The following is a 144,179-nucleotide window of genomic DNA, read 5'->3' as shown; positions in this document are numbered from 1 at the left end:
GCAACCTGTTCCAGTGCTCCGTCACCTGCACTACGAAGAAGTTCCCAAGCACATTTGTTTGGAACTTCTTATGCATCAGTTTGTGGCTATTGCCCCTTGTCCTGTCTCCACACACTGCTGAGAAGAGTCCAGCCTCATCCCTTTGCCTCCCACACCTTAAATATTTATAGATGTGGATCAGATCACCTCTGAGAGTCTTCTCTTCTCAAGGCTGAACAGACTTAGGTCTCTCAGCTGTTCCTCATAAGAGAGGTGTTCCACAATCTTCATCATCTTTGTAGCCTTCCACTGAACTCTTTTGAGGAGGTCCCAGTCTTTTTTTATGCTGCAGAGCCCAGAACTTGGCTCAGTACTCTAGGTGAGGCCTCATCAGGGCAGAGTAGAGGGGGAGGATCACCTCCCTCAACCTGCTGGACACGTTCTTTTTAATGTGCTCCATTCTTGGCCACCAGGGCACACTGCTGGCTCATGGCCAACCTATCATCCACCAGAACATCCAGGTCTCTCCCCTCAGAGACCCTCTCCAGCAGCTCATCCCCCAACCTGTACTAGTGCATGTGGTTATTCCTCTCAAGGTGCAAGACTCCATGCTTGCACTTGTTAAACTTCATCTGGTTCCTTTCTGCCCAACTCTTCAGCCTGTTCAGGTCTCACTGACTGGCATCACAGCCTTTTGGTGTGTCAGCCATTCCTCCCAGCTTTGTATCATCAGTGAACTTGCTGAGGGTGAACTCTATCCCCTCGTCAAGGCCATTGATAAAGACGTTGCACAGGACCAGACCCACTTCTGACCCCTGAGGAACACCGCTAAGTACAGTCCTCCAACTGGACTTTGCACCACTGACCACAACCCTCTGAGCTCTGCCAGTCAGCCAGTTCTCGACCCTCCTTGCTGTCCACTCATCTATTCCACACCTCCTCAATTTTGTTATAAGGATGCTGTGTTAAATGGCTTGCTGAAATCAAGGCAGACTACATCCACTGCTCTCTCTCATCCAGTAATGACATCGTAGAATGCTACCAGGTTGGTCAAGCATGACCTCCCCCTGGTGAACCCATGCTGACTACTCCTGATAACTCTTCTCTTCCAATTGCCTGGAATCAGCATCCAGAATGAACTGCTTCATCACCTTTCCAGGGATGGAGCTTAGGCTTCTCCTTGCCCTTTTTGATGACCAGAGTGATGCTGGCTATCCTCCAGTCTTCAGGCACCTCTGCCATTCTCCAAGACCTCTCAAAGATGATAGAGAGCTGTTGTCGTTTTGTAATTTTTTTCTGCCAGTATTCCACATCAGAACGCCATGTTGGGAGTTAAAGAGTTAATGCTCTGGCAGAGAGCAGAAGAAGGTTGGAGCTCCTGGCTGGACTCCAGCTGCAGGCTGTGTGCTATTTTTTTCCCCTTGGCTTTTGCAGAGAAAAGCACGAGTGCTTCTCCTGCAGTTTTACTAATGTAAGAGATCGCATCTTGGGTAATTTTGCCCCCCATCCTCCCCACTCCCACATTCCCCAAAGGCAGGGCACTCTCTTTTTCTTTCTTTCTCTCTTCCTTTTTTCCCTTGTGTCACTGTCATGGACTTAGACCAAATGATAACTCTATGACAACAGTATTTCAGCAATCACCTTTGCCAACTCCCTCAGCACATGTGGTTGCATTCTGCTGGGGCCCATGGGTTTACATACATTGCTATTGCATAGATACTCCTGGACCATCCTCTCCCTCACTAAAGAGGAGCCTTGCATACCCCAGACCTTCTCAGTTATCACCACTGACCAGGAGTCCCGAGGGGGAGTTCCCCCAGTGAAGACAGAAGCAAAAAAGGCATTCAGTTTCTCTGCATCCCCGTTACCAGAGCACTTCCCTCATTTAGTGGGGGACCCACATTTTCCTTAGTCTTCCTTTTACTGCTGACATACTTAAAAAATCCCTTTCTTATTATCCTTTTTCTCGTTTGCCAGATCTGATTCCAGGTTGGCATTGGCCTACTTTATCGCATCCCTGTAGGCCGTGACAATATTCCTATATTGTTCTCAAGTGGTCAGACCCTTTTTCCACATTTCATGGACCTTTCTCTTCCCTTTGAGTTTATGCATGAGCTCCTTGCGCATCCACACAGGTCTCCTGTCACCCTTGCCTGATTTCTTATTCACAGGGACACACCGATTCTAAGCTTGGAAGAAGTGCTGTTTAAATACTGACCAGGTCTCACAGGCCCCCTTGCCTTCTAACACCCTAGCCCATGGAATAGCTCTAAGAAGGTCCTGGAAGAGATCAGTCAGCTCTTCTGAAGTCCAGGGTAGCAGTCCTGCTTTTTGGTTTACTTCTTCCACTCAAGATCTTGAACTCCACCATCTTGTGATTGCTATATCCCAATCTGCCCCTGACCTTCACTTCTGTAACAAGCCCATTCTTATTAGTAAGAACAAGGTCCAGTAACACCCCATTCTTTGTTGGCTCCTCAACCATGCATCATGAAGTTATCTTCAATGCATTGCAGGAACTGTCTGGAGCATGTGTGCTTTTCCAACAAGTATCTGCATAATTGAAGCCCCCTGTTAAGAGCCAGTCTTTGAGATCGCAAGGCTACTTCCAGCTGCTTGTAGAAGGTCAACATCCTCCTTCTGATAAGGGGGCTTATAATATGCCCCCACAACAGTGTCATCCACACTAGCTTGTTCCTTTATTCTCACCCACAAGCTCTCCACTGGTACATCACCCTCCCCAGGTGAAGTTTGATAAATTCTAGCTGCTCTCTCGCATAAAAAGCAACTCCACCACCCTGCCTTCCCATTCTGTCTTTCCTAAAAAGTTCATCTGTTTTCATTAGAGTAAATGGATTGCATCATTGCCATCAGTAAAGAATCAATACATTTCCAGGCACATATGCTGAATTCCCTGCGGTGGCTGGATACTAAGGGGAGGGAGAGCAAGCACAAGTACGAGCACAGCCCAGTTGCGTGACACAAGCTTAGAGATGCCTTTGTGTGTGACCTCCCCAGGTGTCTTACAGCAATGGTTCCATTGCCATGAGACCCGTGGGGTCCTACATACCTTTTGACAGTGTGCCCTGATGGAGAATGGGGTAACACCAAAAGGACTGCAACAAAACCCTCCAACCTTTAAAGTTAACAATGTAACAGCCTTTAAAATATAGCAGGAATGTTTCTTCACAGCACAAAGAAGGACTATAAAGAAATACCTGCCTTCGGACATCTACTCGATGAGGTATGGATTTTTTTTCCTTTTCCATCACAACATTTAACTCTCAGCAAAATCAGATATGGAGGTGTGTTCAGTATAGGAAAAGAAAAATGAGGAACCGAGGTGCGTATTTTGGGTGAGATCCACTTTGGGATACTGCAGTTTCAGAGTGATGGCTTTGTCAGCTTTGCACCTGTCCTACCTGGGAGGCTGTGCAGTCCTGCCCAATCAACACAAGTGAGCTGAACCAGAGCTTAAGGGGTCACATCCCTGCCAAAAATCTGTGAGGTTTTCATAGCCCACTTATGTCATCACATCAGCTAAATAAACTCTCCTTGCTCTTTCTGGAGTGGTGACTGTATTTATTTGATCTTTTTGGCACCACAGATTAAATACAAAGCTGTATTAAAGGAGATAATTTTTGTTTAGCTATATTTGAGGTGAGATGGAACTGGGTGAGACAGAGAAAGAGAGGGAGAAAGAGTAAAGTCAAATAACCAAGGTGTTACATTAGAAAAAATAGCCTGTTCCTTGGCACAAAGTATTTCAAAGTAGAGCCAGGAAATTATGATTCTAATATGCACTCTGTCATCTGATTCCCTGTGTGGTTTTGTGCAAGTCCCTTAACCTCCTTACCTCATTTGTCCAACCTGTAAAATGGGAGCGACCAACCACAGTGGAGTCTGATGAGTACTAGCAGATGTTTTCACAGCACGTTGGAAAAAAAAAAGTGAAAATCCATGGATGTGCCATCATTACTGATGTACTCCTTGGGAGTACAACTAGTACAATTATTGCTATTGTACTCCTTGGGAATTTAAATGAATGAAATGAATTTGAAAGGAATATTTTGTATGTAAAGTACATACAACATTCCTCATTCTGCGGTCTATGATTTTCTTTTACTTATTTTTGATTTACAAAGATATCTTTACTAATTTTTACTGCCTGGGAAATAGCTTGTTGCAAAATTTTATCTTTAAAAATCTCTGCTGCTCTGACTGGGTCCCTAGGATGTGTGTTATGTTTCTGTTTCTTAACTTCTTGAGTATGACATTAGGGGTTAAGTTGCTGGAGAATATTACTAGAAAATTCGAAATTTGATTACTATTTGCTTGTTCAAAATGAAATTCAACCCATCCTCTTCAATGCAGACACAACTGGAAGCTGCATTATGTTTCTGAATTTTTCTCTTCTTTATGCTGATTTTGATAATAAAACCCAGAAGCCTCACAGAACAGAAATACATGAAAGCTGTGCACACGAACACATGGAGTCAGCAGGAAGATGCAGAGAGAACCTCGCCAGCATTGCTACTTCACTGTTCAATAGCTTTTATTCTGTAGAGATGAGCTTACATAGCAGAGAGCATAACTTGATATCCATAAAGTAGTGCCTTCTGCTCTTGGCTTGTATTTTTTACTGATGGCCTGTTTCTCAGAGATGCTGGATATTTCCAAGTCTTCACAGAAATCTATGGGAGCTTAGATATACTGAGCAGGGTTATTTGGATTAGCAAATCCCTTGCCAAGGTGCCTCTTTATGACATGGAAACCTAACTCATGGTGCCTCTGTTTGAAATGTCTGTCTTAAATTTGTTCACAAGTAACTGCAATGCTGAGTTTAGCTTTAGAACAGATTAACAGATTTAAGGATTTCTCATTGGAGTGAGATACAAAATGAAGTTAATTCCTGGCAACAGAGGAAGAGTTTAGGTTTCCTTGCAGTGTGGATGTCAGGGTGTGGCTGTAGAAATTCTGGCTAATGCAACTATTCTCATTCAAGCTTCAAGTATTTCCTATCACCTGGAACAAGTGCTCTTTTGGAGATGTTGCACAAAACTATAGGAAAAAGAAAACAAAAAACAAAAAACACAAAAACAGGGACTTCACTGCCATTCTCAAACAAAGAACATATTATTTAGGAGAACTATGTCCTCTGAAGCAATATCCCTGGGATACAAAAAGCAGGGGATTCAAATCATATCGTATGTTACTCATTTACATATCATATTAATTAGTGAAGACAGCAGATGGCTAATATTACTTCCTAACCAGCTACAGCTTATTAGTCGCCTCTCTGCTCAGAGGACTCCAGCTATGCGCTACGTGGTTACAGTTAAGAAGTCATCATATGGTGAAGAATCATCATTCTCGGTGTTTACAACCAAAGCCCACTTGTCTTTTAAGCAAGAGCTTATTTATGAAAACCTACGTGAGAAGGAAAGAGGGCTTCATTCAGGAAAGGCACTCATATTATGGGCACATGCATCCCTCAGGTGAGATGCTGTAATGAGCCATGTGATGGTACTGCTTGGTGTGCACATGGATGAGCCGAAGTATGAGCTCATGGCAAGATGCCCAATGGCACAGGACTGTGCACAGCACATAGGCAAATACATTCCAACACTAGCCTTGCTAATGGTCCCATGGCTGTGAGCCTCAGCCTTGTTTCCTTAGGTAGGTGATTTTTTCACAATCTCATAGTGATAAGCCATCACAGAAGGTGTGCTGGTGAACTTACCTGGAGCCCCAAGTCCCAAGATGTGGTGGTGCCAACTGAATTATACTTGATTTAAGACAAGTTATTAGTCTCTTGTTTTATCAAGCAAATTGTTTTGGTTTTTTTTTTTTGTAAATGCTTCTTCTTACCATAGTTGGATATCAGACTTTTTGTTGTTGTTGTTTTGGTTTTTTTTTTTTTGTTTGTTTGTTTGCTGGTTTTGTTTTGTTTTTCCCAGCAATAACCTCTTTTTTGTTGAGATTTTAAATTAAACATTCTGCCTTGCAGGTTTTCCACTTAGCAAGTGGATTATTGCCACTTAAAACAATGAGAGGCAAGTGTTATCCCTTACCTTACCGAATGATCAGAAAAAAAAGCAGCAGAAAAGCACTAGAAATATGCCATATTTCTTTACACATGTGCACATTAATGGATTTCTGATGAGGGCAAATGGGAAGAGGGCTGGGAAGAAAGCACCAGTGTGATTGATTGCATTTTCCTGTTCATGATCTTCTGTCTGTGTGACATACACACAGCAATACATGTAGCGTAGTGCTCCTGAGTCAGTGTGGGTATTTTACACATATCCACATCAAAATCAAAGCTATGACTTGTTGTACTTGTTTAATTTTCTGGCATAATATATAGGGAAAGGTGACCCAATGAAAACATAATAAATAATTCAAGAGAATTCCATTTTCACTTAAAACTCAGCAAAATCCAGACAAAGTATTTCAAGACATAGAGTACCTGAGAGTACTGTGGCCACCCAAACTTTTCCCATGGATGCAGCCATCTCTCTCATCAGTCCTGTAACTCCTTACCTTTTTTTGGAACTGCTTTTTACACTAAATGTCCAAAGGTTATTTCAACTGGGAGAAGAATGAATGAAAACTGAATTAGATCCAACATATTATCTTTTATACTGATAACATATTTGGAGAAAGGTCTGTTTAAACCTTTTGTCTTGAGAATGAAGCCCAATGCTGCACAAATTTCCCATGAATAAGAACTGTCTTCCGAAGTTGCTCTGTCTCTTGCCTCCAGCATTTTTTTCAAGTTTATGTGTCTTACCCCGGAACTACAGAAGCCACTGAAATCACTGTGAGGGATGCTTTCTTGATAATATTTCTGCTCCAATACTGGGAGAAAAAAAGAACGTGAAAGATTGATCTGGGAATGGAATGCTACTATTTAGATTTTGGCTTTAGGACTAGCATTCTTGTAATTTTCTGAAGTGCAACCAAGCAAGATCTTTCTCCTTTCAGGGCTTTAAGATTTCTTGAAACAGTGTCATTGTTTGGAGACGGGAACTCTCAACCACATAGATGGGGCTTGGATTATATATTTCTACATTTAAAGATGTATTGCTGTCAGCTCATGGACATTTCACTTAGGGAGAGACCCTCAGTTACCCAGTGGATTTCATTCAGATTCTGGATAACACGGCAGACCAGCTGTGTTACATTACACCTGATATCAGAATCTGGACACTGTCTCCAAAATAGACCTGTTTTTGTTTCTAGTTCTGAAGTTCATTTATCAGAGCAGAGGATGGCAGATTTTGTATTCAAGAACCCCTGGGTACAAATATGTCTATTTTGCTTAAATATACATGAAAAAAAGATTTCTCAATATCTCCTTTTATATTTTATTTATTTTAATTTAGTTTAAATTAATTTTGAATTAACTTAATTATTTTATTTTATTTTCTATGAAATACTTCTTCCCAAAATCTGCTACCAAAAAGCATGTTAGACCCAAAACATGGCTCTTGTTTCATATGCAGTATGAAGAATAATAGCTATTTTAAAAATAGAACTTATATTTGAACAGAATTCTGTTATAAAATACACCCTTGTTGGGGGAAGAAAGCAGGACATAACCACGGCCTGAACACTTACTTTTTGCACTTCTAGTCAACATTTTGCAGAGAGAACAAAGTACCAGAGAAAAGAGTAAGGAGAATTTGATGGCTGTCTTTCCAGCCATGTGCTTTCTTATCCAGCCATCTCCATTCATTTCTTCCAGCTCTGTCTGGGAGCTCAGTGTCTGCCACCCCACACAGGGATTGCTACCTCCAATGCATGCTGTGATGTAGTTCCAATTTTGCAGAAAATTTGCTAAGATCATAGGGTCATCAAATCATAGAATGGCTTGGGTTGGAAGGCACCCCAAGGATCATCAGTCACAGGCAGGGCCACAACTTACTGGTCTTGAGCACCTCCAAGGATGGGGCATCCACAGCCTCCCTGAGCAGCCTGTTTCAGCAGCTCACCACTCTCTCTATAAAAAACTTTCCCCTGACATCCAAGATAATAGGTTTTGTTGTCTTTTTGCTGTGACAAAACAGCAAATTGCTTGGAGCTTTCAGTGAAGGGCTGGGTCAGGAGTCTGTAGGGGGATCATTTCTATCTGCCAACAGTAGTTGGATGTTTTTCTGGTACATCAAAATAGAAAGGACAAAGATTCAGGCTGTGGTTCCAGTCCTGCAGCCCTTCCTCTCATCTTCAGAACTTCTTTTGTCCATACCCTTGTTCTGCTCCCTTCCCTTAATGACTATAGTGGACTTTACTCCTGAAGCTGGAAGGTAATTTTGAAGACTGCCTAAGGAGAGGATGGGGCTTGGGATGTTCCTAAGGCCACAGAAATATGCCATGTCTGATCACAGTCAAGCAGGACTATTCAGCAGGCTCCTAGTGAATTGTTCACCAGCGTCCCCACAGGTCACAGACTACCTGCAGATAGTAAGAGGAGATGGACTATCAGTGAGCAGTAGGAAGCATGTGCGATTCTTTGACATAACAAGAAAGCTGTTCTTTCTTCCTCTGGGAAGCTGTCACGGGAATTGACAGGAAGGCATGCTGTCCTTGCAGCAGTCTGATAGGAAAGGTAGTCTACCCTGATTTCAGCAAGGCATTTGATACTGTCTCCCATGATATAGCAAAGCTAAGTAAGTGTGGGGTAGATGAGTGGACAGTGCAGTGGGTTGAGAACTGGCTGACTGGCAGAGCGCAGAGCATTGTCGTTGGCAGTGCAGAGTCCGGTTGGAGGCCTGTGACCAGCAGTGTCCCCCAGGGGTCCGTGCAGGGTCCAGTCTTGTTCAACATCTTTATCAATGACCTTGATGAGGGGATAGTGGCCACCCTCAGCAAGTTTGCTGATGATATGAAGTTGGGAGGATTGGCTGACACGCCTGAAGGCTGTGCTGCCATTCAGCAAGACCTGGACAGGCTGGAGAGCTGGGCAGTCAGAAACCAGATGAAACTTAACAAAAGCAAGTGTAGAGTCTTGCACCTTGAGAGGAATAATTGCATGCACCAGTACAGGCTGGGGGATGAGCTGCTGGAGAGGAGCTCTATAGAGAAGGACCTGGGTGTCCTGGTGGACGGCACGTTGACCATGAGCCAGCAGTGTGCCCGTGTGGCCAGGAGGGCCAATGGCTTTCTGGGATGCATTAAGAAGAGCGTGGCCAGCAGGTCAAGGGAGGTCATCCTCCCCCTCTACTCTGCCCTGGTGAGGCTTCGTCTGGAGTCCTGTGTCCAGTTCTGGGCTCCCCAGTATAAAAAAGACAGGGATCTCTTGGAAAGAGTCCAGCTCAGGGCCACAAAGATGGTGAAGGGCCTGGAGGATCTCCCCTATGAAGAAAGGCTGAGTGAACTGGGTCTCTTTAGCCTTGAGAAAAGAGGACTGAGAGGGGACCTGATCCACGTTTATAAATATCTGAGGTGTGGGGGACAAAGTGGCGAGACCAGACTCATTTCAGCAGTGTGTGGAGACAGGACAAGGGGGAATGGACAGAAACTGCAGCACAGGAGGTTCCACACAAATGTGTGGAAGAACTTCTTCACAATGCAGTGATGGAGCAGTGGCACAGGCTGCACAGAGAGGTGGTGGAGTCTCCTTCTCTGGAGATATTCAAGACCCGCCTGGACGCCTACCTGTGCAACCTGGTGTAGGGATCCTGCTTTGGCAGGGGGGTTGGACTCGATGATCTCTAGAGGTTCCTTCCAACCCCTATGATTCTATGAAAAAGACCCTCTCAACCCCCACAGAACTCATTTTACACTAACCAAGGAAACACTCATAATTAAGGCACTTTTTGTTTTTATATCAGTACAATTTATAGTGATACCATTTTGACAGTTTCATGTACAGATGTGAGCTTCACATTCTTCCTGGATGTAGCAGATTATTTTCTCAGCCAGAAAACTGTGCTAGGGAGACATCTGGGCACTGAGCCAGGTGTCTTCAGGCCATCTTCCTTGGTAATGAGAAGGTCTGGTATCATCTGTTCTTAAATTGTGTTTCTATCTAATTAAATTCAGCAAGAGCTCATTCTCTAACCAAAACTAGTCACATGAAAGAATTTGGACAGGGGAATGCTGATATCTGAAACAAAAGTTCACACCAGCTGTGACGTCATTCAGAGATGATAAAATGCCTAATCAAGCTGGGTAAGATGGACCATTACATTTTGACAGTGTACCTGAAGTCTCTGGGTGTAGCAGGGGAAATGCACAGCCAATTCTCACTGTGTACTTTTTAGGTACTTTTTGAGTGCAGATATGTGCTGATGCACTGTAACAGGAAAGGGGAGAGCAAGATGTGCCTCTGTTGGTGCTGGCACATGACCATGATACTTGCAAGATATTACTGTAGGGCAGAATTTTCTGGCAAGAAAAACTCCTATCTTGACACTATTTTCCTTAGTAATGCTGACTGATGTCCCATTGGAGTGATGTCTCATGTGAAGCTTGTTCAAGGAAATATGATAAAGCTGTGTCTGAAACAAGGTAGGGGAAGGAGTACTCCCTTGCTCTCAGAAATTAGGAACATCCTTTTCCCTAGAAGAGAGATGAGTAGACTCGGTCCTGTTCCTGCTGTTGCTGCTGAAGCACTAAGCCTGCCCTGGACTGACATAAAAAATGGCCCTGAGCTGAGTTAGAATTATTGCTGATACCACTGATAAATCAGCATCTTGGTTGTTTAACAGAACTGGACATGCTGTAAATGAAATTAATATGTGTTCTTGGATTCATAAAATGTCAGTTAGAGACTATAGTAATAATCCCTAGGTGGTGCAGAACAAATGAGATTTGTCTGTAAATTGCATTTAGGGGCAGACTGCCATGTTCATGTTCATTGTTCACAATGAAATTGTGACTAACTTGGCAAAAATTACAGGTTCGTGTAGCACAAAGGTCTTTGAACTGGAGGTTTTACTATCAACCTAGCTTTGATATTTACCATATATATGTGTGTATGTATATATATATATTTTTTTTTCCCCATGTACTACTTAAAATACTGGCAACAAAGAAAATGTGCTCTATTTCTTTTGTTACAGAGCACAAGCTGACCTATTCTTGGTCTTGTGCTGGTTGGGGTTGGTGTTACTGGCTGCACTGTTGTGATTCACTGCCAGATGTCCCATCTATATGACCTTAAGAGAAGAAAGGGTAGCAAGGATTATTTTGAGACAACAAGCCTTCTCATAAAGTAAAAGCAGATGATCCCAATAAATCTATTTCATTTAATTTACAGCCTCCTACATTTGCCTGTCAGAGCATACTATGATATCCTTTTGCTGTGGGAGTACGTTGTACAAAATGGAATTGTTTCTGAAGCTGAAAAACTAGTAAAAATAACTCAAGTAATAGTTGTATGTGCAGTGTTTTATTTGTCTTATAAACCGACCTAAGCATATTGCTGACTCAATTGTAGCCACCAAACAGTTAAGGTCAGCCTGAAGAAACTAAGGACTGGAGATGGAAGGAAACAGCATCACAGTATTCCCTTTACATTACTTTGTCTTTTTTTCCACTAACCCTCTGAAAGCCTCTGAACTACCTTAGAAAAAAAGTATATTTTCTCCTCCCTAAACATTGTCTCCAGTAACTGCATTAATCCTGAGATCTGTTGTCCATCTGAGTGAGCTGAAACTCATCATAGTAAGACTCATACCTGTGAGCTGTGTAAAAATGTCACACACAGTGCTTACCCACTATCTTGGTCCTAAAAGGCTCCCATCTGTGGTGCACAAAATACATTAAAAAGTCAATACATCCTCATGCAAACTGTTAGTCAATAAAAAGAGATACAGGAGGTGCACTCTGAGTCTGTCATACTGATTTTGGTTTGGTTTGAGTTTTCTGGTTTTATTCTGTTTATTGGAACATGATGAAACACATCACTTATTTATGCCAACCATCATCATCAAGGTATTCATTTGGTCCTAATCATGATCAATTTTCCAATAAGGAATTTTTACCCATGTAATGACAAATGTCTTAACTCTGCCTGTAATTTTTCTCTGTTTCCGAAGAATGAAAATGTAGTTCATTTTTTTCCTGCTTCTTGCAGATAATTTGATACATGGTATTTTAGAACATTTCTTTAGTATTTAAATCTTGGCACAAGTGCATTATATTGTTACATTATTCACAGCCTTTCATTGTCACTGCCAACTTCTTTCGGGGAAAATCAAACAAAAGCTGAGACAAGATATATCAAGTCACAGTCATTTGGAAGCCTAATATTTTATTGTTCTTATTTCTTTCCAGTTCTCAGTCTTTTCCATTCAGCGCTTCCAAATAAATAGTTTTCACTTTTTTATTAAATTGTTTTACAAAAAACCCTGTTTGAGGACACATAACACATTCCTCTTTGTGTCACACAAATGAAGATAACACGAGAAGCTTCTCTTCGTGCTGTGGTCATCTAATGTTTGGAATATGTCCTTTTCTATTATACATCTTATAATTTATATTTTTAATATATTATAAAAAGGAAAAATGAAGTGACTTTTTGTTGTGGTTTTGTGGTTTTGATGCCGGTATTCCACATCAGAGCATCACGCAGCAGTGAAGGAGTTAATGCTGTGGGAGCAGCAGAGGGGCGGAGCTCTGCACCGGATGCCAGGCGGTTTAGAAACAGCAGTCTAAAACTTTAGAAACAGCAGCCTATAACTCATAGAGAAACCAGTTTGGCATTCTGGGACTTCAAGGGTTGAAGCTTGTCACCTGTAGAGAGACTCACAAGAACTGAATGCCCTTGTGTATGTTTTCTCTAAGCTGTCTCAGCTTTCATTAAAAGGTTGTACATGCCTACATAAAACCAATCTGATTTGAGGAAAAAAAAAACAATAAAAACCTGCTTATGTACCCTCATTTACTGCCCACAGCCTTGCAACAGCCTTTCTATTCTCAGAGCTTACACATGTCCAGAGAAGTTCTCAGTGAAGTGCTTCTGCCAACCTGATTTATTTCACGAGCATCAGACAGAAAAAAATAGTAATCCAAAAACCCTAAAGAGACTTCTGGCTGGCTTGGCTTTTGTACATTGTTTCTCTGTAACTTCCAGCCCAGCATAGCTGGTTTCCTAAGGATCAGTGCACATCTCCCTGTGCTCCCTACACTGAACAGCCAAACCTCATTCAAACTGATTCTGAAAAATGAGGGTCTAAGGCCTAGTACTTCAGAGGAATAGAAAAATCCCTGTAGAGAGGGTAGGATAGAGGAAAAAATGGGGACAGTTGTGGGGAGGGATTTTCCACTCATGTCTAACCTCCAAATAATGATGCTTACTTTATCAAGGGCAATAAATAAATGAACAACTAAATAAAAACTCATTCATAGAGTTGGATGCAGAAAAAGTGTGGAGGTTTACAAAAGGCCCAGACCTAGAGATGATCTAGAGGCATCTTTTGCATCCATCACATGTGGTTAGGAACCTAAGGAGACAGGAGCCACCATTCAGCACTCCCTGACACCACAACAGTGGGCATAAGAAGGCAGCAAGGCATTAAAGAATAAGGGCAATTGGATGCAAGTCTGAAGATTTTCCATGGGCATAGCTTCCTTTTAAATCAGCTGTTTGTGCAGTCTCCAAAAGGACCTCATTAGGCATTACTATATTTTTTTCAGTTATTCCAGTATTATCTTTTTTTCAGTTATCCTCCCACGGAGACTAGATATTACTTTTTTGTTGTTGTTTTGTTTTAGTTCCTATAAATATGATTTGTTGTTTTTACCTTCCATTATTTTGCTTTGGTTTTGTTGCTATTGTTGCCTTTATTTCATCAGATACCTTTATTAAAAGACAGATTTGGTTCTACTTTTTAAAAATCTTTATCTTACTGTATTGACCCATCATTATTTTACCAGCTCTCTTAGAAGTCATTTATCCCACATGATCTCTGGTTTAAGTTCTTTCCTTCAGTTTGCAAAAGCAAACAAACAAAGCAAATAACCAAACACATACTTGGAGGAATGTATAGGTAAAATAAAAGACCTAAATTAATTCAGCAAGATGCTTAAGGGGAAACCCTGCTGTACAGTTGTGTTACTATTATTGCTGTTTCCTACTGCAGCAGGAAATGCAAAAAAAAAAAAAAGTGGCAAAATATGGATGCTGCTGTCATAGGTGGTCTGGACACTGGATGACCCAGTAGTCTCACACATCAGAGCACTCACACTGCTCGACTCAGCACTGCCCTGGTGACAGAGGTGGTTCCCACCTCCATGGTGAATGCCTGGGGAATTTCATCTGAGACTTTGCACAGCATTTCACCAAAGCCTTTTGCGTGATCACCAATCCATCCAACAGTCAGGAGAGTGCTTCGGCATGTGCTTGATGCAAGGTGCATACTTGAGCCATCAAAATTAATGATGCTTAGGCAGATTTCAAAGCTAAGGGCCTTGCTGCACTGATGGTCCCAATGGTTTTCCAGGAAGAAACTCCATTAAACATAGCTGAATTGAACCACAGAGTGTTTTCACTGTGTCAAATTTTTTTTGTCATGAAAACATGAATGGGGAAGAGTAAATCTCTATAATAAATACTGATAAAAAGAATTATTTATATATAATATTAAAAAAGAAAATGGTTTCTACAGACTAAGTTAATACAAGCTCTTTGGGGAGACAGTATGCTTTTCTTGGGTTTTGCATGGTGCCTGGGATGATGCCAGAGTTAGTAAATAGTTATTAATACAAATAAAATAATTTTAATGACAAGAGTTTATGCCAGTTCTTCCTGTCACCTGTGTGTGTCAGACAGATAAATATAAATCTAAGTAAAACAACTAATTTTGAGTTAGCATGTTTTAAGACGAGGGCAGCTCTGTTTCATGCTTTTTGCCCTCTACCCTCTCTCTCTCCTCAGTCTGAATTCTCCTTTTGCATACCCCAGAAGAGCTGTCTGCCTGTGGCAAATCAGCCAGTCTAAGTACAAGAGCAACAGTCACTCTATTTTGCTATAGGAATAATGTAAAACAAGCCCACATGTCAGCAGAGCACTAGCCTACTGACAGTGTTTTTGCAACTTGTGTCTGACAACTTTTCTCAGCATATTTTCTAGACATTGATTTGTCATAGCTCGGAATGTCTTGATTCATTTTAACTGCTTGATATATAGTCTTTATAGGTTCATAGGTTCATAGGTTCATAAGGTTGGAAAGGACCTACAAGATCATCTAGTCCAATCATCCTCCTATCACTATCCCTACCCAATTACTAAATCAAATCCCTTAGCACCTCATCTAAATGCTTCTTGAACAGCGCTAGGGATGGTGCCTCAACCACCTCCCTAGGCAGGCCATTCCAGTGCCTGACCACTCTTTCAGAAAAAAAAAGTTTCCTCAGGTCTAATCTAAATCTTCCCCAGCACAACTTGTGGCCATTCCCTCTCGTCCTGTCGTTTTTTATCAGGGAGAAGAGGCCCACCCCCTCCTCACCACAACCTCCCTTCCGGAAGTGGTAGAGTGCAATAAGGTCTCCTCTGAGCCTCCTCTCCTCCAGACTAAACAATCCCAGCTCCCTCAGCCGCTCCTCATAAGACTTGTGCTCCAGACCCCTCACCGGTTTTGTTGCCCTTCTCTGAACACGCTCCAGGGCCTCAATGTCCTTCTTGTAGTGAGGGGCCCAAAACTGAACACAGTACTCGAGGTGCGGCCGTACCAGAGCTGGGTACAGGGGGATGATCACCTCCCTGCTCCTGCTGGCTACACTATTTCTAATACAGGCCAGGATGCTGTTGGCCTTCTTGGCCACCTGGACACACTGCCGGCTCATGTTGAGCCGAGCATCAACCAACACCCCCAGGTCCTTTTCCTCTCTACATTCTTCAAGCCATTCTGCCCCAAGCCTATAGCATTGCATGGGGTTATTGTGGCCAAAGTGCAGGACCCGGCACTTGGTCTTTTATATATATATATATATAGTCTTTATATATATATATAGTCTCCCATTAATGAAATAATACTGAAATAGTGGTGTTGCACCCAGGCTTCCAAGTGTGTGATAATGACAGCAAGGCTTGAGATATCACAGTTGGTAGGTCCCAGTGCTGAAAATGCTTCATCACAAGATTTGGGGCTGTCCAGTGCTTTCAAAGGAATGAGAACAAGAGGTAAGATATTGCAAGGCAAAGAAAATAAAATCCAGATAATTTTTCATTTATTTTTTTAAATAAGCATCCCATGTTCTCAGCCCCAGCTACGCTCTTTGTTCAGTTCCTGATTTTAGCACATCCAAAGCACAGTGCATATTTTTGAGCTATTTTTTTTTTCCATAGTCACAAGGGCTAGAAACTTGCTCTAAAAAAAAAAAAAAAAGAAACCTAGGATTCCAGCCTAATTAAAGCACTCTGAAGGCTGAGAAGATAAAAATAACAAGGAAAAATATGAGAGCTAATGCAGCCCATGTTACAGTTGTGCCCCCACCACCTCCAGCTGCCTGAAGAGACAAGCACTGAGTTTGTCAGGCAATAAGCCTTCCAAAGAGCCCAGAAACACTCAAACATTTTGAGGAAAACAGGATTATTTTGACAAGGCTGCCAAAAACTAAAAAGTTCACATATGTGAGGATTACTGACTCCTCTATTCACAATAAACTGCTTCTCTGTTTCCCAGCCCATCATCTAGGAGCTAGCCAGGGCAAAGGCACAAAAAGGTTTTTTGGAAGCCCCCATACTCTCTGCCTTCAGGCAGCTGTCCTTTATTTTCTTGATATATCCTTACCACTGTGGAAAATGTGCTTGGCCAGAAGTTCAGCACCTGGTGGTACATTGGTGACCCACCACAGAAGTCACTCACCCATCCAGGCCTTCCTCTTTACCCACACCTTCCAGCCAGTTTTTCTTCTCAAATTGGCAGGTCCTTCCTATGCCTGTGCAAAGCCTGCTTTGCAGGGACACTATCCCTTTTGCTCAGCAGGAAAATGGGTTGTCAGAACATAAAGAGCATGGTTAAATGAATGTGTATATACAGAGTTGTGTTTGGGGGTATGTGGTTGGGACCCATGCAGGTGATTGGTCCCTCTTTCACTAGATGCATTCAGATGTCAAGAGAAACAGCTGCACTCATCTTTCAGCAGATACCTTTCAGCAGGTTAAGCCAGGGAGAGAAAAAGGTGAGGAGAGAGTGGAACAAGACATTGCAGGAGACAGAGCAGGCTCTGTTCAGCCAAGGGCAGGGCTCCTCTGCAATTGGACTTCAAAATTGACCATGTTTTTAAAAGCTATTTTACAGATAAAAATATTAGCATGTGGAAAGTTATCCTTAATAGAGTGTGTAAGGGTCTCTGGCACAGAAAATAAGTGTGTGACAAAGTACATTCCAAACCAAAACTGTGAATTAAGAAAGAGTATCCAACAGGGAAAAGGAATGAAAATAAAGAAAAATAAAAGAAACAAAAGGAAAAGAACCAAAGCAGTTGGCAAAAGCGCAGATGAATCATGAACTGCCAAACTTTCAGAACGTTCTTAGGTACAATTTACTAAACCAACTAAGAAAGAGGTGCTCATAAATTATCTCAAAGCCTATTAAAACTTTAAACACTTTGCTTGACTGGCAACAAAGGTTTTAAGTAGTATTGCAGTTTGAAGATCATCAGGGAGTCAATAGTCCTCAGCTGTTATATTGAGGATGCAGGGGCTGCAGTCCACTCTACTGTAAGAGGTTGCAAAGTTAGATGGGATGGAACATGCCTACAAATCAACCATGTAATGGGAAGGTCCAGAGAGTGGCTGAAACAATATTTCACAATTTTAAGATGGAGATGCCACTACAGAGAACATGGTTTGTACACAGCTGAGATCACTTGTGCAGCCAGATGTACTTTGCTGGGTCACAGACTGGTAACAATTCACCCCTCCTGCTTTGTGTGTTCCTACAGGACATAAGATTTAGTCACCCAGTGCTGAGGGACCCAATCTTGTGCTGTTTCTGCTTATCTCCCTTTAGGGAGGATCTCTGGAGAGGATGAAATTATTAGAGGATTAACTTTAAAACTGAAGGTTTTCACAATGTAAAAGTAATAATTAGAGCACTGAAAACAAAAGCAAAGACTGTATCATTTGTTTCAACAAGCAGATTTCTAGCTAAGTAGGGACCATCTCAGAAAGGATAGAGATGCACAACAGAGAAAACCTGCAGTTTTTAGGCACAAGGAGAAAGTTTCACTGCTGACTGACACCAGCCAAGCCACTGGCCTCTGGATATTAGAGGCTCTCCCAAGGCTCGCTCTGTCTCAAATAGAAAAAGAGGTGAATAATGCAAATGCAGCGTAGTGTTTGTTAAAAATATCTACCCATATTCTTGGGAAAGGGTGAAGCAGAAATCTTTCTTTCCCGATTTTAGTTTTCAAACCTTTTTTTGCCATCCAAACTTATTAAAATCTTTTTATGCACTTATAAATTCTTCTGTGGTACACGCTCTGCTAAGGGCCAAAATAATAAAAGAACTTGAGTGTTTCTGCCCAGAGATCCTTAAATATTGAATGCAAATTTCCTGATAAAATTCTAAAGAATCACAACATAGTCTAGTGTTCTATAAATTATGGTAATTCAAATAAATCAGACTATATTATCCCTAGCAGCTCCTACACAGTCTTAAATTTTATTACTCACTCCTCATCAGTCCATTCCACTCAAACAGTTCTGTCTCCAGTCCCCAGGCCTGCTTTAATTTCAACAGTACATTATCCTTCACAATATAAAGGGGAAAAGAAAACTCAGGAAGAAGGTAGGCCAGCTTACAAATGAATCTCCTAGGGCAGCTTACTCAGACATGAAGGATGGATGTTTATCCCAAGTGGTCTGTGTCCCAAACACAGCCAGGCCCATAAATTCTCCCTGGACAGTGTACTAGGAGCCCAGTAGTTCCCCCTCACCAGCACAAAGAGCTGCAGTGTCTTCTCCTCTACTCCAGGGGTACCTATCATTGCAGAGCTGGAAAAAGAGTAACCAGCAGAGTCTGAGCAGCCTCCAGGAAGATGTTCTGGGCAGGTGGATCCCCTAATGCCTGGTGGGCATAGTCCTTATGTGCCCTTCCTATGTGGGGTGAGCCAGAGCCTGCACCTGCCAGCCTCAAGCCACCCTCAGGGGCATGCATTTTTGGGACTGACTTGAGCATCACCTCTCCTATATTGAGACCTTGACTGCATTGAGAGCTAGCCTGCTATGTGCCTGAGATGAATTGTGACAAGCTGATGGTTTGCAGCACTGAGCCAAGGCTTTGCTTGTCCGTCCCCTGAGAAAAGAACCAGCAGCGCTGCCTCTAGCATCGTAAAGTATCTGCTAGGGATGGTGGGAGGGAGACTGCTAAGGATATGGTTTAACAGAGTTGCTGAGATTTCTTTTTTTTATTGTATTTATTCTCATGAATTATAAGAAAAAAAAATAATTGGTCTTGGCTCAATTGAGTTAATACTTTTGGAATTTTATTAATCAATGTCTCAGCATTCATTAAAAAAAAAAAAAGACACCTTTTAAGACCAGTGGAGAGGAACATTTCCAAATACTTCCAATCAAAAAATAGTTTTCAAACCCACATTACATGTATTTTTAAACCAATCCCTCAGGGAGATGTGTGTGAACTCTAAATTATCCCAGTTAACTTCAGAGCCAGAGATCAAGGCCCAGAAATGCAAAGTCAACTGTAAGTTTTCTGAATAGGTTGCTGCAAGCAAAGCAGCAGCTGTGGACAGCTGAGTTCATGCCCTGCATTCTGGTCCGTCCTGAAGCACCAGGGCTCCAGCTCAATGCCACAGAGTGCTGGGCATGGCAACAAATGAAATGGGGCTGCCAATAAATGGCCCTGTCTTAAAGAAATAAAGTCTGCCCAGGGAAGAGAAAATGAAAACCTAGTTACTTAAATTGCCCAAAAAAAGATGTTTACTGACCAAGCAAACACATTCCTTTAGTCTAGGTGCATTGATAGCATCCACTTAATGGCAGTAGATTCAGTGCTGAACTAAAAGCCTGTATTTCACACCCAGGGCATAACCGAGCATCAACATTTTCACTGTGAGTCTGTGAGTGAGGGCACAGAACATTACTTTTGTAAGCACCCTATGATTCCATGGGTCCTGTCCTTTCCACTTTGAAGCACCTAATAATGCACTGTGTCCTGTTATTTATCTTGGTGGTGGAAAAACTGGTAGAAAAAGTAAATTCAGAACAGCAAAACTAAAGCCCAGGATCACATAGGAATCTGTCCCAGGGCATACTCATAGCCAGTAGGACACATTGAGAAGAAATCAGTCTTTAGCTTCTCTACTTACATTTAAGAAGCCACTTAGAGCATGTTCTAGAGAAACCAGACAGCCGTCCAGTGCACTGGCCCACTTCATCTTGTGCAATTCAATAGTGAAAGAGAGGAGCTGACAAAGGGCTGCCCCATGAGATAGAGGAACTTCTCCCTGACTCTGAAAGAACCACATTCTAGTAAGGCTTTTCACTCACACAGATGCTAATGAGCACTACTCATAACACAAAGGTTTAATTACATAGAAGATAGTGAGAGTCAAGGAACCAACAGATGCAGAGTTTGAAAGTTTTCAAGGGTGCTATGATAAAGTCAGAATAATGCCTTATGAAGGCTAATTGTATTGTTCATCAAGGTTTATTGTGAGCAGAAGTGCTCAAGTAAGCAAATGCTACTGTGCAATGCTTGAGCTTTGGTATCAAAAAAGTCCAGACCATAAGCAACTTAGCTGTCTAGAACAAAAGGCAATGACTTATCACAAGCCTCCATTCCTCGTAATAGGCTTTGCTGCAACAGCCAAGACTTGATGAGGCACTGTCTGCAACACCCCATTGCCCTTGAAGGGCCAGTTTGCACCCACAATGCTGAATATGTTCTTAAACCCACTCCACAGAGGGAACCTCCAGGTGGAGTGAGTGGGAACCTATTTGTATTGCAGCTGGTGCTGTTCAAGGGATGAGGGATTCAATAATTCAAAAAGCCATTGGATCTTAACCAAATCCTATTGACTCATCTCTCAAATTATTCAGCAGACATATTTACAGTACATTGTTTTAAGAAAATTATGCAAACTATACATCTTCATCAGATAAATTATTCACAGTGAGTAATGTGACCCTGCCATCGTTCATAAATACAGCTCCTGACCCAGTTATTTTTCCCACTGTCTAACAACTCCTTTGGTTAGCTCAGCCTTTTGAGAAGCTCCAAGCTTCAGCAAAAATAACTCAGCCATTTCAGTCAGCTTAGCTCTGCAGTTCCACAGCTCCTTTGCCAGTAAGTTTCAAAGTGCTTTACAAAGAAGATTAGGATTTTCACCTTCATCCTACAGATGAGGCAGCAGAGGCATGGTAACTGGGGTGTCCTATCCAGAGATGAAGAGAGTTCTGGCACAGAACCAGGACCACAGTCATAGAGTCACCAAGGTTGGAAAAGACCTACAAGATTATTTAGTCCAACCATCCAACTATCAATAGTTCTCACTAAACCATGTTCCAATATATTATCTAAATGTTCTTTAAATACCTCCAGGGTCTGTGACTCCACCACCTCCCTGGGCAGCCCATTCCAGTGCCTGACCACTCTTTCAAAGAGGAAAGTGCGGTCTCATTAGTGCTGAGTACAGGAGGACAATTACTTCTCTACTCCTGCTTGCAACACTACTTCCAATAAGAGCCAGGACACCATTGGCCTTTCTGGCCACCTGGGCACACTGCTAGCTCATGTTCAGCCAACCATCTACCAATACCCTCAGGTCTGTTTCCTCTACACAGTCTACCAGTCACTCTGTGCCAAGCTTGTAGCATTACCTGGGGTTGTTGTGGCTAAAGTGCAGGACTCAGCATTTGATCTTGCTGAACCTTGCCCATAGGCATCAGTCCAGCAATCCAGACAGACCAGATCCTTCCATAGGGCCTCACTACCCCCAGGAAGATTGACACATCCTGCCAATTTAGTATCATCTGCAAACTCTACTGAGAGTGCACTCGATGCCCTTGTCCAGGTCATCAATAAAGATATTGAAGAGGATAGGCCCCAGTACTGACCCCTGGGAAACACCACTCCTGACCGGGCCCCAGCTGGATTTCACTCCATTCACCACCACTCTCAGGGCCCAGCCCTCCAGCCAGTTCCTTACCCAGAAGAGACTGTACCTGTCCAAGCCACAGGCTGCCAGCTTCTGCAGGAGAGTACTGTCAGAGACAGAGTCAAAGGCCTTACTGAAGTCCAGGTAGACTACATCAACAGCCTTTCCCTCATGCACCAGATGGGTCACTAGATCATAGAAGGAGATCAGGTTGGTCAAGCAGGACCAGCCCTTCAGGAACCCATGCTGACTATGGCTGATCCCCTGGTTATCCTGCACAGGCTGCATGATCTCCCTCAAGATAATCTGCTCCATAACCTTCCCTAGCATCAGGGTCAGGCTAACAGGCCTGTTGTTTTCCGTACAACCCTTCTTGTAGATGGGAGTCACATTGGCAAGTCTCCAGCGTTCTGGAACCTCATCAGTCAACCAGGAGCACAGATGGATGACGGAAAGTAGCTCAGCTATAACCTCCACCAGTTCCCTCAGCACTCAGGTGAATCTCATCTGCGCTCATGGACTTGTGGCAGCCCAGTTGGAGTAGTAGGTACCTGTCTGTTTCCTCCTGAATTGGAAGGGGTTTATTTTGCTCCCCAACTGAGACTTCCAGGTCAAAGAGTGGAGTACCCTGAGGATAACTGGTCTGACTTTTAAAGACAGACATAAAGAAGGCATTGAGAACTTCAGCATTTTCCTTATCCTCATAGGTCCAGCCTCATCCAGTAAAGAATGGAGATTTTCCTTGTTCCTCCTCTTGTCAAAAGCACTCAATCCTATACTGAAATTCAGTATTTTACTTAAGATGTGAATTTGTCTGTCCCTCATTCCCCTCTGGATACACCCAGCTGAACAGCAGAGTGTTCCAGCATACTCTTTGGAGTCAGTCTTGCCTCTCCATCCATTCCCTAGTATTTGCCTCACCCCTCTTGTATTCCCAGGTCCATGATGACCTGACTCCCTCACACTGGCAGATGTCTGATCTATGGTTGGGCATCAAGAGGCAGAGGCTTGCTTATTTCTTACTGAGCAGGGTCTCTCCTTCCTCTCCTCTGATGCTCTATGGAGTTGTAAGGTCAGTGCCACAGTGAATAGCATGGGAAGATGGGACTATGGGTGAGAAAATCTGTTAAGGGCAGTTATCATCATTTCTCATTCATTCTAAAAAGAAAAAGTCTAGAGAGATGCCATTGCACCATTTAATAATTCAGAATAATTCCTAACTGGGTAAAAGAGTAAGCATGGGAAGTAATAGCCATTATTTAGTCAAAAACTTAGTCAAGACTACTGCTCAATTTTGGGGGGGCTGAGCTGTTGTTAAGCTGTGGGGTTAGGATCCCTGGGGATCCCAGCAGATACTGGGACTGAAGTGACTATGCCTGAGCCACCCCAGGGTGCCCCATTCCCTACTTAAAGCCATAAAGTTCAGAGCTAGAATCCAGGAGAAGCATATGCAGAAACACTTGCTGTGGAATGCAGCAGAACCCAAACAGACAGCTGGCATTTGCAAAAAGCAGCCAGATCCACTCGAAGCTTGCCTTAGAGTGCTCAAGCAATAAGCAAGTGCCAGAAAGAGTAACACTAACATTACAGGGAAAACCACGGGAAACAGGGAGTTAATGGCTAAAATGCAGCTCGTACCAAATCAAGGAAGGAGAAGCAGAGAAGAATGGAGAGATAAAGAAGCAATGAGTGCATAGTCTTCATGAATGTCATGGTTTTATGATTTTTGGTATTGGTATTCCACATCATAACATCATGTAGTGCATTTAGAGTTAAAGAGTTAATGCTCCAGCTCCGTGGATCATCGATAGTTCCAGGTATACCTGTCTCAGAAGAGCAGAAGAACTGCATTCCCCAGAGGACTTTGCGATGCTTTGCGTTCTTACGTGTTTACGCTCAGAGGGAAAGATAAAAACTGTCTGCGGTCACGGGACACGCTCTTTCCTTTGGGATGGACTCAGCAGTGGGTGCTCGCTGCCGTCCGCCTTCAGCGTTAGCGTAAGGCCTTCGGTTTATAGGACACTCTCTCTTGCTCATTTTATTTGATTTATTAGCTTCAATTCCAATTATATTGTATTATACTGTGTTATTTTGCTTTCTGATATCTTATTTAGTAAATTAGCTTTCCTCCTCAGATTGTTGCCGCTGTTTTGTTCCTAGGCTCATTTCCCTTTTCCCTTTCCCCCTTCCTGTGCCCTAGGTCTGTGGGTCCCTCACACTAATTGTCACAGAACCAGGCTGAACCAGCCGGGTAAACCATTGACAATGAAGGAGGGAAAAAAGCAACCAAACCTTAAAAAACCTCATGTACATTCATTATTGAAAGAATGTAACACAGAAAAACAGGATTTTCCCTTTTGAGGGGAGAAGCCCCTGGGGAAGTAGCGGATGCCAAATGCTTTCCTGTGCTCAGCGCAAGGTTTTGGCAAGTAACTACCAAAACAGAGCACACGTGTGCTCATTTAGCAAAGGAGATGCCTCTTATTAACATGGACTGGAAGAGAAATCCGTGGAAGTGAAGGTTTTGATGATTTGCTTGAACGCATTATATCTCTGATGGTGTAAGTGAAGTGTTGATCAGAAGGAAAACACCATTGCTTAACACCAGAGCCCTAGACAAAAGCTGAACAAAAATACACATTCTGTTTAACAGAAATAACATGTCATGGATCAAAATGAACACAACAAAGCAGTCAGAGAGATAACAAAACAAAGCCTATCAACACTTCTGTAGGAATGGGTATGAAAAGGGCATCCATCAAAATGTACAAGGGAAGTAAATTTGTGTTTAATCCACCTGAAGATGTGCAGGTGGGACCATGATGGTCTCACTAAGAGCTGTGAGGTAGGTAACCAAAGCACCAGAGAACCTCATCTGTGCTAGGAAAATAAGTGAAAACTGGAGAAGCCCTCAAAGTTTACTTCACAGGTATTGCTGATATTCTCTCAAGAGAGCTAGTTTATGTCTTGCAGATGCTGGCAAAAACATGAGTGGGATGCTGAAATAGGTTTTAATTATGGTATTTAAGTGTCAAAAATCTCAAGTGTTCAACTATTAGGCTTGCAACAGCTAAAAAGGACATTATGCCACCTACTGCCACAAAAGGGCAGGTAATAGTTTTTATTAACTTAGCAGGAGACACCACTAAACAAAGGACTCATCTAAGTTCCAGGTGTATGTGTGCATGCTGTAGTCAGTACAAGCACAGACAGGTGAGCTGCAGTTTTAAACACTTTTCTGTGAAGCCCTAGATATACAACTGCAGGTCCCCTTCACATCAATGCAACAGGCAGAGTGATGCTGTCAGTGAGAATTGGAAAAGGAGGGAAAGGGATGAGCAGGCCCACATTTAATACTTCTAAATTACAGAATACCAAGAGAAACATATGGGCTGGCAGCTGTAGTGATGAGCAATAGACATCTTATTGAAAGGAAATGAGAAACTGAAAATGCCTGTGCTGTTTGTTAGAGAGTGACCTCAGAAACATGGGGGCTTGCTGGTGCATTGAAGAGATATTTAGGGAGAAGCCAAGTATTAAGTACAGTGGTGTATAAAGCACAATGATCTTGCTGCTGCCTGGTGCTGCTCTCTGAAGTCAGCAGTAGCCAGCTAAGGACAACTACAGACACTGAATTTACTTCTGAAGTGCTTACTTTAATTTAAAAACATTTCATATCCTTCCTAATTTTAGTGCTGTTTGGTAAACACCATTAGTGTAATGAAGTATAGCTGAGAAAGACAAGGTAAGGAGCTATTCTTTTTCAAGCCCTTGGCATGACCTAGTTGAACTGCCTACTGTTTTTACACAATACCAGGCATTTAAAAGCCAGGCACTGAAAAAAAGCATCTTTCAAACTTCATGGCTCATGGGCTTTCTGACCAACACAGATCTGCCAGCTGAACTGTAGGAAATTTACTTCTGGTACCCACTTGCTTCTCTCCATTCTCTCAAAGGGGGAAGGCAGCAATACATTTAAGAGAGGTGTCCTTTGAGAAGAGATGATGCTCAAAGAAAGCACAGTTATCACTTCATGAAAATATCCTTCAGGATGTGTAGATCTCAGTATTTAAGCACCTCTATCTCAGATCTGGCCTTACTTAGATGAAGAATACAGCTCCTTTGTGGGAAACACTCAGAGAGGGTTTGTTTTGTTATTTCTTGCTGCAAAAACCCTCTCTTCTCCTTTCATCTCCATAGCTCCTCTCCAGACAGTTCACACAGACAAAGATAATTTGGAGCAAGAAGGATGCATTTCTCCCCCTTTGCTTAGATAGAATAGCACATTTTTATACTTTGAAATAGAGATTTGTTCAACAGAGTCTAGGGAGACTCCAAACCAGAAAATACTACACTAGGACAAGGGTGATGGTTTGCATCTTGCCTGTGTCAGGCTCTAGTCTATGCTCATGGTCCACGTACAGACAGAAGCAGCCAGGCTGCTCTCCCATGTGTGGACAGCAGCTTTATTCCCATCAGAGGTGACATTAAAAACAGCGTTAAAGACAACTTTCTGATAGCTAGTTTATGTGTGTATAAAAAGTATAATAAAGCAAATAAAATTAATGGTGTCCAGCACAAAGTTGCTGGATCTCAGACTCACTGGCATTTGCTTTTGGACTGAAGAGGGAAATATCTCTAAAATTTCCATTGATCTGCAAAGCAGAAACATCTGAAGCATTGTCACAGGCCATCTCTAACTGCAGGCAGCAGGAGGCAAGCCTGAGGTTAATAAACTTTCTCTCTCTCTTCCACAGCAGATGTAATTGTAATGAGTACAAAGCACAATTAGGAAGTTTACAGGATACAGACTAACTCAGCCAGAAAATACAGAACACAAACATGGAAAAAAAGCATCATTGAGAAGACTGTCAACAGCTTTCAGATTAGCAGTGTACTCTCGTTGAAGTAACAACAGAACCACGAGAAGAGCTACCCCAAACTGACTGTGGGATTTGCCTCTATCAGAAGTGATGTCTTCTGTAATCCCATATATAAGTGCTCACAAGGCTACAATTTAACTGGAAAAAGGCTGCCTAGTGATGTCCAGCAGGATTTGTGGAGGTTTTCCTTCAGTTTGCAGAATCATTTATGCCACACAGCCACATAAAGACTTTTACTTTCTTCACCAGTGCTAGCTGGTATTCACTCTCCACTCAGCAAACAGCTTCCCACTGGTGCCAGCAGAAGCACACCAGGCCAGCAGTGAGCCTGGGATCCACTGCCATGTGAATGGCCATCAAATGCAGCTTGTACAGACACAGCCAGAGCTTTGCTGAAGTTAAGCATCACACCCCTCCTCCTGGGGAATTAGAGGTTAGCTAGCAAGGAGAACAGTGCATTTATTAGCAGGAACAACACAGTTATTATACCATACTGGTTATAACATGTCACTCTATCATCACCCTATCACTGCTCCACTTACTCTGACTTTAATGGTGTTATACTTACCAAAGTTATAATTACACATTATACTGTGGCTTTCCTACACTTAAAAAGAACAAAACATAATATTACACAGCTCATAAATACAAGGACATCATACATAAGCACACATGCCCACATAAAACCTTCAATTTAGGTTGCAAATATATTTATAAAGACTTTATGAGGATCCTAGTCTGAATGTGGTAATTGTTAGCACCACCTCTTGGTTAAAACGTCAAACTGCATGGGACTACTAGCCAGTGCTTCCTGCAGACCATTAGTTACAAAAGCATATTGATTTATTGGTTATTACTAGTTATTACTCCTCTTTTTGTTCTAAATAACTCCTTGAATTATTTTAGAATTTAGAAGTGTTCATTAACCTGTAACAATTAGAGCCATAATCAAGTGAAAAAGGATGTGTGTGCCAAATTTAGAGATCCCTCAAAACTTTAACATTGGTTCTAAAGAGATAAACATATGGCATCCTCATAAATAACAATCAAATGGGATTAGAGAACAAACTAATTTCCAGAAGGAATTAGTTGCATCTTGGTGATGTGAAAATTCACAGTACAACTCTACCAAGGTCTTCCCCACATCTAGAGACTTTTAACCCTCAAAAGTTCAGTTAAAATAAAAACTCCTTGTATGGCATGCAGTGATTTTTAGTTACTCCCATGTCTCTGAAGAACCAAGAGCCCCTTGTTCTGAAGGAGACAGGACCAAGAGGATTTCCAGCAAAGGGAAGCCCTTCCACTGAAAAGCACCAGGGGAAGCCATGCAGGGGTTCCTGGGCAATAATCCTCAATGACAACCCAAGATATCCCATATGGCTACGTGCCTAACATCCATATGTTGCATAGGAATCAAGCGGTGAAATCAACTGCTTACAAAGTCTGTAACTGTACATACACACTGTAACTGTAACTGTAACATACACACTGTATGAACATTGAGCTATCACTCAACATGTATGGATTCAGCCAACAGTATAAGAGTGATGTGACTTTCGTCCATAAATGGGAGTAAAGGGAAGGCAGAAGACTGGAGAACAGAAAGAAGGAAAGAAGATGGGAAGAAGAAAGATGAAGGAGGGAAGAAAGGAAAGAGAAGGAAAGAAGAATCTATCCCTTTTAATTCATTTATGAGTTTAATTGCGCAGTACAGGCAAACAGAAAGGAATACCTTTATAAAAACATCAATTATAAAACTTGTAAAGTATGCACTTCTTTTAAGTTACCAAAAAGAATGAAGGAGAACAAGAAGATCTCATTGCTAGTTAGCTAAAATTCCCTAGCTTCCCTTTGCTTCATATTCCTAAGGGAATACTCCAGAAGGGAATTTCCTTTACTTCACGTGCTTAGATTTTCTACTTGGCTACAGTAAATTTATGTAAGTAAATCTATTCTGAAAACAGAAGCATCTCAGTTTGCAGACTCCCAGGCAGAACTGACAACAGCATACTGGCATACACTAGTCCACGTACTTCTTGATCACAGAAAAGAACAAACGTGCAAAACTATGGTCAAGTCCTGCTTTCCTTATTCTTCAAGTCCAGCTGAAATTAAAGATACATGAAGAAAGCATGCAGGATGTGTATCAGTGACTTGAAGAAAATTTCAGTTCCAAGGGTAAAATTAGTTTGTTATGCCTCTTGGATAAAAGCAGAAGTTTCAGCTTAAACATTCAAGAACAATTTAAAATTTTAAATGTCTTTCTGAAGTGTGATAATTTCTCAAAACCATATTACCTGCTCAGGGCAAGCACTATCAGCTCTCAGTTTTGAAAGCCCCACACTTCAACTGTGAAAGCTCTTGGCTTTTAGCTGTGATGTCTTCAGCTGAAAATGTGCACATTGACAACTACTCACATTCCTGTGCATGTGAAATTCCTCAGTCACAGCCCTACTCTTATTGCTGTTGTTCAAATGTTCTCACCTAATCAACTTGGACAAAAAACAGCCATTGCATGCGCAGGGAAGGAGTGATCCAGCTGCAGATGTCACTCTATGCTGTCCACAAAAAGATGAAGGAGTAGTAGATAGGGCAGGAATATGCAGGGGGAAGTGGGAGACATTGGAGTTTTCTGTTGTTGTTTTTATTTATTTATTTAGCAACATGAGTTCCTTGACGGAGAAAAATGGTGGGAAAACGTGTTTTTGAGAACCTGGTATCTATCACCTGACGGTGCTGAGAAGACACAGTCAGCATCATGCCCACCATGTCTCTTCATCAAGCTGAAATGCTCGTGAATCACCATCCCAGCTGCACCCACGACCACACTGTGCAAATAGTACAGCATCTTCTACCACAAACTCCTAGTGAGCCCTCACACCCTTATTTTCAACTATGATGGGTCAGGCATCTACTGGAATTAGATACATGAGGCCTCCCTTCTGGAGGTCAGTACTTAGTGTTCCTCAGGGGTCAGTGCTGGGTCCGGTCCTGTTCAACATCTTCATCAGTGACCTCGACGAGGGGATTGAGTCCACCCTCAGCAAGTTGCTGATGTTACAAAGCTGGGAGGAATGGCTGACACACCAAAAGGCTGTGATGCCATTCAGTGAGACCTGAACAGGATGGAGAGTTGGGCAGAAAGGAACCAGATGAAGTTTAACAAGAGCAAGTGTAGAGTCTTGCACCTTGAGAGGAATAACCACAGGCACTAGTACAGGTTGGGGGATGAGCTGCTGGAGAGGAGCTCTGAGGGGAGAGACCTGGGTGTTCTGGTGGATGATAGGTTGGCCATGAGTGTGGTGGCCCTGGTGGCCAAGAAGGCATCCTGGGTTGCATTCAAAAGAGCATGGCCAGCAGGTTGAGGGAGGTGATCCTCCCCCTCTACTCTGCCCTGATGAGGCCTCACCTAGAGTACTGTGCCAAGTTCTGGGATCTCCAGCATAAAAAAAGACTGGGACCTCCTCAAAAGAGTTCAGTGGAAGGCTACAAAGATGATGAAGATTGTGGAACATCTCTCTTATGAGGAACAGCTGAGAGACCTAAGTCTGTTCAGCCTTGAGAAGAGAAGACTTAGAGGGGATCTGATCCGCATCTATAAATATCTAAGGTGCGGGAGGCAAAAGGACAAGGCCGGACTCTTCTCAGCAGTGTGTGGTGATAGGAAAAGGGGCAATAGCCATAAAATGATGCATAAGAAGTTCCAAACAAATGTGCTTGGGAACTCCTTCGTAGTGCAGGTGACGGAGCACTGGAACAGGTTGCTCAGAAAAGTTATGGAGTCTCCTTCTCTGGAGACATTCAAGACCCACCTGGACACCTACCTGTGCAACCTGGTCTAGGGAGCTGCTTTGGCAGGAGGGTTGGACTAAATGATCTCTAGAGGTCCTTTCCAACCCCTACAGTTCTGCGATTCTGTGACACATGAGAGATTCAGTCAGAAGAGGCTTGAGACCCACACTAGTGATACCTGTTAAAGCAAGAATGAGGGGAAGTGGACTGTGCTGTAAAAGCTCTCATACTTTTAGAATCTGGAGCAAGACAGCAAGTAGGTAGAAAGCAGTTTTCTGTGCCTGAAAATAGAGGAGAAACAAGAGGCATGTTTCTGAGAGAAGGCACAATGGTAACACTGAGAAATTAGACATGGGAAATAACTGACTAAAAGCAAGTTATGAGGGACTGAGCCACTTCTACTCATGGGAGCATATGTGCCAGTAAGAGCCATAGTAATCTGCAATGACACTTGGGGCACTGAGTTTCTTCCCCGGGGTTCAGAAATTAGCTGTGAGTAAAATACAGCAATGCCATTTCTGTATCAGACAAAAGAAAACAGTACAGTAGCACTGGAGGAAACAGGACCACTAAACTCATCTCCCAAAGACACAGTGCAATGCATTTACTGAGATTGCCTAGAGAGTCACAATAAGTTCAGATTCCTGCTTCCTAGGGAAAGATCAGGAGCATATAGTCCAAGTGCTGTCAGCGCTACAGAGAAAATAGCCAAACCCTCTGAACAGTGTTCACCAGCGGTTATAAGGCCATAGCAAAAATGGATGAGTCAGCACATACTTCAACATAAATCAACTAAACAAAGTGCTTGAGAGAAGCATCATCCCATCCACCATGGACAACATCTTTCCAAGATGAACGTCCAAGCTCTTTCTCCCCTTTTAGACACCGCAAATGGTTTTTGGCATTTTCTTCCACACCCAGATGGCGCCAAGTTTACTACTCTTATTATGCATTTGGATGGTGATCTTTCAGCAGACTTCCTTTTGGCATTACTTCTGCACCCAATATATTCCAAAGGAAATTACAAGGCTACTGCAGCACCTGGAAAGGGATAGTTGCTTGTATAGACAAAATCCTGGGATATTGCCATTATGAAAAGAAGAATGATAAAAGCCTGTCTAGATTTCTAGAGACACTTGGTATTCAGATCTAAAATGCAATAAACATCAGGATACATCAAAAGGAGACGAAGTACTGAGACAACATAAAAATCTAGGCAAAGGGGCACAGTGAGAAAAGTTAAATTGGCATAAGAAAGTATAAATTAATGCAAACTCTTGAATCTCCGTCAAAGTGAAATCAGTGCTGGGTTATGGATGGCAGTAATATATCCTTGGAATGAATTCTTGGCAAATAAAAGTACCTGATATTTGAACATAATACAAGAACATGTCCTCAGCAGAACAGAAGCCCTACCTGAAGCATGCTTATGCTCACTTCCCATAACCACATGGATAACTGTACTGTATATTGCTGAATTATTTCAACCTGGTCAGGCTGGCGGAGCTGCTCTCAGTGATTTGTTGATGGTATAAATAATTCTGCAGACTGAGGAGTGTCTCTTTATAAAGGAAGCATGTAAAAAATGTATATATATATAAAAAAAAAAGCTCTTCCAGAGAGTCACTCAGTCTTCTGACTGACTGCAAACCACTTGTACCCATGATAAATAGGAAGGACTTGGATCATATGCCAGTGACCTGTCAAGCACTATTTAGGGCTTAATTAGGTACAATTCACAGACACAACACAGTATTGTGACTAGTACAGCCCTGGTAGTTATAATGGTACCCTGTTTAGATACCTTGCGTACGTGGAAGTTGTATGAACATTGCAAATGCTTGCAGAAATTAACATTTCATGAGAGAGATCTGCAAGTCTTAAAACAATTGTCAGATTCATAATTATAACATCTGACTGTCTACTACCAAAAATGTAGAGATGCAGTAGAGTATGGGAAGTGACTGGCTTAAATACATTAGAAGCATACTCAATAACTGGATTCTTATTCCAAAAAGAAGCAGCATTTCAGAATGAAGCAAGGCCAATGTTATCCCAGCAAAATACCTCTATGGAACTTCATATGAGAGAGCTAAAAGTAAGCCAAGGTGTCCTTCTAGAGGTTTGCTACTGGAAGGAGACCATCCTTCTTATTTTAGCTATGCAGTTGACTGTAAGATAGAAGACCTACCACAATTTCCTGCTAATGCCTGAGATATTTACCCCTGTTAGGCACATCAGGTCCTCACATAGGAGTTTCTGATCTTGTCCTTTCCAAGAGTAACTTTCCTCCACTACAATAACAGCATTAGCAGACCCACTCCCCATTTAATCAGAATTCTCTTGCTTGGGATATAACCCTTAGCACAGTGACTTCTAAACTGGAACACCCTTACTCAAATGTTTTCAGACTTAACTTGAAATTATACATCTTTATCACTCCCCCTTTTCCTCTCCTGGAATTCTTGCTTATAGCAACCATGTCCCATTTTTTGCCTACTCCTGGAAAAAAAAAAAAAAGTCTTTCTCATGGCATTTTGCCTGATCATTAATGTTGACATGCCAAAAACTTCCCACTGAGATCTTGTTGGGTTGTTTTGACATTCCACTTCTCCTTGTTTTATATAGCCTTCCATAATATAATTTTTGTGCCAGTAGCTTGTCCTCCTCATATATAAACCATTTCTCTCATAGCTTTCCCCCAAATGAAAATGAGACCTGAAACTGTACTTTGTCCCATGCAGTAACATTCAAAAATTTGTGATGTCCATACAAATAGGAATTGACGCTGTTTGTTAACAGATCACCATGATCACTTGGCATTTAAGATAAAGTGAACTTACATTGTACAGTGATACTGTATGTTGCTCCCTTATGAATAAAAAAAATTGCTGTATCTGATTCTGACCATCCTTGGACCACATTATAAAGGCTCTCCTTGAAAAACTGATAAAAACTGTAAGGCCTATCCCAGCTCTAAGAAATATGATCAAGGAGCCAGAATCCCCTTTCACCATATTCACCAACAATGTGAGGTCATATTTCCAATAATTTATAGAAAGAAATTGGATATGATCATTCCTATCTACTCATACTTAAAACAAGATAAAAGTTATGCTTATAGGCTACTTAAGATTAAGTTCTGCTAAATTTTTCTTATAAAGGGTCTCATTTCATTTATGTTTTTCATCTGTGATATTTTCTGATTCTGCAGCCTCTGTTCATCCTGCTAAAGCTAGGTAGACCCAAGACACTAGTAACAGACACTCAACACCAGTAAACTAATACTACTTTTGATCTTACCCTATCTGTTCTGTAATAGTTGTTACATATTGCCTCCTATACTATTTCACACTGCATAGTTCTTCCTACCTTAAGGAACTAACATTCCAAGGTCTACCCCTGTTAGAGTGACAAGTCTATGATTTCTCAGAGCTCACAGTGAAGGTATTTCCGTCTACGCAAAAGACAAAACCAAAATTAAACATCAAACAACAACAGAAAAACAACAGTTCATATCAAGCTTCTAGATGCAGTTGAATCATCACCTTAAAAAACAACAACAAAACAACGAAAGTCACAAACAGAAAGAAAAAAACCTCACAAAATTTTGAAAAATCAGCAGATGCTGCCCCAGCCTTTGTCAGGATCTGATCAATGCAAGAGAACACCAAGCTCCAGAAAGCAAAACCCTGTCTCCAGGAGTGTGCACAGATAACAGCATTTTAAAACCCTAAAGAATGAATTGTCCAACTAACATTTGGGCTTCACTGGCAATCAGTAAGTAGATCTTATCCTACCTGCCTCTCAAAAGAAGGAAAGGATTCTTTTCATGGGAATAGCTGAGCACCAGAACAAGTTGTCCAGAGAAGCTGCAGAGTCCCCATTCTTGGAAATGCTCAAACCTTGATCATTTTGAAGTCATCTTTGATTTCAGCCTGGGTTTGGACTAAATGATCTCCAAACTTCCTTTTCAATATTACTTTTCTTACTTAAATTTAATCACTAACTAAATAAAAAATATAATTATTATAAATATAATTATACCACATATGAAAGGGTTCTGGCATTTTTTCTACAATAAAATGTTTTCATCACATTAAGATAATGACAGAAGAGTCACTGATGGAGTCTGTTGTACTTACAGGAAAAGATTTCTACTTCTACAGAAATACTATAATTTTAGCATGTGTGCTATTTGGACAGGTTTTATAATTGGGACTGTGACAAATTCAAGTGCTTGCTTTGCCAGGACATTAAGTCTTAAGTTGTAAGAGTGTGGCTACCTCTCCATCCCCACTTCCTTCCAGTGTGAGTAGAGAACTAAGGTACAAAGGAAGCCTGTAGAGAGGTCACTGCCAAATCTTCCCCCCCAAACCTTAGTGTGATGATTTAAACATAAGTCTACCTTAGTTTCTCATACATACTCTATAGGCAACATTCTTCAGTACATTATAGCTTCTTCTCCTAGCTCTAACAGCTAACATAAAGTGTCAGATGGGAAAAATATACTGTTATCCAAACTACTCTGTACTCACATCTCAGTTTGTTTTTCACAATATTTTGAAAATAATGCCACTGCAGGCATTTACTCAGGCTGTTACTTTATAAAGATACCACCTCCACAAAGAAGAAACATCTTTTTCAGTAGAGACCTCTGAAAGAGCCAACATCTCCAGGATTTCCTGTATGCTGGGAGATGGATGAGGCTACAAACACAGCCAGCTGATGATGGAGTTGGTACCCATAATGCAATGGAAAGCACAGCAATGACAACAGAGCAGCAAGCAAGGATTTGCTCAAATGCAACAGCCATAGGCACAGAAACAAAGGGAAGAATCTGCTTACCTTCAGAAGGCCTCAGGTAAGCAGGGACACCCAGCGAGAGGTACCCTCGCTACCACTGCCAGCCCTTAAATGAGGTCTGGGAAGGGGTGGATCCTGGCTCCATCCCTTTCAGTTATTCAGGTGCATTGCACGCATCTGAGTTCCTCTAGGTTGACCCTGCATTCCCACCAGATGCTCAAGCACTGCTTCAAACCACGACTGAGCATTTCCACTACTGCACTGAAGCGTTCAAACCATGGAACAGATGTTTCTGGATGCTGGGCAACCTGCCTCATACCTCTCCCATTTTGGTTCTTGATTCAGACAGCATAGATCCTGCATCACACATAGTCTGTTGACTTCCACTTCTCTAGGGAATTTTTGTCATTTTCTGGGTTTTGTAACTGTCATTATTCTTATTGGAGTCCTGCAGCCGCTGCCAATAGTTTCAGTGCTGCCTTTGCCAGCTGTCATGAAAGCTGTATGCTCTAAAATGTCAATCTACTTCAGTAAGCGAATACTCTGAAGATACAGATGTTGAATAAGAATCTAACTGCTGAGCTTCATACTGGCCTACTGAGATTTTTCTAACTGATGAGTTTCATACTGACCTACTGAGATTTTTTCCTAAACTGTCAAAAGCAGAACAAGAAACCAGAACGGAACAAGCCAGGCAGAACAAAATGAATGAAACCATCCACTAGTCAAACCATATTATCCCATGAGGGTACCTATATGTATCATGCTCTGGGTGTGTCACATTTCTGACCACTGATACACTCATCCAGGCAAAAAACACACTCCATAAGGTACTAGTGCTCAAGCACAGTAATACTCTCTCAGCAGTGGAAGCTGAGTTTCCAAATAGTTGCAAGACAAAAAAAAAAATCTGTCCTGCATGTATGAGCATCTGGTGACATCCTTTCTTTGTATTGTTTTCCCCTTTTAAGAGTACAGCATTGAGAAGCCACTTATAACTGTCATTGTGTAAGATGAAATGAAATAGTGTTACTAATGAAAGAAGAAAGTGACTTGCACAATAGATTCAGTTAGCTTTGTTGAAAAGGAAGAGCTCTCCACAGTCTGGAGGCATTCTGGGGGTGAATATTTAGCTCATGAAGCTGTGAGAAACTTGGAAACATGCCTAACTTACGACGGGATGGGCAGAAGTGCCATTAGGAAGAAATGCTGACAGACAAGAACTGTAGTAGCAAAGTGGAATTTTAATAAAGATAAAAAGTGTTGCTCTGTATCCGAGAGCAGATTTGTTAGTGCCATCGCATTTTTCAGGCCACATAGCTGAACTATCAGTGGGTTTGGACTTGTCACCTTTGTATAAGCAAAGCTTGATGAAATGTGAGTAATTTTTAAAAGAAAGCATTTCTGTGGCTTTGATTCTCTGTTTTGTGGTCGTTGCCTTGGAAGGAACATTAGTCATTTTGGGCTTTTGCACTTGCATTAAAAAAAAAATGAAAAGAGAAAAAAAGGGTAGGAGTTACAGAGGGCTGTGAGCAGCAGTCTCCAAACCCAAAGGCATCACATCTGGCAGTGCTTTGGATGCTGCTTGCACAGCTCTGACCTTAGAGTTTGGCTTCCCCATGCAACGCCCATGAGGATCCAAGTACCCAAGGAATGAGTGTGCTACTGTGAGGTCCAGTGAACATCTACACCCTATGGAAAGAAGGCTCCTACCTCCACCTGGGATCCATGGCCATCCATTCCTCTCCTGGAGCTGGTCTGTAGCAGGTCCTGTACAACCCATCCTTTTCCAGAAGTGTTTTTCACTGTGTAAACTCCCCGTTCTTCAGCCCAAAAAGAGGCATCCCTGTGCAACTATTCAGATGCAATGCCAGGGGCTAAAGGAAGGGCAGGTGCTTGCAGGCTCCCAGGAATTCACCTTTGAGTTTGTTGAAGTCTGTCAAGTCCAAGATTTCCCAAAACCCTAGCATCTTGTCCCTTGGAAGCCATAGGGAGGTTTCCAACAAAGTTTTGATTTGCTGGAAATCTTTCAACCAGCTCTAACTGGCAGATGTGTAGCTGTGAGTTGAGAAAATTATTGGTCTTACTTGACTTGTAATTTCTGCTGAGTTTTATCAGTCCTAAATATTCTTGAACAATAAAATGCTGCCTCTTACCTCCCTAACCAAAATGCAGCAGCAGATTTGCAGCTAACTAAGAATGGGATCTGTAACGTGTATTATACCATTTGCTGCATTACAGAAATAATTTTCCCATAGTCTTGAAGGAGAATGAGAGCTATGCACATAAACAGAAAGCTCTTCAGGGCTCAGTCTTAAAGCCTTTACTGCTCTTCCTGCAAAATCAGAACCTCTGGCTCTGGCACTCCTGCAACAGATTTGAAAAGAAATTCCAATATTTAGTTTTATAACTGCTCTAAGCTGTTATTTTGAGTTCTGTGTGAACTTTGGCTTGCTGGTCCCTCAGTTTTAAAGATTGCTTACCTGTCTTCTCCTGATAGGCTCAAGGTTTACAATAGAATTTTTCTAAAGGGCATGGTAGCTTGTTGGTACTTGAACTTACCTCATGATGACTCAACATCTTTCCACAAGGAGAGTAAAAACAACAGCTTCTGTCCTACGTACCATGTAGGTCCTGAGTATGTTGGCTGTGCTGAGAAAGATAGGTACCTAAAATACCCATTAGGCACCATCTCCTGATGCTCATATTGCATTCACACGTTGCTTTGTCAAAAATGTTGGTGCTCTTGATGGCTTCTTTTCTGTATTGTTGCCTCCATCTTAGCCACCAGTGATGAATCCTGGAGGCAAAGCAAGCACTATGCTACAGAATAAGCACCTCCAGTTCTCTATCCAGAATCATGGAAAGGGCAACCCCAGATGGAAGACCTCAACACAAAAGTCAGATTTTGCTGCATTCTAAGAGAGAAGTTCCCATCTGGCTATGCTTGTCACTTATTTGCTCTGTCTGGAGGGCTGTGGCAGCTTTCCCCAGCAGTTTCATTAAGAGCAGCAGTACAAGGGAACATAGCTGCCACAAATCATTCAAAATTATTTACAACTTTTCCCTCAGCCTTAAGGTAGGAAGAGACCAAGAAGATCAGTAGAAAGGTCCCAATAGCTGCCTTTCAGTTGCTTTTCCCAGCTTTCATCTCTTCTTCTACATCTGCCTTCTGCTTGATGGCTTGCAGATACTTTCATAGCAAGCCACAGAAACCACAGCAGTAAGTACTTTACAGATCCTGTAGAAACTCTCAAGGGGGAAGGAAAGAAATAGGTAAGAAATTGTTACTCATTTCACTCTCCGTATTTATTTAGTTTGGACCCACTGGTCTAGACCACAACTAAAACTTTATGAACCTAATAAAATTCCCAACATTCTCAGACATGGGTCATGATATTTATATATTAGGCAGAATACAAAGGTGTATTTATGAGAAGACTGGAAGTACTTAAGGATGCTTGAGGTCAGGGAAGGCATAAAGTGCACATAAGAAATGTTTTCAGAAATTAGCACAGGTACGATCAAGCTAATGGGCTTGCTTTCCACCTGGAACATGAAGATAAACTATACAGTATACCCAAACCAGGAACATTTTGGAAACATTGCACACTTCATCACAGAACTTCCCAATTCCCTCACAGGTAGTGGTGAAAGGGGCAATCCCAGTATTTTTCACTAGACATTGAATTATTTGTCTAGTCTCAGTATGGCTAAAACACAAGATCTCATTTTGGTGTTGGCAGTAGATATATGTGCTAATAAATAGAGGAAGAGTGTAATAGTAAAAATCTCCTTTCCCTTCTGTCCTCATAAAGCATACAATTCAATAAGCAAGATACACTGTCTGACTGAAGTCAAGGGATAATGGGACTTGGCAACTGATTAGGCTTTCCATCTTCATAAATACAAAAATGCTAGAAGAATTGGGGTATATTTTTGCCAGGAACAAATAAACAGTTTGTTCTGTTTATGCTGGGGTATATTTTTGCCAGGAACAAATAAACAGTTCTATCAATACACATAATCCTGCTTCCCAGCTTTCCCCATTCCTCTCTTGCCTTTGTCTACCTCCACCTCCTAAATAGTAATAAAAAAAATCTTGTATTCATTCTCCTCCTGTAATGCATGATTTTTTAACGTATTTCAGCATTAACTTCTTTGGACACTTCCTGTCACTGGAAGACCTCTCTCACTCCAGAAGATCAGCATATGTCTTCAATTTAGATTATGTTCCCTGCAGATGTTGCAGGACATGAAGGCTTTGCTTTCTCTTTCATTAAAAAGGCACTTACATTTTATTGTCTTGGATGGAAAATAAGTGCATATCACAACATTAAGAAATCAGTAAATGTGATTTCATAATATCTATTTTAGAAAAAAGGCTAACTAAGTAAAAATTAAAAAAAAAATAGCTTTGTGTTGAATATATATCCTAAAGAGCATCTGTAAGCATCTCTCCTCCAAAGAGTACTATGGCAGAAAAGGTTTAATATCTTGGGCAGAATTCTACAACTCTAACGCACAGTCACTCTAAGAAACGTATTATTTTCAAAATATTTTACATGGCAATTCAGAGCACACATGGGCACACTTGATTCTCCACAAGATGCTCCAGGCTGTTGTGTAGGAATACAGCTTTATCTGAAATTAGACCTGTTGACACAAATCCTCTCCACTCTCAAGGCACAACATAGACATCTCATGTAGACCCCAAGTAACGTCCAATTATAAAACATCATGAAAAATAAACGCTACCACAAATCTCATCAGAAAACAATATACCAAAAAAACCGCATGCTATAGTTTCTCAAGGTTCACACTGAGAATGCTCACAGTGGCACAGAACCATCTGCTGTTGCCTGACCTTAGAAATATCTACTGCTAGGTATGTGTATGTGCATGTCTGCATGTGTGTACTCTGCATTCGCTCATATTTACTCTTCCCATCTTTTGTGTTGAAACTAGGAAGTAAATAAGGTTCTACCCTCCAGCAGAACATATACAAACATGATGTGAAATCACCAGAGCTACCAAAAGCCCCACTGTGGAAGGAAGATCACGTATAACAAAATGGAGAACAAACCACAGTTTTCATACAGAAAGCTTGTTTTCAACACAGATTTTATTAAACCAAATCCTAGGTATGTTAGAGCCAAAAGCAATGGTCCATCATAACCTACATTTGTGAAGGCAAGTAATATAGACAAATTAGTATCATAGAATCATAGGGGTTGGAAGGGACCTCTAGAGATCATCGAGTCCAACCCCCCTGCCAAAGCAGTTCCCTACACCAGGTCACACAGGTAGGTGTCCAGGCGGGTCTTGAATATCTCCAGAGAAGGAGACTCCACAACCCCCCTGTGCAGCTGTGCCAGTGCTCCGTCACCCTCACCGTAAAGAAGTTCTTGCACACATTTGTGTGGAACCTCCTGTGCTGCAGTTTCTGTCCTTTTCCCCTTGTCCTGTCTCCACACACTGCTGAAATGAATCTGGCCTCGCCACTTTGTCCCCCACACCTCAGATATTTGTAAACGTGGATCAGGTCCCCTCTCACAATCTTCTTTTCTCAAGTCTAAAGAGACCCAGTTCACTCAGCCTTTCTTCATAGGGGAGATCCTCCAGGCCCTTCACCATCTTTGTGGGTATCTCAATTTATTTCCAAAAACATAAGTCTAGCAATGGGTCTCTCTAAGATTTCCTCACCTTTCTTAAAACTGTCCATCTTCCCTTGACCCAACATGCACTGCTTTTCATCTTTGACTTTGTCAAATTGTTCTATAATTAAAAATCCTTTGTGAAATGGAAATTCAGCTTGCATTACAACTCTGATTAGTTGTTTCCACCTGTATCTCAGTGCATAGGGTGTTGGGTTTCCTGACTATATCCACTAACTCATAATCTCATAGCTCTCTGCAAGTACTGTTGGCCCTTTTGCAACAACAGAGTAAACAATGCAAGAGCAAACTGCCTCTGAAACTCTGCAGTGCTGACTACCTGAAACCAAGCAAGCTGACAGGACTCTGTACCCTACCAAGGGTTTGCATCTGGGCACAAATCTCTGAGATCTAGTTCATTCCTTTGGCTGGTGAGCAACATCTTGCCCACACCCTCAGACTTCTCCCCAGTGCTTTGCCTTCCTGTGCACTGACTTTTCCCAACCCAGATGCTTTCTAGACAAAAGGAACACTGCAGGTCACGTCCCATCCTGACCAACCCCATGCTGCCATCAGGACAAAGGAGGTGACTGCCCCAGAGGGATGGGGCAAGTGTGGGCAGGACAGCTAACAGAGCAAGTAAGCACTCCATGCTTTCCACCATGGCCCTCAATTAACATAAACCCTTCTGTAACACTTCCAGGGAGTGATTGACTGAGAAGTTTATAGGCCAGAGACTACAACAACTCACTCTGTTACTCCATGAACATTTATTAAAAAATCTAAAAATGAAATGGAAATATCCATTATATTAAAAAGATTTGATGCCCTTGGATGGACACGTTTACTTTCAGGACTAAGTTGCTTTCATTCCAAGAAGGCTGATAGAATCAAAGCCCAGAACTTGCTAAAATCACCCCATAATGCTATCCCACAGGGCTGCTTTTGTTTGCTGTTAAGCAGTATTCTGTAGTTTCCTCTGCTAACTCAAAGGGCTGTTTGACTGGTCCAGATTAAGCCAAAAAGACATAAATAGAAATCCAGAAAATATTGTAACAGATAGTCAGAATCATGAATCTGAAATCAGCAAAGCAAAGAAACTTTGTTAACATCTTCAAGTAAAATAACTATTTGTTGAGGCATGCAAATAAAGACTTAATTTTAAAAGTAGCTTTGCAAGCCCAAGAATTTTGGATTACATGTAAAAATATCCAGACTGCTGGAAGCTGGGCAGCTGTCAAAAATTCTGTAACCTTCAGACAATGCTGTGCTGCACATTTACATCCCCATGAGCCACATGGTTCCTGTCTGAGCAGATGCAACCCTTCGAGGGTCAAGTTATGCACTTTCCACAAGTCAGTGCCAGCAAACCCCAAAGCAGCTGCTCTACAGACCTCACCAGGCTGCTCCCAAGCTCTTGAAGACCAGTGCATGGGGTGGGCGAAGCACATCAGCACAGTACATCAGGTTGCTCTTCTACAGGGGAAGGGTGGAGAGAGAAGTTGTAATGGAATGACCATATCAATGTTTTGTCTCATTTTAGATTGTTTCTGAATACTATCCACAAGGTGTTTGCACTTTGTCTATATTTCCACCAAACGCTGAAACACAGTAAACTCAGAATTCCATAATGAAAGTTATACATATGGAAATACTGCCTTATTTTGTGGCAAAGATTTTGTACCAACACATTGGTTCAAGACAGATGGCCTCAAATCTCTCAAAAATGCATGTGAAACCTAAGGTTTTATTTGTAGGATTCCAGGGAGTGCATTTTAAACAGATTACTAAGGGATACAGCTGGGAAGCAGGAGCTATTCACAGCATGGTTATGGGACATGAGCTGAAAGTCCAGTCACCTGGAGTGGAGAGTGAGAGCAAGCAGTTGCATCAGTTCCACCCTCACTTACAGTGAGGACCTATAGTGACCCAGCAGTGATGCTGAAACAACAGCTCAGAAAAGCAGCACACCCAAATTCGTATAGGTAGTCCAGCTACCCATATACTTCCTCTCTCTAATATTAACCTACACACTGTGAACATCAGGTTTGACATAACACATACTCATCTACTAGCATGCTACAAGGGAGCCTTGTTTACTTAAGTTGTTGTATCCACAGCTAAGATATTTACCATATCTGAAGAGATAGACATGCTATGCAGTGTTAAATGATTATTGACCTTTTCCAGCTTTGCAACATTTTGGACATACCTGTAAACAAACTATCATCTCCAGTACCTCAACTGGAGGTATAGCAAAGCATAGCAGAAGGCATGCTATAAATAAATATGGCTACCATATGGTACTTAATTCTTGCCCACATGAATAAGGCACAGTGAGTACTCTGTCCCGTGTCTACTTTGGAAAGAACCCAATTACTTAGCAATACCTAGAATGCAATGCTTTTGCACATCAAAATTAACCTTATGGCATGAGACATCACTCTAAATTGAGGAGAAAAAAAATAAAAAAGCATATATATATGTGAGATTTAGCACATAGTACATTTTCCCCTGTCACAATGAATAGGGTGGCTGGCACTTCTTAAAGAGCAATGACAGCAAAATGTTCTGATCTTTGCTGTCTGCAGCCTCACTGGACTTCAGCCCCTGAACGAGAAGATGTAAGCAGAGTTCTCGCAGGCTGACAGCCCCCAGCCCCCAGCACCAGAGCTGCTGTCATCATCCCAGGCACAAGTCCTCAGGGACAGGATGATTGCCAGGCATTCCTCCAGGCATCTACTGGATATCACCAGACTCAAATATCACTGTTTTTTTCAGTTCCCCAGAGAAGTTAAGGTTTTCTCCCAGTCCTGACTCATCTCACTGATTTTCAGCTCATTTTCATCCTCGTCTACCTCTTCCATCTCTCAGGCCTTACCCCTCATGCCACATCAAGCAAGCAGTATCAACCTCCAGGTAAAGACTTCAAGGTCCTATGTGGACCCAACCCCCCATTTAGGGCTGGAAATCTGATCCACCTTCAGTGTTTATCCCTTATCCAGCCCCCTCTTTCTCTTAGCTTCCCTGCCCACATGCTCCTGTTCTCAAGTGTCTCAGATTCACCTCCTTGCACACGATTTTCCATCACTTACCCATGTCACTCTCGCTCTTTATGTGCAACAATGATTGAATATTTCTTGCAGAACAGAGAAAAATATTAGAAGTATTTCTATCAAAGTGATGAGTATATGAGATATACAGAGACTGTGCTTTGCTGGGATATACATTGCAAGTATTACTCTCCCAGATGGTCCCTATGCATATACGATTTTTTCACCTGGAAGATGCTCTCTCACTGATGTTCATATGAAAGAAGGCTGGAGATCTTACAGAAATTCCATGTGGGATCTCAGGGACACTCTGAAGGCTGAGTTCAGCCATGAACACCATAAAAACTAGTGTAAGTTGCCCACAAAGATTTCCCCACAGTGGCTTATGACTCATTACCTTGCTATGGTAGGCAGAGGAGCATTCTTGCAAAGGCTCTATAAGCCTCTCGGGGCTGCTGCAGAGCAAAGGAATGAAACTGCTTTACAGCAAAACATATTATAGGAATTAAATAACGTAGGCCCTTGACCACAGTATAAACATTCTCCCATATTTCTTTCTCCAATTGTAAGGGCTGAGCCAGTAAAATGAAGAGTTCTGTTCAGAGGGTTCACTTCTGTGTTGGAAAAAAGCTTACTTCACATGAGGAGGATGGGAGAAGAGCAGACAGATGACTAAAGGAGGGATAATGGAGAGGTTATGCTCGGAGAAATGACGTGGAAGGACTGAAGGGAGAGAAAAAGTGATGGATAATGGGAAACAGAGAATAACATTGGACTGGTGCTGTTCCGAGGGAACAAACATTTTAACTACAGATGGTCAAATAATTGACTAAGCTAGAAATACTTTGGTGAACATCCCAAACATATCACACCCCTGAGCATTGCCTTTGACTTCAGACCTGCAATAGCTGATGCTTTAAGAATACAAGCTGAGTATCTCTATTCCATATAGCTGGGTTTCCACCATTCCTTCTGAGCCACTGTTGCCTTCGAAGTACTAAAAACTACTGAGTATCTTCTGGACATCTGAGCTGCTGAGTCTCACTTTACTCACTCCTATAAGCTACATCCTGGGTAAAGTCTAACTGCCTTTGGGTTTGGGTGCCATCTCTCCTATCAATATCTACTATAGACTCTTCTTTTTCTCTAGCCATTAATAATAGCAATCAAAAACACAAGAACTGGCTCAAATTTCATTCACAGAGATTCTCAGCTCTGGGAGATGTCCCTTAGCTCAGCCCCATGCCCAAATCCATTCCCAGACATCATCAGTGAGGGGTTGAGCATCTTGTACAGAGAACCACTACATAACAGGAGTTACTTCTATTTAATGAAATTAGAAGTATTCCCTTTTTTACCACTTTTTTTTTTTTTTAACTAGCATGTTATGCATTACCTGTTTCTTTGTACACTGAAAACTTTAGATGTACATCTGCTTATTCTTAAGCCCTCTTGGCTTTCTGTCTTAATCAATAGATGCTTTATTGCCAGTATTTATGACTGAAAACCTTTATGCGCATGTTAGCATAGTTTGAAAAGAACATAGTTTGGTTTTAACTTACTGTCCTCTCGGTGATTATCAAGTTATTTTATACTTGCCCACAATTCCGCTAATCTACTTGTAAATGCTCCTTCATATCCCCACATTCTTTTGCCTGCCTAAGTTTAACTCATCATGGCTTCCTACTGCCATTTTTTCCTGCTAGCAGTAACTTGGAGAATATACTTGTGTAGCTGCCACCTCTGCTTTCCATTTCCAGAACAGGTCATTTTTTAACCTCAGAAATTTGAGTAGCTCACTGTGAAGCCACACGTTTTTGCTGTTTTGTTTTGTTGTTTTTTTTTCCCCCGCCCAAAGAAATTTTAATCTGCTGCACCTTAAATTCACATTTCTTAGTATTCTCCAGCTTGTTTTCACACTCTTGGATTTGAGGTACTTCCCATTGCACTGAGCCCACTAAGATCCTGATTTAGCTAAGAAGTTAAGGACATGCTTGATTTAAAGAAGGTGCATAATCCTATCCCTGTTCAACAAAAAGCATACATAAACTGCTTCTCCAATGGGACAAGGATTCACACTGAAAGTTTGTAAAAATGTCTGTTCTTAAATCATAATCCTCTAGTCCTACTGCAGCACCTTCTGGTTCCTAAACATTTTTTCCTCAGTTAAACAAAAGATGATTTTGCAATACACATTTGCTTTCATCCTTTCATTTTCATGGTACTTTTAACCTTCTGCCTTTTTCAATCCCTGAATTTTTTTTACATCCCCTAGAAAGTAGTATGCTTTACCATATTGGCATGACAAGCATTCACACTCTCGCAAAGCAAAAGACTCTATACACAGTAATCAAAGTAAAGCTGATTGGCAGTGTTTGCATCTGTGGAAGAATCAGTTGTGAAGGCTCAAATTTATGTTTGTAAAGTTTTGTGTGGACATAGAGACTACCCAGAGCCCACAAACTCCCAGATTAGGAATTGTCTCATTTCCATTCTTAAGGGATGTAGAAAGTGACACCTACCATGCACACAGAAACATGCATCCAGGAGATGAAGGAGCTGACAGAGACCACATGAGCTGCAGAGATGATGGGCTGGATTTCCATACTACCAGTCACTGCTCCATGGGGTGATTTTTTGCCTCCTCCTTTTGAGAATCAAATGAGAAAAAATCCTTTCCACTCCTGAAAGAGCAAAGTTGTAATTTGGTAGTATGATTCTGTCCTGGTGAATTTTTGTGTTCATCTCAAGCTTCTGAAGAGAATCATGCTTGCTCTAGTAACCAAATGTAAGTTGAAAAGGAAAGGAGTGACAGGGCAGAGCAACAAATCTTTTCATGAGTGAGCTTTGCCTTAATAATTAAAACTCATAAAGCAAGGATAGCAATAATTTTGCACCTTCATGTAATCAAGAAAGTCTGAGTGCTCACATTCAGTCAGATGCAGTACTTCACAGCTTCACTCTCTTTCTCATATTAAAGTTTTCTTCTTGGCTAAGCTATTGACTCTGGATGGAACATGATTTCCACTCAAACAGCAGAACAGAACACATACCTGTTTGATTCTTGCCTTGGTATCTTGCTTTTGGCTTAAACAAAGCTTCAGTTTAAATTATTTATGATTTTTTGTTGTTATTGTTGTTGGATTTTAGGGGGAGGGTGTTAGTAACTTTGCCTCACGTTTCAGTATTATTTGTTAAAAATATTGTGCAACTTGATGGTATCACCCACACCCCAACAACACTTCAGCACTTCAGCATTTTATCACTTACTCCCTTTCAACCAGAAGAAGAATTTTTCATGGTGTTAATAGAAGTGCACAGGAGAAGAAAAGCACAGAGAGGTTAGTCTAAATCAGGGCTTGGTTGTAGATTTTTTAATATAATCAAATCTAAAAGATTTTATTAACATAGGAAATGATTCAAAAAAATCTGCAGGCTACAAAGCAGAGAAATAACCCTCAGATGGTACAGTTACCCAGACAAATGGAAAAACTTGCCTTTGTACAATTAAGGGTTAGCGTTGAAGAGATGATAACACTATAGGAGGTTAGAGATAGGTATTGCTCTTTTAGGGCATAAAGAACAAGCACATTGCTATCATCTTATCCAAGTTTGGCTGCTGCTATCTAAATTAAGATATTTAAATTAAACTAAATTAAGATATTTAATGTTTCTTCATAATAAAGCAGAGAAGTCATAAATCACAAAGTACTGAATCCTTTGGGTAGCACAGTTTTGTAAGTTTGAAGACAAAGAAGAGATCAAGTTTCATTCTTGTTCTCATTATAATCTGTGTAGTAACCTCCAGGTCAGTGAGAGAGGTGAGAGCCTATGGAGGTAAGCCTCCAGTGGGAAGAAGTAATTTTGGTTTAGATTGCTTTGATTTCTTAAAAGAACTTAATTCTGTGTGAATAATTTTGGAGCATTTTGCCTCAGAGGTCTGAAAGAACACAATTTGGTATGACATTAAGTAATTTGGGGATTATTTTGTAACTGAGACCTCTCTTCAAATTTATCTACTTTTGCCGTAAAATGTTCCTTTCCAAGAAATAATTTCTGAGTCATTCTTTTCCTGTGTCATGTAAATACTCTTTTTTTCCATTGTCAGTGTTTGGGTTTTTTGCACGAACCACCCATTTCTCCACACTAACATGTATTAGTTACTAACAAAAAGGTAGATGAGACAACACAGTGGCTGGCCCTTTTACATCAGAGGGGAACTGCCAGTTTGCTATCATCTACCTGATCATTTCAAGGTACTTTTAAGCTATTAAAGCTTTACAACAACTCATATGGTTATTATTTTTATCCTTCCATAGAAAAGATGAAGAAAAAGCTCAGTCATAGTGATATAGAGAGCAACAGAGAGGGGCCCTGAAGCTGATAAAGCTGCAGCATTCCAGCCTTTAGACGACTTCATCTCCTTCTGGAATGAGAGGTCAGCAACAAGGTTTTATGATCCATGGGAAAAAATATGTATAATCAGTGCAACTTCCTGGTCACAACTGCAACACAGACTCCTTCTCTAAGAACCAGGAAACAAGAAGTAAATTGGAAAAAATCACCTTATCAATCACATGCTGCGTATTTCTGCATTAGGATGCAAACAAAGTGTTTACGAATGGTTCTAAAAGGTAGAGGGACATGTGACAGAAGCACTCAGCATTTGCAGCAAGATCACTGTGAGCAAGATCACTGTGAGAAACTGGGTGAGCACATGAGCAAGGCTGGGGCCATTTATCCACTGGTTGGTTTGGTTTCACTGCTCACAGGGCTGCCAACTCTACCAGGCTGGCTAGTGCAGCTATAGCTGTACTGAAGTGCACGTGTCCATTCACCTGGTCTAGTGCCATGGCGAAAGATTTCTGAGAGTACAACCTGAAGGCTGCTTTTGAAGCTTCTATGGGAAGAAAGAAGCCCATCCAAACAGACAGCATCCAGAACCCAGCATGTATGGAGCTGAGAATTATAGTGTCATAATAATTATAATGTTGTTCCTACAGTGAAAGGAGTCTAGGCTGTTATTGCATAAGAGTTAAACATTTTCCTGGCAGCGACTGCAAATATGAAAATTTTGAAATTGAATTCCCAGTTTTACCATCATCTCGCAGAAAGATGCAACCAGCAATGGAATTTCATGAAAGATCTACAAAACTAACAGCTTTTCATACTCTCTCCATCAGCAGATGATTAATTCCTGGTGCTGGAGGTACATTTGAGTGACTTAGAAGAACTCTGGATGTCATGAAGAAGCAAGAAAGGTTTTGACAAGGGCTTAATCATTCTATTCTCAGGACTTGCTTCATCCAAATCTCCACTGAGTAGAAGCCAGCAAGAATTTTTCCTTAATAAAGGCAAACGAACACATCAAGATAATCTCTGTTTGCATCTTGGGATCTCACATGAACAAGAAACTAAAGCAAGACAGATTAAAAGTAAATTACTTCTTTTCAAAATCAGATGCCTGGTGTTAAGCACCTAAATACATTTTTTCTTGAAACATAAGCATATTCTTCCAGTGCCAGAATAAATTGGCTGATTGGAGCCTCTGAAACATAATTTAATCTCTGACATATTAATCATGAAGAACCATGAGTTTAATTAGAGTGACTTAAGTTTAAAGGCTTTTGTTAAACAATTCATGGGTGATTATAGGAAAAAAAAAAAAAAAAGACTCCTCTTACCTCCCTGTTCTTATGTTCTGGACACCCAAACATAAACCCCACTCTGAAGCTTCAGCCAATTGCAGCACTTCCAAAAATGCATTTCTCAGCCCTATGCTCACTTGTGGTGGTGGTGACTTCAAAGTAGCTCTCAATATTTCCCATCTTCCTAAAATGCCAAGCTAGAGCGGAGTTACAGAAAGAAGCTGATTCAAATTCCAAAGCAATTGATTGTGAGTACCTTCTAAAAACATCCTTTGCTAGGGCTGAGAATAAATATCGTATTTTACTGCCTTTCTCTTTATGGTTAATAAAAATATTAAGAATACAACACAGACCCAGCAAGTAAGGACATTGGTTGGATTGCTGTAATTTTTTATTATATTTAAATGTTTTCACTACTTTTTCAACTCTCCCCTTCGAAGATCTGGAAATTATTAAAAAAAAAAAAAATCCATCTTTTTAGCAAGCAGTAGAACAGCCAAAGTCTTCTTGCCAAAACATTCCCAAATACTGATTCAATTTTTTCCAAAATTTCATAAATATTTTTGAAAAATCCATATCTTTATACTTTTTTATCTCCCCCCAAATGGAAAAGTTTGGTTTAAGTAACACTGCCATTACAGACAAAGAAAACCCTGTTTGTGAGGAAAGTATTCAAGTGTTCCTATGCACTAAACATCCACTTTCTGCGTTGCCCTCTGTGTGTTTGAATTCCACAGCACAAAAAGCAGGTGTCCCTCAGAACATGCTCCCTGGGGCACTTCTAGATCAGTTCTATGTGACATACAGTCTATAGATGCTATAACCTGGTTGACATACCATGAAAAATATTAACATATACAAGACTGTATAACCATGTGAGAAACCTTTATTCAGTGTAGGAGGTTATACTAAGGTGTCTTATCAAAAAGACTTGTCTCCTTCCTTCACCATGCCCTTTTGTTGCTATATTTAGTTCAATTTCTGCCCTTCCATCTGCTAGAGCTGCCTGTTTCCCCCACTGTATTTCCCAAGGATGATATTTCAGTCCTTCCCTCTGCAGACAGTGCCTCCCAGTTGTTCCACCAGCCTGTGCTTTTGGCATGCTCCAACTTCAGATGATGAAATTATCCATGGGATGATTAAGTGAGGGAAAAAAAAGGATTATTTTCCAGATGAATGCCACAAGTCTTTCTGCAGCTCAACCCTTGTCCTTCCAGGCAGTAGGTGTATTGACTCTTTAACTTTTTCCTTACCACTTGATAGTTTGTCTAGAAATACATATCTCCCTCAAGTTATTTCAGTCTGACACACAGCTCAGTGGCACTGAAGTCCTGCCAGATTCAATCTCTACATTTCAGTTCTTTTGAGAAGTAATAATCTCATCCAAAGTTCTCTTTGACAATACACCTTTTGTAAACTTATGTTGCTTTTCCTTGCTTTTTCTTTTGTTTTTCCCATTTTCTACTTGTCTTTCTATATCTGCTCTCTATCATTTCAAATCCTTTCATACTGAGCTTACAGTACTGGACTACCCAGATCAATTTTTACCTTCCTTCAATAGAAGGTATTACAGGCATTCTCTCCTAGACGTGAAACATTACCTTTGAGTTCACTGATCACTGAAAATCCTTTCTACCAGACCTGCAATTTTCTGCACCAGATCTCAGACTTAAGCAATAAACATTATCCAGCCACTCTTCCACCAAAAACATTCTCATTTGCACTTCTATATAGTGACTCTTGTCCACCCTTGTCTCTATAGTCTACTTTGTAACACATAGCCTCATTATAAAAGGAAGTTCTTTAGTTTAAAGTCATACTCAGACTACCTTGATCTTCATTTCTTCTTTATTTAATGGGGAAAGAGAAGAATTTTTGGCCCCAGCTCTTGACTAGCTTCAACAAGTATATTCATTTTGGAAATAGTCTATTCTCCAATGGCAGATGTATGTAAGTGCATGTACTTAAAGGCTTCATAGAGGCCACTGGCAGCAGTCACCATAGCTTATGTTGTATTATGTGACAGAATGATCCTGCGACTTACAAGTGCTCAAATTTTAAGCTTCTTTATACTGGAATTGTAATGTCTGATAAAACAATAGTCATCTAAAAATAATATTTGGTCCAAAAGAGAAAGGAAAACCATCCCAACTTTGATTTCAGCAACCAATATAATTTTGAGTATCTATGTCAATAAAGACTGACCAGAAACCAATTCAGTGACTATATACATTAGACATTGTAACATCCCCAGCAGATCTCCATCTGAGAAGAACAGATTGATGATGTGCCTGGCACCAAACCCTGTATTTCTTCAAGCTCAACCGGAACCAGCACTGAGTCCTACACGCACACTCTACCTTTCCTGCAAGCCACACAGCCCAGATCTGCCCACCACTCAGCAGGCAGAACAAGCGCTCACTTCAAATATAGGGAAAGCATGGACAATTTAATGATTCTGTTTTTCATGGGGATAACCATACACAGCTGTTCATCAATTCATGAGAACAATTCCATAACCTTCTGCTTGAAAATAGTGAAGAAGATCCTCCTTCCTCCACCTCAAACTCCTTCTATCTTCTTCATGCCAAAGCCCCAGCTCAAGTCTTAGTAAAGCAACATACAAGAAGCAATTTCAATCCACTTAAACATGTGTAACCAGATAGCATACTGCTCAGTATATTCAAGAGATTGGGAATGCCAATGACACTGCCATATTGCTTTTTGGTGTGCTGCAGAGCTCAGAACTGCTAAAGAAACTGGAGGTACTTGCCATTAAATTGAAATTCTCACGGTGAGTTTGGCTCTCTAAGAACCATCTGCCCTATGATACGCTCCTCTCTCCTAACTTCTCTATATTAAATTTCACTTTAAAACAGCTGAAATACTTTTTTCCTCCCTTCACTCCTCTGAGGAATCCATTGCTTTTAATTCCATGAGAATTGTATGAAAGACTGACAGAACAAGATCTGTCCATGACAACCTCTGTAACTCTGGTCAAAACAGTATATTTTTAGCCAGTGCCCAGCACAATTCACATTCTAACTAAGCATCATACCTGTGAATGATATTCCCCTGCCAGATGCCTTATTTAGGCACTTATCTGACAGTATTCACATATGTTATATACTAGAGTAGAGTTGGGAGCAGATCTGTGCATCAGGACTTTCTTGGCACAATCACCCTTAAGTGTTCCATTCCTCTAATGATCTTGGTTGCCCTTCTCTGCATTTTCTCTAACTTCACAATGCCCTTCTTGAACAGGGCTAGGTAGGGTACTTGAGATGCAACATCACATGAAACTTTGGTCAGAGCATGCAACACAATGGAAAGTGCAACAATGACAGCCGAGCAGCAAAGTCTCAAGCTACAGCAAGTGAGGGCTTGCTCAAATGCAACAACCATAGGCGCAGAAATAAAATAAAAAAGCTACTTACCTTTAGAACACCTCAGGCAGGTAGGGATTCCTGGCAAGATAAGCCCTCACCTCCATTGACAACCTTTATATGAGGTCTGGGAAGGGGTGGATCCTGGCTTCAGGATAGAAGAGCAAAGTATCTACCAACTTAGTGTGTGCAAATAGTGCATGAGTTTTTTTAGCTTTGAAGAAAGCCAAGGGCAAAAGTGTGGCTTCGTATACATGATAATAATTTTGAATCAATCAAGATTTTCTAATACTGGTGTTTTCAAAAAATGGCTCAATCCAATTTATACTCCAAATGTGTTGCCAACATGTCCACAACAGGACTAAATCGGTTAACCTTCTGAAATCTTTTCCAGCACTGCACTTCAATGATTTTATCCCATCATGTATGTGCTGCTTCATTCTGAATCAAGCTCCAGTGTGCCAAGTGTGTCCTTCATAGATTCTGTCTAATCTCCTCTTGAGAGATCTTGGTGACAGTGATTTGGCTACTTCCCAACAAAGCCGTTCCAAAATTTAAGCCTTCTGTATATGTCTACAGAATGTGAAGGATAGAAACTGTTTTCCTTTCTCTTGTCTCAAAGCTTGCTTCATGAGGCCTTTCTGTTGATAAGACTCTAACTGACAACTGCAAATTATTTAGGGGGTGTCGTGGTGCCTCAGTGCCTCTGCTTATTGTTGTAAAGATAAGCAGAAGCAGGGACAAGCCTGTTTTTTTCAGGGTTTGTCTTGGAGAAGCTGATCACTGCAGAAGATGCTTGTGCATGTCAATGGAGGTACCAATCCCTGCTGGCTTACCTGTTGGGCCAGGTATTTTCTCTCACTAACAGAGAGAAAAGAAAAAAAACTCAGAAATGGGGGATAAAAGGCCTTCACCAAACCAAGCATTTTCGGAGAACTCCCAAAGAAAAAATCTTTGACGGAGAACTCCCGAAGAGAAAAAACCTTTGATGGAGAATTCCCTGAGGGGAAAACCTCTTTGGAAGAACCCCTTGGCCTGCTTGCCGTGAAGCTTCCTGGCTTTCTCCCATCCCCTGCAGTTACCAGACAAGTTCCTGAGATCAACGAACCTACTATGAACCTCACTGGACCCACGGTGGTGATTATACCTCTCTTGCTTTCTACCAAGACTCCTTGCTTTTTATCTCTTTTCTATCTCCCACCTTCCCTTCCCCATATCCCTAAGCAACTAGTATTTGTAATAAACTAGTTGGGCTAACATTTGACCCGTTGTGTCTTAATCTCACCATCGGGTATACACATAATCAAAAAACCACGTCTCCCTCTTTTATATTGAAGCATGACACAGAGTAACACTCTTTTCCATCTAATACTTATTTTGTACTTATATTTCTTTGTAGTTCTTAGCAAAGTTTCATTACCTGCTCTCATGGACATGATTTTGCAATAGTTTACCCCATTTTCGTATGCTGATTTCTGCCTGTTCACTGGGTAAGGAACTTAATCACTAAGATGTTTTTCTTTATTCCATTCCCAGAGCTAGGAGCTTACAAGCCAAGAGCAGAGATGCTGAACATTGAAGGACTCAGATGGATCTGGATGTATGTGAGGCTCCAGTTAATGTGAGTATAAGTATAAAAGTGTCAATGGTTTATGGGGTTGTTTTGGCTTGGTTTCTTGATGATTGGGGCAGGGGACCCACTGACCCACACCCCAGGAAAGGAGAAGGGGGAAAGGGAAAAAGGAAAAAGGAATTGGGCCTAACAGCAAAACAGTGGCAACAATCTGAGGAAAAAAGCTAATTTAGTAAATAAGATATTGGAATGCAAAATAACACAGCGTAATTGGAAGTGAAGTTAATAAATCGAATAAAATGAGAGAGAGAGAGTTTTATAAAACTGAAGACCTTACACTAAACAATGAAGCCAAGATGGCTAGTGAGCACCTGCTGCTGGGTCGATCCCCAAAGGAAATAGAGTCTCTCATGACATGCAAACAGTTTTATCATTCCCTCTGTGCAGAAAATGTAAAAATACAAAGCAATGCAAAGTCCCCTGAGTTCTTGTCATCTGAGACAGGTATACCCGTAACTATCAGTGATTCATGGAGCTGGAGCATTAACTGTTGAACTCCCAATGCACTACACGATGTTATGATGTGGAATACCAATAACAAAAATCATAAAACCTCGACAGAAAACTGTTTCAGAAGATTGTACAGCTTGAACTAAAAGCAGAAATCATTCTCTCATAAGTTTATGAACAATTGTTGACTTAAGTTAACTAATATTTTCTTTCATTTCAGTCCGCAGTTGAAATATGCAAGGATAAATCAGAAAGATGCAGGCATGTGTTACACTGTAGCCTTGCACAATGCAACAAAGTGCAATGCACTACAGTACAACACAATATGACAGCCTGAGAGGTTTAAGAAGATTTTCACAACACTGAAGTGGTTTGTGAGTCCTACAGTAAAATATTCCATGTCAGGATAACAGCCTCACTCCTTGGCCTCTGGTGATTCATATTCTTCCAAGTTATTACTGAAAACAAAACATCTGAAAACAAAGTTTTGATCAGTATTTACATGTGAAAAAAATAATAATTTGATGTACTAATTATATTTCTCCCTATACAAAGATTGCTTTTCCTTGCCAGAGGAGTACAAAGAAAAACTGGTAAATGAAAACCAGCCCAGCATTTGTACGTGAAGTAGAACTGTCACCTTTCTTCTTGTCAATAGGATGAAGCTCATTAATAATACATTAAGGCATAAATGTTCATAGCATGAAGCCCACACATACATCTGTCTTCACATAGTTGTTTGCATTTCTATTATTTTGACATAAATAGGGGTAGGAGTCAATGTCTCATGTGCAAACAACAATTCTGCATATTCAGTTACAGCACATCATGTTAAAAACAGGCTCAGTATTAGCTGTGCATCTCCATGATCATCAGATCACCACTCTAAAATACTTCACAGTGTAATATCCTCGTAGCTTCACATAGCAATAAGCAGACACCAAAGACACCACTGAGAGGGCACACACACAGAGAGACTCACATTTGTTTAAGCTTTTTAGGAATTTTTTGCAAAATACACAGACTCATCTTGAAGTTCAGAAAGCACAGAGTTCCCTGGAGTAGGACTTCTACCCAGCAAAGTGCACATCCTCCCCAAGGGCAAGTTTAGTCCCTCCAGGCATGACCTCTTGCAAGAGGCTCACTGAAGAGGTGCTGCATTCTGTTTCACAGTCACAGCTAGGAGGACAGATTTTGCATGTGTCTCATAAGTCAATATTATGATGGGAAAAAGCCACCCAATGCCAAGAGCTCCAGCAATACTGTATAACACTTCATTTATGAGCTAAAAGCTCAACAGGGATTTAAATGAATTAGATCCTTGTGCATAAGAGAAAGTTAACCCTTACCAAGTAAACTTTTATTAGTGGGTCAGAATTAGATAGATATATTTCTTAAAATACATTTGAAATTTGAATTGAAAATTTGTAAAATTTGAATGAAAATGAAATGAATGGCATATGGTGTCTTTGAATTTTTATTTTCCATAATTGGTTTCCTCTTGTTTTATGATTAGAGAGTATCACCAGCTCTTCTTTTCCCTGTGGGTTGCAAAAACAAATACAACTTCTAATAAGACAAGAAATGAATCATATTTGAAAACACACAAATAGAAGGCTCTCTCTCTGGTTTGACCTGAAACAACAACAAACCTCCAAAAAAAAAAAAAATCCCACATTACTAAGTACAGTAAAAGTTTGCCAAGTCTCTCTAATGACCCAGAAACTGATTATGATATATTGAATTCTGAAGTTAGTAAATATGCCCACATGCATGATAGCAAAACAAAATGTTAGGGCTCTGTCACCAACAGGATTTATTGTTCAAAATTACTCATGACTAATGGCAGAGTGATTTCTAGGGAAAACTTTTGTTGGGTAATTCGATTACATCAATGGGCATGTAAAGATGCTATTTGCAGACAACTACAGATGTTTTTTCAGTGGAAGAGTTCTGTCAGTTGTGCTGCCGCGGACTCCACAGTAACCCCCTGGCTCTCAGAAAGCCATGGTGACACTGGAGGGCTGAAGTCAGTTCTCTATCCTGGCGTCTGTACCCACTTTCTCCTCCTGCCTCTGTACTCATCAGCATAATCACATGTGAAATAGCTGGGCTTGGTTTTATGCTCCCTTATGGAGCAGTGAAGACAAAACCAAGGAAGTTTCTCTCAGATACGTCACCCCATAGCACAAGGCAGGACCTGACTCGGTCATTTCAAGACAGCCAATATCCCACTCCCTATGGCATTTGACTGGGATCAAGCACAGTGCAGCACAAAACATAGCACCATTCTTTTCACAAACAAGTACACTGACAAGAGGATCCTACCATTTCAAAGGCACGTGTGCTGTGTTTAGCAAAGTCAAAGGGTCTTAATTAAATGATAATTAATTTATATATATGAGGAGGCATGTCAGAAAATGAAATTACATTTGCTATTCAAAATCTACCTTTGCTACCTCTCTTTCTTATTCAAGTGTTTTGAATTTCCCTTGTCAGGAAGCACCAGCACTTGGGAATTTGGCCTTGGGTGGACTCATGGTTTGTGGCATTATTTATTCCCTTGGTCTCCATGTGTCTTCTTGAGAAAGTTATGTCTGAATTGTATTCCTTTCTGAATACACCCAAGTGGGTGAAAGGCAGTTTTATTTTCCTGCTACAAACTTTTCAGTCACACCTATTTTTATGTTAGCAAGGGAAACCTTCATGACTGAATAACTACAAGCCATTTAACAAACATGAACTCAAACTTATAAAGAACAAAAACAAATGCTTCACTCAAAAAGGTATGTTTTCCTTTTAAACACTTCTTCTGTTAAAAGAGAAACATAAATTTAAATGATTTTTACATGATTTTATTTTGTCTAAACAAAAACTTGTTCCCTCACCCCATCCCAGATGGCTAGATGTTGACATAGTGCAAGGAACATGAGAGGTTATACAAACAAGAGCCTAGTTTGACAAACCATTATAACTTGGCTAATACCCCTTGCAAGGGGACTCCGAGACACAGGCTGAACCACTGATTAACCACCTGAAGAATAGACCCAGTAAGCCCTGGGAGTACAAGTGAAGGCAATTCACCTGTGCAACCAGAAGGGGTGGAGCCTGGCTCATTTAAGGGCTGACTGTGACTGAGGAGGAATCTCTTGTTGGAGATCACTTATCTTGGAGTTTTTTCTCTACAAGCTATGTTCTTGGGGATGGATGAGCACTCTTATCCTTCCTTTTTGTAACATCTCTTTGTAGTGTAAAATGTAAAGACATTGGGCAAGGCAGGCCAAAGCTTCAAGGAAGAAATTGTGCTTCTTTGGAATATCTTAAAATGGGTCAAGGGGGAGAACATCTTTGGATAAAACCCTGCCAGAAGATATCCCAAGATTTCTGGGATCCCCCATTATGAACTTGCAACTATAGTTGAAAAATGGGGTCCCTTGTGGGATAGTGGGAATGTACTTCAATTTCCATCCCATGTGGCAGAATGTTTCCATGGGTTAGATAAAAATATTCCAATCACAAAGGAGCGACAGCTGGCTGTTTCTACTGTGGTGTGGCCACTCATTAAAGCATTAAATCAAGCACAACTCTCAAATAACTCCCTTGAGAATGAAAACCAGTTATTATGTGATCACGCTGAGAAACTAGAGCAATGACTTAGTTTATTAACAGGAAAAAAATCAAGTTTAGCTATCTCTGTAAAATAAATTTGGAATATTGCCTGGAGAATACCCAGGGACCTGAATCAGTGAATGTGGGTATTCCAAAGGAGAAAATTTCAAGATCTGATCTTGAAGCCCAATTTGAGGCAGATCCTTTTGAGATCCAACCCATAGTCAGATAAAAAACTAGAAAGATTCAAGATGCACCAGTAGGGGTGCCCCCTGATCAATAGCCCCCTTCCCAAACTCATCATCATATTACATCCAACCCCTATATGGCTTCTGAATTAATAGACTTATTCCAATTATTTTGTCAAAAATCAAGAGAAATGGTACCCTCTTGGTTGCTTTTGTTTTGGAACGTGGGGGCAGAGAGTGTTGTTGTCAATAGACCAGAGAATTCCGAACTCACATCCATAACCTTGCACCCTGTCCTTAGACAAAAGATTATACACCACTGTGCAACATAATGAAGGAAACCATTCACTAATGGATTGGTTGATGGTGGTGTGCCATATCACTTGGTCTAATAAGACTGACATCCTGGTACACGTAGGTTTGTGGTCCTCCATGGAGAACCTCCAAATGTATATTTGTGAGCAGGGGATGAAAGAGGCAATATACAAGGAATCCTTTTAAAGCCCCAATTTAGTACAAATTTTTCGCTGGAATGAGGGACCTAATTTTACAGCAGGAACCCTCCCGCTCTCACATGCACTGTGAAGAAGTTCCCACGCACATTTGTGCAGAACTTCCTACGTATCAGTTTGTGGCAATTTCCCCTTGTCCTTGCCACACACTGCTGAGAAGAGTCCAGCCTCATCCCTTTGCCTCCCTCTCCTTAGATGTTTATAGACATGGGCCAGATCCCCTCTGAGTCTTCTTATTTCAAGGCTCAACAGACCTAGGTCTCTCAGCCTTTCCTCTTAAAAGAGGCGTTCCACACCCTTTATCATCTTTGTAGCCCTCTGCTGGACTCTTTTTGGTCTCTGTCTTTTTTGTACCAGGGAGCCCAGAACTGGACACAGTACCCCAGGTGAGGCCTCACCAGGGCAGAGTAGAGGGAGATCTCCCTTGACCTACTGGCCATGCTTTTTTTAATGCAACTCAGTATATGTAAGTATCCATATTGAACCCTGTGGTGGCCTTGGAGGTCGTTGTCCAGCAAGCTGCCCAGCTGGTGACTAATTTGGGGGAAACGGAGCACCTTCAGGCCAGCTACAGTATTCAAATATCAGAAGGGGACAAGGTACTCACTGTAACTAAAAACAGGAGGCGCACCCCATAGACTCCTTAATAGAGACTCATATGGGTATCCCAAAAACAAATGTTCAACAATTTAATTTGGGCTGGAATTCAATTTTCTAAAATTGATCACCAGCCCAGTCATGTCCTCCTCCAGCTCTGGAGGCAGTTGGAGGACAATCAAAAATTTCAGAATCACCCCAAAAAGACAGGGGTGAAAACTATTGAAAGAATACCAATAACATAGAACCTGGAAGATTTCCTGGTTCCCAGTAAAAGGAAAAAGCCTCCTCAGTTGACTCAGGTCTCTATGCCCAAGCCACTTGAGGGAATAGAAATGGCAATTGCACTGTTCATAGTGTGACAGGGGATGTTAGTCCCTGTGTAACCAGGGCCTTTAGATGGGAACGGAGGCCCTGTGTTGAACTGACAATTATTTGGTCCCAGAAAAATATACAAGCCATGGCATTGGTTGACACAGGTGCAGAAGCATAGATGATTTATGGGGATCCTACTAAGTTTAAAGAGGACAGAGTGATGATCAGAGGCTTTGGGGAACAGACCATTCTTGTCACCTAGACATGGTTGAAACTGGGGTTTGGGCACCTCCTACCCTGGGAGTATAAGGTGTCTATTGCCCCGGTCCCAGAATACATCTTGGGCATAGACATTTTATGAGGTCTGGCTCTCCATAGGAGAGTTCTGGGAGGTGCAGACAATATTGAGAGGTCATGCAAAGCATGATCCTGTTTGCCTGACGGAACCATACCAGATTACTAGCATAAAGCTAGACTCCTGAAGTGGGGGGGGGGAAGCAAGATGAAATATCCAGGATTCTGCAGAAATTACAGTAGCTTGGGATCATAAAACCTGCACATAGCCTGTATAATTCCCCCATATGGCCGGCGCAGAAGTCAGATGGCACATGGAGAATAGCAGTTGACTATAGAGAGTTAAATAGGGTCACATCACCTATTCACGCAGCAGTACCCAATATTACCTCCGTAATGGACACATTCAGAAGGGAAATAACCAAGTCCTAGACTTGACAAATGCATTCTTCAGTATTCCAATTGGTGAAGAATTGCAGGACCAATTTGCATTTACATGGGTCATGCCACAGGGGTACATACGTTCACCAACATACTGTCATAACCTGGTGGTGCATAACCTGGCAGACTGGGGAAGACCTAATGATGTTAACTTGTATCACTACTTCAACAATCTCATGTTGATGTCAGACTCACTGGAGGCAGTAGTTGGGGCGGCAGATTCATTGATCACCTATCTGGAGGAAAAAGGATGGGCTATAAATCTACAGAAGGTGCATGGTCCAGGCCTATTTGTGAAATTCCAAGGAGTATTTTGGACAGAAAAGTCATAGATAATGTTCAGGCATTCCCAGTCCCTACAACACCTAAGCAGCTGCAAGAATTCGTTAGTATATTGGGATACTTGTTCCTTTATAGCCCACTTAGCGCAGCTGCTGAGGCCTTTGTATCAACTCACAAAGAAGGGCCAAGTATGGCACTGGGGAAGAACAGAACATGAGGCTTTTCAGCAGGCAAAAGTGGTTGTTGAACAAGCACAGGAGTTGGGTATATTAGATCCTACCCTTGCAGCTGAACGGGATGTCCACATCACTCAGGACAGCTTTGGCTGGGGCCTGAGTCAATGCCAGAGTTCCGTTCAGACCCTGATCTGGTTTTGGTCTCAGGGCTGGCACGGAGCAGAAGAAATCCAGGTCTACACATCCCCTCTCTCCCCCCTGCCACTGCCTGATCAAGAATATCGAACTGTGACTTGATCTTAACAGAGATGACAAAGCTCTGAGTCTGTCCCATACATAAAGCCTCAGACCTGGTAAAAAATCTCCAAACAAAACAATCATTAATCGTTAATTCAGACTTTCTTACCAGCTTCTTTATGGGGGCCTGAAATACAACTTTTAAATGGGTATTGAGGTGCTTTTTTGTTTTGCAAGGTGGTGGGCTGTGTCAGCCTGCTGTCTCAGCTCCTTCAGAACCTGAATCCAAGTTCTGCTGGGGGAAGTTGTGGGATCCTATCCAGACATGTAGTGGCACAGCAACACAACAGTCTGGCCATTGATTCACAAGTTGTGTGGGTTCCTGCAGAAAACACAGAGCTCCGTGTTAGCATCTGCCTGTCTGCCAGGACATGTGGCTCCAGAGAGGCTTTGGCAGAGCTGCCCCAAGAAGGGGTGCAAAGGACAGGTTCCCAGGGTTTGGCACTTTATGAGCCACATCTGCAAAGGATCCCAGAAAAATCCAGCTCCATGGTTTGGACACCTTCAGTTCAGGCTCTCTAAACATATGGTGTTATTTTCACGGCACTTGACTTCCTTCTAGGATAGTTCAGATGGTACATTCACTATCCCAAAATTATGTCACTGCTTTCTGTGTTTAATGGATACAGTTAAACATCACTCACAGCTCTCCCCTGTTTCTCTTCCCCTGTGAGACACCTCCAGCTGCATGTACTTCACCCATGGCTGCTCTCCATGCTTTCTTTGCTTCCTCTCTTCTACTCAATGGGGCTTGGGACCCATGAACCACATGGTGTCAGGGCATGTGTGTCCTGCTACTGCCAGGAGATGAGTTTCCCCTGGCCAGTCTCCAAAATATGTTGGAACCATGCATCTATCATCATGCCTCACTGCTCACGGGGCTAAGGTAAGTAAAGCTTGGCAGGTTTGCATTTCCCTGCAGAACATCACTAAGGCAGGCAAGAGTTCCTTCTAGGCAGATGAATGGGGCCCTCTGACCTCTCCCAATGAGTTCTTCTTGATGGAGCAAAGCAGGACTGAGTAAATAAACTCACCTATGTGGGAATCAAAACATTCTTTTGTAATCTGAAGTTGAATACAATATTTTGAAGAGATCCTAGATGTCTGAGGGACTGAACTTTATTTAACAGTGAAGTGGCTTAGGAGCTCTGGACTTTATTCCCACCAAAGCCCTCAGACTTAGGGTCTTAAATCACTTAAATCTCTGCCACGTATGCAGCAAGGTGGGGCAACTGCAAGAATTGTCAGTGGGACTGGGGACCATGCTCTGTGTGGTTCTCAGCTAGACAGAATGTTCTCCCACCTGTAGACCTGGAGAAGGGCAGATGAGCACAGCTCCCACACAAAATAACCCCAAAATGACCTACCTTATGAGGCACCCCGAGTGCTGTGAAGGAGAGGGACCAAGCCTTGGACAGCAGGAGCATCCTAAAGGATAAAACAGAGGTGAAGCCATCTGCTCAGGGAGCCAGGAGATGTGGAGGGAGCCAGTACAGCATGCAGCATCCAGTTCAGCAAATCCCTTAAGCATGTGTTTAAGTGCTTAGCTAAATCAGGACCACAGGGTGTCTATCCCTGATAGATATTGGGCTACCTGATAGCATCCCACAGAGGAAAAAGGGGCAGCCCTACAACCACGGATTTCAGCAGGTGAAGACACCACAGGGATGTGGGCAGAGGCATAGCCCATCATTGGAGAGACAGTCTGCATCCAGAGGGCTGTGCACTTCTCGAGGCAGTCACACTGAGTTATTACCGTACAGTATCTTTCCCCTTTTACTGTGGTAATTTTTATAGTGGCTTCCTCTCCCCCTCCCCCCTTGTAGCCTGCATGTGTTGTGCAGATCCCTGGGCCCATCATCCCCTTTGAGGGTTTCAACAACAATTGGTTGTTTTCTGTACAGCAAGAGGGATTACAGCCCTGTGGTATCTTTGTGCATTCTTTGAAATCTTCTCCTCTCTCAGGGGAAGAATCTGCTTCTGATGTTAATATAGTTCTACGTGTTTGTAAAGCGTTCTGGTCCTGCCTGCTGTCACCACAACATGGTGATAAATTAATAGCTTAATTTCAATTTAATTTACTCATGCAGATTAACAAAGGCAGAGGACAGGGCAGGGAAGGACAATTGCTAATATCTCTGCCTCGCTCACTTCACTCATGTGCATCTCCATGGGCTGTAATTCCTTTGTCCTAGAGTCAATATACAAAGCAAGAAAACTGAAGTTTTAGTAGAATTTGTATTATTTTGACTCAAATTATGGAAAGAGAGATTTTAAGAAAGACTCCTTGACAGCAGAGCTAACTCCAATCCTACTCATTTGCTTTAAGTTTCTCCTCTTCGCTCTAATTGCTGCAAGAAAGCACCATGCCCCATTTTTCTGAAGCATACCCTTAAACTCCTCAAAGCTGTTGGACAAACAGACAAATGGCAGTGCCAGCACTTGGAGCAGACAATAACATGGATGCCGGCAGACCCTCTCAATGCAGGCATGATCCCTCCCAGCACACTCAACAGGACATGACCCCACTGCTGCCGAAGGCACAACGGTCTTAAGGCCTGAAACCCATGGGAAGCTGGGCAGGCTGTGGTACTCCAGCTGCAGTCACACTCACTGTTGCCACATGGAGACATGGCATTGTGAGTCTTCTCAGGCACAAACTTTGTGGAGGCATAGCTGGATTAGAGCCAGGATGAGGTCCTGCCACAACTCCTCTGGAAGATAGCTTCATATGTCCACTTGTCACACACAGGAAATCCCAGGCCCATGGCAGAGGAGAGCAACAGGGCAATGCTGAGCCATGGCATGGCCTCCACACCTCACAGCCCTGCTGTACCTCAGCCCTGTGGAAGAAAGAGACATGGTCAGAAAATGCCAAGAAAAGGGCCTGAATGGAGACCCTTCTTGGCATGACAGTTTAAGTGAAATGTTAAAAATGGAGAAGCCACTTGTGGCTGTAATACATGATGCTAGGCATCAGGAATGTTTCAAAGGGTGCTAATTTATAGATGCTTTTCTAAGGAGGACAAATGTGTATATTACTTTTCCTTTAAAGTGCAGCTGCAACAGCAAACCACACACACTGTGTAGGTTTTATAATCTTGCTAATTTTCCATAAGTCTTGGGAGCTATTGGTAGTAACTATAAAGCTGTTTTGTTTCAAGCTAAGAAAAAGAAAAAAGCTTTTGTTTTCAGAGTACAACTAAGAGAGGAATTAAAAGAAAAGCAGAAAATATGAAAAAAAAGAAAGAAGAAAAAAAGAAAAAGAAAAAACTGGCAATGACAAGGAGAATATTTCATACAATTTACTCTGGATTCAGCCAATTGAGTTGGGTTTGTATTCTTATTTCTATCTATATCAGTGGAAAAACTGGACCCAAAACTTGCAGAGATAAATGACAACTAAGGAAATGCCAGATGAATCAGTAACCATTTTGGCTGTATACTGAAAATACAGAGCCATCAGAAAAGAGATTCTGGGAATATCGCACCAGATGAGGTACTTGCATGGAGAGGAATCAAATTCCAGCTCTGCTATACATTTCCTTCCATTCATATTCCCAAGTGTGAAACAGGCAGCTACAATACTAGTTTAGGGAGACGTGCAGGAAGGTCAAATACTGCAGAAAGGAGGAATATGTAGGAATCAAGCCTGAAACCTTCATCTGTTCCCATCACCAGTAAAGTATCCACCAACTATTTTACTTTATGCCAGCTCTCAAGGCTTGGAATGATATTTTTCTCCCATAGGAGAAGGAAACAAAGTTTTGCATGGTCACATGTCAGAACAGCTCAGAATCAGGGTACAGTGCAGAAGACTTGAGTTCATCTTCCCAGCTTTTTTAAGTCAGGATGAGCAGAGCTCTGACTGCAGGTTTGCCCAACTATCCATGCAGAAGAGGTAAAAGCAACATTCTCTGTAACAAAACAGTTGCAGGAGGCATAAAATGAAAATCTTCTGCTAGAGCTCAATCCACAGTCCGCAGCTTAAAAATGTATTTTAGCTATATCTTAATGTGAGGTGGGAGATGAGGTTCTGCATAGAAAGGTTTGTATTTGCCTTTAACAGCCTGGGACTAAACTTTTTCTTTCTTCCACTTCTCTGCACATTTGTCTCTGCTCAGTGGAGAAAAAAATAATTTTTAAACCCATATGGAGGTCCAAAATGCTGCTCACATTCCAAAACTGCTGGGAGAGTTCTCATAATAAAATATTTGTTGGAAAGGCACCAGGCCATATTAAGTATAGAGAGACAGACCTAACTCTCTTTCCACACTTCCATGGGCCTGGTTCAGAATGTTAACATTATTTAAACTATACACAGATTTCTTACTTAACTTAAAGCATTTCTTCACCTGTCAAACAGCATTTTATTTACTCTCATGTGTTATTATTTCATTAGTTGTGTTACTTTAGCTGCAGTTACCATGTAGTGATACTGCCAATCTGCTACCTAGTCATAAAACTATGTAACTATTTATTGTCATTGAGGTTTCAAGACATATGTGCCAATTCTACCATCTCAAAATATATTTTACCAGTTCATATCATAGAATACCATATCATAGATCATATCACAGAATGGCCTGGGTTGAAAAGGATCACAATGATCATCTAGTTTCAACTCCCCTGCTATGTGCAGGGTTGCCAGCTACTAGACCAGGCTGCCCAGAGCCACATCCAGCCTGCTTTTGAATGTCTTGGATGCCTCCAGGGATGGGGAATCTACAACGTCCTTGGGAAACCTGTTCCAGTGTGCTGCCACTCTCTGTGTGAAAAACTTACTCCTAATATCTAACCTAAACCTCCCCTGTCTCACTAAGACCATTCCCCCTTGTCCTATCTCTATCCATCCTTGTAAACAGCCATTCCCTCTCCTGTTTATATTCTCCCTTCAAGTACTGGAAGGCTGCAATGAGGTCTCCCTGGAGCCTTCTCTTCTCCAAGCTAAACAAGCTCAGTTCCCTCAACCTTTCCTCATAGGAGAGGTGCTCCAGCCCTCTGATCATCTTAGTGGTCCTCCTCTGGACCCGCTCCAAGAGCTCCACGTTCTTCCTGTACTGGGGGCCCCAGGCCTGGATGCAGTACTGCAGATGGGGCCTCACAAGAGCTGAGTAGAGGGGGACAATCACCTCCCTCACTCTGCTGGCCACCCCTTTTTTAATGCAGCCCAGAACACAGGCTGCAAACGCACACTGCTGGCTCATGTCTCTCAGTTTCTCATCTACCAGAAACCCCAAGTCCTTCTCCACAGGGCTGTTCTCAAGGAGATCTTAGCCCAGTTTATATAAATACCTGGGATTGCCCTGACCCAAGTGCAGCACCATGCACTTGGCCTCATTAGGTTTTCATGGGCCCATTTCTCCAGCCTGTCCTATGGTTGCCTGACTCCCCTTCTTGACTTCTTCTGCAGGGGGATGGAGAGCTCTTGTGTTCACAGAAGGGTTCCTTAAAGAGCTGCCAGCTTTGTTCTGTGCCCATGCCTCTAAAGATAGTTTCCCAGTCATCCCACTCAGAAGTTCCTTAAGCAACTGGAAGTTTGCTCTCCTAAAGCACAGGGTCTTAGTTGCCAGGCCCTCATTCTTCAAGATCACAAACTCCACCAAGGTATGGTCACTACAGCCCAGGCTGCCTCCAATCTTAACCTCTCTAATGCTCTCCTCTGCATTAGTGAGCACCAGGCCCAGTAAGGCTTCACCTTGGGTCAGTCCTTCCATTACCTGGACCAGGAAGTTGTCCTCAACAGACTCCAGGAATCTCATGGATTGTCTGCCACCCACCATGCCACCTTCCCAGCAGATATCCAGGTGGTTGAAATCCCCCATCAGGACAAGAGCCCGTGGGCACAACGCCTCCTGCAGCTGAAGCAAGAATGCCTCATCAACAGGCTCCCCCAGAGTTGAAGAGTTCACTACTAAGCTTTTCATTATCTTAATAAAAATGAAATTCTATGAACAGAAAATTACAGATTTTTGTATCCTATTCTAATTTTTTTTTGCAGTGTTTTTGTATCCTATTCTAATTTTTTTTTTGCAGTGTTATTCTAATTTTCATTTGCTTCTGATTCTTCACATCCTAATGAGAAAACACCACAAGAGAGACTTAAAACTAAATAGTATGGCAACAGGAAAAGAAGTTAAGAAAGTTCATAATGGCACCTAGAGATATACCAAAACAGTTTTTGAACTGTTCCCATCCAAACAATAAAAATATGTGGCTAGCTATACTCATCAATACAACAGCAATGGTATCATCAGCTTGCTGACATATCTTAGAATCATAGAATGACTTCGGTTGGAAGGGACCCCAAGGATCATCAAGTTCCAACACCAATGGCACAGGCAGGGCCACTAACCTCCAGATCTGGTACTAGATGAGGTAGCCCAGGGCCTCATCCGACCTGGCCTTGAACACCTCTGGGGATGGGGGCATCCACAGCTTCTCTGCGCAGCCTGTTCCAGCACCTCACTACTCTCTCTGTGAAGAACTTCCCCCTGACATCCAGTTTAACCTTCCCTCCATGAGCTTAAATATTCCAATAACTTCCCTTTTAAGGTCACCAGCAGACAAACAGAAGATTCAGCTTGTTGGTTTTGTTTCATAAATACCAAGAGAACCTAAATAAATGAGGGAAGAACATTAGTATCCAGGAATGAGTCAATGCTGGAATGAAAAAGCAGCAGCAGAAAGAAGGGCTCTATACACTGTTTTGTCCGTATGCCAAGAGATTAACCTGTGGCTCACAGGGAAAACACAGCACTTGAAATCCTGGTAAAGCTCTTGAGAATCTCCTATTTTCTAACCTGTCTTAAAAGACACCAGGATTTCCACCTTCCACCAAATATTGCCTCTTACTTCCTGTGCAGGGAATATTTTGCACAAGTATTCCTTGTAAGATGTGTTGACTCTGAGGTATTTCAAATAAATGTGCTGCTTTTATGTTAAATTGTTATTATTGTTCTGAACCCAAATGTTTTCAAGTGAATTTTGCATAAAAACTCAGCATACACGAAGAGAAAGTCAGTGCACAGTGAAAGCTGAGAGCTCTGTCTGGAAGCTGTATAGTCATTCACCAAATTCATAGAAAAAATTGCCTTCTTATTAGACTCTTACAAAAGAAAACTTTGCTATTTAACATGGAAAGTCTTCTGAACTTTTTTTATTCCCTCCATCTTAAACTGAGCTCTGCTATAGTACACAACAAATAGGTTTCTTAGAATACAGTATTCTCTCTATACTAAGAAAACTAGTTGATAAGGGAGAACAAAATAATATCAGGTGACAGTGCAAGTAATGAATTTGCTGAATTACTTCCCAGAGAACAAGATTTTCAAAAGGCCTCACTGCTGAATTTTAAATCTTATCTAATTCATTTAATAGGACTAAAGAAATGATAAGCAAAACCACATAAGCTACTTTCATTCTGTGTAGGATGTATAGACAAATCATACTTTGCACCATCCCTGTGAAAAGGGACAGCAAGAGTTAGATAGAGTGATTAAATTCAGCAAAGATTCAAGTACAATTAAGAAGCAAATATCTTGCAGCTTTTGAGTTTAAATCGGAGAGAGGGAGGGTGTGTTCCAAATAATTTGAAATGAGAGACCAAATATTACTGTTCTTAAAAAACATGAGCCCAGTCTGCTAACTCAGCTTTTCTGATCAGTAACTGATAAAACAGGGTCTTGGAGTTAGCAGCAACTAACTTCAGGAACTTATTTCTGCTCTAATGCATCCAAATATAGACTGCGCACTGGAGTGCATATCAACAACGCTACCCACAGCTATACACAGCATCCCTGCTTCCAAACAAGGAAACAAAGAGGGCTTTTCTTCTCCTTCAATCAGAGATACACATACCTCACAATCAGCATGCCTATGGTTCATAGGAAAACAGTCACAACAAACTTAATTCTACTCCTCAGATTTGCAGTTCCACCAGCACCATTATCTCCACCCTCCACCATATAATCATTATTGTGGCTAAAGTGCAGGACCCGACACTTGGCCTTGTTGAATCCCATCCCATTTACCTCAGCCCAGTGATCCAGCTTATCTAGATCTCTCTGGAGGGCCTCCCTACCCTCAGGCAGATTGACACTACCTCCCTACTTAGTGTCTTGTGCAAACTTACTGAGGGTATACTCAATGCCCTCATCTATGACATCAATAAAGATATTAAACAAGATGGGTCCATCATCTTGGCATAGTTTTGTGAAAGTATGCAAGCCAAAGCTTAAGAACAACTTAAACTGTGCAGAAAGTCATAATGCATGTTTTCTGAGGAAGACTTACTGGCACATGGCATATGAACCACTGTAGCACAGATACAAAGATCTATACATACCTCGTGTACATATAAATAAAAACAGTACAGATCTTTGTTGTAAATCTAATCCTGCTCCCTTTGATGTCTATCATCTTCAGTAATGTAGAGAAAATTCAGCAATTATCCCTGACTGAGCAAAAACATAACATACATGTGCATTCCTTAAATGCAATGAGAAACAGTGTAATGCAATAATTATTGCATGGGGACTCCACTGAATCAAAGTCTGCATTTGACTTTCCTACTAATAGATTGTGTGATTTACAGTACCCAATTTCTCTGTTTTCCAAAAACAGAGGGTATGGATACTAACTATACACTGAAATATATAGAAGCTGAGTATTAACAGCTGTTTGTGTGCAAAATACAAAACCATGGAACTGTGAGTTCCATGGCTCTAACCACACTTCTCTGCAACTGCTGACTTTCATTAATAAGGCATGGAATTACAGGCAGTGTCTGGGTGTGAAAGTCCCATAAGAACCCTACATTTTTGTAACTTATAGGCCATGCCAAAAGAGAAGAATTTGTTGGCGATCCCTTCTCAGTGATCATTCTTCAGTTCTTCTTACAGCATCACTTGCCAGACACTTTAGAGCAATAGATTTCTCAAAATGAAGTTTATCCCATAGAAGTCTGGTGAGACGCAGGTCATTAGTGCCAAGTACCATGTATTGTCTAAGAGAGAAATAGCTATTTGACCTTGTAATAGTTTTTGATTATTTATTTAACTCAATATCAAACCATTTAATGAATAAGTAAAAAAATAAGATATTGCATAGCATCTTAGCACAAGCTGTCACATCAATTAAGATTGCTCTGTTCCACTAACACTGTAACCCAGAGTTGAATGATTCTTCAAGACTAGGCCAACTGAAACTGAAGAAATACTTTCTTAGGAAGAAAGACAGTGGATAATGCTTTCTTTCCTCTGCTTCAGCAACTTCAGTCACCTTCCAGCTTGTATGGCATGAGAAATTACTTCTAACAAAGACTGCTGTAATATAAGAAACGAACAATGGGGGTTTTGGAATTATTTAAAAGTGGTATTAAAATGTAGCTACCATATTCATCAAAGGCATGAGCTTCAGCTTAGAGCTGGTCAAAAGCTCATTGAAATTAATATGAGTTTAATGAGTGCCTTTAAAAGCTGCCCTCCACAGCCGTTGTGCATGTAATATGAGCACAAGCACATGTTGCATTCTATGGGATATACCCGATTTCTCTTACCAGTTCCAGGAAAGCATCAGAGAGACTGCAGGAAGAATATACTTCACTTAGCTGCAGTTCCATTGTCCCTCCATTCCTGCTGCCTTGTGCAGAAAAAGCTGGCTTTCATGAGAAACAATTCAAAATTAGCAGAGAAAAAAAAAAAAAGCAAAACAACTGTTATTAAATTCAATGTATGTTCATAGGGCTATTGTTTCTATCTAGTCCCTTGAATATTCTGGTTTAGCAGACACCCTTAACATGTCATCAGTCTGACTTTTCAGCAGCCCAAACAGAGCACACCACCATTGATGTAACTGGGTTGAGTGTCACTTAATTGTTCTAGGGCAGCGTATTCTATAGATTTACTGTACGGCTTTGTATAGTCTACTGTGTTATTACCAAAAAATACATCATGAAAGACACAAAGCAGCACTATTCACACTCTCTGAACTGAGGTATCAAATAGACCCATTGCTAATTTGGATGATGACAGCCAGGAATTACATGTAAAAGCCTCTGATTATTCCTCACTCCTTAAAATTATTCATTTCTGTTCTATCCTTTTTCTCCTCACAAATCTGGTGGCAAAACATTAGGCAGCCCCTTCTGTGATTAGGCAGAATGGTTAGTTGTTAGCAGACACGCTCTAGAGATGATAAATGACAGACAAGAAAGCAGACACAAAGCTACAAGACCTGGATGTACACTCTTTGTGTACACACAGCATTCACCTAGCATTAGCTGGCTTTCTGTGTAAGAAAACCAAATGATACAGATCAGAAAATGTGCACCATCCATGAGATAACAGTGACCTAGGTGATGCTTTGGAAGCACTTAAACATATATAAATACTTATTTACAAAAAAACAAACAAACAAACAAAAAAATAAAACGCTTTGTGCTATCCTCATATACGAATGCCTGCTTACTTTCTTCACACTCTTTATGGCATCAAACCTCTGTATTACTTCACACTACATGATACTACCAATGCCTGTTAGAAAAGACAGAGTGATATCTTCCTGCACATGGCCAAATAAGCATCAGGTTTTGACTCCCAGAGGACGGGACTGAACTCTGAATCCTTTTCATAAGTTCTGTTTTATAACAACTTGTAAGAAGCACCTTGCTAAACTACCAATTAGTTCTTCCTTGTGTTGGTAGAAGGGTAGAAGGAAAATGTTACAACAAAAAGGGAAAATACAAAAAAAAAAATCCACCGTGGTTCTACAGTGATTTGAAATGGGAATTTGGCACAACCTTGCATAAGAAACTTGCCTAGCAGTGTATTAAGCTACTTAAGATGACTGATATTTGCGTTGCTGAAAAAACCATGAAGATGAACTGGACACATCTGTACCTGCAGGCTTCAGACACTGAGACCAAGTTACAGCAGAGAGGTTACTGTAATTGGGAACATTGAAGGAGAGCAGAAGTAGGCAGAGCTGCCCACAAAAATACAGCACTGAGAACGGATTGGCAAATCCAGAGAAATAGTTGAGGTGGACTTCTTTCTACAGGTAGCCCTTTTCCTGCCTTGTTGACTATACTGATGTGCTGATGGGTAGTGACAATAAATTTCTTTAGAAGTCTTCATTGGGGAAAAATGAGAATATTAACTTCTTCCCATTTTCTGGTCTGAAGTTTGTGTGTCCATGAAATCCTGCCTTGAAACAGTCTTTTATCAGAAGTGTTACCAAATTTACTCAGTCAAAACATTTTGATAACATACTTTGAGTATGTTGCAATAATTACTTCAGCACAAGCTATCACTGACATGTTCAGGAGTTTAAGTGTTGGAGAAGTCCAGCTTTTCCACAAGTATTTTTTTGCTTTAGAAGAAATTAATGTTGGAAGGAAAACATTTTTCTTACCAAGCTTTAACACAATTATCTGATAATGCCGGAGATTCTCTTACTTGAGGTGGCGAGACTTTAGTGCAGGGAAGAAGCACTCAGAAAAGCTATTTCATAAATGAAAACAAAACAATACACATAAGAAATAATTTGCAGCAGTGATTTTCCTACCTGAGTTCTTGGTTAAATGTTCAAAGAAAGTCCTCTCTTCCAGCCCTTTTGACCAAAGATAGCACAATGTATCCTCTTAGAACAAGTAGGTGTCCCTCATACCTCCTCAGGTTGAAACTGCCTATTTTTTTTCTTTTTGCTTTCTTTCAGTGGCTGTGTATAAAAGAGTTACAACATAGCTGCATCTATTATTTCACTTAACCTCCATATTATTTTTATGTGTTAATATTGAATTAACTTCAGGCTAACAAAAAAACATAACAGAAGAAGAATTTCTCTGCCTTGTTATCTTAATGTATAATTACAATAGAACAAGAAAGAAACAGAACTTTACAATTGTATGGGAACTGCTGAATCACGACCTGAACCACTGATTAGCCACCTGAGGTGAGCACCAAGTCAGCCATGGGGCCACAGGTGGAGGTGATATACCTGTGTGACTGGAAGGGGTGGAGTCTGGCTCCACCTTTCCCAAACCCCATTTAAGGGCTGACCACCACCAGGGAAGGATCTCTTATTGGAGATTCCTCCTACATGGAGTCCCCTATGAGCCTTGACATCCTGAAGGTGAGCCATCTTCTCTTTTGTATTATTTGTATCCTATCTATATAGAACTACTCAAAATATACCATCATCTATACTATTTTGTTGTGAAGTACCATCCTTGGGAATTATTTACCCCACAACAATGAGAATATTCAAATAGTTCAAATAACAACACATATATTTCTGCATGAAGAAACTAAACCAGGTAATGTTGGATCAAGCCTGTATGTATAGGGCAGAAAAGTAAGAATATCTGCTGCTGGGACATTAATAACAAAGGAGTTCAGTTGTAAAAGAGTTGCAAGAAGAAAAACATGAATAGCTCTTAATGATTCTCATGGCAATGAAACAGCCACTTAAAGGGAAAATTGAAATTCAAAAAACAAATGGAGTGTAACTTTGATTAAGGATTTGTTTTTCAAAGTCATTCATCTATATTACATGACTGGAAGACTTCAGCCTCTGTAGTGCAAGATGTTCATATTGAAGCTATGATTTTAGCAAGTACATGATGTTTTGATTGGAAACTGGTTATAAGGAGATTCCTTCAAACAATAACCAAAATGAAGACATTGACATGAGGAATTCAGCTGTGGTTTCCCATGCAGCTGAGGCTGTCTAGAAGCTCAGACCATGGCAAAACTGCTTCTCTCCTCCCCCCAGAATTCTCTACTGATGCCACAGCCCCAGTCTTGCCCTACTGCTCCACCAGTTAGTTGTAAGGAAAAGCATCACTTAATAAACTACTGAAAGCCCCAACAAGCTTCCTATCTCGCTCCACAATGTCATTTAATGAGCAGAACCATTTAGCTTGATCCCTGGTCTCCTGAATGGCCAGGTAAGGACCTCAAAGTACAGCAAATTTTAGCAGCTTTAATTCAGGCCAGAGCAGCCCAGCTGAAACCAGAGCCCATCCTTCATTTCATGCAGAAAGGTGAGAATGAACAGCAGTGGCACCCATCAAGGTGCATGCTGTGGTAGATTAGAAACAGGTTTTGTATTCAATTCATTCTTTTGGCTCTGGCCTGCAGAACGTTTGCTCAAGAACAGAAAATACTGACTAATACAAAGCTGCACACTGCAGTGCTTTATACATTTTTTTCATATCAAACTGATGGCCTAATTAGTCACATTTGTGCAGAACTAATAGCATATTTGTTATAATGGCTGCTTCTTTCCTCAATGTCTTAGGTAAAGTTCAGAGGTTTGATATTGTAATACTCTAAAAAAAAAAAGAAATAGGATTGTTTTCCCCTTTTCCTTGCCCTTGATAAATCTTGGTCTGTTTAAGTTGTTAACTTTTCTGCTCAGATGCTAAGCTAGAAAGATTTTTTTCTTGGTTAGAATAAAAGAACTTCTGAGGATGCTGCTGAGATCAGAATCAATATCCATGTAGACAAGAATACGCATAGCCAAGAGGGGTTATGAACAGGAGAAAGGCAGTACACATCAAACACACCCAGCAGATTTGTACAGTAGTAAAAAACACTTAGGTGACTAAATAAGCTGCTGTAGCAAGTCACAGCATGAAACACTGATTGAGCACCTGAAGGGAAAGCAGGGCCAACCTGGATGAGCTCAAGTGCACACAATGCACATGAGTGACCAGAAGGGGTGGAGCCAGGATCCACTCCTTCCCAGACCTCATTTAAGGGTTGGCAGTGGAGGTGAGGGCTTGTCTTGCTAGAAATCCCTCCCTACCTGGAACCTTCTGAAGGTAAGTAGCTCTTCATTGCTGTTGCATTTGGACTTGTTCTCATTTGCTGCAGCCAAAGACTTTGCTACCCTGCTGTTATTGCAGTAATTTCCATCACGTTGTAACTTGGTCAGCCAGGCAAGTATTTATTTAGAATGGATTCCATTAAAAAAAATTAATGTGTTAGGTGGTCACTGGGGCCCTGAATGCACTGAAAGCAGAACTCCTGAAGGAAATCCTGGGATTTCTGGGTTCCCTGTGGCTAAGCCCTGCTGAGGTTATTGAAGAATGGGAGCCTATAAGGGGCGATGATTCCCAGCATTAAATCACCTTCAAAAATGGCCAATGCCTTGAATAAATTAAGACAATGCTCTCTGATAATTGAAGAAAGAATCTGCTGTGACATTGCTTCTGCTTCTTACTGTTAATGTGTATCTTCCCTTGGAGGAAGAACGAAAAGATGAAAATAAAATTCTGAAAGCTTTTATTAGACAACTGGAGGGGAAAAAAAATGTTATTGACAGAGCAAACTGCCCCACCTATGCTCAGAGCCTGTGTGGGTTGCTCCCCCCCCAACCAGCTCCCTTCCTTCTGGCGCGCCAGTGTTGGAAGGAGAGGTGGCTGCATTCCTTAACCTAAATGGTCACTGGGAGGGTTGAGTTCATTCCCCTTATCTCTACTATCTCTTTCTATAGTGCCTCTACCTCAAATAAAGGCTCTGTCACTGCCTTTGCTTGCTTTGCAGTCAGTAGTAACTCAAAAGACCAAGAAGTCCAGGAAGGCTGGCACCCCAAGAGTGGACCCCAGCACAGACAGTATTATATGTAATAGCAGGCCTGTACACAGCTGCTGAGCTCATGGATCTGTTACAGTGATTTAAGCAGAGACCATGAGGGAGCATACTAACTTGGCTCTTGAGAATGTGGGATATAGAAGTTGAAAGTGTAATAATTAATGGGCCTGAGATTTCTCAACTGGCATTCATTGCCACACATCCAGCTCTCAGACAAAGACTATATGCAGCTGTGATACACAGTAAGGAAAACAGTTTTCTAATTCAGTGGATAATGGTGGTGTGTAGAATCACACGTCCATAAGTGATGTTCTGATAAATACTGGTCTGTGGACCTCAATGGAGGAACCTCAAAATTATATTAGAGAACTGGGAGTAAATGAGGCAGTTTATGATGAATTTAACCTGATCTGGTTAAATTCTCAACAGGGATGAGAGGTCTCACACTACAACAAGCTCCTCCTCACCTGTATGGCACACTAGTATCCATACTGAACCCTTTAATGTCCTCAGAAGCCGTAATCCAACAAACCACCCACCTGGTGGCTGATCTGGAGGAGACACAGTGCCTTAGAAATAGGTGCAATATCTGAACATTAGAAGGGTCAGAAGTTCTCCCCAAAACTAGAACCAAGAGATCTGCCTCATGGACTTCTTGATCATGGCCCACACAGCTATCCTGAAAGTAAATGTTCAATGTCTTAATGGGGTTCAATTTGCTAAAATTGATTGCCAGTCCAATCATGTCCTCCTCCAGCTCTGAAGACAATTGGAAGACAAGCAAAAGTTTCAAAATATCCCCCAAAAAACAGGGTTGAGGAAAAATAGCAGAAAGAACATAGAATCTAGAGATTTTGTAGTTCCTAGTGAAAGGAAAAAGCCTCCAAGTGACCTGGACTACTATGTCTGCACCACCTTAGGGAATAGATATGGCAACTGTGCAGTTCATAGTGTGGCACAGGATGCCAGACCCCCTGCACCTAGGGCCCCTACATGGGACTGGAAGCCTTATATCAAACTGGCTTTTTTTGGTCCTGAAAGAATATACAGTGAGTTATGGTACTAGTTGATATGGGTGCAGAAACATCAATTATTTATGATGATCCAAAAAAATTCCAAGGAGTTAGGATGATACTGGTGGGTTTGGAGAACAGACCACCCCTGTAACCCAGACATGGTTGAGGGAGTATAACATGTCTATTGCCCCAGTCCTGGAGTATATACTGGGCACAGGCATATTATGGGGTTTAACTCTCCAAATGACTGATGACTGGGAGAGAGAGATGTATTCATATCTGAGCAGTGTAGGCGATATTTAGAGGCAATGTGAAACATGAGCCTATCCTCTTGTCTAATCTGTGCAAGATTACTAATGCTAAACAGTACTGACTCCCAAAGAGGAGGGGCAAGAGGAAATCTCTAGAACAATGCAGAAGCTAGAAAATGTAGGGATCGTGAGACCTGTATGTAGTCCACATAATTTCCCCATATGGGCAGTATGGAAGTCAGATGGCGCATGGAGGATGACAATGGATTACAGAGAATTAAATAAGGTCATGCTGCCCATTCATGCAGCCATGCTCACTATTGCTTCCCTGATGCTCACACTGAGTATGAAGATAGAAGCCTTCTCTTCTGCAGGCTGAACACTCCCAGCCTCTCCTCATGGAAGAGATGTTCCTGTCCGTTTGTCATCTTTGTTCCCACCTTCACTGAACTCTTTCCAATGTGTCCATACCTCTATAGCTCTTTGGAGCCCTGAAGTAGACACAGCAGACAAGCTGTGGACTCACCAGCATGAGTAGAAGAGAAGGCTCTTCCCCTTTGACTTGCTGGCAATACTTCTCCTAATGCAACGCAGGACATGGTTTCCTCCAAGGGCTCGTTGCTGGCTCCTGTTCAACAGTGCTCATCAGGACCTCAAGTCCTCTTCTGGCAAGCTGCTTTCCAGCTGGCTCACCTCCAGCCTGTACTGTTACACAGGGTTGTTCCTCTGCAGGAACTTTGCTCTTCTTGATGAACTTCATGAGGTTCTTGGATAATAGATGTTGTGCACAGATGCTGCTGTTGGAATGAGTAACACTCATTTGCTTCGGAAATTGGGATTGTTACGGTGGATTTTATGCACAGAAATCATTCTCTTTCCAGTGAGATGAAATTCTGCAGCTGCTCTAATACATGAGGCATTAATTTAAGATTTGAAGTAGATGATAAGCTCCTAAAGAAGAATATGCTTCTGCCAAGTGAGCTTGCAAAGAAGGGAGAGTGCGATTACCGAAGTTTGAACGGATCTGGGATACTGGAGCATGTTACAGGCTACCATTCTCATCCAGGAGAGATCACAAATAATGACAGCAATTAAAAATGCCTTTGGGAGATAAGTCTTGACCAGTTAAGGCCACTTTTCACAACTTGATGGGATACCAGTCTACAGTACCTACAGCTTTCTTGGTTCTTGCGTGTGGCCAAGCTGGGAGTCCCAGCCTTTCTAAGAGTCATCATCTTTAGAAAGTCTGAGCAAAGTAGCATGGTAAGAGGAGAAAAGTTAATTACAACAGCATGGAGACACCTAATGCACTTTCCAGACACATACTTGTGGGAAGACTTAAGCAAACCACAACCTATTTGAAAACACACCCATAGTTTCCTTTCTGTCAGGAGAGTTGTGTTAAACACACTTTCAAAGCCTGATTATAGGCATTTATACCACCCAACTTGCAATCCCTTTTAGTGACTTGACTTCCCTTTACACTATTGTGGCTATTGGTCTTAATTCTTTAAGTCTGTTTTACATGCATGGTACATCTTCACACCTTTCTTGGACGTCATTTAATCTTTTCCTACTTTTTTATTATTTCTGTATTTTTCAATGAGGCATTAGAACACAGGGAGAACCCACTTGGTTCAGAGGGAACTGTGATCTTAATTCAAATGCTTAACAAAACCATAGTGAAGTTCAGGGAAACAGGATTGTACTTAAAGCAGCTTGTGCAGTTTGCTAGGAATCACCCAGCTATTAATAGAGTGTCAGTATTCCTTCACTACTATTAAGTGAAGGAGTGGGTAATTATTGCATACAGTTATCTGACTTTTGAGAATTTGAAGGAGTGGTGCTAGAAGTGAAAACTAAATCACTGAAAGATAGCCTGCTGATTTCAAAGGTTCTTCAGTGTTCATGGTTGATGTTTCTTGAAGTTCTTTTCCAGAAACTTAAGGGTATTAGAGGAAACTATATATCTCAGATTCTAAGACTCCTGCTTCTCCTCAGTGCTGAAGAGCAGCCTTCATGGAACAGCAAATCTTTAGTGTACCTCCTCCAATAAAGAAAATGAGAGAACTGGCTACAGCAGATATGGAGTAGGCTGAGGTATTCAACACATTCTTTGCTTCAGTCTTCAATATCACTTAGGCTTCCCAGTTCTTCCATGACCCTAAACCTTTGGGTGGGAGTTGGGGAGCAGAGCACATCCTTTTGTAAGAGAAGAGCAAGTATGAGAGCACTTCATGAGGCTGAATGTAGATGCATCCCAGAGTCCTGAAGGAACTGGCTGATGTAGCTGTCAAGCTGCCCTCCATCATATCTGCAAAGTCATGGCTGTCATGTCAAGTCCCTACTGACTGAAGAAAGGAAATATCATTCCAATTTTTAAGAAAAAGGAAGAGTCGGGGAACTGCAGACTGATGTGCCTCACCTCTGTGCCTGGGCAACTCATGGAGCAGGTCTTCCTGGAAGCTATGTTAAGCAACATGCAAGACATGGAGGTGATCCAGCAGAGGTCCACCGGGGCAGACCATGCCTAACCAGTTTAGTGGCTTTCTGTGACTGAGTGACAGCATCAGTAGACAAAGAAAGAGCTACTGTCCCTGCACAAGTCTACCTGGAAAAGTTTTAGAAGTAGGTCCACACTGACTTGATGAAGTTCAACAAGGCCAATTGTAAGGTCCTCTACCTGATTTGTTTTCTGTCACATGCTGATCTTTAAGGCCCCTTCGAAACCAAGCCATTCTACTATTCTATGAATTTTCAGATGATGCTAAACTGCATCCTGATTTGTGCATTTTCTCTCTCTTCACATGCTATCATATAGAAGCATTTTCAAAAATGTGTCTCTCAGATCCATAGATAAGGAAATATTGTGTATTGTCTTCTCAGGACTATTCTACAATTACAAGCACCACTTCATGCAGGAATATTATACAAATAAAAACTTTCTAGAACGCAAAGTCAAAGCTGTCCTTCCCAAGACTGTTCTTCCAGTGTTCTTGACTGCACTCATCTTCTTACCATTATTTTCCTTGCACTCAGGTAATTCTTCTTCTAGGAACTTGTGTGGTTTCCTGTACACCAACCATGCCTTCCAACTGCTTCCCTTTCCTAACAGCCTCAAAGTTCCTGAGGTGAGTCAAGGCCATGTGACATTGTGGCAGAAGATCCAGAATGGATAGGAACAAAAATGAATGAGTATTGATGATGGAAAAAGCACTGGAAGCCACTGGGAGGAAACAAGGTTTTATTATTTTTGTTATTGGTATTCCACATCATAACATCATGTAGTGTATTGAAAGTTAAAGTTAATGCTCCAGCTCCATGGATCATCGGTAGTTATGGATCTCAGAAGAGAAGAACTACATACCCCAGAGGACTTTGAGTTGCTTTGTATTTTTCTGTTTTCTGTTCTGAGGGAAAGATAAAATGTTCGCTCTTTCCATTTTGCATCAACCCAGCAGCGGGTGCTTCCTAGTTGTCTCACCTTCAGCATTTAGCGTAAGGCCTTTGGTTCTCAGACACTCATTTTATTTGATTTATTAGCTTCAATTCCAATTATATTGTGTTATTTTGCATTCCAATATCTTATAAATCAGTTTTCCTCCTCAGATCATTGCCACTGTTATGTTTTTAGGTCCATCTCCCTTTTCCTTTTTCCCTTTCCCTGGGCGTGGGTCTGTGGGTCCCCCACCCCGATTGTTATGGAACCAGGCTGAACCAGCCTGTAAACTGTTGACATTTTTGGCAACCAACATGGGGCATACTAGCTGCCTTGGCTGGGTAGAGGTGTACTTTTAGACTGAATCTCTCTCCGGTCTTGGAGAGCTTCATTAGGAAACTAATCTGTACTGCAAGTGCTGTACTGAAAACATGGCCTTGAAGTCCAGGCATACTGACAATTTTTCTGAGATATTCGTAAATATTTTTGGGTGCTGCCAGCTTGTCTTAGTAAAATAAAATAAAAAATAAAAACCAAAAAGTTTTCTCTTTTAAAACTGCTCTTAAAGGGACTGCATTTCATTGTACTAGGACTTAAATTAAGTTTGCCAGTCTGATCTATGGAGGCATAGGTAAAATAAATTAAAAACTCTTTGGAAATATCTACCTGCTTTCTGCACACAATGTGGTATTCAACTACAGAGTGAATTGCTAATTCTACAAAACTTCTGTTTTTTAAACAGTCTCCCAGTCTCTCCTTTGAATCCTTTATGCATTATTTTGGATGATCATCTAATGATCATGGTGTCAGTCTCCCTCAAGGTACTCCTTATCAGTATCTGTATTTATAAAATTTTGAGAAAGCCTTTCCTAAAGCCAGAGAGTACTGACTGGCAGGGAGTTTGGAGGGACTTGAAAGAGACTTTAGAGAAATGGGCATCACCAGTATCATGGAACTTTTCTCCTGAACACCTGCAAGATCCTAAGAACTAAAGCAGATATTGAGACAGGGATGTCAGCTCAGAAAGATCTGAGGAGGCTCAAATTATCTGGGATCTGGCTTATGCTTATAGGGCCTTATTCAACACTATCCCAGAGAAGCTTAGAGTCTCTGAAATAGAGCGAGAAAGTCTCCAGATCCAGAAAGAAAGTCTTCTAACTGAGAAACAGAATCTCTAGACTGAGTGAGAGAGCCTCCAGGCTGAAAGGGAAAGTTTCCAGGAAAGAGACTGAGTCAAGAAGGAGAATTTTCAGATCCAGAAAGAGAGTCTTCTAGCTAAGAAGGATGACCTCCAGGCTTGGAGAGAGTGTCTCCTAGTTGAGAAACAGTCTCCAAATCAAAAGAGAGAGTCTCCAACCTGAAAGGCAGAATCTCCAGGTTGAGAAAGAGAACCTTCTAGTCAGTAAAGAGAATCTTAAGACCTGTCAGGAGTGTCTCTGAGCTGAGAAAGAAAGCCTCCAACCTGAGAGAAAGTATCTCCAATCTCAACAAGACATCCTCAAATCTGAGAGAGATGCCCTCCAGTCTCAACAAGACAGATTCCAAGCTGAGCTAGAGAGAAAGAGCATTGAAACTGACTAATCTGATAAACCACAGGTGGCACCAGAATTGATGTCAGTTGCCCCTGTAAGAGGATGGAAAATGAAAAGAATCTCGACTCCCTTAGAAGAAAAGAAAGAGGAAGAGGAGAAAGTAGAGGAAGCAGACACTGTAAGGGACGAGGAGAAAAGAGGTCTGGAGGAGTAGTTCTGAGATCCAGGATATCCAGAGGGAGGGTTGAGATCCCCAGTAAGATCATGGTCACCAACACCTAGGAGAGTAACGACAAGTCTTGAAAGAGCAGGAGGTTAGAAAGACATTTTCACCATTATTACTGCTGTGGAAAGGGGCATCCATTATTTGAGAGAATATGCTGTGGTGGAAATATTACATGACCCCAGATTCGATCATGATGAACCAGACCAAGACCATGATCCTGAGAGAGTCAGGTGCACACCAAATATGTGGTGTATATTCACAAGGAATGCACCAGAAAGGTATGCCAGTACGTTAGCAGCAATGTATGTCAGAGGGGAAAGAACACCCCTTATAAAGGAACTGATTGATAAACTTCAAGACACTGAGTTACATTTAACCCCTCTACAGGATTATGTTTCAGCCACTGCAAAGGAAACTGAAAAACTGGACAGAATGGAGAGCAATCAAGAAGATATAATGGAGAAACTATCTACCATGCTTTATTCTGATGGAACCAATTAATCCAGGGTGGTATCAGGTACATCATAGCGACCAGGATTCACAAAACAGCAACATCTCAGCTATCAAAAAAAGACCTCCTGCTCAAGCAAGTGACAACAGTAAGACTATGTTGCACATTGCCTTGTGGTGTTACCTACGTGACCATGGAGAGCGGTATAGAAGATCCACTTCCGCACTTCAAGCATGGATAAAAGAATTACAAAACAGATCAAACACCAAGGTTAACTTCTACAAAAAGGTGACTGCTCCAGTGGCTGCAGGACACAGCAATAGCTGTAAGAACAACAGAGGTAACAGAGGGGCCCTGCCCCCAGCCAGGAGGTGAAAGGGATAATAGAGTATATTGGACTGTGTGGATTCGGTGGCCTGGCACATCAGAACCACAAAAATATAAGGCAGTGGTGGACACTGGTGCACAGTGCACTCTAATGCCCTCGAGTCACCAAGAGACAAAAATAATTTATATTTCTTGGGTGACTGGGGATTCCCAAGAGTTGACAATGTTGGAGGCTGAAATAAGCCTCACTGGTAAAGACTGGCAAAACATCCTATCGTGACTGGCCCAGGGGCTCCATCTATACTTGGTATTGATTACCTTAGAAGGGGGCGCTTTAAGGATCCCAAGGGTACTGATGGACTTTTGGAATAGCTGCTGTAGATACAGAAAACATTAAGCAGCCAACTGTTTTTCCTGGCCTGTTCGAAGATCTGTCTGTTGTGGGGTTCCTACAAGTAAAAGAGCAACAGGTACCGATTGCTACAAAAACGGTGCACAGACAGCAGTACTGTACCAACAGGGATTCCTTGCTCCCCATTTATCACTTGATTCATCAGCTAGAGAGCCAGGGAGTGATCAGCAAAACTCACTCACCTTTTAATAGCCCCATGTGGCCAGTGCGTAAAGCCAGTGGAGAATGGAGGCTGACGGTAGATTACTGTGGCCTGAATGAAGTCACACCCCCACTGAGTGCTGCTGTGCCGGACATGCTACAACTCCAATATGAACTGGAGTCAAAAGCAGCCAAGTGGTATTGACATTGCCAATGCCTTCTTTTCAATTCCTCTGTCCACACAATGCAGGCCGCAGTTTGCTTTCACCTGGAGGGGCGTTTAGTACACCTGGAATCGTTTGCCCCAGGGGTGGAAGCACAGCCCAACCATTTGCCATGGGTTGATCCAAACTACATTGGAACAAGGAGGTGCTCCTGAGCACTTACAATACATTGATGATATCATTGTGTGGGGCAATATAGCAGGGGAGGTTTTTGAGAAAGGAGAGAGAATAATCCAGATCCTCCTGAGAGCAGGCTTTGCTATTAAGTGAAACAAAGCGAAAGGGCCTGCACAGGAAATTCAGTTTGTACCACCTGGTTGGTCAACACTCAATCCATCAACTGTGATGGTCCTGCCCAATCCAGCTTCCTACCTACTGTAGAGGGAGACACATCCCTGTAGTACATGTGAAGAGTGTGTTGGGAAAAGCAGTTTGGGTCTTTCCAGCTTGCAGAAAGGGCAAACCTCTCCATGAAACTGTTTTTGCCCAGAGACCTGGGCCCACTTGGTGGGTGATGCAGAAGGATGGGGATGTTCAATGAGTACCTCAAGGGAATTTGATGTTGCGGGAGTGCCATCAGTAATTCCATGTATATATATATGTGTATTTAATGCTTGCTAATCATGGTTCCTGTACATATATTAAGCATGATGTAGTGATGTGGAATAAGAGGGTATCAATGATCCATGGTGCTGGAGCATTTTACCTTTGACTCCCAATGCACTACATGATGCTATGATGTGGAATACCAATAACAAAAATCATAAAACCATGACACAAGCAAGATTACAAGTAAGACTATCTGATTCCCATCTATAAACAAAGAGTGGGGAAATTTTACATTTCCCTCAAGTACCTAAACCTCTACTTGTCTATAACAGAGGGGATGAAAAGCCTACTCCTGTGGTATGAACATCGAGCTTAGATAGCATAAGGTCACCAAAAGGCACCCTCACAGAAGGCAAATACCAGAGCAGCCTGAAGCACTCTCTCTCCTCTCTACCACCCAAAAAATCAGCCAGATGAAAAGCAGTCTTCCCTTCAAGATAACCAAACAAAAGCCATGTGTCTTGAACCCTCACTGCATCCATGCAGGCAAAGGGAGTTTGCAGAACAAGCTGCGGAGCCAAAGGATTTCCACTGAGAGTACTCTGCAACTGGTCCTCAGAGGCCTGGCCTACACTTCCCAGCCAGCTCCCACTGCTGAAGCTGACACAAGGAGGCCTCCCATCACAGTGACACATTTGACAGCTTTGCCAAGAGCAGTTGGTGAGGTGCCAAAGAAAGAGTCGCTGCACTTTCCTGAAAAAAAGCAGGTGTGCTGAGGACGAATGCTTGAAATTCTCTTTCTACTAAACCTGGATGTTAAAGAGCCCCTATGGAAAAACACCAAGGGTTGTTGAGACGTTGGTTGTCTCCCAGGGGAGAAGGGAGAACTGGTTCTTCCTAGCTCCCCCATCTTCAGAGCTTGCCCACCCACTGTCAGTAATGTTCAAGGCATCTGCACTGAAGAACAAACATTTCTTTTTGTGCTCAGGCCCACTTAGAAGACATTTTTACACTCTGAATTTAAAGCTAATTAATGTCCTGTATTCGTCTTGCCTCAATTAGCAGCACTTCAGAGGCTCAGTGCTCAACATAGGCTTTCATCAGGTCTCTTCATTACCCAAGAGAAAGCCCGAATCCTGGCCCCAGCAGCTCCCACAGTGAGGAGTGCCAAAGCTCCAGGCTCTTGTAACAAAAAGTGCCGCAACAAAGCTAAACCATCTGGGAGAACACAGCATATTTTGGTCAGTACCATTAGGGAGATTTCACTATGCTGAATGACACTAGGATTCATTCATTCAGCTCCAAAGCAGGTGCTGAATCAAAGCACCAACTGAGAGTAAGGGGAAAACTATTCATAATAATTATGCTTTACAAATCTAAACAGAGGGAGAAGCCACAGCCCTGTCCAGATCTTCTTTCTGATGAGAAACCTCAAGGAGGAATCAATTCAATAACAGTTGTTAGAGCCAGAAATAAAGGATGCGTTCCAGAGGCAAAATTTTAAGGGAGTTACAGGGCAAAGTGGAACAAACTACTGATGACAGCAAGCTGAGCAGTGTGGTTGATACAACAAAAGGAAGGGAAGTCATCAAGACAGTCCCTGACAAACTGAAAAGGTGACAGCTTGTGAACCTAATGAGGTTCAACAAAGCAAAGCGCAAGGTTTTGCCCTTGCGTCAGGGTAATCCCAGGTATGTATACAAACTGGGAGAACTCCTTGAGAGTAGTCCTGCTGAGAAGGACTTGGGGGCCATGAGCCAGCAGTGTGCATTTGCAGCCCAGCAGGCAAATGGTATCCTGGGCTCCATCAGAAGAGAGGAGGCCAGCAGAGTAAGAGAGGTGATTGTCCCCACCTACTCTGCCCTCATGAAGCCTCAGTTAGAGTACTACCTCCGGGTCTGGGAGGATGCAGAGCTTTTGGAGAGTGTCCAGAAGAGGGCTATGAAGATGATCAGAGAACTGGAGCACCTCCTCTGTGAAGACAGGATGAAGGAACTGGGTTTGTTCAGCCTGGAAAAGAAAAGGCTGCAGGGAGACCTCACTGTGGCCTTTCAATATTTAAAGAGAGTTTATAAACATAAAGGAAATAAACTTTTTAAAAGGGTAGATAGTGATAGGACAAGGGAGAATAGCTTTAAACCAAAGAGGGAAGATTTAGATTAGATGTCAAGGGGAAGTTTTTTACTTAGACAATGGTGAGGTGCTGGAACAGGTTGCCCAGAGAGGCTGTGGAAGTCCTGTCCCTGAAGATACTTAAGGCCAGGTTGGATGGAACCCTGAGCAATCTGATATAGTACTTGATCTGGAGGTTGATCTGTGGCAGGGGGGTTAGAACATGATGATCCTCAAGGTCCCTTCCAACCCAAGCCATTCTTTGATTCTATTAAATGCCCATATACCTCTGCAGCTGTATGGAATGGGTGTATGTACACAATAAGATCTCCGCAATAGCTACCTGAGACATCATTATACTCCAAAATTTATATCTTGGTCGAAGGTCTTAATAGCACAACACAACCTGGACATGTATCGATTCCATTTTTAAGATCTGATTTCTGTTTGGTTTACTTAACGCTGTCTGTCTTTACACAAAGCATAACGGAAGGCTCTTCTTCCATTGCTTTTACGTGTCATATCCTTTCTTCCTGTTTTTTCTTTAAGACATGATTTTTTGTTTTGTTTATGTAATGCAAGGTAGTGCATCCAGAACTTTGCAGATGGAATGAATAATTGAACATTATATTCTACTCTGGAGGGACACAGCATAAAATTAATATTTGAACAATATTCTTGCAGAATTAAGGGAAGGGAGCGAAATAACACAAAGAAAAAATTCTAAAGCAATTTGGGGCCTATCTACAGAATATTTTCAAGATATTTGCATAGTAAGAAAAAGACAACATTAATAAAACGTTGGTTTATAATTCACAAGCAGTGTTAGCCAATTTTGCATGTAAAGAATGTGCATGAGCAGTTTGGGGTGCCAGTGAGAACAGAGAGAGGATGAGAAAAGGACCATATTTCAGATAGTTCTCTTTATTCATCCTTCTCACTCCCACCTCCCGCCAAATATCTGTGCAAGTGGGAAAACACAGAGCAAAAGACAGCTAGAGCTCAAACCACACTGCAGATGAGACCGACTGCTAGATCTCAAACCACATTGCAGATGAGACCACAGTAGGGTCAGAGTTTCACAGCATGGAAGTCTTGGCTCTGTGAAAGTCATTTGAAATGCTAAGGACAAAAGATTATTAGTAACATTCGATGCAGTGTTACTCTAAAGTCAAACAGAGGAGGGAAGTATAGTCAAGAGAGAATGAAGGTCAGGGAAAATAGAAAGGGGATGGCCATTGCTAATCAGCTATTTTAGTCATTATCATAGGCATGAAACTAAGATATGAATTTGGAGTGATAAGTACCTCATACAGAGGTGCTTTGCCCTGGGATACTGGTGTGAACAAAGAGATGTCAAATCATTAAATTTCAAGCTGATGCCAGATAGCCTCAGATTGCAGAATTTCTGTTTCTGTCCAAAATGCAAACAGTAGGAAAAATGAATTTGAACTTTATCACATGAACACTGATCTTGATACCTATTGGCATCCAAAAACATCTGAGTTCTGCGCAAGCTCTGGTTTCCACATTGCTAGGGCTCCATTTTTCATTTTCCCCAGATGTGAGGCTTTTTCTTATTTAAAATATTGTGATATGGTATTCATGGCTGCAGAAATTTATATTTAAAAGCATACAGTAGACAAATGGTACCATTCTGCATTTGAAAGTATGCAGTTCAAAATGTTCACTCCAGCAGAAATTTGCCTTTACTTTTTTCTTTAACTGGTCTGACATCTCTGAACTCCATTAATGGACAAGGAAAAAAGAAAAGGTGTGTTACCGCCACCAGCTGTCACCATTAATTAATACCAGAAAAGATCCAATGAGAAAAGGTGCACCTACACCACCACATCTGCTGTTCAAATGTTTATTAGTCAGCACTTGATGCTAGAAGGTCTACTACCTGGCAAGGCTTTACTCCCTCTGATCTCAGGAAGTTTACAATTGGGAGGGCCACAGGCACAACACAAATAATGTTTATTTATCCCACACAGTGCAGTATGTAAAGCAGGGAAGCAATGAACACAAAGCAGCTGAGTTCCCTGTGTCAGCACCCCAGAATGAAGATGGACATCCATCCCATCTCTGCGAGGCACAGCAGGACAGGACAGTATGTAGTTGCCAAAGTTGTTCGGTGTATGGGCTTGCAACCCGCTGGCGGTGCTGGCCACACACAGAGATACAGGGGGACCGAGCAGCTTGTCACCACCACCTCATCAGATGCCTCACTTCCCTGGCCACCATATCCAGAGAGGAAGCACCCTCTGTTGAGATGCCAGGGAAGTTCTGGGAGAAGACATTTCCAGAGAGCTGCACATTTGAGGAGGCACTTAAAAAGCCCAGACCTCTTTGTTTAAACTCCAATTGAAGACAGACTCATAAACTCTGTGTATTATTTATTGGTTATTGTCTCATTTAATCCCCTTTGGAAAGGCAACAATAGAGGATTTAGTTATAGTGCTTTTTTTTTTTTTTTTTTTTTTTTTTTTTTCAAACTAGCGACATTATTCCTTCACTCTGAAATTTAAAGCAGAGTGTACCATATGAGCTATGAGCACAGCCAGGTTACATCAATCTACCTCATTTTTCCTGTTCCTGACTCAAAAATGAGCTCCATTAGCCAAAGCATTGTTTGGGAACAGTTTTTTTTGCCCAAATACCAGAGCTCAAAGGAGTGGATCAAGCAAAAGTGCTCCTTGTTTGAACTCTCATGAAACCTGAGATAAGCCTGTTCAAAATTCTCACCTCAAGGCCAACCTACAGGTGGAATCCTAGAGAGGAGTAGAAAGAGGCACTTCTAGAGGACAGAAAAAGCTTCTCACTAGCTTAAGCACAGTCTAGTCATGGTCTCCCTGAGGAGCACCAAAACTCCCTCTGACATCAGAGACATTACTGGGTTATCCATGACAGCAAGAGGACACCTCTGTTTTTCATAAAATGGCTTGAGTTGGAAGGGACATTAAGGATCACCTAGTTCCAGCACCCTTCTATGGGCAAGGTTGCCACCCACTAGACCAGGTTGCCCAGAGACCATAAAACATGGCCTTGAACACCTCCAGGGATGAGGCAGCCAAAGTTTCTCACTATCTTGTCTTCAAAAACAAGAACAAAACAAAACAAAAAAGTTGCCACTCTCTCATGCTAGATGAAGGCCTATTAATAAAGTAGGAAAATCAGCAGACTCCCAGCTTCCCTTCTATGGACTGCAGCAAACTGCTCTCAGACACAAAGGCAAGTTTACACACAGTTACTGGCATTTTTGTTTAGAAGAGACATTTGCTGTGAGGAAAGAGGTGCATAAAAGTCAGGCTGCACCCTAAAATCCAATTTCACTCCTTTAATGGTGGGCTTGGGCATCTGGAGTGTGTATGAGCAACAGTCAGCCTTCAGTTCAGCTTGTAAAATCTTTTTGTGGGGGTAGAGACTTTCCCAGTATTTTTCACATTGGAATAAATTAACTTAAGTGTGCATGGAAGGTACATACATACATATGACTGAAATGAAAAGTCAAACTAAAAATAGCACTAAACCAATTGCACTGTTCATAGTGAGGGAAAGGAAACCTGGGGGAAAAAAGAAATATATTTAACAGCTGTCTCAACATAATGTCAGAGTTATTCAATATTTCTAAAATGGTCTTTGACAAGCGTTGACTCATTGTGTAGAGCTGGAAAGCGTATTGAGGGTGGACTATTTCTTGTGATTTATAAGAGACCACTGTGACTAGTTTGAAAAACCTGCATATAAGTGCACTAAATTAAAACAGAAGCCTACATAAGATGTGTACCTTGCAGACAAAATTCTTAAAGCATTCTTCAGTCTCAATCATCAGTGTGCGGTCTGCAAAGAGAAATGGGCTTCAATAATTTTTACTAGCCAAATACGTTTTCTCCAATATTTAGAACTTGTTTATTCCATCAGCACTTTGTGGAATTTAAACTCTAAAGCCATACAGATAGAGCAGGCTTCCAAAAGCACTGCACTTGGACTCTGTATCAGAAAATGCAGAAGTTTTCAGTGGCTCATTAATACCTGGACTCCAAATCTTACCTTTACAGCTAATGCCCAACCTACATAGTGGACCTGCAGTCTCTGTGTCACTATGGAAATTCTGGGACAGAAAACAAGCAAACCTCCCAGAAACTTCTGCTTTATTAGCTGGTGTATGTAGAGGAATGATCAGGACTAGACTAAATGATAGTCTTAATGAAGGCCTTGAGATCAGAGTAGACTTGTAGTTCTCAGTACAATACATTACTTACTACACTTTGTATACCTACACCTTCTTGGCTGTATTAAAGACAAAGGTGAGAAAAAGAAGAAAGTTATGAACAAGAGCAATAGCGGAGTATTCCAGCATTTGCATCATCTCCCTTCTATGCAGCTCACAACCATATCACCACATTTCAGCCACTGTTTGTCTGATGTGACAATTACTATAGGTAGTGAATATTGAGAGCACCTGTTCCAGCTTGCCTCACAAAATTACAGTCAGTAAGATTTTTGTATTAAACCATAGGAGAAAAGGCTCCTGCTGCATATTCAGTCATCCACAACTCCTGCCTTATTCCACAGAAACTATCACAGACTACTTCAAAACTTCAGGAGTTACAATTTTTTATAGCAACTTCTCCCATTCTTAGGTGTCAGCTAAAATAAAGGAGACTGATATGGATTTCACCTACATACCCATGTTATCCCAGCACTGTGTTCTTCCCAGGCTGAACAAGTATATCATCAATCACTGCAACACATATTGCTCATACAGGGAGAATTGTTATGGCAATAGGACAGTAAAATCCAGGTGTACAGTAAATGAACAGATAGATTCCAAAAGTTTGGGATGTTCTTACTGATGAATTGCAAAAAAAACCACATGCCACCTAATTAACCACCTGATTTTCATTGCAAGGACAAGCATACGCATCTCAGGAAAGAGAAAAAGGGAAACAATGGGAAAAAAAATTGTAAACAGTAACACAGCTACCTTCACTGTATTTCACACAAGTTGTAGCAGCACACCTTCCTGCCTCAAAATACACTTGCAATGCCAGGCATGACTGATTGATGCAGGATACATGGGTTACTTGATAGGAAAGTCGGATACAGTGCTTATGAACAGATGTCCATGCATATTTGCACTAAAATATATATGCCTCCCTAAATAAAAAAGAAAAAACTGTAAAGATGCACTACAACCAAGATGAGCACGCCTTTTCTCTGGCTGCATAAAACAGAAAAGGATGCAACTACTGCATTCAAACTGCGTGCATGCACACAATCAGAATATCTATATACACAGAGAGCATGTACATACACAGAAACATTCACATACACACACAGGGGAATAGTTAAACACAGAATTATTATAAGTATATCCACGCACATGCACACAGACAAAACCTCGGATTGCCAGCAAAGCTTGAGCAATTCAGTGCAATAAAAAAGGGCTCCTCACAGCAAAGCGCTTAACCAATGGCAGACTGTGTCCAAAGAGTGCTATTACCCCCAGGAGCTGAGGGATTTGGCTGAAGTCTGCTCTATGAACAAATGGCCTGAAGATTTGTTAGGGGAAGGATGGGGTTCAGCAGTCAAGAGGCTTCATCTCCTCTGAAACCCTATACATTTCAGCCCCAGAGCAGACAAAAATGCAGTGTTTTTCCATACGTTAAAAGTTTGGGCTTTTGGGGTTTATGTTGTTGTTTGTTTGTTTTTGGTGGTTTTTTGTTTTTTTTTTTGGTGAAAGGAATCCAATTTCTGAAAACTATTGCATCCTCCCAGCATTTTCAGAGCCAAATTCTCCTCTCAGGACCACTGGCAAAAGAATAACACTTTTCATTACTGATTTTATTCTTGTATACAGATTAGGGAAAACTGAAAAACCTAATCAGACACCACTTCAGCATGCTATTCTAGATACCCACTAGGGATAAATGATGGCTTTGGTATTGGCTACCTTCTGGAAATCATCTTTTCACTTTCCCGTAGAACCCATAATTTGAAGTATTTGCAACTCCTTTCACCTTGAATATAACATTTACAGCATGTTTTCTATTCTGGGAGCTCAGAATTCCTCCTTGACTCCAGCTCATACATCACTTTTGTGTCAAACTCTGACCTCAGCTCTATTTGCGTTCCCTACTCTGATGGAGCAGCTATTTCTGATTGTAGACTGGCAAAATAAATCACAGAAAATTGGAGTTTCAAGGAAAGTAACATTTCATGTTTCATCATGTAGTTGTTATGAGACAGCCAGGCTTTCGTTGTTTGATTGTTTTATATTTACCAGGAGATCTTCCATGCTATATTCCATGTGCTCCCAGAATGAGTCTGTGTATTTGTGCTGTTTGAAAGCCTCAAAAACCAGGCACTTAAAATGCTCAAGAATGGTGACTCTAGACTTCTGAGAACCAGTTTCTCCTAAGGCACTGCTGGCTCAATTTGCCCCAAGCAGCCATACCCCTCATGGCTCCAGAAATGCATAGAATCCCAGAATGGCTGAGGTGGGGAAAGATAACTGGAGACCACTTGGTCCAAAACTCATCACCAAGTAGGATCACCTAGAGCCCAGGACTATCAGATCACCACCCCTCAGTAGCTCCTCCATCTGTATCAGGTTTTATATTATCATCAGAAATCACAGAATCACAGAACTGTAGGGGTTGGAAGGGACCTCCAGAGACCATCGAGTCTAACCCCCTGCCAAAGCAGCTCCCTAGACCAAGTTGCACAGGTAGGTGTCCAGGCAGGTCTTGAACATCTCCAGAGAAGGAGACTCCACCACCTCTCTGTGCAGCTGTGCCAGTGCTCCGTCACTGCACTGTGAAGAAGTTCCCATGCACACTTGTGCAGAACTTCCTATGCTTCAGTTTGTGGCCATTTCCCTTTGTACTGTTGCCACTCACCACTGAAAAGAGTCTGGCCTCGTTCTTTCGCCTCCCACACCTTTGATATTAATAGATGTGGATCAGATCCCTTCTGAGTCTTCTTTTTTCGAGACTGAACAGACCCAGGTCTCTCAGCCTTTCCTGATAAAGGAGGTGGTCCACGTCCTTTATCACCTTTGTAGCCCTCCACTGGACTCTTTCCAGGAGAGCCCTGTATTTTTTGTACTGGGGATCCCAGAACTGGACACAGTACCTCCAGTTGAGGCCTGACCAGGGTAGAGTATAGGGGGAGGATCACCTCCCTTCAGATGCTGGCCATGCTCTCTTTAAATCTAATGGAGCAGAGAATAAGGCCTTCAGGAGTCTTTGTTGTCCATTCAGAAGATACAAGGCCAGCTCAAGTTTCCCATGGAGACCAGGGCCTGCGTATGGCAGGCTCCTTCCAGCCATCTGAGAGGATCAACTACTTCTTCTTGATGTGGGGTTCAGAGCTAAAAATTAGTTACTCTGTACTAACTTGTAACATTTCCCTAAGTGCTTTTATATGACGATTCTTAACCATAACACAAGAGAAATACAACATAGTAGAGGAAATTCCCTTATCTGTGTGTAGTCAGTACCATTCTCTCTTTTTTCTTTTTTTTTGGGGGGGGGAGGGGAAGTTCACTCCATCAGTAGGACTTGCAACTTGCAAAAGACACAAGAACATTAAGAACATACTGCGCTGAAATCAATACACAGTAAGTAATCAGGGATATCAGACTTACATCTTCAATAGCAGATTAATGGCTGCCAGACTGGAAGACATTTTGAGTTTAAGCTCCCAGCTACCACATGAGAACCAGTGTTTAAGGTCCCCTCTGCAAAAGAGTTTATGTAAATCTAAACCAGAAAGTAACACAGCTACGCATTTCTGTCACCTCCAAGTACAAGCAAAAGGGCAAAGTAACTAATACAGTGCCTCTTCTGACCGTCTGTGATGCCAACAACATGATAGTGGGTGACCCCGGTTCAAGAGTATGTTACGGTGTAAATGCTCCTAAAATAGTTCCTAAATCAGACCTGTGTTAAGTAGTCAGCATTTGCCCACTCCATATACAAAACTCCAAGGATGTTTAGAAATCTGTAAGAAGCAAAATGCAAGCTTTCCTCATAGGCAGAAGATAGACTGTCCTAAAAGAGCACAACCAGAGGATTTTGTTTTACCTGTGAACATTCATCCAGCCCAAAGAGAGCTTTGCTTAGACTGCTAACAGGGCTGAATATCCACCCATTATGGGCTAAAAAGCTAAGTTCCAGAGCTCAGTACTGCAGAAGACTCAAAGGGTCTTGGGATGAGTGTTAGCAAACTAAGTCTTACAATGACCCACCCTCTGTGGCAAGCAGATTTTCTTAAGCCCCTTTAATAGAAAACAAGGCATATGCAGAGAGATCAATGATTTGTTCAAAATCACACTGAGTTATGCAAAGTTGAAAATGGAAGCCAGGTTTTTCCCATCCTAGAGTCTCATCCTTGAGCCATCCTTCTGCTTTCCCAGAAAAAGCAAATTAAACAGAGAGATTGATGTACAGCAGAGGAAAGTAGCTGGGATTTGCCACCATTAAATCAGTGAGACACCATCTGCTTAATATATGAGGAAACATAAGGAGGGAAACCTCAAGTAACTGCTCAGAATCATTCTTCAGAGTCAAACAGTCCAAGGAAAATGTCCAGATCATGCTCAATATAGGTATTCATGGACACATTGCAGATGCAGTAAATAATATTATTAGGCCCTCTACAACTACACATAGGTCAGAGATATCAGATGCATTTCTCCCTTCTTCAAAAAGTTAAGAGGTACAGCAAAAAAACTGAATTCAGAGACACATTCCAAGAATAACAGCAAGCGTTTCAAATATGCTGAGAACTCCTATGGTCAGAGACACAGTCACACATTGCATAGCATTACAGAATTAAAGCTGTTACCTGCAGACATTTGCGTGCACAGCCAGCATTAATGACAGGCCATCTAGGAAGGATTAAGGATTAGTTATAATTTCAACCCAATGAAAGAAGATCTATATTTCTCTTTTAGACACGTAATTCACAGGAGAATTGTGCTTGCCAACACTCTGAAAAAATAATCTTTCAGAATTCTTGCAAACCCACTGTGTTATGATTTCATCTCATGAAATACAACACCTTTACATTAAACCTCATAAAACTAAATCCTGCTGGATCTCTTCCAGGCTTGGAGAATAAACAGCTATATCAGTGATGCCTAGAACAGTAAAATCTGGCCCACTGTCATATGGTTCGTACCCATTTATAGAGGGAAGCAGGTCTGCAAACAGCTAATTCACTCTGCTCTTACAAAATCCTCACATATAATGAATTTCTCACATAATTGGTCTAAGAAATAGTTCAAGGGGGGAAAAGAATGCTTTGAACACCATAATGCATATTAATTTCTACTAGCTTTTTACCTAGTCCCTGCCTTCTCTCTAATGAAATATATACTGCAGACCCACTCTGGTTTCTAGTGAGAAGTGAGCTCAATTGTGTCTGGAACTCTGGGAGATAGCGTGGGGGGGAGAGCGGGGGGATCTGTTGTCAAAACAGTTCAAAGCACAGATGAGTATGTCCAATGAGATTACTTTTTAAAGCCTGATTATTTTGGCTTTTCAGTCTGAAGAGCTAAGTGGATTCCTTTCCATTTTGCCAGTTCCACTCAGAGCATGAGTAAGGATATTAAAATAACCTGCACACATGCACTAGGAGACATAGACTTAGTGCAAAACCCATCCTGGGGAACTTTCAATCAAATATTGGCCAAATGTTCTCCATACATAGCATATGGCCAAAGAACAAAAACAATTTTCTGTCTGAATTAGACTCTTCCCTGCTCTTCATAAAGAAGAGTGGTTCAATCCCTAAATCTGTGCAGCCTATATGTCGGAACAGCAATCACAGATGCACACATCTCGCACACTCCTGGAGCCTCTCAGATCATTTTGCAGGCTAATTACACCTCAGGCAAACTGCAACAAGATAATCTTCAGAGTTGAAGAGTGCTCTGCAACAGCACACAAGCCAAGGCTAACATCACCCGATACTACGCCTCACCCTAAGATTTCCTTCCTCACTTTTTCCATTTGAGTCGGAGCACACTAGATTTTAGTAGCCAAGACTGGAAGACAATATTTCTATAGTAAAATACAAAATAAAGAAAAAAAGAAGGGGGGGGGGGGGCGTAGGGGGAAAGGCAGACTGCCTTGAACCTTCCTGCCTGTGCTGGGGGCCCAGGTTAATGGTGCTGTAAAACGCCCATGGCTGATGACACAAAGCAGAGGGAGGAATCCCAGGGCTGAGGCCCCCAGCGGGTGAGAGCTGCCGTGGAGCAGACAAAGGTTTCCTGGGAACTGTCAGTGGGCCCTTTCTGAAGGAGGCAGAAGAGAAACGTCCCTATTAAGATGGGCAATGGAATGATGTAATGGCAGGGCGAGGTCACTGACCCCGGTGCTGGGAATAATTTGAATGGGATGTGCACTTGGAGCACAGCTAACAGTGCCCAGAGCTGCGCACTGAGCAGAGCCCTGCGCGACACCGTCACTGCCTCTCCCCATGGCAGAGAAGGTGGCTGCCCCAGGGATGGCTCTCCTTGGATTTGGGGCCATCCCAGCAAGCACAGCAACTTTTGTCACTTTGGGGTGCTTGCTGGGATGGATCACCAGCTGTTTGAATGCATGGCAGTATAAGGTGCCCCAGCTCGACCTAGCTGATGACCCAACACCAGAATGAGCTACCTTTGTTAGCTGCACACCCTGGGTGCCTGTGCAATGCAGCACCTGCTGAAATCTAACAGTCCGCAGAAACATGCAGCATTTGAAGAAGGAAAAAAAAAATGACAGAAGAGATAGAAATCCATGTTACTGAGTAACTCTTATCTGATCTAATATTACCATTCTTAAGGTTTTAATTTGAAATTGGAAGGATAATTTTCAATACAACTTGTGCTGAACCAGATCAATTAGAGATTTGTTTCAGTTTTCTTCATGTTTTTCCAGCTTGGATATTTTCAAGTTCCAAATGTGTAACTCCTAAGTAGCTAAGGATACAAGTGTGTAAACCAAGGTATCTGTGTTTTCCATGATATAGAATTTCACTAAACAATTTAATCTTACTCTTTTTACTCAGGCATAAATATTAATTCTAACCTGAATCTAATACACTCTCTGTGTATTGAATCTATTACACTATCTGTATATATATATATATAAATCTTACTTTTAGCAACTATGCAAATTTTTGTTTGCTCCAAAGCCTTACAAGAGAGGAAATCTTAAACAAATAAACCAGAGAATTATGCTCTCACCTTTTTCATCCTGAATTTGAATCTAAGTTTTCCCTAGCGGTAGCAAATTAAACCAGTTACATATTGGTTAGGAACATGGGTGGCAAGACACAGTCTCCTGCAAAACAAGCAAAGTTTCAACCAGACCAGAAAACCAAGCACCAACTTGTGTGCCAAGGTCAGAATAGGTTTGACTTACAGTCAAGTTTTCAGCCCACAGCTCTTTTATATCACATAAAAACACAAATATCTGAATAAAAGTCAGTAAAACCTAGCGAAGTGCAGTAAACCTAGCAAACAAGATTTTTGTTCAGCAGAGCTGCTGCTCTAGTATACTGCAATGTCTTAAGAAGGAAATCCAGATAATGATGTAAGAGAAAAACACAACACTTGTGTATCACTTTTGTTTATCAGAAGCACTTGGGAAATGCACAGACAAAAGAAAACTTGTAACGAGCAACCCAGCACTTGAAAATGAGTGAGCATTCCTCATCCTTTTTTCCTAAGTTTCCTGCATGCACATGCATGTATCAAGAAATAAAAAGCACAGATGGGGAAGAAGTGTGTGTTCAAAATGACCAAAAGTTCGAAAATATTCCTTGCTGATGGCTGCTCACTAAGTGACTGCTGCTGCTTTTTCAATACTTTTTGAACTTCTTGAACAGTACTCATGTAACACCATCATGAGCTATTTCACTCACACTGGTCCTGCATCAGGTTCTTCAGAATGGGCCTCAAACATCTGGAATTTTATAAAAATAAATATATGGAAATACCAATTTTATAGTCTGCAAATGCATTTTAATTACTGATGTATGTGCCTACTGGCTCAGTGATTTAAATCACTTTGTAATTTAACCACAATCCAACAGAGACTCATTTGTTGATTTGATTATAGTGTCAAAGAGATCTGATTGTCTCACTCCTTTATTTTAAATAGGTTTAATTATATTTTTTAAACAGCATAGTTTTAGGCAACAGCTTCTCTCATTTTACTTGTTTAAGCATGTTTTATTATAATTTGTTCTTTAGAAGCTATTTCTCTTGACAACTAACTCATGTCCAATCCTTGAGGCCATTAGAGTATTCAGCTGCAAATCTGAACATTTTCCTGACAGTAGGAATTGGTTCTGAAGATGGGTTTCTATATCTGACTCACTCCCACACTCATTTATAGCTGTTTTCTCTTTTAAGCACCACAGAGGCAAAGAGGCAGCTTCTTCCCTGCAGCTTGACAAGATCCCCAGCCCTCAGATCAACACTGGAGCTCGTGTCCACATGGTAGACAAAGTCACCTGGCAGAAATCAGCAAAAGCCACCTGCTGTCTGCGACACCCTGCTGAGCTCAGACATGGGGCCAGTGCTAAGACAACCACACACCCATGGGTACTCTCCTAGCAGTGGCAAGCTACTGATCAGATAAATGCTACCATAGGTGGCCGAAGCCTGTCCAAGCCCAGATTTGAAGAGTGAAATTTGGAGCTAGACCCCTAACGCTTTGGATCAAGTACAAAATCTTGTTGAAGTCTTATAAAGGTAGCGCTCCTGCCCCATGCTGCCATTACCATGGGGAAACAGCTATTTTCCTTTATTTCCTCCTGCAGCATGAATCCCCTACCTGGAGCACAGATCCCTTGCCATAAGCACTGTCTTTGTACAGCTCCAGTAGTGGGGCCTTGCTCCCTGCTGAAAGTGCTTGCTACTACCAGACTACAAGAGGACGGGGAGGGGAGAGGCTGAAAACTCTGCAAAGAGGAAAGAAAAGATATTTTGCATTACAGATTTTTATAAAATACTCTAGGAACCCCAGGTACCATGCAATCGGAGTCATGTAGGTCATGGTCTCTGGTATCTCTAATTCTCATCCAGCACTTAGATGAAATAGATAATAACAAGAGCAGTAATCACAAACACATTCTGCATGAGCAAAATAAGCTCACCACGACAGAAACTGTAGTCAGATATAGATAGATATCAGATAAATTGAAGGATCATAACTTGCTAAAGCACTAGCTCACATATAGATCTGAATTTACATACATATCTATATGTGTGTGTATAGCACAGCATACAAGTACCTACATTTACCATTTAATGTGAGATGAGGGAAGTAGAATGCAACATTAAAAATATAGAGGCTTGGAAGAATATTTAATAATGTTCCTATGGTTAACATTCAAAATTGTAAAAACTTGCCTGAAAATTTTAAGGTACTAAATGCAAGGGAACTATTGTGCTAATATATGGATATTAAAAGTAGATAACTTGATGTGACTTGGGCTTGTTTTCAATTTGAAAGCAATCAGCCCCAGTCTGATCTGTGTTTGATGTCAGAATCTGTGTTTGATGTCAAAAAAACCTTTTTGACATCAAACACAGATTATGCATGAGCTAGAGTTCCAGTCCCCAGCCCAGTGCTTCTGGTGAACAGAATAGCCCAGGAGCAGCTGGTAGAAACACGGCATGCTGAACATTGATACCTGGTGTCACTGGACAAAGAATTAACTACACAGCATGCACAAGCGCCACCACAAAATTCTTCATTCATATTCCTAGACAATCATTTCCCCCCATGCACACAGCAACTTGCACCACTCAGCCCATGCTGGGCACCCCACAAGCAAGCTGCTTGTTACACCATACACTGCTGCCTCCTAACTGAGCACTGTAAATGAAGGAAAGAAAGGCTCAGTGATTTCTTTAGGTTTCCTTTCAGAACAGGGAGGGGAAGAAAGAAGATAAATTTACAGCACATGCAGTTTTTGACAACAGAGCTTTGAAATGTTGTGGTAAGAGAAAACAAGACTGCTGCCCAGTCCCAGATCTGGACAATGTTGAGTTCCACCTTATCAGCCACCAAAACAGTCAGGAATGATCTGCTGCTAAGCTGCCTCACATCAAAACCTGTGCAATACTATTTCCCACCCCTTCCCAACAAAGATAACTGTGAGATTCAAGTAATAATAATCTTCGGGTACTCTGACACTAGAGATAGGTATTAAAGATATGCAAACATTTTCATCAGATTTTTTTTACACTGCAGGGAGAAAGCCAGCTTTGTCCTCACCACTGCCACTTCATGGGTTGACAAGAATGAGCTAATAAGCCACAGTTTTTCCATTCCTTTACAACATTACTAACCAAAAAGTAATTGCTCAAGTCTCAAGTTAATGCTTACAGAGTCCCCAGAGCCAGGATCTCTCCAACCTACTTGGTCTGGCCACCCCATCTGTGAGCTGCAGCAGCTCACGGTCCCCTGCAGACACAGTTTACCCGATGATTCTGCAGCCAAAAAGCATGGTACTGCCTGTATGTCTGTAGTAAAGGAGCAGGGTTCACCCTAACTAAATCATCAGGCTTTTACTTCAAACTCATCACATCAGCAAAGCATGTCAACAGGTCATGGGGGGCTGCAGAGTGACCCTCACATGCACTATATACTAAGGTAAGGGATCTCAAAGTAAGTGATCTCAGGGAAGCAGATTTATAAAAATATACAAAGGATAGTTTCACTGACAGCATTTAATGCTTCCTGTTTTGAAGAAAATCTTTACTACACCATGAAGCATGAATGCATCTCCCCCAGCCCTTTCTGGCCTGGGCCAGAAAGAGGTACAAAAGATCTGAGCTCACACCAAGTCTTGAGACAGAGGAAGTGGCACCATGACTTTGAAACCGATGCCAGATCACACACACTCTTTAGATAGCAGAGATCCCTCCACCAAGAAGTCAATTCATTTTCCCCACAGTTTTCTTAATTCATTTTCACTACCATCCACCAGACTATTTCTTCAGAGTTTTTCTTCTAGGGTGGGGACCCCAGGCTGTCCACTCACTGCACTTCATCAGTCCTGTTTTCCTTCCTGCAGAGGAAGGCCTATGATAGGAAGGGCCGTATCCTGCAGGATCTGGGCAGAGAGCAGCAATCTCACCAGGGCTCACTGCAGTCTCCTGTGTAATCTTGGGCTCCCAAACATCATTTGGCTTTGCAGGCCCAAAGAGCCCTACCCCAGTTGCATGGAAAAGCACAGAGCTCAGCTTCCTACTTCACTGCTTTCCCTGCAAGTGAGCAAAGTGAGGGTGACAGTGATTGCCGAGGTCTCGTAGGCTTGAGCTTGTTGTGTTTACACGATCTCAGGTCATTTCAAATTTATAGTGAATGAGTTTGCCAACATTGATTAGAAATAGGGAGATCTCATAAGCCACATTACAAACCAAAGCTTAATCTAGGAAAAAACAGTGTGTAAACAGGAAACAAACAAACAAGCAAACACAGTGGAAAAAACTGAGCAGATTTCTATCAAAAATGTCTCATCCTCCAAAACTGATTATTATCTGTAGTCTCTTCAGATCTTGGGTGCTTGCATGCACTTGGCACAGCTAGTTGTCTGTGGAGAGTGGCACAGGCAGCTGGAAAGTTGTCTTCTGACCACACTGATCCCCACCTGAAGGGACATCAGTGGCACAAAAAGTGATGGGCAATAAAAAAAAAAGGAGAGAATAAAATTACAGAAAAGTCATTTTTATAAAGATCCTCATCATTCATTCAGAGTGAGAGCAAACACACTGGTAGATCCTCCTTCCTGAGAAGGAGTTTGCAGACCAAGGCTTGTGGGACCAGCTCCAGGAGGTGACATCTCCTGCAAGCAGCAACAGCAACAGCCTCTGGCAGTCTTCAGGACTTGGTAAAACAGCCTTAAAATGGACGCCATAAGTCATCTGTAGGGCTTGGTGCCATGGAAGCCGATTGAGGTCAAGTGCTACAGATCTTTTGTTTAAAGGAATGAACTGAATGCAGATAGATGGCATGAATATGTTAAGCTTTAGGAAATGGACTACTTTTAAGAACTTCCACAAGGGGTGTTAGACATCCATGGCATTTGTTTTCAGTGTTTGAGAGGCTGGTCTGCAGGGAAGTCACACCCATGAGCATGCCCTATTGAAAAGGTCCTCCAAACCTTCCCTGAAATGACTGGCACTGGCTTCAAATGGTACCAGCTGCTAGCCCAGGGCAGCACTCCAACCACTCAGTGTGGCTGTCTGTTGCTCTCCCAGTGGATGCTTCAGGTCCCCTGCCTTTCTTTTGCTGACAGTGACCCAAACTGGATGTATAGGGACTGTGCAATTTACAGAAGTTACAACAGTTTTGTGCGAAGGGCTGATTTCCCATAAAACATATCTATAAGAAGATATATTCAGTAGCTGATTAATGAGTGTGGTTTACCATAAAATGATACTACGCTGGCCTACTCTCTTCAACAATAATCCCATAAATAATATTACTAAAAATCACAGAAATATCCAAGATGCACTAGAGCTGTGCTGGAATCTCAGTGCTTTGTCTGCTGCTTCTCCCTTGGTGGCAAATCAGCACAAACATAATTCTTTGAGGGAACTTCGAGGTGAAGACAGGAATGAAGGGAAAATGATGTGCCTGCATGGCATGGGGCCAGCCCCACACTCTTAGCCACAAAAGAACATGCCAGGCAACGACATGTCAAAAACCCTTGGACGCTCACAACTGAGGAAAAATCCCTGATGGGGAGGGGACTTTTGGTCCAGCAGCGTTAGGTCCAGGGTTTGCCTAGCTCTGTCTTCAGCACCTCGAAGGGAGTTAGGTGCACGTTTGGAGCTTCTCTGTAGGGGTCCATCCTCAGACCCTCAAGCACAGCAGCTGTGGAACAGCCCCACAGGCAGGGAGGTGCCCCCATCAGGGGGTAGGGAGCATGCTTGTGGATCATGTCTTGTTCCTCCCTTGCCCTTCGCTGCCCTGGGTGCTGCAAATGGGTCATCTTGCATTCTCCCTTAATGAGCTGGCTTACACCTGGTCCCGTGCCCAGGTGGCCTGGCCCCAAGCTTGCGGAAGCGAGCCGGCAACATCGCTTCACTGACTTCACTCCCGGCGGTGAATGGACCAAACGTGGATACGGGAGGACGAACAGAGAGGAGCCCTGCCGCTCCGCAGCAGCTCGGGGAGCTGCAGAGGTCACCTCGATTCAGCCGCAACCCCAAAGTATCCCCGCATCCCCTGCTAGGACGAGGGGCTCCGGGGGTTTTTGTTCTTCCCCACGCACACGCGGTAACATTTCTTTTCAGGATTTCCTGCCAAAAGACAATCCCCCAGAGCCAGGGCAGAGCAAGAAAGTAGCGACCAATCCTTTACGGATGGCTGTCACCAGGCTCCTCCCAGCCCTCCGCTCCCCCTGCCATTTGCATACAAAACATCCAGAAAACTCCCGCTTGCCCCCGCACCTCGCTCACAGCCTCCGTCCGTCCCCGCTGGGCAGGCAGGAGAGCAGCCTGGGCTGGGGCCCGCTCGGCACCCCGCTCAGCCCACCGCCCCGCCATGCCGCCCCGTTTCTGTGCCCTGCTTCTGCTGGCCTCACAGTGCCTGGCTTCGGCCGCCGGGCTCTTCCCGTTCGGGGAGCCCGACTTCTCCTACAAGCGCTCCAATTGCAAGCCCATTCCCGCCCCGATGCTGTTGTGCCGCGGAATCGAGTACCAGAGCATGCGGCTGCCCAACCTTCTGGGGCATGAGACGGTGCAGGAGGTGCTGGAGCAGGCCTCCACCTGGATCCCACTGGTGCAGAAGCAGTGTCACCCCGACACCAGGAAGTTCCTCTGCTCCCTCTTTGCTCCCGTCTGCATCGATGACCTGGACGAGATCATCCAGCCCTGCCACTCGCTCTGTGAGGAGGTGAAGGAGAGCTGTGCCCCCGTGATGTCTGCTTTCGGCTTCCCCTGGCCTGACATGCTGGACTGCAGCCGCTTCCCCAAGGACAATGACCTCTGCATCCCACTGGCCAGCAGCGACCACATCCTCCCGGTCACCAGGGAAGGTAAGAGGCAGCTGCCCTGATGCCGGGTCCTCTGCTCGGTCACACTCAGAGAGATTCACTTCATGACACCCCAGCCCCAGGGACTGCTATCTTTTCCCTGCAGCCCTGAAATAAAGTGCTGTGGGGTCGGCTTTGCAGAGCTACCCCCAGCACCTCAGAAGTGCTCAGGGATGAGGCTGGCAGCGGTTCCCTCTTCGTGGAAAAGATCTGTGACTCCTGATTGGAACCACATTGTTCCTTGAGTCAGTCAGGCATCCTTTTCCTGCAGGAATCGTTGCTGAAGCGTGGGGTTGGGGAGTTTCCCCCCCTCCCCTCTTTTACTCTTTTAGCATTAGGGGGACAAAAAAAGAAAAACGTTGGTTTATGTGACCCTAAAAGCACCCCATATGCTCCACTCCAGCAGCTTGAGATGAAAGTGAGGGGTGGCCAAGTGGAAAGGCATCACCGAGTGGGAGAAGGCACACAGTCAGTCTGTCTATCCATCCAGGGATGGAAAAACCGTGTTTCCTTTAAGGGTTCCCAACGCCACCTGCTGTTCCTTTCTCCTCGAGTCTGACAAGGACTGTCCCTTGTATTTCCAGCACCCAAGGTCTGCGATGCCTGCAGGAACAAAAATGAGGACGATAACGACATCATGGAAAACCTCTGCAAAAATGACTTTGGTAAGTGGTAGGAGAGCCTCTTGAATAAAACTTGAGAGATTAGCAGTAGGTAAACTCCTGTTGGAGTCAGGGAGAGGTGCCTGAATAAAGGCAAGGCTTTGTCTCATGTCCAGATGGACTCGTCCATCCTGTCGTGTCTGTCCCAGTCACGAAACACAAAATTGCATCTCCAAGTAAAAAGTGGCCTTTTTATAGTCCTTTTCTGTGCACTCTTTCAAAGTAGTACTCTTTTACATGGATGTTGCAGGTGAGCCAAATAGAAAATAAAATGAAAAAAATTGAATTTTTCTTCTGACTGTTGCCTTGGGAGAAGTACAGCATAGTTTCACTTGGACCTATGAAAAAGAGCTGCATGACCAATCTCACACATAGCAAGACTTTCTCTGCAGATTATGAGTGAACCTGTATATATAATTTGACAGAGACGGTAATGCACAGACAGTTGGGGATATAAACTTAATGTGAAGATCTGGGGTTAGAAGAGGAGCCCCTTAAATGCAGACAGCTGAAAGGTGCATTATCTGCACATTAGCATTTCAAGAGAAAAGGGGAATGAGGAGGGGAGTCTTTTTATAATAGGTCAGTATTTATACCCGGGGACAGACTTGTACTAGAAATATCTGCAAGAATTCAAAAGCTTAAAATGACAAAAACAACAACAAAAACCCACCAAAAAACAATCTGTGGAACTCTTATTGCAGGATATAATTGCTAAAACAACCAATAGCTTTGGCCTAGCAAATTGCACTCAGATAAATCCTCCTAAAGCTAAACATGCCGTACAGATTCTTAAAGAGTCTTGTATCCCCCTCCTAGTTATTTCACCAAATCAAATGCAGCTGTTGGACAAATTTGCCCTCTATGGGATCTATTCTTTAAAAAAAAAACAACAATGCATGTGAAATATCATTTCCTTGCAGGTTTGCCTAAAATCCTCTCCAGCCTAATAAATAAAGTGTGGAACTTTTCAGCTGCAGCAGAGATCAGGTTTCAGATTAGGTTTAGGTACTTGCCTCCCCACCACCCCTTTATGTTATAGGGTTTCAGGAATACATCCTGTCCCAGCAAAAAAACTGAGTGCTGCTTAACATGGCAAAGCTGCCCTCTTTGTTTGCAAACTGGAGAAAAGCTGAAGAAAATATTAATGTAGGAAGGAAAAAGAGAGAAAAGGGAAAGAGGAGAAAAGAAACCCCAAAACCTTCAGCCCTAAGGTTCATTCAAACTGAAATGACTTGCATGCCCTTTGTGGCTTTAGAAATGGAGCCACCTGCTGCCTCTTCTGTCAGCCCTGACAGTTTAATTAGCAATAGAGCACCTCCCTCCCCAGGTCCCCTTTATGCACACTAATGGGAAAAAAAACTTTTAATCTCTCCCTCCCTCTCTCATCCCACTCTCCCCTCCCCTCTCTCTATTAGCCTTGAAGATAAAAGTGAAAGAGATTGCCTACATCAATGGGGATACCAAGATCACCCCTGAAACAAAGAGCAAGACCATCTACAAGCTAAATGGGCTTACAGAAAGGGATCTGAGGAAGATCGTGCTTTGGCTTAAAGGTGGCCTCCAGTGTACCTGTGATGAGATGAATGACATCAACGTCCCCTACTTGGTGATGGGGCAAAAGCAAGCTGGGGAACTGGTGATCACCTCACTGAAGAGGTGGCAGAAAGGGCAGCGGGCTTTTAAGCGGTTCTCCCGCAGCATCCGCAAACTGCAGTGTTAGTGGCTTTGGATGTGTTGTCTTCTAGCAGCCTCCGCTGACCTAAGCTCTCCAGGCCTCCCGCACCTTCTTGCTTCAATCCCTCTGAGCATTGAGATGCCCCAGTCAAGAGACACAGCAACCAATCTCCAAGAAGGGAGAGAGCCCTCCATGTCTATTCATTTTTATGTACATAGGTTCACTGTAATAATAATAACAAAACATGACTATTTTTGGGAAGTATTAAAGTATCTTAGTTAACAGTTGGCTTTTTTTTTTTTAATGGTTGCAAATGTGACTTTTATCTGAGGTTTTTCCCTCTTCCTTTTTGTAATGCTGGTTCATTTATATTGCTGCTTCTCTGTATACATGCATGTTTGTTGTGCAAAAGTAGGAGACAGGGAAAGACAGGCATGTGTGTGACTGGCCTGTATGACTCCTTCACTGAGGTGAAATGGCTTGCCATCTATATTCAAATTATAAAGGTCATGTTACGACTCTTGCATGTGATACATAGGCACCAATAAGAATATATTAACCATTCTCACATTTTATTTTCCACAAGTCTGAGCCCTTTTCTTAGGGAAAAAAAAATATATGTTTTGGAACTGGTTCTTCTAAATGCAACTTTTTTCTTACTATTTTGCAGATTAAACCATCTGTAGCCTAACTGTAATATACCTAGTGATTAACCTGAAAGAGTTGTAAAATATTGCTTTAACTAACCTTGTAAATACTCCAGATAAATGTTATATTCTTGTATATAAACTTTACATCATAGTTCACCCATTGTCTTGATTTGTTCTGGGACAAGTTCACTTTAATCTGTTTTGGGAGAAAGGTGTCTAACTGAGCTTTGTCATGGCAGGATTCACCCTTCCAACACAAGTGACCAGCAGTCACCAACAGAGAAGAACCATGAAATATGTAATGCTGGCTGCAATTAAGAAAACCACACAGTACCTCGTTTCCCCAAAGACAAACCCACGTAACATGAAAGTTGGGGTACAGGTACTTCATTTTAATACATTTCTGTTGAGCTCTTCAAGATGGAAAGATTTCTGTGGTTTCTTTTGACTGCCTACAATTTCAACCCTTCTCATCCTAGAAGGCTCACCTCTTCGCTGATGTGGAATAGCAATGAAATCACTTGCTTAAAGATAGCCATTTATCCATTTCTTACATTTGAAAAAGTCATATTAAGGGTCCAAGAGTAGACAGAAACGTCATTTGTAACTAACAATTCAGAAAAATTTAAATGGTAGCACAAGGTATGTTTTGTGTGCATGTTTGCTATTCCTACTTAGAAAATAAACCATTTGCACTACCTTAATAGTATGAACCTATGAACTCGAGCAATGTCTTTCAGCATTTTTCTTACAAATATTTTCTATGAAAGAGCATTACTTGCTAGAGTTTTATTATACTTACCCTGGATAGGCCTTTGAGCATCTTCTAGTGAAAGATACCCATGGCAGGAAGGTAGAACTAGATGATCTTTAATGTCACTTCCAACCAAACCATTCCATGTGGCTCTGTGAAAAATAATCTTACTTCCCACTGCTGCAATGCATATGAAGTTTTACTCTCATTAAGAGGATGACAACCCCAGTACTTAAAAGGAGAATGCTTTATGTTAGCCATTCACTGCAAATCCAACCCAAGATTTTTTAGTCATCATAATTTCATATACTTGGCGTTATTTTTCACCTATCAGGATTGAAAGAAAAAAAAAGTAAAGATTCATCATGTTAAATCTGTTTTAGAAAAATTCTTATTTGCCCAAGTCTTCATGCATTTAATATACAAACAATGGTAGGACTCTGAACAAGCAAGACAAGATCAGTCTTCACCAGCATCTTCAGAAATACAATACCAATTAAAAAAAAATACACAAGAAGAAAAAGAAACTCAATGCCAAACTTCTTCAGTTTTTCTGAAGAAGTATCTATTTAAAGTCCAATACATTGCTGAAATGTCTTTAAAATTTTTCTTCTGAATGGGCCTAACTTCCCAGGAAACAGATTTGAGCCTTCTCACACTAGAGTGTAATTACTTTCATATGAGTACATCATCATCTGTATGTCACATAACTCTACCCATCTCACTCATCACATCACCTGTCACTAAATGGGTCTTGGATATTTTTGTGGGAACAAGCTCTCAGAAAAAGGACAGCTGGCTGAAAACCAGCCTGCAGAAAAATCAGATTGTGCCTCCTAGTGAAGGAAAGCAATTTGAAGAGGCAGCAGTTGCAATGCAGGCTCTGTGAACCAAAACCAAACAACCAGAACTGCTCCACACAGCCTGCCTAACCGACACTAAGTCTGCTTACAGCAACCATAAAATTATCTTAATTGGGCTGTCCTAGAAGGCAGCTGATGCGGACAGACAGGTCACAAGTTACTCACTCTGAGGTCATACTGAGGCCAAGACTACACAACAGATTTTTACTTAAATGGTTTGGATGTACAAAAAAGACATTGTCTATGACCAACATCTCTCTGTCTTTAAAAAAACCCCACATTATCCTTCCTCCACCACAAAATAAACACTGTTACACCAGCAAAATAATGTTCTTGTCAGGACAAATTCAGGAGAAGGAGAATAAATCAGATTACCCAACATTTGATTCTGCTAGTAAAATCAGTGTCCAGGATTATTAGCATTCTACCCTGACTGATAAAGCTTTCTGCATGTGGCCCTGAATGGACGCACTGGGACCATCCAGCCTCAGGGTGAGTAGTCAAATGTGAAGAGTAATAGGAGTCACATTTTCCGAGTTGAGCTGTTCTAACAGCATTGTGGTAAAAGATGGGTAATGTTTTCAACAATGAGGAGAGAGAGCATCAGAGTTGGTGTTATACAACCCATTTCCAAAGGTGTATAAGCCAGACACTGCAAACTATTCAACTGATAATTTGAATTTCAGTCACAGCCAGAGAAAACTTCATTTGGCAGATGCTGGTAAAGAAGTAAACGTACATTTTTCACATGTGTACCCTTACTCTTATTCACTCAACAGTAACTGAAAATCCTTATTGTGTCACACAAAGAGTGAAAAAAAACATGTAAAAATTACCAGGACTTGCTACTCCCGATCAGTGTTTTGCATTTAGTGAAGAGTAACTTCATTACCTGTGTGATTCAGTTCTAGCAGAAATTTGTTTGCAACTGATGAAAAAACAGAACTTGCTGTTGCATTTTTAGACACTTTTTTTTGTCTTCCTCTAATTAAAAAGCATCGTTAGGCAGCCAATTGTGTAGCTCCATTGTATTTGCTTTCATAAAAAACTATAAAAGCAGTTGACTGCAGTGGATTAGTTTAAGAACAATAGTAGTTATATTTGACATTTATACAGAAGTTTCCATTTCAGACTGCCTTCAAAAAACAAGCATTAATGTCCCTATTTTGTAGATCAGGAAAATGAGGCACAATAAGGTAAAATAACTCACTCAGAAACCACCCAGCAAGTCCTCTGCAGCCATGAAAAGAAGCATATTTTTTTACTCCAAGTTTTATGCTCTAATCACTAGACCACAGCAATCAGAATGGTACATAATCAAGGCAGCACTATGATTATAATCCAGGGTTCCCCCAACTCATCATTTTCCCCAAGTCTGTAAGAAATACTAATAAATAAATAAATAAACCACTGTCCAAATTGAAATTTTAAACCCGTCGGCACTGTTCCTTGCAGTCTTTCCCTTTCTTCCTTATTTATCATCTCTATGCTTCAATTACTTCTTAATCCTTTCCTTTCTTCTCATTCACTTCAGACACTCACGGAGAAGCCACTCAGCCTCTCTCTCATCCCCTCCCACACTTTCTCCCTTAGTATGTTTTATTAAAGGACTCGTGCAGCATAACTGCATAATCCACAACAATCCTAATAGTCTAGTTTAAGACATAAAAAGACCCATGTGGGGAATTCAGCAAGAAACATTGAAATGTTATTAATGATTTTCTGTGAGGACAGGAGAGGGGTTAGATGCCACAAAGAGCACCACAGATACGCACCAGTCACCTCAGGCACAGCCATTGTTCTTATTATGCAACAAGTGAATATAAAGACTTCTAAAGAGTATAGACAGCATATAGAACATACAGATACAGCACTCTTTGGATTGGATATTAGGAAAAACATATCAGAAAAAGCAAAACAGGTTGCTTAGGGAAGTGATGGAGTTTCCATCAAGAACTGTGTGGATGTAGCACTGAGAACATGGTCTAGAGTGATCACAGGCATGGGTTGATGGTTGGACTAAATAATCATACTGGACTTTCCAACCTTAAAAATTCTGATTCTGTGATCCTTTCCCTTGCATAGCCAGTCACTCACACATATCAGCCCTACTATTCTAACCCTGTGTTCCTCCACTGGGGCTAAGGAAACACCTATCTCAGCTCTCTTCCTGATGTCTTGCTACTTCTCTACAGTCACTCCAGGTGTTGGCCGAGAGTAGAGCCGCTATGACTCTACCTCATCATCTCTTGGTGCCTGCTGAGGCATGAAAGATCCATGAGAAGGTGGCAGAACAGCCTTTTGTCTGCTGCTTCTGCTCTGCCTTCATCAACTACCATGACATGGCTGCTGTTGGTAACACTGGAGGAGGAGCGATGGCTTGATTACTTCCAGAACAGTAGGCGGTCTCCCTCTGGTCAGGCAGCCCAAGCTTTTGTTTTTGGAGCTAGAAGCTCTTATTTCTAGGCTTCAGGGGTATGTCCCTGTGATTTATTTACAAGTTGCCTTCTTATCAACAGCTGCAGATTCAGTACTGCCTGACTGATGACAAAACTACAGGAATGGTTCTTGTTTGCCTCTGAACAGGAGTGCAAGATATTCACATCATAGGAATCTAAGACCTCAAGCTGCCTTATAAACATAAATTAGCCTATGCTATGTCCCTTGGGGTGAGTTTAATAGGGTAACATTTTCCAAATGCATCCAGCCCCTTCAGGATGAGCTGTGGGCTCCTAAATCACCTAGATACCTTGGAAAATATGAGCTGCTACGTCAGAGCAAAGTTGCAGGCAGTTGGCAGAAGTCAGCCAACAAGGCTGTCACCCAGCCAGAAGGAGCACCTTAGAAATCAGCCAGCCAGCCCATTGTTCTCACAGCCATCAGAATAACCATCCAACACAGAAAGTTGCATAACAACACAGCTGGTGGAGCTAACTTCAAAATCAGTTGCTGTAGGTACAGGAAAGCTGTCCAGCAAGGCAGATAAACACAGGTTAGGAGCTGTGCTCAGTATCTCACAGAACAGACATAAAGAAGAACATATATGTCATTTAAAATCTGCGATAAGGTGCTTTAGTAACAGTAGGGCTCACATCAATGGGCACACACTGAGCTATTAATCATTTCAGTTTACTCTGAGGCACAAAACTGAATTAAGTTAGGCCACTTTAATAAGCAAAACAATAGCTTCGGTGTAATAGGTGAAGCAAAAGAGTTTGGTGAGGTAGATTTTAAGTAACAAAGGCAACCCAAAAAATCAGAAAGACATACTGTAATTTAAGAATTAGGAGTGAGGTGTATTAATTTGCTTTGGATAAGGTGTTTTGATTTTGAAGAGTCTTACAGCCTCACACAGCCTCTTTGTTTTCTTCAGATGCTGGATTCTTTGATAGAGGAAAATTTTCAACATTCTCATTTACATTCTATGATCTATAGCTGCAAAATATCCCAGAGATATGAACAGTGAGTTTGTTGTTCTGGATTTTTTTTTTTTTTGTACAATGGTGATTTTTGAAATAGACCATAGATTTTCAAGTGTCTACATAACTGAAGCATAAGCTCCATTCCCAACATAGCCTTAGGTTTTGAATTTCAAGGATGTTACACCACAGCAGGACCAAAAATTATTTTTGTTGGAGGCAGCACAATAGAGCACCTAATGCTATTGTATGCTCAAAAAAGTTTACCCACTGCTTGAGATACCCACATATGTTTAAAAACTTGGCATCACATATATCCTCAAAATATTTAATGTACCAATCATTTTGAAAACAAGACCTAGACTGTTGAAAATGTGAGCATGTAGAGGTATCGCAGTCTGACCAACAAGCTTGAAATTTTAAAATTACTTTAAACCTTTTGTTCCAACATTTCACTGGAATATATGACTTACCAGGAGACTGAAATAGGATGTCTTGGCTTCTCCACAGAAACAGAGTTCACATACTCATAAGGAAATGCTGCACTGAAATCAGTCCCTCAGTCCAGAGCTGAGTTTTAGAAGTCTTGCTGGAAGGTTAGTATTCTCTTGCTTGTCTACTTGATGAAGACACAGTACACAGCTGAGAAGGGCTGTATGAAATGCTGCTTTCCTATAACACAGTGCAGCAGCAAATTGCATTAATCAATTAGATGGGCCTGGTAACAACTGTAACAGCATAGAAGTAGAATTAGAAGTCAGAAATAGTCCTATACTAAACAGAAAGTCCCTTCTGTAATGACATTTCTCAAACTGGAATGTGGAACAAAGACTAAATTTTCTCTTATGTGAAGCTTGAGAGGATCACATGAGACATCTAGAACCTGGACTACATTACAGCACATTTCCTGTGCTGGTATGCTACCCAGTTTAGTGTGAAGTAACTACAGTAACTACTAACAATAACTTAACATGGGCATTTTATATCTAAATGTGAGCTGCTCCCTGATTACCATGCAGATAAATCAGAGAAAGAATATCCTAAACGCAGGACTTCAGCCCAGACACCTTTTTGACTTTACACTAATCTTGATGAGGTAGAGCGCCAAGGCCAAGGCCCACTGCATTTTCAAACTGACCTCTCCTATTTGTGCCTCCCACACTCATTTATCTTTGATCCTCTCAAGGAGAAAAAGGAACTAGAAGAGCTCATGGAAAACTTTACACAGAGCAGCACTCAAAAAAAAGAGATATGAATAAGGTGCTGGTGAACATCATAACAACATTATCTAATTCAGTGTAAGATTTTCATTTAGCTGATGTATTCCATTTCTGACACACTATTCATTTAGCTGATGTGTTCCATTTCTGACACACTGACACACTACTGAAGGGTAGTGTAGAAACAGCTTTGCAAAAAAAAAAAAAAAAAGAAAGAATAAGAGCTTTTCCTGCTCAAAATGATAAGAGAAACATTTTGAATAGATTTAATAGTTCCCTGCTGGAACTACTGCCTTACAATAGTACTTGCAATAGTGGACAAAGACTGAAGAAAACATGTCCTTGCATAGAAATAAAATGACGGAAGCTATATCAAATAAAAAATGGTAAACCTGACTATCAGTGCTTGAACACACACAGAAGTGGACAACAGACTGTGGTCAGGGTGCTGGCATTGTCACTGTATAGCATCAGGGAAATGGTCAAGTGCAGACCCCAGTAACATGTGCAGCAGATGCTGAATGGCTGGCAGCTGGAAATGTTGGGAGCACTTGTCATCAGGAGGTGGCAGGAAGCTTATGTCAGCTGGAAAAGAGCCTGGATGTGTGTTGCTAGGGAAGCAGAAAGGGTTTTGACAGATAAAAATGTTGGTGAACAATGACTAGAGATAAGAATGCAGATCCCTGGGAAGGCAGAGCAGGGCTGGCTCTTCAAGTTTATCTTTAGAGATTGGGATGCAACAGATCACAGTGAACCCCTGTCTGTGGTAAGAACGTGCATAACCCTTAAGTACTCTGCTGCCACCTTATAAACAGAAGGGAGCTGTTAATCTGACATTTCATGCTTATTATCTCTGTTACAATATAAATCCTACAGGTAGCAGGGAGGTTGAAGGGTGGAAGGCAAGGGGCAGGGAGGAAGAAAATACCTTTGGGAAGAGTCAGATTTGCTAGGCTTGACCTTGAGTGACCAACGTTTGCATGCTCTTAGGTCTGCACCTGATAGAGTATCCTCTTCTTGTATTTTATATGCCTCTGGAGGCATTTAGAATTAAGAACAAAGACATAGTAGACGCATATTTAAATCAAGCCTGAAAGAAATGTCCTGAAAAAAAATAGAACAGAAAAAGAAATAAAGGTTATTAACTGAGAATGCTAAAATGCAGGAGGGATACATGAGAGCAATGAAAAATGCATGCTGTTTGGATAGACTGAAAAATAACCTTGTCAGTAACCAGGTTACTCCAGACAATGAAAATGATAAGGAAAAAAGCAAAAACCAACAACAACAAAACAAAACAGCTTGTAAAGGGCTACTTTCTATTTTTTAACACATTTCCCCAAATATGCAGTATTGCTCAGATATTTCCCAAGTAGAAATCTCTTGAAAAAAAATAATATAGAAGTTAGAATATTATTAGAGATTTCAGATAAATTAAAAGCCAATTGTCTGTCTTTGTCAGTCTACACTCTATCAGAAGTTCCTTTAACCAAGTATGGATTTATGGACCTTTTTCATTTCTTATTGGTTTGGATGACTCAAATAAATTGGGGAAATTCAAATCGTGAATGCCTTTTTCACTTCCAATGTTGTGCGTTGACAACTCTGTAATTAAGTATTGCAATAGCAAATTTGAACAATAATCACTGACATTGTCTATATTCACACACTCTCAAATAGGCACATGGGACAAGATGGCAGACACTTGTCCAGGCTGTGGGTATATATCTGTCCTCTCCTCTCTTGTGCTCTGTGTCCTTATCTTAAATCAGAAGCTTAACCAGTACCTAGAGGATTTGTCAGCTATATGCTTGAATTGAGTGTTTCATCTTTGACCTTCGCTACTGAAGATTTTCTAGATCATATTAAATTATAAAGGAAATAAGTTAAAGACAGAATTATGCTATGGCCTGATGACAAGGTTACTTAATTTGCACAGCATTGGAATAAGTAAGGGGTTACAGACCACTTCTGATCCTCTGTCTCTCTCTTGACCCTGTAGATATGTGCCTTGGCCCCACATCAGACTCATAATCAAAGGAAACTTGACACATGAAGTTGATTTTACTTGGTTAAGCTTTTGGGGATATTTTTTTAAATCTAGATATTCTAGGAAAGAAAGAGTTCCATTCCAGCATACTTCTTTCCCAATGGTAAGACTTTCATTTGAGTGTTAGGTGAACCTTACTACAAACTTGAATTGCTTTGGAGTCTTGAATTTTAAGTTATTAACATCCCAGGTAAGCTGCCTTACTCACTCAACTAGTGTATAAAACAGGAAAGCTGGGACTGCTTCCCTCTCAAGTTTATGATCTCATCTTCTCCCTTTACTGAATGTACCTGAAAACCAAATGAAACAGTTGGTATTGCCAGGTGTTAAAAAATAATAATAATTCTATAACCCCAAATCAATTCTTGGTGATGTGCTGACAATTCTGAAGAAATGAAGTTTCCATTCAGTCCATAACATTTTTTTTTCAGTTCAGCTGCCAGAATACTTTTAAACCTGGCAACTATTTGTGCAGCCCTATAAATTAGGTTTACTAAAGGAAGCAATTAGTGAGCCTGTAGCCTACAGGAATTTCAATTGGTGCTGCTACAGCACATTGTTTAAGTAATTAGAAAATGATTCCAGCTATTCTAAGTATTTGCAACACAAATGTGAAGCACATCGAAGCTATTCTACTAATAATGGGAGCTATAAAATGATTGAAAAGCCAGTCTGCAAAGGAGACCACATGCTTATTAAACTGATATATTCTTTTCATTGATATTGAACTACGATATTAAAATGTAAGGGAACAGGTAAATGTGCTCCTCCTCTGATCAATTTGGGGGAAATCAAAACATACAGATGTATCACTCCTCTTGAGCTTAAGCAGATGAGCATCTTAATAAATATATGAATATAACAATTAGTGAAATTAAAGTGAAATACTGAACAGAGCTATGAGATCAGCAGCATAATACTGTGCAACCAAAATGAGTTTCCAAATGAGTGCATTTCCAAATGGAAATAGTACTAATCATAAATGTTGGTCTTAGGAAAAATGAACAGGAAAAGTTGGCAGAGGCGTTCAAATCACTTCTTAATATACGCTATGATCTTGAAATGTAACTAATCTCCTTAGGACTGCAATATGTCCAAGTGATACAGACTTTAAAAATGTTGCACCTCAGATTTAACTACAAAGCTTTAGAGATGAGCCAGTAGCCAGATGTTTATAAACTCTTTTTACGTTACAATTTAGTTACGGTTACAGGGTTAGACAATGCACTCTCATTTAGTCCTCCAACTGACTAGCTTAACCATTATTTGCCACTACACTGGGCATATGCACCCTGCTGGCTGCTGCTGTCCAATACCACATCATCTGTTTCCCTGCCACTGCTGGACTGAGGCTGTCCCATTCATCCCCTAGACAGCCTCCTTTCAGGGGAGCATTACAGGCTCAACAGACCTCTTTGTTGGAGCTCTATTTACACCGCCATTTTTTGTTACTTGGATTGTGAAAGGACACAACAGGAGATGGAGAGGAGACGGACTGCTAATACAGTGGACCAGAAGTCATCAATGCTGGTTCTTTGAAGTGACACACACAGTAAACATGGAAACTGCACTGATACGTGAAGTAACCTGGTGGTCTACGTTTGGTTCCCTATAGAAATGTATCTATATCTACAAAAAGTCAGCATCATAATCAGCAATAGCTGGCAACTTTCCTTGTTATTTACAAAGAGCCCCAGTGTAATTATTCACTTGGCTCCCATTGACTATAACAAGATTTAGCTGGATAAATCCCCATGTAACTCTTTGAAAATTTGGGAGCTTTGGGACAGTCTGCTAGGAGGTGCAGAACTGAAGATGCACTAAGATGGAAACTTCCTTTTGAATTCAGCTAAAATGCAGCGGGATTTGACTCAATTGCTGCTGTCCCCAAAGCTATTTTAGAGGTAGAGTTTCCCCTCCCTGCAGCAGGACAGCACAGAGGCCTTGTGCTTCTCTGGCAATGGGCATCAGCCCTGAGACTCACTTCTGTCTAGTAATGCACTAGATGGAGCACAAGCTGAAATTTGAAGACGTTTAATTTGCTTAAACTCAATGAGACCTAAGCATGCACAATGTTGCGTGGATTTCAGTGTGTGATCCAGGACACAGAGTACAGTGGTGGCCTGCAGGACCTTTCCTCGTCCAGCTGTAGATCCAGCAGCTGTCTGCAGACACACCATGCTGCTCAGCGGCTGCCTCTCCACAAGCCATGGGCTTGCCTGACCTCAACCCACACTGCAAAGGCTTTTGCAGCCATGTCACTTCACTTTAGTGAGTAACACTATGTGTTTCATTAAGCTTTAGCAAGACCAAGGCTTGAGATACAAAGGGAAAGGTGCAATATATAGAGCTGCAAGCAAGGTAGGCACGAAGGGCTTGACTTTTGTGAACTCTGCTCCATTTTCAGACAGCTTCCTTGTACCCTATAGAGCAGCTCCACATTGTTCACTTCTTTGCTGCACTCTTGCTGGGATATGGCTGCTATCCTCCTGCCACATTATCTTCTAAGTTTGCAAGTACACGGCGCTCTGCTCCCAGACTGGGGTGTTCCAGCCATCCTGGTGCCTTCCCATTCTGTTACTATTTTCTGACGTGCTGATGCCTTTGGCAAGATGGACATCACCAGAGGCAAAAGTGACACTGTTCTTCTGCAATAATTATTTCCCATTTATGCAGTGGGACAGATGCCAGATAGCACTGTTGTGTAAGACAGCTCTATGTGTTGCCTCTACCATGGCTCCACTGCATTTATTAAATAAACATTTTTTAGTTTTCCTCTTCTACAGGAAAAAATAAAAATAAAATAAAAATTAGAAAAACTTCTAATAGCTGAAAAATTAAAAGCAACTGAGAAGAATTGTAATGTTATTGTTGAAATTTCCTATCTATAAATGCGTCATATCACTCAGGTAAGTAGAGAATCAGCTTTTGGATTTTCTTGGATTTTTTCTCAAGTAAAGATATTTACTGCTCTAACTTTTGCAGACATGAGGAGAAACACATTTCCATGTCTTGCTTTACAGCAGATTAACTTGCTATTTCGCCCTTGGCTAGTGTACACTGCTGCTTTTTAATAGCAACTCCTTCACAAAATAAAAATAATCCTCTTTTATATGATAATATCCAGAGACTGGACATAAAATAGACAATCCACAGAGCACACCATGTGCATGCATATTTTAATGCACAGAAATTTGCACTTTTAATTTTAACTGGTGCAAATAACAATTAAAAGCAACAGTCTTTCAACTTCTGCTAGAAGAGGTCTTGCTGCGTTTTAACGGGGTGTTTAGAAATACAACATTTTATTGCCTGAATAGGGAAGCAATTTTCAGTGATTCAAGGTTCTAGCAAAATCAGCTGATATCCATCCTGCCTTGTTTTTTGATCACAAATCTATCCAATATTTTTATGTTATTTACTTCTATGGTAAATTGTATGCATCATTAAATAGAAAACAGTTCACTAGTTACTATTATTTTCCTAATGGGTTTTCCTTTCCAGCACTGTATTATAGTTATCATGTGGAGAAACTGCCAAAACTGACAGACCTGCTCAGGGGCTTCAGTCATTCTGACATTCCCACAAAAGTTGAAAGAAAAAAAAAATCCATTATTTTTTGCTTCCCACGAGTCCCAGAATCCAGCCTTGTCAACCAGGAGTTCTTTCCTTCTAAGGTCAAAGCAAGCTTTTTAAGCATATCAGGTTTATGAAAACACAGACAAATTCAAGATAGCAGTCTTGAGGAGGCAGCTCAAATAATAAAGTTTAAGCATTTGTTGTGTTCTGTTGAATGGCATAATAAAGCCAACAACCAACTGTGCTGTCTGGTCATCAAGAGACTGAGACTGAGAGACAGGGCCCCAAATGTTAATTGGTCACATCATTGAAATTATTATGATTTGGTTTACACTATCTTACAGAGCTGCTTGGCTTTGACTAGATTTATGTCCAGCACCTAGACTCTTGGTTGATAAGTGTTATAAAGGGATAGTATGTTAGTACTCCACATGGGCACCATTAGCTTATGCAGAAACATTCCTCTATTGTCTAGTCTCAATTCTGTCTTCATAGTCACATTTATTAAAACAAAGAAGGAGAGGGAAAAAGTAGGATGAAAATATATACAGATTTTCCCTTGAACATTTCTGCTTTGGTAAATGCTCTCTAGACTTCCAACTTTTGCTAAAAAAGAGATTATGTTGTTTCATTTTAAAAAGTGCTTAGAAACATAAAGTACCTACCTTTATAAAAATAACAATTCTTAGTGATTTAGGTTTATTGTGAAGATTCTAATGCATATTCTGGGTTAAATGACCAGTATGGAAACTTTCATGAAAAGTCCAACTATCAACTCATGCTTGTGACCACCCTAAACCATGTCCCCCAGAAACACATCTCCATTTTCCTGCAACACCTCAAGGAATGGTGACTCCACTACTCCTTGGGCAGCCTGTTCCAATGCCTCACCACTCTTTCTGTGAATAAATGTTTGCTAATACCCAAACTGAACCTCTGAACTGAACTGGACTGGTACAGCTTAAGGCCATTCCTTCCTGTCTGATGGCATGACCACTGTCCTCAGCATAGCTTCAGACTTCTGAGCAGCTTCAAGGAGAGAGAGATAGAGAAAGCTTGCACAGCCCTGGCACATGCATCCAGGCCCAGCATTTTCCAGAGCTGGCAAGGGTTAAAACAAGGAAATCCATCTGGATGCTGTCCACCTGGAGTTATAATGTTTGCTTTGAATGTCTTTCAGGAGAATGATTTATTATCAACAGCAGAACTATAGAAGTAAGTCAATTTACATATTGTTTGCAAATGATCTGTTGAGTGAATTGTGCAGCAGGAGCAGAAAACATTAATATTGTATTCATATAGGTACAGCTAATGAAGAACTTTATTTTGAAAACAAAAATTACTGGAACTATGCTTTCTGTCAGCTTAGGCAGTTGTTCTGCAAAACAAATCAGAAGGGCTTTATAGCTATTGTAGTGCACTGCTTCTCTTTAGGTACAATCCCTGAGGGTCTGATAGGAAGAAACAGTCCCTTCACCATCACTTTAACGCTGCCTGGGGGGACACTCAGCACATTGCCCCATGATAGAGGTAGGATGCCTGTGCTGCATGAGGCAAATGTGTGCTATAGACGTGGGGTTCGAAAGTAAAACCAATGAGCAGCTATGCCAGAGCAGAGCAGTTGCAGTACATCGGCCAGCATGACACTTGAGCGCCACTTCAGGACGCTTAGCTCAGTGCATGCATAATTCTAGGCGCCAGGAGGTGCTGTTGAGTCCTGAAAAGGAGCGCCGAAAGCTCCACTTCGGAGAACTAACATCCACGTCAATCCGTTTCAAGATGAAATCAAGACCAGTATTCTCTCCAAAGGGACACTACCACACTCAGATTTAGGAGGTTGCTTTGTAGCTCCGACCGTCTCCCTTTTATTGGACGAGGAGAGCTCTCATTAACCACAGAAGGAAGATAAATCTCAGTTACGATTCTCACTTTATAGGGAAGTGGGTTTAAGCAGAAGTTTAAGCCGCCCTCTGAGCTTGCATTTTGCTTGCTCTGAAAGATTATGTGAGGCTTACATTTGAGATTATCAGATGTCTGCTTACAGGGACTATTCATACGCATGTTACTAGAAAAAAAAAAGTCAAGGGAAGAGCCTGATATTTACTCTGTATTTCCTTTTCAGGATAACAGTTCCAGTCATAAAAACCATCTAGCTTGTTACCTTATCTTTCCATCCATAAGAACACCAACATATCTCCTCACAAAGCGTCTTCATACAAAGCCTCAGTGTTGTTTCTAGACAAAACAAAACAATCTTTTTAAAATTATTTTTAAATAGTATCATCCATAATTTCTTTTCAGGTTGCTGCATCAGAAAATACATAAAATGCACCGTGGCTACAAACTAGTATATAGAGAGATGCTGCAGTCATGCAGTCAGTCTTTAGCAGGTTAAAGCCTTTAAGGAAAAGGCTTTGAGTTTTCAAAGAGGTCCCTAATAACTAGGGCTAGGTAGGAAAACAAAGTCACTACCCTTTATATAGCTGTAATACTACAAAGGGTTTACTGAGAGAACCCAAAATTCTCTCCTTCAAGTTATTCATGCACATACCAAATCAGAGAGAAAGCTTGTCTTGTGGTTGAGGTGCTAAAACCAGGGCTTATGGTGCTTCTGCTCACTTCCTCTCCCTGCTACAGGCCCTCTGCATGCCAGAGAAAGCCAAAACAATGCAATTTCCACCCCAAGAATTAAACAAGTCACACAGCTCAGAAAGGGCCAGTCCTTGAAAAGCAGTGTGTAGCTTAAGGAAGCATCAAATAAATATAACAACTGCATAAATGAGGACAGCTATTTTGGGCAGGCAGGATTTTAAGCATGCCAGCAGATCCTCAGCATCTCCATCCTCATGAGCTGATGACATAAACATAAATATCTGTATGTTTGAATTTTGTGCCCCTCCCTCCTTCCCTTTTTTTTTTTTTTTTTTTTTTTTTTTTTGCCATTTTTAAGATATTTGGTTGCAGTGACATTGGAAACAGCCACGAACAGTTGTCAGTCCCTTGGCAGTTGGTGCTCAGACTCTGAAGGATTTTAGTCCGAGTAGATTCAAACCCTCTGACTTCTGACAGCTCTGTTAAACAGAGAAGAATGGAGCCCTGATACAATTTACAGAAACTACTTTAGAAAGGGATATAAAAACAGCCTGATACATGACAGCTTTACTGTGAGTGGAGTTTCACTGTGGCATAAATTCGAAATGGAGAGGCTGTGAAACTGACCTCAGCTGTACTTTGCAGTGTCAAGAGCAGCAGTGACATGTCAGCCACACCAGCATTCTGCATATGGAGCATCTGTTGGAGTCAGAAGCAGCACAACTCACAGGTTTCCATGTCACCAGCTCTGCCTTCACAGACACACACACTGCTACGCTTGAGCACACACAGTACAAGGAAATAAAATGCACTTTTACCGTGATGTTCCCTTTAATTTCTCTTCTAGAACAGCATTGCTCTGTCATTCAATCATTTCACATTAGCAACTCAGCCAACTGCAGTTTAGAGCTTTTCACATATTTCTCTCCCATCTAGTTTAGCATAATTGCTTTCAACAGGCATATAGAATAAAGAACAGAATACTGAAGAGACAAAACTCACACAGACTATGTATGCCTTTGTCTTCTCTGATACTGGCACCAAGTTAGTGCCAAACACACCTGAAGCCTGCATACACCATATGAGCAGCTGGAAGGTCCCTATCTGCCTATGGGATTTGAAGCAGTGTGCACTCTGCATTCCTTTGCTGTCACCCTCTATAGCAGCACTTCAAAGTGAGTTAATGCATACTGCTATATCAGAACACAGGTAACCTGGGCTGATAGTGTCATATTTTTTGTGTAACTTACAACTGCAGCTTCATTGCCAACTATTAGCTTACAGGAGCCAAGTCTGACCTAAAAAGCAATGCAACCCTTATGGAAGACGTTCTTCTAAATGCAGTTAGTCTGATTTAGGAAGGCTCCAGTATTGCACAAGCATTGCAACACTTCATTAAGACTCGTGACGGCTTTTGTGCTTTTACAGTACATTTTAAAATAAACAAAGTTGAACATCCCCATCAGAAACATATCAAGACATAAGCTCTAAGTGCAGAGCTGTTTGGCAGGAGTGAGGCTTTCCTCTGTAAAAGAGGAACTGGAATAGTCTCTCACAGTAAAAATAGCACCATCAGCACCTGAAGTTAACAGTTCTGCTTCACACTCTGTTCTGAGACAAATATATTCTCATATCTACTACCTCTCTCCATCCATCCATCTATTAAATTACCCCATAAGAGAATGCTACAACTCATAATGGGTCTCTGCCAGTAGTTGGTTCATCACATTTGTTCCATGTTGTAGTGGAAATGCAAAATCATAGCCTGAAGCACTGATGGAGCACCTGGTGGGAAGGCAGGGCCAATTCAGGGGAGCTCAGGTGCATGCAGTGCACCTGAGTAACTGGAAGGGGTAGAGCCAGGATTCATCACTTCCCAGACCTGATGTAAGGGTTGGCAGTGGAGGTGACAGTATGTCTTAATAGGGGTTCCTGTATGCCTGAGGTCTTTCCAAGGAAAATAGGTTTGTTTGTTTGTTTTTTTTTTCCCTTCATTTCTGCAGCTATTGCATTTGGGCTTGTTCTCATTTGCTGTAGCCAGAGACTTTGCCACCCTGCTATTACTGCGGCACTTTTCATGCTGTTTTAGTGTTGCTCATGTCAAGGCACTTCACTGAGGCAACTTGCAGGTTTATATTTGCAGTTGTCACTACCTTCCTGGTTTATATTTGGACATTTCTGTGCCACTTCTGAACACGTTAATGCTCTCTTCCTGTTAGTTTGCTTTCTTTCAAAACATGTTGTGTAGCAGCATTGAAGTTATGGTCTTTTGCCAGCACAGTAACTGCCTAAATCTTTGTCTGCTTTTCTTTGAAGATGAACAAAGCTAGAAAGTTGGACAGTATAAGGATCCTTAAACGAAAATAACTGGTACATATCGCTGCCATGGATAAGGAAACCCTCTGACTGAAAGCAGAAGCTGTAAAAGTGGTCACTCTTAGTATTTAAACAACCTAGTTAACTCAGACAGGAAATTGTCCATTTGACATTAAAATAAACAGCAAAAAAAAATCTTCTGCTTCACTAAGCACAGATGGGTCTAGATTTCTGCAGCACAGTTCTTCCAGGTGGCAGTTGTTATGCTTGCATTAGTGTGCATACCATTTCTGTTTGATTTGGTGGAAAACACTTAATTCAAAGAAACAACTATATGCTTGCTAAAGGGAAAACAACCCTCTGCTGTCTTTAACATTGCTCTTACTTGCTATACAGCTTGTGACTAGTGTTTATGCTTGCACAGTTCACAAGCAGGTTCTACACAGCAGAATCACATTCTCTCGTGTCACAGTTTTATGGGTTTTTTTGTTATTGACATTCTACATCATAACATCCAATAAGGGTTAAAGAGTTAATGCTCCAGTTCCACGGACCTGCTGAATTTCTGGGTATCTGGTTGTCAGAAGAGAAAAAGAACTACATACCCCAGAGGACTTTGTGTTTCCGTTTTCCACTCAGAGGGAAAGATAAGACTGCATATATACTGAGACTTTTTTTTTGCTGCTTGTCAGAGTGGGAGCTCCCTAGCCATCTCACCTTTGATTTCAGACTCTCACATTTTATTTGATTTATTAGCTTCAATTCTAATTATATTGTTTTATACTGTTATTTTGCATTCTAATATCTTATTTACTAAATAAGTTTTCCTCCTCAGATCATTGCTGCTGTTATGTTTTTAGGCCCATCCTCCTGCCCTCTCCCATTTTCTCCCTTTCCTGGGGTGCGGATTTGTGGCCCCCCTCCCCCATTAGTTACAGAACCGAGCCAAGAACCGGCCTATAAACCATTGACACCTTGTTTGCTGCACCACACTTGTATATTTAGGAACAACAACAAACACAAAAACAACTGTCTCTTTTATTTTCTGTCCTAGGAGATCAATAAAACAAGCTGCTCCTGTTTTCTACTGCATGTTAAGGAAACATCAACTAGAGAAGCTTTCTGACAGACATTTTCCATTAAGGACGGATGTTTGCATTTACAGGTCCCTGTTCTAGATAGTCCTGCTGTTCTTAGGTTAGAGCTCAGAGAGAGCTGCATGCTCCTGGTAGGAGAAATAAAACAAAGGACTATGGTGATTAACTCCCTCTCATTCAAAATGCTTTGCAAATTAAAAAATAATAATAATAAAAAAAAATTTTAAATGATAAAGGACATGAAGGCCAGAAGGAGCATAAAACTAGCCCTAAAAGGGAAGAGTATTCATTAGCTTGCTCAAAAGTAACAACAACAACAAAAATAAATAAATAAAATAAAGAAAAATTAAAACAACCAGCAGCAACTACTTATTGGATGTGAAAGAAAAAGCAATAGTCTGTACCTTCCAAGAGAGTCTTTTGCAGGCTTGTTGAGAACATAAAATGTCTGCTGGTGAGAAAGAGACATGGTGGGAAAGGCTCCTATTTCAAAGAATCAAGAACAAAATGTTGCAGCACAGCAACCAAGGGCTCAGCTGTGGATAATTTTCACAAGAGGGTAGAGACTCCCCTTCAGCAGATGGCTAGGTATGAAGTAACAAGTGTGATACTAGCAGAAAGTAGGGGGGGGAGAAATAAAGAAGTTTTGTTAGTATGATGGCCTGGAATCAAATGTTTGTGGACCACCCTGGCAACTGTGGGTTTTCTTCTAAATGGTAATTGATATTTGGGAGTTAAATTTTCTTAAGATGGAGCAGCATATTAGAAAAAGTCATCGTTCCTCAGTTATTTCCAGAATTCTGCTGTTTGAGATATTTGAAAATAGCTATAAACACAGTGTTCTGCTAATTCACATTGTAAAACCTATCTTTTGGCACACTTGCATCTGTGCTTGGGTAATACCCCCATTTTTACATTTTGCTTATAGATGGAGCATTCCTTTAATTCAGTGAGGCGGAGGCAATTTAGGATATGAGTGGCAACTACAAGTACTATTCAGAGAATTATGATCATTTGAAAGCCATTCCTACCCTGCCCCAGTCTTTCCTACCCATTCCACTCAACAACGACAACAACAACAAAAAAGCAGAATTCTAGCATATCAAACGAGGAAGGAAGGAAGGAAAAGGCTTATTACTGTTCTGACTCTGTATTTTCCCAAAGGAAATTATAACTATCAGGTACCCAGCTGATTCTTATAATGCAATTTGCTTGCTGTTGTAAGCTGTCTGTCGGTTAAAGTTAAATATATGTGGATAAAGTTCTACTTCCCTCACACAACAGAAATCTTAAAATATCTGAGATAGAAAGGCAGATTTGTCATGGTCTCAGAAAAACTTTAAACAAGAAATGCCATACTTCTGGCCCCATTTTAATGATTATACATCTTGCATCATGTTGCAGTTGTGTCGTGAGAACTTAGTTTGAAATACAGTTCCAAATTTATGCATGCTTAGGACAGTATTGATTCTGTACATAAGTAATGAGGCTATACTTGAAAATAAGGCTGTGTGATTTGCTTAATAGAGAAATCTCTGCCAATTCTTAGCATGCTATCAACTATAAGCATATTAATTTAAACCTAAGGGAAACCCAAGCAGCTGACTTATTACTCCTCTCATGCAAATCTTTTTGAGTATTTGAATATGTCTACATCAAAAGAAAACAGATTTTTAGAGAGACAGTTAGCTTGGGTTGCCAAGTTAATGAGTTCTGGTAAGGTCAGTCTGTCACAATAAATCCCATTATTACGCAGTTATTTTCTTTATGTATGCAGTTTTCTGTATGTAGTTTCTACATGCTTTAAGATAGAAAGGATAGTGGAATAATGCTCTTCTATTGAATTTGCTTGTGATATGCATTCTTACTGAGTGGGGAATGTTGTGAAAGGGGCGAAGTAGAGATGGACATTTTTCAGTTGGTGCCTGTATGACCTTATTAATCTGCATGATTAGAAAATTGAAAGTTGTCTATGATGCTTATTCTAACTTCACTTCTATGTCTTTTTGAGCTCATTTAAAGTATGGTAATGAGAAAAACATTTTACCTTTGGGCAGCAATTTGATTTGTCAGGAAATTCCTTTTTTTTGTGATGGGTGGATGAGGAAAATCTGGAATAATATGATCCAGATGTTCAAGCTTCCATTTAGCAGCAATATGTATTTTATGGAATTGTCTGGATGGCGACCTTCAAGTATTAATAATAAATAAATACTGGAATTTTCAACTGTAGGACTAGATTCATATCCTTGTCTTTGTCCACATGACAGAATATTTCTGCCCTTCAGCTAGAGGGTGACTGTATTAAAATTAACAACAAGACAAACATAATAAATTTGGAAATAATTACAGCAAATGCATACTAATTGATCTGTTTATACCCAGGAGAAGGTTGTGATACCATTTTTCAGCTAATTAGGACTCCATTTTGGAGCTAACATTGTAACAAAGCTCTAATATAGATTTGTATTAAAAAGTAGCTAATTTACTGAAAATGTATGTCCATTCTCTCTGCTGCTTATATTCAAACCCAGTGGCAACCTACCAGGGGGAAAAAAAACAAACGAAAAAAAACACACCATAGGTGTATTATAGAGGGATCATGCTGGACAGTGACAAGGCAAGCGACAGGAAGCCTTTGGTAGTTTTGGGTGAGTTAGTTCCATCCCAGTGGAATTTGGGTGAGTTAATTCCATCCTGGTTCTGTGTTATTTTTTCATTCTGCAGGCTTCATCAACAGCAGTCATCCCAGCTGCTGTTGAGCCTGGAGATGAATGTGCATCAGATTCTGAATTTATTCTTTAAACCCACATTTGGATTTACACAGATACCTCAGTCTAAGTTACCTATTCAGTATACTGTTGGCATTTTGTGCTACTCTGCAGAACACACAGGATCTGAAACTATTGTTTTTTCTTTTATCCATAGTCTGGTCTTCAAATGATTCCTCTCAGCCTATAAAATGAGTTATGCAATTGGGATTGTGGATTATTTACCCATAACACTTATAGTGCTTGGATTTATTTTATCCTTTAGGTGGGCATCTTCTGGTAAAACTGGGACTAGCATTTGTTAAAATTTTCTTCTTCATTCAACTTTTCTTTGTATTGGAATTGCTGATCTCTTCACCAGATGTCTCAACAAATGAAATCTTTGTGTTGGACCTTTAGGTTCTCATGCCTGATTTGTATTAGTCACACAGTTAGTCTGAAGTTTGTTGTTTAGTTAGTTTACAACTTGTATTTATGATATTACAAGAGGAAGGGGAAAAAACCTGAAACTTTATTCAGCCACCACGCTCACTCACTGAACCCCTTAATACTGATGCTTCAAGTATGACAATGATTGTTGCTAGTGGGGGAAAAAAAGGAAAAATAAACAGAACCTGCAGTTTGAGGGAAGCAGGAGTAACTGGATTACAAATCTTGTTGATGTTTTGTTCTGGCATTCTGATCAACAACAAACTAACCTGAGTACTTCTCTGTGGTTTTGTGACAGGGTCAAGACTGACAGCTGTGTGGATTTTGATGTGACACTGCTTTGTTTTTATGGACTGTACAGTGGAGTGATGGTAGAAAGACTTTGCAGTGACCTGTTTTAACTACATAGTTTCCACTGTTATCATAAATGCTAGAGATCATTATACTGGATACTGCTTGTGAGGACTAGAAGTGAGTTCCTGAATTTTTGAGCCCCTAGACTTGTGAGAATAAGGTCTACTGGATAGTCTTGCAGTCAGCTAACCTTGTTTTCCCTTAAGGAGAGCAGTTCTTGTGCCTCAGACAAACTTGGACTTTCTTGCTGAGGCATCTGGTATTGTTCAGGCTGGAGGAGGAGGCTCAGGAGAGACCTTTTCACTTGCAACAGCTCCCTGAAAGGAGGCTGTGGCAAGGTGGTGGTCAGCCTCTTCTCCCAGGTAACAGTGATAGGACAAGAGACAATTGCCTCGGGTTGTGCCATGGGAGGGTTCAGGTTGGGTATTATGAAAAATTTCTTCTGAGAGAGTGGTGAACTGGTACAGTATGTCCACAGTGATAAGTAGTGTCACCATCCCTGGAGGTGTTCAAGAAACGTGGAGTTGTGGCACAGAGGAACACAGGTTAGTGAGCATGGTGGGGTTGGCCTGATGGTTGGGGTAGAAGATTTTACAGGTCTTTTCCCACTGTAATGATTCTACGATCTTATCATTAGAAGTTTAACCTTAATGAATTACTAGCCTGTGAAATATACCAGAGCCTGATCTAGGGTTTCTAACATGTGGTTCCCTACAAACAAGAGACTACAAAATTTCCTAATTGTTGTGGGAAGACAGCTTTCTTCCTCAAACTTTGTTCTCCTGTCCTTCTTATGGTTGCTTATTGTGTAGTTCTTCTGTAGTTTTTATGTAGTTCTATCTTCCCTTTTCTCTTCAGTCTCAGTTTCTCAGACAGTTGCTAAAGTTTTTTAAACTACAGTAAGAATTATTACTTTTTAATAATCCTGGCAGTAGTAAATGGAGACAACTGTAGCCATTTTCCCACTATTAATGTCTTTGACATCTCTTAAACTGTAGTTGAGCTTAGTTGACACTAAGCAAATATTATTTTGATGTTTTTTGGCTTTTTTTCCTGTTAACCCAATCTTGACAGTTTTGACATCATTGGCATATCAACAAGACATTTGTCCAACGACATCTGTGCAGTCTGTGGGCAGAAAATATCTGTGGATATAAATGAGAACACCTACCAGCTGTCCTGTAATCAGATGCATTCTTTCCACGTGATTATGGGACTATCATTTTATCCTCTTTTAAGCTGCATTAAAAAATAACTGCAACAGTAACAAATACCAATAAGGAAGGAAAAATCCCCACATTCAGAAAGAATGCAGACAAAAAGTAAAAATAAATCATTAAATATACATCAGTTCTGTGACAAATTGAGTCCATGCAGCACTTGGACAGGTAAACTGATGCAAGAATGGCAATAACCCTAGAGTTGCAAACACAGATCTGCCTTCTAGGCACTTCATGCCCAGCCTGTTTGTATATGGGGCCAGCCCCAGCAAACCTAGGCATGCTGGCCCATCAGCTTATGCCAATGATGTCATAAGCTCAGGACCCTATGCACTGCAAAGGATTTCTCCTGCATATGCCTGGGTCTGTGTGTGACAGTTTTAGGGCAGGTGTGGAAGATTCCCCAAAAGATGGCACATCCGTAGCCTATAGTCTGGCAGAACACCTATTGACAGATTCTCAGGGGTATCAATCCAGCATTTTGCACACTAGAAAACAAAGGCACAGCATATGCTCTGGAACACTATTAACTAATCACTTGCTCCTGCAGAGCATAAGCCTTCTGTTTTCCAGTGTGCTGGAAAGCATGAATACTGGTCTGGATGTTCAGAACTTTGGCTTTTCTAAGAATTCTAAATGTTTTAAGCAATTTGAAATTGCTGGGTTACAAAACAAGGCAGAATCCATGATCAGTCATTAAAATTATCTGTGGATGGTTTGAATACATTTGCAGATTAATGTTTTAAGCCTTGTTTACATTTGAAGGATTTATTTAAGATATACCTTATAGCAGGTTTCATGAATTCTGCATCTGTGAGACTTGCCCATGCAGTGGCAAAAACCTTGATTTGAAGATGACATTGTTACCCATAGAGAATGCGGTGCTGGATATTTACTTGTGATTATTTTATGCTTAATGGTAGAAAGGTAGACAAAGTAGCTTTTGGTATAACTGGTTGGTATAACTCTGGTGTGCTGTGTATCCTTTTGCAAGATCTTGCCTCTTTTCACATTACAGAAAGACTGTACAGCATACCAGCAAAGCATTTTTTAAAGAAACTGCTGCCTTTAATGAGAAGATTGTGCTAGAAAAAAAGTACTTATTTTCTTATTATGTGTGCTCAGGAAAAGGAAAGGAAGTGCCAGTATTTAAAGTTTCTTTCATTGTTAAATACATTGTTAGAGACTTCTAGTTGAAATTATTGCTATAGGAAGTTGTGTAGCAGATAAGGAGAATTTTAGGTCAGATAATGGCTTTGTATACTTCAAACATAGCAACCAAAGAGTTTCATCATCTTGTCAATGTAAGGTAATGCAATATTACCTTTAAATTTTTTTCTTTTTTTTCCCACACCTCTTACAAGATCTGCTGTACTGTAATTCCTACATATTCCAATGGCCACTTGTAGGAAGATTAACAGCAGTAATGTTTGCAGTGCGATTGGTAGCTGGACAGACCTGTTTGTGGAGGGAAGGTCAATGGAAATTTTGGGAAGTATTTCCTGTTGCAGAGGTAGCTGGAGGTGTCCTCTGGTAGAGGAAATGCTGGGCTGTCCAACTACATGTACTATAAAGGCAGTGGAGGATGAAGAAGATCCTTCTCTTTTGCTCTTTATACCTACACTTGTTTTGATTTTCAGTTAGTTATGGACTGGCTTAACTTCTACTAATAGAGCCTCTTCCCCTTTTTTGAATATACTACGTGATCAGAATTACAGCAAGTGCTATTTAGTGAATTTACTGACAAGTCTTCTTGCCTGCTTATTTTCTGAATTGCTGTAGTCATAATGCACTGCATGTGACTTTTCCTATTTATTCTCCAACAGAAAGGAGAAACTTTATTTGGAGAGGACTACATCCCCTTTGATTTACTGTCACCATGCTATAAAGGCCAACCTTCTAACAAACAGCTTCTCAAACACAGGAGGAGGAAGATATGCTTGCTAATAGTGGAACATAAGTGGATCAAAGTGGAACATAAGTTTCTTTGCTCAGCAGCAGAATGTTTGAATTCTATACTACAGTGGCTACTTGTAAAGAATTGCAGCACAGCTTTGCTTATGCAGGAGTGGCAGCTTTGCTTAGGAGTCAGAAAAGGCAGTCTTGGAAGCTAATTTTCCCAACCTAAATAAAGTAGCTTTTAAACACAAATTAAATATGGCCAGAGACTTTACACTGCCATTAAAACAAATATAGGTTATCTTTACTTACACCTTGACATATATATGAATAAAGCAGACATTGCATGAAGCCTCTGAGATGAGCTAAGGTTAAGATGCTAAAGATAGGAAATAATAATAAAAAAAAAAGTCTTAAGCAAGTGGAAGAGTAATCTTCAGTGCATAGTGGCCTTATTGCTGAGATGAACTAGTAAGGTTAGTAATTCTTGTGATGCTTTATATGCTTGCATTAACATGTGCATCCTTCCAAGGATCTGTCATGATAAGACAAGTGATGATGGCTTTAAACTAAAAGAGGGGATTTAAATTAAGTTTTAGGAAATAGTTCTTTACTCAGAGGGCAGTGAAGCACTGGCACAGGCTGCCCAGACGAGCTGCAGATACCAGGTTGAATAGGACTGTGAGCAAACTGTCATGGAGGAAGGTGTACCTGCTTATCACAAAGCATTGGAACTAGGTGGTCCTTAAGGTCCCTTTCAACTCAAGCTGTTCTATGATTCTATGATCTAATCCCAGATAGAGTAAAAAGCACTGTAAACATTTCCATGGGAAGGCTTTTAAGATTTGCTTCTGTGCATATCTGGAAATGTCAGTCACAGGAACACTATGCCTGAACACTGATCTGATCAAGTAGATAGTTGTCTCAGGCCAACCAGATTCAAGCTGTTACAGTTCATCTGAAACTTTTTGCATCTCCAGGACAGGTATCTCCTGAGATCCTCCTTCATTTTCTAATTACATCTGAAGGAAGAACCTGGTGTTGGTGTCTCTGTTTACTCCACTTATTCAGTTGTTAGAATCCTTGCCCCAGCCATCTTCTTCAGATGACATGGGACCATCCAACAGCAGACAGTATTTGAGGTGGAAAAGTCTTCAGCCATTCTGGTTTAGTGGACTACCTTGTAGAGAGAACATGACCTCGCTGTGAGGTCATGGCCTTGTGCCCACACGCAGACCTCTAACTCTTCCTGTTTATTTCCCATGATGTGCACATTAGTATACAGTCACTTTAGAGAAGCAACAGGTGCGGGTATACCTAAAGGGACTCAAGAAGATTTCAGGCAGGGAATTTGCAATGGCAACTCCTCTGGGGAGTCCTCACAAGATCCTATAGGACAATCCAGAGATATTTCCCTGCAATCTCCCACGACAACATTCCCAAGCCCTTTTCTGTCCCGCTGACCTCCACCCTCTTCCCCCATCAGATCTAGCTGACAACTCTGAATTACTCACTCCACGCTAGTGAGGGACATTTTCTCCCCTTCCCCCTTCATACTGTTTAAAGCTCTCTTAATGAGCCCTGCCAGCTCCAGGCCTAGGATCCACTTTCCCCTTGGAGACAGGCAATACCCATCAGGCCAGGTGCTGAGTAAATTGCCCCATGATCGAAGAACCCAAAGTTCTTGTGGCGGCACCAGTTTTCAGCCACTTATTCAGAGCCTGAGTTTTCCTAGACAGCTCTGTATCCCTCATCACCCCAGAAAGCAGGGAGGAAAACACCACTTGTGCTCCCACTCCCTCAACAAACCTCTCTAAACCCCTGAAATCCCTTTTGATAGCTCGCAGGCTTCCCTGAGAGATTTCATCACTGCCTGCCTGAACTATCAGTAATGGATAATAATCAGAGGATTGAACCAGACCTGGGTTTGGACCTTTTTTAGTGACATCCCTGATCCGGGCCCCAGGGAGGCAGCACACCTCTCTACAGGTTGGGTCAGGTCTATATGTAGGACCTTCCATTCCCTTGAGAAGGGAATCGCCTACCACAATTACCCTTCTGTCTTTCCTGGCAGAGGCGGTCTCAAGGCATGGAGATGACCGCCTTGCCCTAGTCCCCCTCTTAGGTGGATCCGCCCTCACCTCCCCACTCACCTCCATCAGTTTTTCAGCACCCCAAACCTATTGCTTAGGGAGACCTGGGGAAGCTGGGTAGGCAGGGAGGGGGTGTGCCCTTCATGGCGATCTAGGACTTTTTTCCAATGCTTCTTACGTCAGATCTGTCCAACTGTGACAGGACAGGGGTTCCACCACTTTATTGAGGGTATCTCCCTGGCATCTCTCCCTCTGACGTGCCAGCAATTCACTGCAGCAGTCAACCTCCAACTCACACTCACCTATGGCTCTCAGTCTCTCTACCTCCTCCCTGAGCTCCACCACCAGGCTGAGCAGCTCATCCACCTGCCCACAAACAGGTGAAATCCTGGCCTCCCTCCCCCGGCAGCAGGGTCAGGCACTCCCTACAGCCAGAGGCCTGAACCACCACATTTCTAGGCAGACCCTCTGTCTGAGTTGCTACAGTCTTCCTGTGGCAAGCCCACTGGCTAGTGGAGAAAATGGTTAAATGTACAGTATCAGACACTACCAGTCACTACATTCAATTAGATGTGGATAAAATAAGAAAAAGCTATATAAAAAAGTTCTGTACAAATAAATAAATAAATAGATAAAAAGCCTTTACAGGGAGAAAGAAGCCTGAGAAAGTAAGACAAAAGTTGATTTATTGCCCCTGGACTTCACCACAGTCATTGTACAAGGTGCCAGGATGCTTTCTTAACAAGTGTTGTGCAAAACCCACTATGTACATGGAGGTATGGATGGACTCCAGCATAGTTATCCAGAAAGAAAGACTAGTGGCAGGCGTATGTATTCAGTGCTGTGTTTTCTGTGTTGTACAGTACTGGTAAGGCTTCAGAGGGCATATTTTGATGTAAAATCTCAGTTTTTCCACATAAGGTAATTATAATTGCCTTCTTGATGGCATAGGAAAAGAAAATGAAAAGAGAAGAACTGACAAGGGAATACTGAAACATTTGGATTTTATTATCAATTGTCAATTACAGCGGAATTGTTAGGAAGGAATCCGCGATACGATGACAGTAGGAAAGAGTATAGAAAACAGTAAGAAGTTCAGCTTCTTTCTTCTTCTTCTTCTTTCTTCAGAATTCAGAAAAGTATCTAAAGTCCAGCATGTGTCCCAATTATCACTGCTCCTGGCAAAGAATTTGGAAGATGAGAGCATCAAATCGCTGAAAAGCCTGAAGTTGCTCTTTTCCATTTAGCAACATGACAGTTATATCTATCCATAGGAAAGCCAGTTCCCATCAGGCAGAAAAAAATTTAGAAGTTAAATTTCTTAGCAAGAGGAAACACTGACCGTTGTGGAAACACACTGAAACATTCATTTACATTCCTCTGTGCTTATGCTCCAGCAACACAAACTGAGTTAGACAAAGTCACATATCAAAGTCACTGTATCCCTCCCGAGACAACTCTGGGTTGCCGCAAGAAACACTGAGCATGTGAAACTCATAATAAAATATACAGAATACATATATAGACAACATATGTGTGTGTGTGTGTGTGTGTGTGTGTGTGTGTGTGTGTACACCTACTTTCGAGAAATATTCTGAAACAGGAACTGCTGACTTATCCTATGACTTCAATGCTGCTTTCAAGTTTTCCCAAAACATCTGCTGTTGCTCTTCATCAGGAGGCCACTCCAGGTAGGTCTTGGTGTTCATTATCTTCCGCAGTTTGCAGAACCTCTTGGGGATGGCCTGGCTCTGAATGGGCTCCAGCAGGATGAGGATCGCCGCATCATTGTTCTCGTCAAAAAGGCGGAAGTGCGAGAAGTCCAGCTCGTACTTGCACCACTCGCTCTGCACAAAGTGCTCTGACAGCACAAAGAGCGTCTTGTGGCTCTTCTCAATGGAGTCGATGATGTTGTCCACAATCCACTTGCCAGGCACAAAGTCCCGCTTATGGAGGCACAGCCTAAAAGGGGGACACGCCTGCTCCAGCTGCTGCACCATGATGTCTTCCACCCAGCTGGAGTCGTTCTCACTGTAGGAGACAAAAGCATCATAGCAGATGTCTTTTGCAGGGGCTCGTTTGGGCTTCCGTTTGGCTTGGAGCCATGCCCAGGTCATCCTCATGTACCAGACCGCGTGGTACTTGTACCCAATGATCACCAGGATGAGGATGAACAGGAACACCAGGCCACAGATCAAGGACACCAGGAGGGACCGGTGGCACTCCATCAGGGAGAGCTGCACGCTCCCAACCTGTGCCCCTCGCACTGCCAGCGGAGAGTCACAGATGTAGCTTTCTGGCCACCCCACAAGCACCTGGGCTATCCCTACCTCATGCTGAACAAAGGAGAGGAATTCACAAGAGCAGATAAAGTTATTGGCGCTGGCATCCAGCAGCTCCATTTGCTTGAAGGACTCAAACTCTTCCTTGGAGAAGCCGTTGAGCTTGTTTCTGCTGATCGACATGGCCACTAAGTTAGGAATGGCTGTGGCTTCGGGCAAGGTCTTCAGGTGGTTTTTAGTCAGGTACAGCTCCTTGAGAAACGGCAGTTGCAGACTAAAATCCTGCAGGTTGTTAGAGCTAACATCCAGCACTTCAAGAGTTTTGGGAACGCAAGCTGTTAACTTGGGGATTTGAGTGCTGGAGAGATTCAGATACTTCAGGTTTTCAGGCCAGTCACACTGATCTGGAATCTCACCAAAATTGTTTTCGCTAATGTCTAAGTGATGTAGGTTTCTTAGATGAGACAAGCTTTTACCTGTAATTTTCAAGTCACTCAGTGAATTCTGACTTAGATTTAGAGTTTGTAATGAAGGCCATGCACCCTGACAGGCTGAATGCTCCAAACTCTGATCTCCAAGTAAATTCATACTAAGGTCAAGATACTGCAAAGATAGAAGTTGTTGTGAAAGTTTGCATGGTACCAGAAAAACATTGGTATTTTCAACTGTGACTTTTCTAAAATTAGATACTAGATCTAGTACAGACTGAAGATCTGTAAACAAATAAAATTCTTCTATAGATAAGTTCTCTATTGTCAGAACTTCCAGGGATTGTGACTGGTTTGCATGAATTTGTTTATACCACTGTCCAGTGCCCAGGAGTGTACAATCTTTCATCTGCACCTCCATTAATTTTGGCATCCCTTCTAAAATGCTGACGATTCCCGGCACGGTAGCATCTGTAAATAAGCACTTCTTTAAAGAAATTTTCTTTGCAAAGGAGGAAGACATAGTTCTCAAAAGTGGTATTTTTTCGGGAGCACTAAATGCTAGTTCTCTTACATCTAACCAAATGGCAGAGTGTAGAAGGTCCCTGATGACTGCTGAAAATACATCAATCCTCCTTATGCTTATGATCATGTGATTTATCTTCTTAATTGATGTCAGGCTTCCAGGCTCATACTGACCGAGACTGCCACCGTCGATCTTCAGTGTGTTGAGAAATGTAATGCCCTCAAAGTTCCCTTGCCTGATGGTGGAGAACCGTGGGTTGCCCAGGTGGAGAGAGCTCAAGTTTCTTAGGCTAGAAAAAAGGGGACTTTCCCCCAGGTCGCTGTAGGAATTGCCTTGAACGTGGAGGTGCTGGAGCGAAGAAAGGGGCTCAAACCACGCTGGGGATAAGTGAGCCAGGCTGTTATTCGACAAGTCCAAGAGCTCCAGTTTCCCCTGGGAGCCAAATGAGTTCTTGTCTATGGAGCTGATTTGGTTGGACTGAAGCAGCAGGGCTCTCAGGTTCACAGCCTGCTGCAGATCGTGTCCCCGGATCTGCTTTATCCTGTTGTGAGCCAGGTTTAAGGCCGTGATTTTGCCCGTGAGCCCTGAGGGAATGAGGTCCAAACCCATGGAAGAGCAGTTGCAAGACTGAGTGGCATCGCATGAAGGACAGGCCTGTTTCAGGGCTTGTTCTTTGGAGAGGTGTGCAGTCAAGACCACGTAGATTGCCCACACTTGCCACATCTGCTTAGTTGTTATTATATCTAAATTTTGAAATGCAGAGAAAATACAAGATGATCACTTAGTCCTGAAGTAGCTCCACTTTGGATACAGCTAAATCACAGCCCCCCCTTATGGTTCTGTCCTCCTGAAGAAAACATGTTTTTAATGTATTTCTGAGATTATTTTTTTTTCAATTAATAAAAAGCATACTGTACCTAAATATTCCAAAATAACTTGCTAAATGCCTAGGAAACTGAATTATATATTTTTTTGCTACTCTCTGTTCTCATTTTGAATGAATACTGTCAAATGAATTGACAGCTGCATATATATATTTCACAAATGAGCTAGAGAGCTGAATAACATTACTAATCCAATCCTTTGGCCGTTTTGAAATGGGTAGTTTTCACATTTGGTATTCATTCAATCATACATCTAATCTCACTTCTGATGGTACAGAGAAGAAGGATGCATATATTTCAGTTACTTCTGCCTTTGGCTATCCCAAGCATATCCATGCTAGAAGCAGGGGATAGATATGTCTGTGTAGGTTACTGTTATCATGCTGTGATCAGACTAATATTTGCTACTGAAACCTTAGTTGGGAATGCTGACTATTATAATATGCTGAGTCCTTGCTCTTCCTTTTTACTGCCATCTGCCATTTAGCCCCTCTGCTAGGGGCTTCTTCGGCTTTGGGTCAGAGGCTCTTGGAGCTTCCTGTAGATCAAATCAGTTGGATGTAACAGATCCATTTCTCTTTCCAGCTTCACAGCCAGTTCCTCATGTTCCAGATTGAAGTGATTTGAGATAACGCACACAGTTGTAGGTACATTCTCTCTCACTATTCCTTCTCCTCACATTCATGCCTTTCATTATATTGATTACATTGCTTTTTTGTATTACAGAGCATACCAAAATACCCACCTTGACCTCAATTCCAATAAAAAGACATTAGATTGGACACCTCTGAGGAACTAGACAAAAACAATTCTAAAAGCCAGAAAGGACAGTTTTCCTTTAAAACTACTTATCATATGTTAAGTTATAAACCTTCTTTTGGTTTATGCTTTCTTGGCAAGCATTGAAGGGCACTTTTAAAGCATAAGATAATGTTTCCCAGCACGTCACAAAATCCTTGCCTGGGAGGTTGGTATTTTACTGAGTATCAGAAGAGTCAACCATCTCCAAAGAGACAAATGTTAGATTGACTCACACAAGAGTACTTTCTCCTTCAGGCATCCCACTTTGATACTGTGTAGAAGATGTACTGTACTTTGAATTCATACCCTGGTTTGTTTTACAATTTCTGACTTAAACAGGCAAGTCCTCATGTTCCAGTCACATTATTTTAACTAGACTTGCTTAAAATCACTCAAAGGGGGCAGAATTAGCTGAGGTTGTCTGGACATACAAAGAGAGGAGGAAAGGATGTGGTTCATTTTTTTTATCCTTCCAGCTCTTCCCATCTAAAAGAAGATGATGAGCATTTTGACTTCTTGTACTATGTTCCTTTAATCTCTGTCTTCCTCTGATGTCTTTCAGTCTTGAAGGACACAATCTCCCCAGACTTTACAGCTGTGGTCACTCACCATATCCTTCAAAGTCAATGAAAAGAAATAACAGCTTTTAGCAGCAATTCACATCCTATCTTGTAGAAATATGTGATAAGATTTAATATCTCCAAGAGAAATTATACCATCATCTTAAATGGAGCTCCTTTGTGTAGGTGTCTATAGCTATTTAGGCAGGTGAATCCCATTGAAAGAGTTACAATCTATAGTCACACTTACCTGCTGTCCAGCTAAGGCTCTTTTATGGGGCTTCCTTGATTATGTGGAGCTGGCTGGATAATACAGTGGTATAAGGCCATAGGAGAAAAAGCTATGGTTAAGATCAGTTTCGTGCACAACACACTCAAGTAGGATTACTTAAATGAACAACAAGCCTAAGGTGGTGGCAAGCTGCACATTAGTTAGGAAAAAATTATAACAAAAACTAAACAAAACAAATAAACAACAAAAAAAAGAACACAACAAACTAGGCAGCATGGCCCATCCAAATCTATAGGTTGGTTATTTACAGATTGAAAATTGACAGAACAAAAGGGAACTGGACAGGTACCACACTGGAAACATAAGCTGAGTCAAACACAGAATCACCGAACTGTAGAGGTTGGAAGGGACCTCAAGAGACCATCGTGTCCAACTCCCCTGCCAAAGCAAGCTCCCTAGACCAGGTTGCACAGGTAGGCGTCCAGGCAGGTCTCAAACATGTCCAGAGAAGGAGACTCCACAACCTCCCTGGCCAACACCTCTCCTCACTGGCAGGGAGGGCAGGAATAAATTCAGTTTGGTGGTACAGGAGAAATTTTTCTATACTGTCACTTCCCTGAACATCTTTTCCAGATGTCTGTCCCATGGGGCACTCTTGGAAATACCATTCCTACTCTCATTCACTTTCAGCCATTCTCTTCCCATTCCTCTCTAGTAACGCAGCTTCCTGACTTCCAGGGTCCTTTTCTTGCCTTTCTACACCCATTCAGAAACATTTATCCTCTCCACATATCACCCTATTAAAGAATCACTTTTTCTCTGTTGCAATGGGTAGAAAATAAACTGTTGCACAGAAGCTGAAACACAGCTAATATGCGAAAACTTGCACAAATAACACTTGTTTCACAAGGCATTGTAATGAATTAAATTTTCAAATGGTTTCTGTTTTACAAAGATAATAACCCATGCTGTAAAGTAAACAAAGGCGACGACAGAGCCTTTATTTGAGATACAGGCACTACAGAACAACATACCAGAGAAAGGGGAACGAACTCACCCCTCCCAGCAATCATTTGGGTTCAGGAACCCAGCCGCGTCTCGCTCGAACTCTGGCGCACCAGAAGTAGGAGAGCAACGGAGGAAGGGCTCTGACCCCACGCAGGCTCTGAGCTTATGGGCGCTTCCAGAAGCACGACCGGGAAGGAGGGAGAAAGACGACGAGGAGGGGGTGGGCTTTCCCGCTCCACTCACTCAGGTGCTCTTTAATGGTGCAGGCTGCGACCAGGCAATTCCATTGTACGTGCACACTCAGGTTATCTTTCCTAGCCCAGGGCAGTATATGAACATCCATATTCTTAAACAAAACCGTGAGTGTCAACAGGGCAAGGATCTGCAAATGCTAAAGGTGAATATGACTGTATGCAAATAGCATGCAAACTGACTCTAGCTTGGGAAGCAGTATCAAGATAAAAGTGGTCTTAAATTCTAGCTACAGTATGCAGTGTGGATCAGTCCACAAGGAGACTGGGAAAATTGCTGTCTCTTGCTCAGTTGTGCATGTGTTACATACATCTTGCATTACCACCCACCAGTAATGCATTAATGGCATATATATATATATATATATATATATATATATATATACCTACACACTCACAAATGTAAGGGGATGTGCAACAGAACAGAGTGAAGTAAGGAGCTAGCTGATCCCACTATACTGAGACCATTGCTTAATTAGCTCTTTCTAGTTGAATTCCTAAAACAAAAGCAGCCCGTGTTCACACTCATCCTTCCCTGAGCAGCTGGCAGTGACATTCAAATGGGACAACACATGAATGGGGCAAAGCACACACAAGATATCCTTTCAAGAGGAAACTGAGCACAAGTGACACAGCCTGACCCAACTCATCTCTTTGTCACAAGCTGCTTTACTCTCTGTTTCCTGAAGAACATTGCTGCTGACACTCCCATGGAACTTTCTGCTTGCTACTTGCCTGCCATACAGCCCTCCCAGCTGCCTGTGATTGCTACTACCAGCTCTACTGCTGCTGGCAGGCAGAAATCCCTTCCCATTATGCCTTCCTGGAGATGACCCCCACCCAAGCGTTCTGCATCTTCCATGCCGAGGAGGAGGACTTGGTGGCAGCAGAGGTTAAATAGCCCTAGTGCTCCCTCCTCTCTTCTTGCAATGGCACCATAGCCTCACTCTCTTTCTCTGAACCTCCAGCCTCCACCTGCCTGCAAACTCACCTGTGTGCAGAAACCATTCCCTGGTGCTCCAGCTCAAGGGCCTGCGTGTTGCTTATCCTGCTTTATGTTTCTTCTCTGCCTTGCTGATCACCCTTGACCCAGCTTCCTCTCATGCTGCTGCTTCCTCTCCACTTCTCAGATTCGGCTACGTATGTGGTATAATTGCTATGTGAAGGATCTGATTGGCACAAGATCAGTAATGCTGTTGGTCTTCTTTAAATGAGTGAATCTATAAAATGTGGGTCTATGGTAAGAGCACAGCACAAAGCCAATTCCATCTATCTCTGCCTGACCCTCTCTTAAACACATTTTTTTCCCTCCTTACCTCTAGGCACTCAGCCTCTCAGTCAATTTTATCTATGCTAATATTTGCTACCACATGATTCACTAGTCACAAGCCTGGAATTCAGATTTGACCGGCTCTTGCACTATTCTGATCCAACAGAGTGAACTGAAAAATGCAGACTTTGCACCAACCCTACAGAAGTCATTACACCAGGAAAATAGAACTGAAAGTGCACCATGCTACACCCACAGAAACTCATCTCGGGTGCATACGTATTCATATGCATACACACAGAAGCATGAGTACATATGTATACATATACAAGTATATGTGAGTACTTACAAATATGCCCACAGAGACACTCATGTATAAGGAAATTTCCATATTTTTTTCAGATACGCACAGCTCATACACCAGTGCTTTGATATTTCATCACAAAGTAATAACTTTCATATAGTTTAATCAAGATTCACTCATACTCTTTTGTGCATACACTCCAGCCACATAAACTCAATGAGTTTATACCCCCAGAGACACCTTCAGGTTGCCATAAGAATATCTGAACATGAGAAACTTAAATAAATCTGACTGCAGGCACTCAGGGTGACACCAGCTAGTCTAACATAAGCATCTGTATCTATTAGCTTATCACAGTTCCCTTTATAGTTAGTGAAGTGCAATGCAGTAGTTCCAGAATATATTTCCCACTGAAGTACTGATGAATCTTTCCTTATCAGTGTGGATTTTGTGCATTGATTACAAAAGCGGGTATGCAGAACTGAAGGGGTTCATGGCCCAGTTCATTTAAATGTTCTGTGCTAAACAGGAGAGCAGAAAGCAGCCTGCAACACTATTTATTC

At 41.6% G+C, this 144,179-nt stretch overlaps 2 protein-coding genes and 1 long non-coding RNA gene across 3 annotated transcripts; 1 reads left to right on the top strand and 2 right to left on the bottom strand.

Moving 5' to 3' along the window:
- Positions 1-56,097: 56,097 nt before the first annotated feature.
- On the bottom strand, positions 56,098-143,400 carry LOC136048610 (uncharacterized). Its single transcript, XR_010622198.1, has 3 exons — positions 143,034-143,400; positions 140,802-140,854; positions 56,098-56,114 (listed from the first exon to the last, which is right to left on the bottom strand). It is a non-coding gene; the product is annotated as an uncharacterized LOC136048610 (long non-coding RNA).
- Positions 104,822-109,118, top strand: SFRP2 (secreted frizzled related protein 2). The gene is made up of 3 exons (XM_065736268.1): positions 104,822-105,427; positions 106,009-106,089; positions 107,505-109,118. The coding sequence occupies exons 1-3, from the start codon at positions 104,935-104,937 to the stop codon at positions 107,807-107,809; spliced, it is 879 nt and encodes a 292-aa protein (XP_065592340.1). The 5' UTR covers positions 104,822-104,934; the 3' UTR covers positions 107,810-109,118.
- On the bottom strand, positions 136,635-139,335 carry TLR2 (toll like receptor 2). Its single transcript, XM_065736306.1, has one exon. It carries the CDS (start codon positions 139,027-139,029, stop codon positions 136,690-136,692), a length of 2,340 nt encoding a protein of 779 aa, XP_065592378.1. The 5' UTR covers positions 139,030-139,335; the 3' UTR covers positions 136,635-136,689.
- Positions 143,401-144,179: the final 779 nt, after the last annotated feature.

The sequence above is a fragment of the Cyrtonyx montezumae genome, unplaced genomic scaffold (genome assembly GCF_038088225.1).
Source record: "Cyrtonyx montezumae isolate F1298 unplaced genomic scaffold, pur_monq_1.0 scaffold_2, whole genome shotgun sequence".
Taxonomy (NCBI): Eukaryota; Metazoa; Chordata; class Aves; order Galliformes; family Odontophoridae; genus Cyrtonyx; species Cyrtonyx montezumae.
This window is presented reverse-complemented; position numbering and strand designations above follow the sequence as displayed.

Coding starts and splice junctions, on each gene's coding strand:
- SFRP2 (XM_065736268.1), top strand. CDS start 104,935: ATGCCGCCCCGTTTCTGTGCCCTGCTTCTGCTGGCCTCACAGTGCCTG. Junction 105,428..106,008: donor CCTCCCGGTCACCAGGGAAG/GTAAGAGGCAGC, acceptor TTGTATTTCCAG/CACCCAAGGTCTGCGATGCC. Junction 106,090..107,504: donor CCTCTGCAAAAATGACTTTG/GTAAGTGGTAGG, acceptor TCTCTCTATTAG/CCTTGAAGATAAAAGTGAAA.
- TLR2 (XM_065736306.1), bottom strand. CDS start 139,029: ATGTGGCAAGTGTGGGCAATCTACGTGGTCTTGACTGCACACCTCTCC.